The sequence below is a fragment of the Apus apus genome, chromosome 5, assembly GCF_020740795.1.
Source record: "Apus apus isolate bApuApu2 chromosome 5, bApuApu2.pri.cur, whole genome shotgun sequence".
Lineage (NCBI taxonomy): Eukaryota > Metazoa > Chordata > Aves > Apodiformes > Apodidae > Apus > Apus apus.
The window spans coordinates 60,328,404-60,472,582 of NC_067286.1; the positions used below are offsets into that span (position 1 = coordinate 60,328,404).

General features: G+C 42.2%; 3 protein-coding genes across 8 annotated transcripts; 1 reads left to right on the plus strand and 2 right to left on the minus strand.

Moving 5' to 3' along the window:
* Positions 1 to 15,127: 15,127 nt before the first annotated feature.
* On the minus strand, positions 15,128 to 50,193 carry PPM1A (protein phosphatase, Mg2+/Mn2+ dependent 1A). 3 transcript variants are annotated; one of them, XM_051620441.1, is made up of 6 exons: positions 49,730 to 50,191; positions 34,455 to 35,306; positions 32,543 to 32,660; positions 27,515 to 27,623; positions 25,324 to 25,381; positions 15,128 to 22,976 (listed from the first exon to the last, which is right to left on the minus strand). In XM_051620441.1, exons 2-6 carry the CDS (start codon positions 35,286 to 35,288, stop codon positions 22,947 to 22,949), a joined length of 1,149 nt encoding a protein of 382 aa, XP_051476401.1. In that variant the 5' UTR covers positions 35,289 to 35,306; positions 49,730 to 50,191; the 3' UTR covers positions 15,128 to 22,946. The 3 variants fall into 3 exon arrangements, with proteins under 3 accessions (XP_051476401.1, XP_051476403.1, XP_051476404.1); XM_051620443.1 differs by lacking the exon at positions 49,730 to 50,191 and adding an exon at positions 40,700 to 40,718; XM_051620444.1 differs by lacking the exons at positions 15,128 to 22,976; positions 27,515 to 27,623 and having other exon boundaries at positions 49,730 to 50,193.
* Positions 50,194 to 66,781: 16,588 nt separating this feature from the next.
* DHRS7 (dehydrogenase/reductase 7) lies at positions 66,782 to 86,511 on the plus strand. Its single transcript, XM_051620218.1, has 7 exons — positions 66,782 to 66,991; positions 71,763 to 71,915; positions 77,873 to 77,979; positions 78,693 to 78,932; positions 83,785 to 83,907; positions 85,330 to 85,545; positions 86,311 to 86,511. The coding sequence occupies exons 1-7, from the start codon at positions 66,856 to 66,858 to the stop codon at positions 86,344 to 86,346; spliced, it is 1,011 nt and encodes a 336-aa protein (XP_051476178.1). The 5' UTR covers positions 66,782 to 66,855; the 3' UTR covers positions 86,347 to 86,511.
* Positions 86,512 to 88,919: 2,408 nt separating this feature from the next.
* Positions 88,920 to 105,536, minus strand: PCNX4 (pecanex 4). 4 transcript variants are annotated; one of them, XM_051620215.1, is made up of 12 exons: positions 105,466 to 105,536; positions 102,272 to 102,327; positions 100,842 to 101,568; positions 99,042 to 99,221; positions 98,436 to 98,950; positions 97,502 to 97,602; positions 97,239 to 97,361; positions 96,625 to 96,988; positions 93,724 to 93,827; positions 92,054 to 93,090; positions 91,307 to 91,493; positions 88,920 to 90,951 (listed from the first exon to the last, which is right to left on the minus strand). In XM_051620215.1, the coding sequence occupies exons 3-12, from the start codon at positions 101,528 to 101,530 to the stop codon at positions 90,700 to 90,702; spliced, it is 3,552 nt and encodes a 1,183-aa protein (XP_051476175.1). In that variant the 5' UTR covers positions 101,531 to 101,568; positions 102,272 to 102,327; positions 105,466 to 105,536; the 3' UTR covers positions 88,920 to 90,699. The 4 variants fall into 4 exon arrangements, with proteins under 4 accessions (XP_051476175.1, XP_051476174.1, XP_051476176.1 ...); XM_051620214.1 differs by lacking the exon at positions 105,466 to 105,536 and adding an exon at positions 104,984 to 105,169; XM_051620216.1 differs by lacking the exon at positions 105,466 to 105,536 and adding an exon at positions 104,706 to 104,950.
* Positions 105,537 to 144,179: the final 38,643 nt, after the last annotated feature.

The following is a 144,179-nucleotide window of genomic DNA, read 5'->3' on the forward strand; positions in this document are numbered from 1 at the left end:
GGAAATCCATTTAAGCCTCAAATCCAGGGGGGTACAGAGATCTCTGAGCCAGTATCTTGCCAAAAGCTCCTCATCCTGCAATACTGCCTCACTCTCTGCAAAAACACTGATGCCATAACATCCGTTCCTTCAACAGACAGTCCTCAGTACCCAGTATCTTGCATATATGTCAAGAGATGGGGAAGTAGGAGGGAATTCCCTACTCAGAAGAACTCTGCTGAAGCGTGGCCTTGCTCCTTGTACAACAGGGAAGATCCTCTGCCAAAGATCCTCCCACTCAAGCATGAATCAAATAGCTGCAGTCCCAGATCTCTGCGAGAAAATGTAGGAAATCAGTAATTTCTAGGAAAAAAAGTGGTTAAAGCTGCCTTTTTATACAGTTAAACTTTCACACTCCAAGGGAGTCCCATGCTCAGTCATCTCCCATCTGATACCAGCTTTGATGGAGGCCTCAGGGATGTCAGAAGGAGAGGAACTCTTTGGACCAAGCTGCCTTGTTCTGTGTGCAGAAGACATCATGCAGCTAGAGATACTCCCCATAAGTCTGCCCTGCCCACCTGAGATGATGAAAAGAACTTCTGTCACTTTCTTAAGGAGTTCTGCCAGTGCTTCTGAAGCCCTAACACTACTCATCTTTAAAGGAAGTGAAAAGTATTACATGTTACCTCCTTAGGAAACTTCTTATAGATGAACCACTGGAAGGAGCCACCTGAATCCCTTGTCCAGTCACTAGTGATGTGCAACCCATCACTGCTGCTGCTGAGGATGAGACCTTAAGAGAGCAGTCAAGGCAAGTGGGGTGCACTGCTGTTGAGGCAGACACCAGACCCCAGAAACAGGTGGGATTCTGCTTGCAGGCTACAGGGTGGCAGCCCTGAGCACACTGTGTAAAACCAGCTTTTTAAGTGAATGTGCAAAGGACCTTTAGATTCTCTTCTCTCCAGATTTCTGGAGGTGTATATATGCTGCACTGAAATCAGTGTAACGTAGAGAAAGGGAGCAGGGCTTGCTGCATATGCCATGTTCCAGATCAAGTCAAGTGAAAAAGCCTGTGTTGGTGGCACATGAAAAATCAGCTCCCTGAAGCAAAGCAGGAAAGGACTTACTTATGCTGGCTGGAAGAGTTGCTCACCAGCTCTTCTCCTACCTACAGCTCTTCCCAGGCAGGGCTGACTAGCCTGCTGATTTTGTATATCACATTGTTTTGTTTGACACAATAATGTCTGTAGATGTTGGCTAATGTAACGTGTGAGTGAGAGCCCTTGGCAGTGAATCATGGGTCATGACATGTAACTCCATCCTCAGTTATGGGGCTTTGAGCAACCTGGTCTAGTGGGAGGTGTCCCTGCCCATGCAGGGGGGTTGGAACTAGAGGATCTTTAAGGTCCCTCCCAACTCAAGCCATTCTATGAATCTATAAATTGTGCTCATTCTGATAAAGGGAGGAAAAGCAGTGAAGAAATATTTGTGTACCTAAAGAAAGGTCATAGGTCGTGTTCTCAGCCATATTTAGCAGTATGACATTGCAAAATGGCCCAATGAACTCTGCTTACATTCATCAGAAGACTGCAGAAAAGTGTTGTCCCTGATGTCCAACTTCAGGGACCTGAGAGAGGTTGTACAAAAGGTCAAGAACTGAATTCTTGTGTCTGTACCAATACCAGGAGGTGGCACAGCAGTCAGCTGAGACTGAGATGAAAACAACTAAACTGCTTTCAGTGTGCACAGGGAGTCTGGTAGGATGCCTGACACTGCCTCTGCTTGGCCTGCTCCATGGCTGAAGACTTTGTCCAACATGCAGGCAAGTTGTGTGTGACCCCACGGAACCACTGTGAGCAAAGATCCCACTGGAGACCTAGGGGCAGGGTCTCCAGAGGCAGAGGCAGGAGCTGCCCTTGCTGTGGAGACCAACTGGTTGGTGAGAAGCTACAGAACAGGGTATCAGGAGTGGGAGGGAAGGGTGAGTGCAGTTGGGTGTGTGATCCCTGCACCCCAGGAAGGGAAAGCTAGCTGAATATTCCAAATAATCACAGCTGTAGAAATGAATTTAAAACATCTTTACATGAAATCACCAACTCAGTGCACTGTTTGCCTTATCAGCTGGAACATCTTGCTACCAACCAAATTATTTCTTGAGCTATTTTCTTGCTAATGTATAATTATTCCCAGTTCAGATAAGCCCAAAGGTAACAACAAAATCACATCACTTCCACCGTGTTTTTATTTTGATTCTCCAAAGATGAGGTCTTTTAAAGGTCATATCTTGACAGGATTCCTTTTTTACACCCCCCCCCCCTCACCCCCCCGTTGTGCTAAAATAGATCAGTATTATTGACCTTGACAACAATGCCTCAAAGGTTCAGTGACAATCTATTCTGTATCAATGAGCACACAAAACTGCTGCTGGGGCTGGGGTGCTCCCCGTGCACTTGAGAACAGGCAGATTTCTTGACAAGGCATCGAGTTAAGAAGAGTTAATGTCTCCATCCCAATGTGAATTGGATGGTACCCTCGTGCCATGAGATCCCCAGCCCCAAGGGGGGCCGTGCTCAGAGCTGTGGTGCTGCATTAGTCTCTCCTAGTGGCTACCCAAAGAAACAGAGCATGACAAGGGCTAAATAACAGCGTGAGTTTGGAAACGTCCAGGTTTCACCAGCCTCTCTGCTTTCCCAGGCTTTTTAAACATGGAAGGGGATTGGTTTTCTTCCGAAGCCACTCTTTTTTGAAGGATGCTTTGTAAAGGGAGATGTTGGGTGGTGAATAAAGCAACCACGGGTTCTGCTAAGCATCAGACAAGAACTCTAGGTTGGCTCTCTCCAGTGGCTCCATATTTGGGATGGTATAGCAACTACTCATCTAACATTTAACTGCTCTCTTGTTGCTGACTCTGGTTTCCAAGGGCCCTGTCCTCAGTCTGGCTGTGCTCTTACACCTGCCCTGGGGCAAGAGGGTCATAGAATCATAGAACAGTTTGGGTTGGAAGGGACCTTCAAGATCATCCAGTTCCAACCCCCCTGCATGGGCAGGGACACCTCCCACCAGACCAGGCTGCTCCAAGCCCCATCCAACCTGCCCTTCAACACCTCCAGGGATGGGGCAGCCACAGCTTCCCTGGGCAACCTGTTTCAGTGTCTCACCACCTTCATACTGAAGCATTTCTTCCTAATGTCCAACCTAATCTCCCCTCTGCCAGCTTAAACCCACTACCCCTCATCCTATCACTACATGTCCTATCACTACAACAGGTCCCTTTTAATTCAAGTTTTTTTTTTCCCTCTAAATTCTGTTACTTCGCTGATGCCCACTCCAAAATAATCAGCAAAAATAGTTTAAACTCTGTATTCGGTGAAACTCTGGCCCAAATGGAGGCAATGAAAATGTGCCAGTGGTGTCAGTGGGGGCAGGATTTCACATGTTCAGTTAGAAACAGGTTTTGCCAGAATCCTGACTCTTTCCCCTTGAGTGAAGGTGATTACTGGGGGAGAGGGGAAGGGAGGAGGGAGAGGGAAGCACTATAACAGATAAACAGATGAATAAAAATACCACACACTGCAAAAATGTACAATGACTATTGTTCTTCTGGTGTCTTATATTAAAATTTGAAAAGCAAGACACATGCAAAATAGGAGACAAGATGGAAATGAAGAGCTTTGCTTCAGAATTTACATTTGTCTGGTCTAAGGGGCTATAAATAATCCCTGCTAATGGGCTGAGTTGCCTCTCATCATTACTCTTATCTCCACAATGCCTGTTCTATCATGTTGCTAATTTCAGGGTCAAAAAATCCATCTGGAAAAGCAGCAACACCTAGCAGATCTCCCTGAACCCAAGCAGGGAGACTTGTTAACCAGTCCTTTCACTATTCCACCACTGGGAAGTCAACCAAAGCCTCATGTGTCTGGCCCCAGGGTGCTCTCCCCTGCATTGCCATGTCTAGAAGTGGCATTGGAGCATCAGGGCAGCTCTTTGTGACCTCTTCTGGAAATGCAGGATTGCAAGGCAGGCTGGAGTTGTCCATGGACCAACAGCTTCTGTATCAGTCCAGAGGCAACAGGTATAATAGAAAGCAACACCTGGAGAGCAGAGGTGTAGCTCACTGCAGCACAATCCCCAGGATTGGAGAAACACCAAAAATCCCATTCTCCTTTCCTTCTCCAATGGAAGAGCACAGGGAGCATTGCTCTCCCAAGAAAGGGTGTTTCTGTATTTCATATTTCACCCCTATGAGCTTGTTGTGATTCCTGCAGTAGCAGGAGGCAGAGGGAATTGCCAAAAACAAGCTGTGATCACAGTGAGCTCAGCTGCAGGACACATGTCTGTGCATGGCAAGGACCAACACCATCAGGTACAACCTCAGCACAGTTACTGCAGGACAATGAAGTCCAGCTCAGAGGGCTGGTAAAGCAGAGTCACTCAGTTCAGATTCCTGCTTCAGTCATTTAAAGGGTGGTTTGCAGATCAAAGGGGTCTTGTGAAAAATCAAGACCCAGGTTATTTGAAATACAACCTTAGTTGGAACAAGCCACCATGGTGTTCCTTTCCTAAGGCAGCCCCTACTTCCAGGTGTTGCTCTGGGAATGAGAACAAAAAGGGGAGGCAGTGGATGAAGAAAACCTTCCAAAAGTGAAGGAATGAGGAGGAGAAGAGAAAAGATTAATCACTCCATTACCAGCAGACTCCAGAGCAGGGTATTTGTTCTTCCTGCGTGAAAAGTCCTTCCTTTGCCATCCCACACAATCACCTGGCACTGGGGTTGCCTTTAGCCCTTCTCCCCCATTTCAAGCATGTAATTATTTGCACCAGGTGCTTTGCTTCAACCCACCTCTTAGGACGTCCCCACTTACAAGCACAGGGCTGCAATTTGCCTGCACTGAAGTTTCTTTGTCAGGGTCTCCTAGCCCGGGTGTAACGTTTCACTGACAAGCAGCCCGGCACAATGGGAAGGGAAATGGAATTCACCCAGGGAATTAGTGCTCCCAGCCTGCAGCCCCGGGTGACTGTCCAGAGCTGGCTGTGGGGTCTCTGGTGACAGGGGGCCTGGGGTGACATCAAAGCCCTGAGCGTGGCAGCAGTGCTGGCAGCTGCCTACACCTGCCCCAGCAGCCTGCACGCACTGCTTGCTGCAGTTCCTTGGGCAAAACGTGGCCCGTGCTCTTGAAAGCTTAAATTAAGGACAGGTTTTAGCTGGCAGGGTCCTGAGTGCTGATGGAGGGTCCCAGCAGGGTTCCCCCCCTCCCCTCCCAGCTGATTGCCCCGTGGCTGCAGGTTCAGGCTGCAGGGTCTGGCCTTTTGTGCAGGGAGGTGCCCTCAGCTTTGCTTTGGGATCAGGTGGGGTAATAGAAATGCTGTGAAAACTCAGGTCTCGTGGTCCCCCCGCCCCGGTGACACTGTCCCTTTGTTTCTCTGAAGCTCCTGGAATTTGCCTGTTGCACCCACGAGGGGCAGGACCCGTGGCTTTGTGTGTGGCCAGGAACTCTCCCCAGCCAGGCCTGATCCAAGGCAGATGCCCCTGGGCAGAGCTGTAAAGCAAATAAACAGGGACAAGAGTGATGAGGGGAAAGTGAGGGCTGGGGCTGAGACCACTTTGCTGCTCCTGGCCTTGGGTTTGGGTGGATGTAGCAAGTCCAGGCAGGGATGAGGGGGCTGACAGGAGTCTGAGTGCTCCTCACCCAGCCCTGGCTGTGCAGGACACACCTGCTGCATGCAAGGCTGCTTGCAAGCACAGCCCCTTTTCACCTGTCTGAATCACAGGGGTCTCCTGTCTTTCCCTTAAAAAAAAATCCCAGGGTCACAGGCCAAACAGGGATGCAAATCACAGACTGGTTTGGGTTGGAAGGGACATTAAAGACCATCTAGTTCCAACCCCCCTGCACGGGCAGGGACACCTCCCACCAGACCAGGTTGCTCCAAGCCCCATCCAACCTGCCCTTCAACACTTCCAGGGATGGGGTAACCACAACTTCTCTGTGAAACCTGGGCCAGGGTCTCACCACCCTCACAGTGAAGAATTTCCTCCTAATGTCTAATATAAATCTCCCTTCTTAGAGTTTTAATCCATTACCCCTTGCCCTCTCGCACAAGCCCTTGTAAAAAGTCCCTCCCCAGCTTTCCTGTAGCACCTTCAGATAGTGGAAGGTGCTCTAAGATCTCCTAAGAGCCTCCTCCTGCCAGAGGACACAGGCAGTGCTGTAGGAGAGATCCCCAGCAGGGAAAGGAAAGGTTAGGTGTGCTCCTCCACATATATAAATATTCATTTTTTATAATTTTTCCATTTCTTTTGCTTTCTCATCCATTGACAAATACACAAAAAAAAAAATTCAGGGGATGATGATAGTTTAGAAGTTGCTTCCTCTGAACATCCCTAAAGCAGCAGATTACAACAAACTTGGAGAACTGACCAGCCAGCAGCTTTGCTGAACTCAGCATAACCTTCTTGTGCCCTCACACCAAGAGGGCCAATGCCATCCTGGGACGCATAAAGAAGAGTGTGGCCAACAGGCCAAGGAAAATTATCCTGCCCCTCTACTCTGCCCTGGTGAGGCCTCAGCTGGAGCACTGTGTGCAGTTCTGGGCTTCCCAGTTCAAGAAGGACAAGGAACTACTGGAGAGAGTCCAGCACAGGGACACTGAGATGTTGAAGGGACTGGAGTATCTCCCCGTGAGGAAAGGCTGAGAGAGCTGGGGCTGCTCAGCTGAGAGAAAAGGAGGCTGAGGGGGGAGCTCATCAATGCTCATAAATACCTACAGGGGTGTCAGGAGGATGGGGCCAGACTCTTCTCAGTGGTGTCCAGTGACAGGAAAAGGGGCAATGGTCACAAACTGGTACACAGGAGGTTTAAACTAAATATACAAAAATGCTTCTTTACTCTGAGGGTAACAGAGCCCTGGGACAGGCTGCCCTGGGAGGCTGTGGAGTCTCCATCCCTGGAGACGTTCCAAACCCACCTGGATGCGTTTGTGTGCGATCTGCTCTAGCAGGGGGGTTGGACCAGGTCATCTCCAGAGGTCCCTTCCAACCCCGACTGTTCTGTGATTCTGTGATTCTACTGCAGGCCCTTCAGCTGCAGCCTGAGCTGCCCCTGCCCCTGCTCTGCTCCTCCCTTGCCTGCTGCAAAATACACTACTGAGGCACCTTTCTGCTCTTCCTGCAGATGCTTCTGACTCATGCTGATCTACCAAAGATTAGGGAATCCAGCTTTTGAAGTGCTCTGAAACATGTGCTTTAAAAGAAAATAAATTAATTGAAGCAACATTGGTCCGAGCCCTATCAAGGCAGAAATCAGAGAGAGGCAGCAGGAATGTCCTGGAGCCTTTTTTTTTTTTTTCATGGTTTCCTCTGACCTGCAGGCTGGAGGAAGAAGTGGGCAGATGTTTCAAATGGAGACATTACATCACTGGGGTTTTTATATCTTCCATCTGTATGAGCTGTAAGACACAAGTGGGGCCAAGCATAATTATTGCTAAAGAAATGGAGCTATGAGCAAGGCACGTGCACAGCCCCAAGGTGTAGCCTGCAACGTGGAAGAAGTTTGGCTTCCCTCTGGGGCAAATGAAGATTTGTCCCTCCTTCCTACCACCTCCACCTTCTCTCTATAAACCTGCACTTGCCTGTAGAGCTCCCAGGACACCTGGCTGTGTCCAGGACCATCAGTGCCCTCACTGAGACTGATGTTAGTGAGTCAAAACCAAGAGCACTGGAAAATAACCTTCAGGGACACTTCTCTCCTAGGGCTTTAGAAACAACAGTCTCAGCCCTGCTGTGTGATACATTAGGTATTTCTTCCAAGGACAAGGTATTTTAAATTGTAAAGGAATAGCATAAAAAAAAGTAATAAAACCTGTCTATAACCAAATGGACTTAACCCAAGCACTATATGCAATGGGCCCAGCAGTGGGATGAGGATCCTGTTCAATGTACAAGCCCTCACCAGGATTTTCTTGCCTCTTTCTCCCTGGTTTCCCCAGCTCACCCCACAACTACCCTTAGAGGGTAGTTGCACCCTCAGCTGCTGAAAAGGAGCACAGAAATGGTGAGGAGGCTGCACTGCAGCCTTCTCACAGTTTTCAGGTTCACTTGGGTCCCAGACATGAGCACAGCATGTCTGTTTGTCCCACCCCACTACCTCTCCCTGCCTGGCTCTGCCCAAAGCAGCAGCACTGCTCTACAGCCAAAGAATTAGGGACATCCTCCCTAATTCAATTCCCAAGGCTTTGCCATCCCTAGGTGAGGCTGTTGCTCAGTAAGAAGCACTGCAGACCTCAGGTGTGGGTTGTTGCAACATCCTGACTTTTGCTGCACACTGTAAATGCCAGTTTTTTATGAGACCTCAGCCTGTAGATAAATAGGAGAGCACCAGCTTTTGATTTCCTGTTAACTTCTGATTAATTGTATTGGATTTCTCTATTAACTTTCTAATAATTTTTCTGCTTTGGTTTTCTATTCCTTTTCCTCTGGAAAATCATCCCACACTATAATCAGTGGAGATGAATGGACAGTTCTGGCCTCTTCCCATTCGTTACATGGGATCCTTTTGTTTTTCATTAACTTGTTCCTCTCTCTGCTGTTTTTTGTTCTGGAAAGCCCAGCCTGCCTGCAAAAAAACAAAGAAAGAGAAGGCAAGAGCAGCATTTTGACCCTCCAGTTTTGGTCCAGATTTCTACTGCTGACACCTCTGGACCTTGTCTTTACCCCAACCACATTTTCTGCTGCTCAGTTCTGCAGCAACCAGGCTTAGTGGCAACAGTCCACCTCCAGCAATCACCACTGCCCAGGAGAAAGAGGCCATCCTGTTCTAGGATGTCTCCCTGAGAACAGGCAGACAATTATCTGCAGCACAGGAGGAAAGAGGGTGAGAAAACTTCAGCAGTGACAGCCTGTTTCCCAAGCATTTGCAAGTCTCATTTATAAAGAGGAGCTCACTGCAGGGAAATTCAGGGCTTACAGCTGGAAAAATCCCACAAATACAGCTTCCTTTGACCCTCCCTCCTGCAACAGTTGGGACTCGGTCTGAAATTCAAATTAACTTTCATATCCAGCCTACAATTCCATTTTGTGCCCCAAAGCAAAATTTCCTGCATAATTGTGTGTATTTAGGTCAGTTCTCCATTGTTCCCTTCTGCAGAGAAAATCGCCGATTTGCCAGTGGAGAAAATTCCTAATACAGTTTTTCAAAAGCCCTTTTGCAATTAAGAGATTGTGCTCCTAAATGACACTGGGACACAGGCAGGCATTTGCTTGGGCAATGTCTTGAGACTTTTTGTGTCTGTTTTGGGCAGCAGGCTGGCTCCATCTAAACACAGCCCATATTTTGACACGTATACAGGAATAAGCTGGTTTACAAAGCAGTTATCCTGTTTTCTTGCTACTATCAGATATTAACCCTAATATACAACATGTGCACGTATGAATCTAGCTAATTCACATTTAATCTAGAGAAATCACAGCTGTAATCTTTTCCTGTTCTAAGGTTCTTCTCACTATACGTTTTCCCTACACTTAATTTGTGCAAATTTTGCTTTGTTTTTCATTTTGTTTTGCTGTGAGGGGCACTCTGTTAGCACCATCTGTTTATGTTTGGCTGTAAAGCACCAGCCACATGCACAGACAGATCTGTATAAGCATTTTAACTCAGGCAGATACCAAAATAAAAACAACTGAGTTGAGTCTAACAACTAGGAGAGCTCTCTTGAACGCTCAACCTACAGGTTTACACCAGGGATCCACACAAATCGATGCCCTTCTCTCTGGATCTTGCAAAGAAGCACGACTTGAAATGTGTATTTTCTCTACACCTTAGAGACCTGCCCTCGTGGCTTCCTAAATATATTTGTGAATGTGCTGCCAGAACAGATCCAAACAGTTTGAACACACCGTGCCAAGGCCCCATCAGGGCTGTAATTCAGGGCAAGGACACCAAACGCTGGGTGGTGAAAAGCCACAAGCTGCTGATACATGTAGATTTCTAAGCATTAATTAAAAAATCAAATCCAATCTCTACAACCCCCCCACCCCCCCAGACGCTTGCGATGGGCAACAAAGTGTGGCAGATCTACCTCAGGATGCTGGGAGAGAGGCGGGGGGGGGGAAAGAATCAGGTCAAAGCACACAATCTACAAATCCTTGGGATGCCGTAGGGCACAGTAGGCAACGACCTCAGACTGTTTTGAAAATCGATTACAGAAGGGCCTTCAGCTGAATGGAGTCAATGACCCTCTCCATGCACAGCAACAGGAAAACAGCCACATCCTCTCTGAGCTACCAGGCACGAGGCTTCCCTGGCCCACCATCCTCACAGTGGTTACAAAAGGGGACTGATGGAAAAAAACCTCTCCTGGCCGGTCTTCTTCAGATCGGGAGAGGAAAACATTTGACTTTCTTTTCAAGAAGGTTTGATTTCCAGGAGATCAAAACAGATGAACCCCAGTTTTCCTCCTCCTCCTCCCCCTAGAAAAACCATCACCAGCTGTGCTCAGAGTCACGATGTAATAGACAAAGAACATGTGTAATTCAGGAACTACAACTGCCTGATGAAATATATGTCAAAAGAGACAGATGGCCTGGAGGCTTGGGCTGCCCAATGTCTTTGTCTTAAGGTTTTCTCTAGCTGGAAGTGCAGGAGAATGAGGACCAGTGAAATGGGGTGAGTTTTATCTCGTCTGTCCAATTGCCAGTGTCTCCTTTTTTGATCTTAAGCTTGTAGCCTTCAGGATTGGTAACTACTGGCCTGATAAAGCTGTTCTGCTTAGACTGAGTCAGCCATAACCACGGCACGAGCACAAAGGGTGCTCCTGGTGAGCAGAGCATCCAAAACCAGGAGAGACCCATGGAGTGTCATTTGGGTAGAAAAGAAGGGGCAACATGAAGACTCATGATACTCCAGCAGGCATAGAAAAAAGGAGTCTCACTCCATTGCTACCTGGGAGAGACTCTGCCTCCAATAGCTGTTTCCATCATTCTCACTATAGGGTGATGGCTTCCATCACCCTCATTAGAGCAGAAGAACTAATACAGTTCTTGGTTCAGTGACATGCACGGAGGCTCCTCTCTCTCCATCAGTGCTTAAAGCACAAAAGGTATTTAGGCTAACCATATAAAAACATTTTTAAACTGTTAAAGGTGGAGGAATTGGGAATAAGGTTGGAGACCACCGCTTCTAAAACACTTGTAAATTGGAACACAGGGATTATATCCCTGAGAAGCATCACTCCTCCAACATGGAGAACATGATACACCAGGACTAGGTAAATAGACTAAGCACATTTTCCAGGCAACTGTGCAAAATCCTTTTGAAGCCAAGCAATACCGAAGTAAAAAAAATATTAAAAAAGGTCAAAATCTCCATTCATTTTCTTTGCCTTAGCTAATGCGGGCTGTACAGTTGTGTCTTCCTTTGTTTCTCTTTCATCTCTCAGAAAAACCCATAGCAGCAGTAGAGGAAATGAACTGTGGGTTCAGTGCCACAAAAGCATATGAGGGGGTTTACGCGTAAGCACGCGAGAAGCTCAGAGGCTTCAGCTGGGACCAAACGTTCAGCACATGCTGCAGGGCTCTGCCAAGATGGGACCTACCAAGCGGACGTGTCTGTCAGAGAAGCTGAGACAAGGTATTCTCATCACAGCACGGATCAGCTGCCTGGAGAGATGGCAGAAAAGGTTCAGCCCGTTAGCAGTGCACTTAAGTGGCACTTAAGAGCCACAACTCCTGTTGGACCAGGTGTTGAAAGCAACCACTGCTGTTGGCACCAGAAAATCACAGAATCATGAAATGGTTTGGGTTGGAAGGGACCATAAAGACCATCCAGTACCACCCCCCTGCATGGGCAGGGACACCTCCCACCAGCCCAGGTTGTTCCAAGCCCCATCCAACCTGCCCTTCAACACTGCCAGGGATGGGGCAGCCACAGCTTCCCTGGGCAACCTGGGCCAGTGTGTCAAAAAGCACAGAGAATGCACAGAGGGTGCACGAGGGAATGTAACACCCAGAGGATTTGTTGAGTTTTACAGAGTACTCAGGCAGCTTGAGGCCAAGAAGAGATGGTAAGGGAGGAAAAATCAAAGGGATGGGGTGTTTGCAGGAGGTGGCTGCAGGAATGTGCTTCACTGCAGGCAAAGCACGAGCCGACCACAGAACAAGACCCAACCGATGTTGTGCACGTAGGGAACACAAAAATCAGGCTAAAGGTTACAGTCTACCTAGAAACAAGGTGATAAGGTGAGCACAGCCCCTTATCAAATTTTAATATGAAAGCTCTGTATTAGCCATTAGCTAATACAAGCTGGGCTGTGGCCTGCAGCAGCTTTCTCCCTCTGAACTCGTGCCCACACCGCGGTTTGCAAATGAAGGTAAATTGAGACCCTCACCCTCAGCTTGACACCTGAAACTGGGGCAAGTTTCAGCCCTGCTAGGCTGGCCACCTATTAGTGTTTCCTACCAGAAAAATACAGTTTTACTAGTGAAAGACCTATAAGTTTTAAGAGTGCAAAAGCATTAAGCTAATATACTTCTGTAATTGAATATTTACATTATTTTAATTAATTATGCCCATTGAATTGCTATTATTTTCAGCAAAAGTCTTTTGAAATCAGCCTTCTGTTGTTTTTGTTTCTTTCCCTGAAACTGATTCCTGATATCCAGTTCATGACTGGGAGTCAACAATGACTGACTGGAGGGAGATCTGGCTTATTTTCCTATTCCAATTGCTTATAGTCATTGAAGATGGCTGACAAGGGACATTAAAATCCCCCAAAATAACAAAATATTGCAACAACAGAAGAAAAAGTAATTCTGAAGAGCATACTTAAGGATACTTGTAATATGCAGTAAAACATTAGGATTAAGGTATATTTAAGTTGTTTGAGTTATCTCATATTCTTTAGGTAACAGACTCCCAATACAACCACAATGGGAGAGCACAACAACACCAATAAATTACTCTTCCAAAGGAATACTCCTGGAAAAAGTAACTTGGAGAAGCAGGAAATGCAGGAAAGAAAAAAACCAACCAAAAGCACTGCTATAGAAGGCCTGCAGTCCAGCCATGTCCAAATACCCTACTCCTGATGTCAAGATCTCAGCCCAGCAACATCACAGATTATTTTCCACACAGAACAAAACATGTTTTGTTGCATTAGATGCCTTTTTTTTGGTTTTGCATGCTTGAAACACCTTGAATGGTTTTGTTGAAGTCAATTATACATAGCTGGTTTATCCTGTACCTCTTCGCAGTTCATGGGACAGGATTCAAGTTTTAGAGGAAGGTGACTGTTCTTACCAAGTAATCCTTGGTATTAATCATCTACCAGCAAACCCTGCTGTAATTTTTCAGTGTAAAGGGGAAGAGCCACAACGCAGCTTAGGCAAGATGATGTTTCCTAAAGAGAACCAGCAGGACACTGGACAGTGTCACAGACACTTCTACTACTAAGGAGCAGAGGTAAATAAAAGATCTACGGCTAATTGTATTTTCTTCCTATCTGCCCTGCTGTACAAATAAACACACTGGTTTAAATGCCTATTCAGCAAACTTTTAATCCAAGACTAGTCCAAGTGGTGGGTCACAGAAAGTTTTCAGTCTTGTTTAATAGGATTAAAAACCTGGCTAGCCAATGTTTTCTTAATTTAAAGGATGAACACCAGAAAACGTTGCTAATTGGGTAAAGAAAATCTTTCCCACAGCTGTGGCTCATAAGGAGGATTTTTGAAAGGTTGCAGAGGATTTTAAGCTTTCCTATTGCCAGTAAAAACATTGTAAAGTTTGCGCTAAAATTGGTAAGTAGAAATTAACCTCATCAATCTATGAATTCTCATTACATTGATGAACTTCCAGTCCTGTGAGCTCACAAATGAGAGCCATACATCAAGTTCACTCAGGTCCCTGAGCCTCTACCGTGGATTTGCAGGGATAATTGTATTAGTTATTTCTATCAGTAACTGCAAACAGTTCTTCTTGCTGCTTTTTGCCAAATTCACCTTCATTGACTCAGAAAATCACACTAGAATGAGCTCTTATATTCTTAAAAATTGCCAAAATCTAAATTTTAAATCAGTTAAATGATTTAACTGGGCCTCAGCATTCTCTCTCTCTTAAATTATCCAATGTAAATGTTCTCTGATTAAATTCAGCCACAATGAACTTAAGTTAGCTTAACATTTCTATCTTAACAGCTCCAATGACATTCAAATTTATTATTACAGCTCAAAATTAAAAAAAACAACACCACCACCATTTAAACTAACCAACAATGCTCTTCAGAGGTATATTATTCTTTGGCTTTGAGAAAAAACACAACAAAATGTAGATTTCCAATTAGATGGGATAAAATATTATTTTTATAAACTTTGAGCTAGAAAACAAAGGGATATATAGATATATAGTCTCTCTGTTAATGTGAACCAAGGCTAAGAGTTCATCATATTGTAGCAATTCCAGTTTTTTAATGGACAGAAAATATTCCCTCATTGTACCAGACAACTCCATTGTTCCAGTTTTTAATCATCAAGGGGATGGGGCTGAACCTTCAGAACAGACAGGTCTGCTCCAGGTTGCAGGTGAACACCACCCCCCCTCCCCTGGTTTGATTTCTTGAGTCCACATCAGAATCCTCCCAGCCCCCTGTCTATAAAGAATTCCAGGGAAGATATATGTGAAATTATAATATTTAGGCTCATTTTCCCTCCAAATCATACAGGCCAAAACCAGTGTAAAGATTTATTTTAGCCTTTAGCATCCTTAAGATCTTCAAAAGTGCTCAAGTCTTTCCTTTGTTTTACAGCACTGAATCAGGGCAGGAGAGACAAGTGTATTTTGCTCCTGTGTGACTTGGTTTCTCCAAATGTTGGGCATCCTAATCCATCTCTGGCTCTCCTGAAAACCCCAAACCAGGTGGCCTCTGGGAAGCACCATGGCTGGAGCCAAGTGCATGCTGCTTTCTCCTGGAATGTAAGAAGACCAGTGAAAAGGGGGACTTTCATTAGTGCAAACTAAAAATGATCAAAATTAGCACTCAACATTCCCTTCTACCAGAATCAGCTCCCATCAGAAAACAGGAGGCCTGACAAGTTTGTAGATTAGTGACAATAAAACAGAGGTGAAAAGGGTTTACAGCAGAGCATTCAAATACACACAGATGATGTCATTGCCTGTTTTATTTAGTGGAATCACTTTTGTAGCTTAGAAATATTTCCAATTCCAGTTCCAACTCCAACACAAGCCTCCACCATTGACAGGCATAATGCAGTTTGTTCAACTGATTTCAAACAAAAAAAAAAACAACAACCCAAAAAAAAACCAAAAAAAGGCAAAAAAAAAAAAAAAAAGAAGTACAATCTCAAACGTTAAGTTAGAAACTAAGTTCACACATTTTTCTTTGGGACCAGGAATCTGTACATAGTACAAAATATACATTTATTGAACTTTCTGTAAACACACAGTTTGAATTGTGTAAAACTGTAAATAGTGGGTGAACTACGTGGAGAATAATTTATTATATATTGTCATACATTCTACTTAAGGAAAATAGTTATGCTCTTGTATATTACTCTGTTAAATTTATAAATTCCATCATGAAGCTGTGTAATCTGCAAACATGCTTTTCAAGCTTAAATCTCTCCATTCGTAACACACATTTATACAGGTCATCAATGAGAAAAAGTTACACTTTCCACAAAATAGATAAAAAGAGGTCATGAATTTTCTAAAAAGACAGGCACAGCATGTCACTACAAACGAGACTCTTTCCATGAGACGACGTGGAGTCAATTCTGTGAGAAGACAGGTGAAAACTCTCTAATTCAGCATGTTTGGATATGGTCTTAGTAACAAGACAGATGCTAGAACCCAAAATCTCTGCTTTGAAGGATTTATAAAGCAGCCAGTTTTGGAAATCAAACCTCACACTTTTCCAACATTCAACATTCCCTGGCTAGAAGAATCGAGGCTTTGGTCTCACATTAACCCTTCATCCCGAGTAGCCTTCCCAGTACTGAGCCAAGAAGATTTGCATAATTCAGCACTTACTCCAAAAACTAGATTCCTGGCACCAAAGAGTTAGATTTGGTTAATAAATACAACTTAACTCTTGGTACTCAAGGTCACTGCGAACCACACCACGGGCAAATAAAAGGTATGTGAGGAAATCCCAACTTCCAGCATCAAACAGCTGCATTAAACCACAGAACACGTGGCAACAGGTCCTGCAGCACCTCATGCACTGGGTGCTGTGGTGTAAAATGCCCAGTTTCCAGTTTCAGAGCCTGGAAACTTCAAACTGCAGCAAATTGTTAGTCTAGCATCAAACACTCAGCAAGAATAAAAAGTTCCCCTAAAAACACCAATGCAGATCCTCTCATTAGGTCCATCACAGGACATGGAAACGATGGTATGTAAACCCAGCACATTCAATCCTAGATTTCTAGGGTTTCATTGTTTTTCCATCCTGAGTAACTCATTATGGATTTCACTCTTTTTACTCTTTACAGCTAAAATACCAAATTAACTGAACCTCTCAAACTGTGCCCTTCTGATGTTTTACAAGGAAAAATGCTGACTTACATGTTTAAAGGACTATGAAATTGTTATCTCCAATTAATCTAACATTTTGCTTTTGTGCTACCACCTTCTTCCCTTTGGCTCAGAAAACCTATTTTTCAAAACCAACACTGAATAAAGATTACATTTCTTTTTCAGTCCAAGAAAAGGCTCCAACAATACACGTGCAAACTGTATATATTTTAAGTGAAGCTCCATCAGTTGCAGCAGGACGTACAGTACAGTTCCAAGACTATCTTAATTTAATTTTCCCCTTTATTTTGAACAAAATAAACCTGTACTTCAGCCTGAAATCCCAACAGTGACAGGGAAATTGGCCACTCAGTACTTCTGTTGCTCACACTGGGTTGAATTCAGTAACACAAGTGAAACTCAACTCTGAAGTCCTTAGTCTATAGACATTGAGAGAAGTAAAAGTACATTATGTTTTATGACCCGCCAGTTTTCTCATTTCTCTTCTCAAAGATATTTCTGAAAAGAAACAACAATGGCACCTCCTTCAACTCTGGAGGCTTTCTCACAATACGTGTTGAGAGCCCTGTCTTCTTTAGCTGTAAAAAATTCCCACCAGCTCTTCAGAGCCAAACAGTTAATGGAAGCAAAGAATTATTTCAGTTTTGGCTCAATGTTACTGAGCGAGCTGAGAAGGGCAGACGTGGTGCTCTGAAAGGAAAATGTTACTGTCTGACACAACACTCACCCTTGGAAAGAAATGGCTGGTTACACAGTAGTAAGGTCCATTAGCTTTATTTTCCTTTTTCTTTTTTTGGGAAAAAAAAGAAAGTAGCTGTCCAGTGACATTTTACAGAGCATTTGGGCAGGAATCAGTACAAGCTGAGCGTAAAAATCTGGCTAGGCATAAAACAACATATACTCTAGAAATCTGACCTGTCATCCCACCTCCCCTTCAGAATAGAATTATTTCATTAATTCTGAAAAGGCATTTTAAAGTTAAGCCTGCTTTCCCAAATCGTGTGGTCAGAGGGGTTTTGTTGTTACATCTGATGCAAACCTTCCCCAAGCCCCTAAGACACAATTGTCATCCCTGTTCTAGCTGAGAAGCCAAAAGCTTAGAAGGGCTTTTACACAGGGGGGGAGGAAGAAAAGATCTGGTTTACTGGTAACAGAACATCAAATAAATACAGATAAAGCAAGGAATACACAGCTCTGACACAATCAGGAAATTAAAACTCCAGACATTTTTCTTTTCCACATATTAAGTAAAGAGAAGAAATACTTGTAGATTTTTCTAGAAAGGAGTTTGCAGCAGGAGAGAATGTAAACTCAGTTTTTAGCACACATTTTTTTTTTGTTTGTTTACTTGAAAGGATTTAGTGGTCCATGAAAAAAAAGAAATGCTTTAAATTTCCCTACAGCTTCTTGAACTTCTGTGAACGGCCCAGGTGACTGCTACCTCATTGCAGCACGAGGTCATCAAATCACAAAGGGCCATGAAAAGGTTCAGAAGCTGCAGGTGGGGTCAGCAGAGACCTGCAGGCCACGCGAGCACTCCAGAGACAGCTCAGAAAGAGCTCACCAACAGATCAGATTCTCTGATCAATATTTCACCAACAGGTCAGTCAAACATACTTAGCCTCAGGTTGCTGCTTTTCAATGTTGCTCCATTTTTACAGTTTACAGCAGGAATTACGTTCATTTGATGCACTACAGCATCCTAGAAAATAAAGTGTGGAGCCTCCTTTTACCACTTAAAGAGTTGGAAAAAAATCTACCCAGCCAAGTAGAGACTTTACAGCCTGTATTGGTGTAAAAAGGCTCAGGTTATCATCATCTCAAACACATTTAGCTGTAGGAACAAGGAGCTATAAGAGTTATTTAGGAGACATTATTTTCACAGCTCATGAACCTTAGCCCAGTAACATGTCCATTTTCTAAAAAAAAAAAAAGGTCAGGTACAGCTCTACACAGTTTTGCTGTGTCTGAACCTCTGCAAGGTACATCAGGTTTGTATTAAAATACTGTATTTGTCAAATGATGAGGAAAAGGGTAACATTTAACAATAGGTTAGCCCATTACAGACACAGCCAAGTTTCAGTATCAAGAAATTTAAATAGACAGGGTCATTTGAGCATAAAAGCAATTCAAGAAGGTGCAGGTAGAGATGGATGTGAACATCTCAGCATGATGAGATCCTGATGTACACTGGAAAAGGTAAACTGTAACAGCTGTATCATTAACCTAATTGTGGCAGCCATGCTGCCTATCCCACAGCACAGAGCTACAGACATCTGGAGTGAACAGTCTGTCAGCATGGAACTCATACACAAGAAGACAATACACGCAAAGTCTCACAATTCCAGTTTCAGGAAAAAAGAACATTTACCAAAGCAAAATGTTTAAGTACAGAGTGGAGAAAGATCTGCCAAGGCTTCGATCTCCCCTACACAGGTCAATCTGCATTTAGGGTATGGTTTCCCGAACTGTGGCAGAAGGGGTGGTGCAACTGTTGCTTTGCTCTCAGTCCTGTCTTCCCACTCTTGTGTCTTGCCTTCAATCCAGCTAGGGGATGCTGGCACATCAACTAACCCAGCTGAAGAGGCCAGATCTAGTTTTCTTCCTCCCTAACTGCACTGCCACACAAGCATGAGTGCTGGCACTAACAGGGCAGTAGGGGCAAACTTACAGCAACAGCTTAGGCTTGATATAAGCTGACCATGAAACCACATCCGTGTCTCATAAATTACTAAGAAGTGAAATGCAATAGAAGTCTACCCTATCCCAGTGTAACAAATTAAGATGGGATTCTTATCAGGGAATCAATTGCAGTGAAGACTGTTCCCTTTTTTTTTTTTTTAAAATCACCTTTTAAAATGTCCAATTCTTGCAATAAGCAAAATGGCTCAGGTTTTAACCTATACAGGTGAGACAGGACCAGCTTTGCAATAAACAATGTGATGGATGCTTAAAGTCAGTTTATCATAAGTACATCTTGGAATGACTACTTCTGGCACCTGCATGAACGATCAAGTTAAGTGCTACCATTACTCATCTGCTGCTTAATATTCATCAGGCACCTTGCTGGCACGACACAAGCTAGGGCTGCTGCAGTTCAGAGTGATTAAAGGGCAGGAAAAGCAATTTCTCTCTCCGATTCCAAGTTCTGCTGGAGGATTATCAGGAATGATGGCCACGCATCCAGGTCTCTGTGGTGCTGCTAGGTAAGGACAAGCCCCCAAAAGGCTTCACAGCTTCCATGGGACCTGCAGGTTTCTGCCCCACCACGTGTGCTGGGGACTCAACTGATACAACAGGTTTACAAAGCCTTGGAAATCTTAGGACCTTACTTGGTGCAACTGCATTTAGCTCATCCAACATGGGTTTTTAAAACGCGTTTTAGAAGCCTCTGTCTTGAACATATTTCAATGCTGAATTAGTGAGAATTATCTGCAACAGTGGTCTACAAAGCAGTACAGGTATTCTCCCAGAATGATCAGTGAAACATTTAATCTGACTGTAACAAAACTCACAGAAACTGAAGCCAGTGAAGCTGTCAAATGTAGAAAGAAAACAAAGTTGCATGGCATACGAAGCAAAGTAGCTTTACAAACATCATTTCCTTTTAAAAATAAGCAAACTGGGACCCCTCCTATTTGAACATGTATTTAAAAATACATCTTTTAACATCACACAATTTTCATTTTTTTGTCACACAGGAATCTTTTTTTCCAAGAGGGAAATAAATAGCACACAATACTTAAAGAAAAAAATGAAAATAAAAATTGCTGCCTTGCCCCTGAGGTGCTAATGTTTTTAGCATTTCAACAAAAAAAAAGTTTCTGGTGCAAGAAGGAGATGCACAAAGGTGCAAAAAGTGCCTTTTTTCTTTTCAGAGCAGTGAAAAGTTACAGCTTGCCTCTTCTCTAGGATGCTTTATATACTTAATTTATGTTGTAATCAAAATCTGTATCTAAAATGGCAGTGTTTATGCATACATCATAATTCAGTGCCCTGACCTCATCACAATGCTGAATGCAGGCAGGGGAGAGAAAGGCCTGAAACGGGCTTTCTGCCACCACCCTCAAACTAGTTACATTGCCTGTAGCAACAGCAGAATTACCTTCTCTCTAACCTTCAGGAGACCTCCTAAGAAGAGGCTGCAAATACACCATTTGTCACTGAGACAGTTTAAGTGATTATGGTTTGAAGTATGGCTTTTCACACCACAGTTTTACTTCTGATTTTTAAAGTTGCAAACTCAAAGGTTCCACAGTCCAGTTTAAGGTTTTGCAGTTTCCAAAACTAAACTTTAGTCTCTCCGAAAAAGGACAGAACTTCATCTGCCTCATTCCTACCTTAAGTTTAGCTTTTTTTGCACTAATACACCATGTATTATTAAATATGCTTGTTAACTAGGTGCCTGTGAAGCTATAACTTAACATTATTATAGTTTTGCACTCTACAACAAAATTAGACATTTTAAGCATTTATTCATATGTAGGTAAGGAACTGGTTCTTTACGCAAAAATTGCTATAAATTTATAAATACAAATAGTGCTTATGTTCTCTTCATTCATGCTTGAACAGATTACAAACTGAATACAATGAAGTTACGTTTAAGCACCCCACATAGACAAGAGGGATAAAAGAAAAGTCTGCTGGTATATACTATACTTAGTTCCAAGACACTATAAGTTACTTTTTCACTGTTCAGTGTTCCCTAACTCTGCTTTAGTTTTAAGGCTATATATACAAATATGTATATTTCAAAGTTAGGGAAAGACAAATATAGCAAAATGCATTGTACTACATTTTCCTATCCAAAAAAGTAATTATACACCAAGTTTTGATTCTGTTTAACTGCAGTAAATGTTACAATCTACTTGTTTTACTGATTTTCCTTTTGGGGAATCTGCCTACTAAATGAGTAAACTACATATTAAATACAATATTCTCAACCAAAAAGACAATACAAGGTGCACAAAACAGCAGTTTTGCAAACACGACTGACTCGAAAACTGAATTTCTGTATGCTCAATGGGAGAAAGCTAAGCTTAAATCAAATTAGTTTATTATCTTATAAAATTTTAAATTAGAATTTTAAACAACGAACAGTTAAATATTGTCAACATGCTATATCTCAAATCACAAATACTGTTTAACCACTAGTCTCTCGTTCTAAGTAAGTGGGTCAATTAAAAACACACACCATAAAACGTTAAAGATTGTCAGGCTTTGACAAATGTATTTTTATCAAACAGTAGGCAAATTCAAACCAATGCACATCTTCAGTGGGGAGAAAAAAAAAACCCAACAGAACACAAAAAGCCTGAAAAAACCCACACTTGTAAAAAACAGGGTAACAGATTAATCCCACATCATCCTCTAGCATATGGCTATGTCTTGGGCAATAATCAAAATCCTTCCCATTTGAAAAATGGGCTACCAATTAATAAAAATATTCTTCCACAAGTAAAATATCATTTACAATGGCACTGACATTTTTAAAAAGGCAGGAAAAAAGGAATTACACATTTATGGATAAATTTCTTGTTTGTTAAATCAAGCTTTATTGATAAAATGGAATTCGAAGTATTTTACTTGGAACAGCAGCAGACCCAGCCAATCAGGATTGTAAAAATGCTGCAGACTCCTACTGGATGTAGAAAGCTGCTTGTTCATGCTCAGTGATTAGTAGTTTCAGGTAAGGGTTAATGCAAAAAGAGGTGCAAAGAATCAAGGCATTCTAATCCCAAGGTTTGTACACGTACGGACATGATATTATTAACAGGGCATGATTTAACTCCCACTGAAGTCAGAACCAGAACTCCCTTTAATTCAATGCGAGAGCCAGAGCGTGTCCAAGGTTCGCTGAGAAATGTGCACCACTCTTCGTTATTTTTCCATTGCCAAGCAAATTCACACACTAATTTCTGGTAAGTTGCCCACAAGTTCAGCTTTCATATATAACAAGGAGTTATCTTTACAGTTTTGTGCACCTCTTGAGCACCTAGCTGGCTAGGCTGCTGCTCCTTGCAATCCAAAACCACAACATGAATTTAAAGGGATATATATTGTTGCATCACACAAGCCAAACATTTCTTCTAACCTTTATAGTGATTTAAAGCAGTTCATAATTAAATATGAGCATTTTGTACAAAGACAATTGCACTTTACAAAAACAAAATCATACAACATAAATTGCTGGAGTCTTGATTTACAATATGAATTATGGTTTGAAATCACGTTTACAGAAGTCTGTTTTACAAAAGAAGATCAGTTCCTGGGCTAGATGTCGTACTGCTGTAGTCGCTCTCACCAACACATCATACTCCCTTCTTTTTTTTAAGGTTGAGGATGGATATTAAGAAGGGTCACTGAGGTTGGGCTGCACTTTCATGTGAAGGATGAAACGTGAACTCCACAGCTAGGTGAGCAGTTTTACCACATATCATCAGTTGAGGCAGAATCCTTAAAGAAAAAAGAAGGAACCCTTTAAAGTCTGGAGTGCCCGTAGTTACAGGAGTTTCTGGATAATCCAGACTGAAAAGGGTGAAGACTTCAATCATTTTAGGAGTCTGTTTTCTCTCCCCTTTCAGAAACAGCATTTAAGAAGTAACTGAAACACACACAAGCTTACTTAATAAAACATTAGTACCAAGACACACTGAAAACTCACCAGGTGATAATAGCTTTATCAATAGGTAACAGCTTTATCAACCCTCAAAATAATATCCCACAAACACTATTCAAAAGCATTCCTAGAGTAGTTAGAAGCAATACAAAATGGATACACAAACTAAAAAGATGTGTTAAAAGAGCAGGATGTGCCTCCTGGCATTTGTGATCATGACCATCTTTTGTGTTCTCAGCCCTTCCTCCCTGCATGGGAAGATAAACCCATCGACTGACACCTGGTTATAATTCAGATACATTTTAACACTTATAATTTAAGGCTGGAGAAGTGTCCTTTGGGCAACTGCAGGGTGCCCTAATTTTGGATGGTAATAAAACTGCAAGGAGAAAAAATATGTAAGATAAAATGAGATGTAGAGACATGCCATGGTCTAAGTCATAACTGCACAGCCACAGCATATGGCATTATGACCACACATCCAATACCCAAGTGTCCCTAAAATCTGGTCTACTTAGGCCTGCAGGCAAAAGTGGATTTTGTGTAAGTACCACACCCCTGAAAAACATTTAACTGATCCTGCTGTCAGTAAAACAACAATATTAATACAAATCAAATATTTGACTCAAATATGAGTTTTTAATCCATCTGCCTTTGTGTCATGTCTGTTTCCTTTTCCCTTCTTTAGACTGTTCTATATTCAGCTTTCTCTAACTGCCCCATCAGTTGGGCATGTAGATAAACACTGTGCCTAAGAGGAGGGACCACAGCTCAGTAGCTGAAGCAGCAACTAAGTCAGTAGCACAGGCATCAGGGCAAACTGCTTCTGTACAGCAATCTTTGGTTGTTTCAGCATTACCCTTCAGTAATTAAGGGTCACAAGGGGCTTTAACAACAGTGTGTGCTGTGCTTCCACAGCTGCACTTCCCTATCGTTACTAAGACTGCAGGGGGTAGGAATATTATTCCTCATTAGAAGCATGGCCCTACTGATTCCTTCAAGAAAAAAGAGGCTAATTAAGTCTCTAGCAATGCCACACAATTTCTTAACACTGAAGTTCTGCAGCCTTCATTCAAACTTGCACACAGAATTCACTACAAGCCATAAAAAAGAACAGTTGGCACGGAGGTGTAGTGAAAAAAACAAAGATCACTAAAATTACCCTTTGCAAAAGCACCGCCTCCAGTTTTTTTCTTAAAGACCAGAAGTAGCAAAAGAAAGTAATTTTATGAAAGACCAAAATGGTTGTGTTTGTTTCAAGTGCAAGGAGGAAGAATAAAAGCAGTAGTGAGTAGAAACACAGGAGATCCTTGCCAGCTATTCAGTATGCCAGTTTCTGTATCCAAGTTGCCAACTTCATCACAAAAAGAAGTTTGTGTGCTGTGCATTTGTGGAACAGGAACGTACTACTGAATGTATTCTGAAGGTAAAGCATCCTCTTCCAGCCACTCTTTAAGAATTTTTATGCTAAAGATATAATGAGAACTGCCAAATAAACTAGTACCCACTTGTAAAGCCAATGCACAATTCTTTATGACTGGATTAATTTCACTTACGACACATCTAAGCAAGCAAATAATTTTTGCTGATAGGTAAAGGATCAATTTAACTCTTTTAACTACAGCATTTCTGGTGACAGATTGTTATTCGCAGTGATCTATCTGCAACTGGGATCACTGTTCATATTTTAGACTTTTGGATTTTTTTCCCCACTGATAGTGGGCTCATGTCACTCTGATCACTGAGATAAGAATCTAAACTGTATGTTTGCTGTAAGGTGCTCTATGTTTAGCCATAAAAGTGCTTACACAGCCAATTTGGAAAATTAATGTATCCTTAAGCTGATTGTTTCAAATCTGTTTAACCTGCAAGTATAGACTTTCACTTCTTGGTATTTGGAGAAAAACGTCTCCCATAAGAGGGGAAAAAAAATATACATGACTCTTTGCATCATTTGGCATGAAAGCATTTAGAAAACCAGGCAGGATTGAAGTAAAGAAACTCCAGACAGCAAACAAATCAAACATACCAGGAGTTTTGAGACTATGATCAATAAAAGGCAGCAGAAAATGATTACAAAACATAGTCCCAAGAGCACAACATTGCTATTGCTTCTTTAGGGGAAGGGATCTTTTAATAATTGGGGTTGGGGAAAAAAGATAATATAAGAGAAAGGATACTTACAGTATCATCATTCCTGTAGGGGTTCAGTCTGTTATAAACGGCTTCAATCACACTCCGTCTAGAGCAAAAAAAACCCACAAGATTTTCAGGTTATGTCTTTTTCCTTCTTAAAGTCAAATTCACTAAGTACAATTTTAATTTAAAATGCAATCTGTAAAAGATTTTTCAATTCCCAGAACCATGTTCACTGCAAGTTAGCACTAAGTGTAATTAATCATTGAATACAGCTCCCATATCCCCTCTTAAGAGCTTCAGAAACCTTCAGGTTCAAGAAAAACAAGGCTGAACACCAGAAGTAGAGCAGAAAGAGAGCACAACCTGCCATGTGGTTTGGTGATGTCTCTTTAATCTGAAAAAGGCCATCAGAAAACTTCATGGATGTTGGAATGCCCTGTTCATCTCCGTGTCTGATGAACACTGCACTAGTACTTCATGTATGGGTGTGGGGTTTTTTGGGGTTTTGTTTGTTTTTATACAGGGTGAAAAGGTTTCTTGAAAACTGATACTCAAAAAAAGTGAGGCTGAAGAGGCAGCCTTCACCTTACCTAGCATATAAGGAAACAACTTTGGAGGGGGAGCAGGAAAGAGGGGAGTAAAAGACAGGAATTACAGACTAGACTTTAAAAGTAACTTTCTTCCAGATCCTTCTGCAGAACCAAGTATGATGAGGTAGCAGACTACAACTGGATACAAACAGACTTCAAAGAGCAACCTTTTAACTGCACATGAATGCATGCAGAGCAATCACAAAGGAGTGAACCAGAAGAAAAAAGGAGATGATAGGCTTTACAATCACCCCACAACACTGAAAAGTCACAGCAGTACAAACATCACAGTGAATCAAGTGCATGCTCACAGGGCGTGGAAGAAGAGGCTGAATTTAAAGCAATAAAACCAAGCAATTGCACGCAAAGTACACTGCATGTATGGACTAGAAAGTTTCCCTTATCTTTCAAGAAGTAGGTATCTTTGATTCTACATAAAGGCAGGTTTCTTGAAAAGCATTATATTCCTTCCAAATTGGCAGCAGTGCTTTGAAATACATTAACATGCAATTAAATCCATTACTTCCACCAATCCCTACTGAAACCAGCATCACTAAGACAAAAAATCCCATGGAGTTGGTCTCTTCAGACTCCCTCATAACCATGATGTTACTGCTAGCCAAAGGAAATTGAGAAAAATCAATTTGTACGTCGTATTTCATGAGTAACTGACTTCACCAAGAATTCAAGGACTACAACAACGCATCCTAAATAGATGCTGCCATTATATATAGAATTGCTATCTTCTCTCTTCCTAGTGAAAACAGCTCATAGGAGAATAATTTTGCTTTGTAGACGTCTACTTTACAGCTCAGTTACCATTTATGCAGTTACATTCCTAGAGTTTCCATGTTTTGGTGTAACAATAGGAAAACCATATTCTGAAGGGCTAAACCAAAACTCTGAAGGGCTAAAAATATAGCCTGTATGTATGTGCCCAGACCACTTTAGCACAGCACAGGTTCAAGAACAATCTTCTGAATCAAAAAGCACTCGGTCTGGTGTGCAAACGAGCAAAGCACATCGCAACCTTGAAGACTGAACATGGATTTGAGAAGCCAACAGAGCATCAACACTAACTGTTCAGGGACAAAGCCAGCCTACATAAAGTTGTAAATTTAACTTCCTGCTTTTCTTTTTTGATAAGACTTGAATCTCTTTTTCAGGTTTGTCACAAGCAGAGAGATACAAAAGCAAACTTTTAAGCAATTACAACATGGCTTTAGCTTCAGACAGGGCAAGAATGCCGCCAAGCAAAACATTATATGCACATCAATTCTGATCACTGTGGAACTACATACCCAGGTTACTACTAAAGTCAGTGCACTGGTTTTGCATCTTCACATGTAACCTCCCACCCAGAACACCCAGTTAATGACAACAGACAGACACACTCAGGCCACCCTTAAAAAACCCTCAATCCTTCCCAAAACTACAGTTTGATAGTTAATTTTAGTAGTGATTAATAGTTAATTCTGTTCTTATGCTTGTCCTTTTCATTTAGAACAACTGAGTAATAAGAATTGGAGAACAGATCATCACCTTTTGTCTGCTATCCTTCTTCCCTCCCCTCACTTTTAAGAGTGGCCTTAGAATTAAGTTTTGATTTAAATGAAAAAAACACATTTACACTGATGTGAACTCACTTGCTTGCCAATTCACCCCCCGGCGGGAGGTTTGGGATGCTCTCAGTTGCTAACGTACGCATCACGTGGACTAAGTCTGGGACTCCTTCACCCTGCTTCTTTATGATCTCTGGGAATCAGAAGTACTTTTTTTGTAAGTGCAGTCCAAATTTAACTTAAAAAGATTGAAACACTCAGTTTTATAAAAAGGCAGCTTAACTTCTGTTAATATATATATATAAACTTAAAAAAAAAATAATAAAATGACAGACCATATTCAACATGGTAATTGTTAACTTTGGTTCCGTAAGAAGATGAACATGTAACAGATTTGACAAAGATACACTGCTAACTGTAAACATGCACACTGGTTTCAGAAATACACAGCTACCTAATAAAAGTGGGGAAAAAATTTTAGTGGCCTTCCTGCTATACATTAGATATCACAGAAAATGTAGCATCTTCCCAACAAAATACCCTGGGTATGAGGCAGATATTAACACCAGCTTTATCACTGCAACAGAAGATTAAATATTATCACCACCACAAAAAGTATAGTATGTTCAAGAAACAAAAGGTTAGACAGATTAAAAATAACTCCCATAGCTGTATGTGCATTAGCCAATACTTGTACCTCACTCCATTACAGCAAAATGCAAACTTTAGGAACTATTACATATGAACTAAAAGCCAGAGACATCACATCTAAGCGACCATTCCATCCTCAACTCACTTGGGGGATATGTGAATATTGGGCAGTTATTTAAAACTGATGCATGCCAACTTCTAGGTGAAGATATTCTGTACTGTACCCATAATTAATTTCTTAGCAAACATGACTCTTTAATATTATGCTTAGGCTGTGTTTTGTTTTGATTTTTCAAGTCATCAGCACACAATTTTATTTGAACTCAAGAGGTTTTAGATCATATCACCCCTGAAGAGTCACTCTTTGAATAGGGATGAAATTTAAAGAACAAGCACGTTTTTTAAAAACGCATCTCAGCAGTTTCTCTGTAAACATGAGCTCTTAGAAATTATAAGAGATATTAATAATTAAGAGTTGTCACTCTTGATCTTCAAGTGAAAACTTGCATACACATACAATCCTGTGTACATACCTGCATATACATATATATGTATATACATGCACATTATTCTTCTTCGTATAAAAAGCATTTACACAACTTGGAAGAGTAGCTGGAATTCATCAGTACCACTTTTGAAAAATACTCTAGCACACAGGTTTTGGCCCAAATTGTAATTCCAGAAGAGCATACCAAGGTTCCATTATGTAGTTTAATTAGTGACATAAGGCACACTAGAAGCTTTTAAAACCAACACGTACCCAGTCCTTTTTAATTAAAAAACCCTCAAAAAGACAACAATCATAAATTACTTCTGATGCATGTAAACAGTTTTTCAGGACTGTGTGCGTTTACAAAAAGCACCAGCTCTATTTTGCAGTCAGGCTGTGTAAATTATTTGCAAGGCACAGTGGAAACACTGTCTAGCCCTCACCCAGTATCAAACTCTGCAAGACAAACCTTTTAAGCTGTTTACTTCAAAACCTATGTTTTAAATACATGACACCACACACCATAGGCACCTCAAAAACTTGCCATTTCCTCAAAATCTATAGCCAAAATTCATTTTTACCATCTGGTATTTAGTTAAAAAAGAATCTAGCACTCTTAAATCTGAATAAGAAGCAAAGATCTCAGATTTGGTTTGCCAAGTTCTTTTATTATGCAATTTTGAACAACTAGTATATTCTACATTGTGCTAGTGCTAAAGTTCTGCTGTACAAAAATAAGGAATTTATAGTTTACCTATACTACACAGTTTCACAACCTGCAACTGCAATACATTTAACATACAGTCTCCACTAAATGAATACATTTATATTTTGATAGAACTAGAGATACAGACTGAAGGAACACTGAAGACACAACAAATGGAGTCGGTCTGCTAGCTGTGTTTAATTTATTGTAATTATCTTCTTTCAATACATCTTAAAACCCTCCCCTCCCCTTTCATTTACTTTTATACCTTCTACACATTTTCACGGCATCAAGAACTGGAAAAATGCACTTACAACCCTCAAATAAAGGATGTAAAACACATCTGCTTTTTCATATTCTGAATGGGAATTCCACACAAAGTTTAAGAAAAAGCCAGAGCTTTGATTTTGTGAAAATACGGGCAGGAACATAAAGCAGCTAACTTAAAATTTTTCTCTCTATAAAGTTAAAATATTGCTAATATTATCTATTATGGAATGATTTTATGTAGAAAAAAAACAGAAAAAAAGATTAGACAAGCTTACTTTTTAAAGTCAAGACACTCATAACACATATTAGTGCAAATAACAGCAAGGCATTTTGGAATTATTATTATTTATTGTAACTATGAATCTAGACCACAAACACATAAAAAATAATAAAAGGAGTGTCCTAGGTGGTATGGTAAGTAGAAATTTTTCTACTTTTTAAAAAATCTGAATCACCTCTCCTTATTCAGGATGACCATCAGTACTATGCCTTACTAAGTCTTAAAATTTGCACTACTTCTTAGTACTATAATGCTATACTCTGGGCTGAGTGAACAAAAGTACAACCAGAAAAAATGCACATTAGTGATTATCAAATTTCATTACTGCTGGACTACTCTGAGTACTGATGTGCATAAAAAAAGTAATATGCAATTTCACCACGTTTCCATTTTAGTGAATTTTAACTTTAAATTGATACTACAGATTAGTAAAATAATTCTTTAAGTACACTTTGCATTTTCTAGCTCCTTCAGGTGAAGGCTTTTGAAGTTAAGCACTGCCATTCAAGTATCATAGGATAACAGCGAGATTATCCACTGTAGTGTTGAAGGTTTCAGGTGCTGTAGCAGTGCTACCTTACTAGCCAATACAGCACTATCCATTTACACCAGGCAACAAGTTAAGGGCACAAGTAGTAACTTAAATGTAACAAAGTTAACCAACTCCTGTTCTTTAAGGTCCACTTTAGTTCAGCCTCTCAACTTCCCTCATTGAGTAAGATCTAAGAGGCCAAATTCTGCACACAGCTGATACAAACCACTGCTGGGCTGAATAGTGTTTACTACATATTCATTAATTTAAATAATATCTTTGTGCAACAATAGACAACAGATTAAGAGCAACTCTAAAAAAGACAACAAGGCCCTTGAGGGGAAGTACAACATATTTGTTCAGACATCACCCCATTAAATTAGTATTAAAGTGCTTTATAACTACATACAGAACCCTCCTGCCTCTATGCAAGTATCATACTTTGCTCACTCCTGAAATCTTGTATTTGTATAAATGCGAAGTACCAACAGCCAAATTCACTGTATGTACCACAATCACATGCAGCTCCAGTGCTCAGGCCCTTCATTTACAAAATGAAGTGCCTGTACAAAAATGTCAGCTTTCCTCATTAAAATATTCCTGGGATACAATGAGGCCAGCTGAAGATGCAGCCTTAACTTGAACGTATTTTCAAGTTCTAGATCATGAGTTTGAACTCAAGAAAAAAAATTCCTAAGATATGGAGGTAATACTTGCCCAAATGAGGAGAGTTAGCATGCTGTAAATAACGTGTGAATTTACAACATACTTTCTTCACCAATTCTGTGAGTGGGCATACATAGTGAGCTCTTCACATGCCTAGTGCAAAACTGCTCACTGCTTTGAAATGGAGAAAGCTATCTGACACTTAACTCCTGCAGTGTCACCATGCACTTGGATATTCCTGCTAAGCTGTCAAAAAGATTCACACTCTTGCTTTCTGTACACCAACTTCTGTTAGGCAAATGTTAGATTAAAACACAGAAATGTCTGTCTGGACACTCATTCAGGGGCAGAATAGTTGTAGTTTGCCAAGACCACAGGAACGAGGCCTTTGAAAAAGCTGACAGTTTCTGAAGGAGCACCTACACAGGTAGTAAGTGCTTTAAAATTGCACTTTGATTAGCCTGAACCCAGATTTTCCATTCAGGCAGATCCTCTGTGAAACTTCTGACACTGCATTGTGTTATCTTCACGTAAGTTAAGGAGAAAAAAAGTGCACAATATATGCCTCTAACTTACTAACATTGATACCATAGCTGTGAAGAACTCTGTGCATTGTGCTCTTTATGCTATTAAGGATTCTTGGAGTATATACACACAACTAGACTTGTAACATATAGGTCTAGAGAAGTCCACGTCAAAAATAGACCTAACATATGCAAATAATGCACACAGCTTGTCTTATGTTTCAGAAACAAACTCCAAGCTGAGTTCCTTTTTTAATACTGAAAGGCACTATAAATGCAGTTTTAATGAGAAATCTTTTTATCCAAATTGATTTCACTTGGCAAACACCAATTATCATTTTAGTTAGGTGACCTAAAACACCTAAGAGTTGCATCTTCAGGTTAAAGTTTAACAACTCACGAAATTTTGAAGTTATTATCACAGTAAGATGAGGTCCCAGCTTTTGTTCATCATGAATGCTTAAAGACTGGCTTTGACAAACTTCTTACATACCTTCAAATAAGTAAATATGTTAGCAAGTGCCTTAAAAATGACAGTAATCAAGCTGCAACCCTACCTTAACTGGATAACAAAATATTATGGCTAACTAATGTGTATATAACTATATGGAAAAATGACACTCAAATTACCATCTTCACACCTGGCAAATTATTCTGATTATTTTATTTAACTCCATATAACAGGAAGCAGGATTTACTGTTCAGAAGTTAGTGATGTCAATGGACTCATGAAGAACACTGAGCACAAATTAACTCTTTCTCTGCCATCCTGAATAGTTTGCAGGGCTACAGGCACTTTCATATCAGAATTTTTTCAGGACATAGCGTGGAACTATATGAGTGTCTTTTTTAGAGGTGTACACTAGATGGCCAATGGCCCTTGAAGGTATATTAAAAAAACCCTGTAGGTGTTAAGAGTTTAGTTGTTGGAGGGGAAGGGGACCAGGGGTCTGTTTAGAAACAAAGTTACTTATTTTTTTTTAAATGATCCACCTTCTACTCTGCTTTCCAGGTACTTGTCCAACTCTGCCTCTCTTTTCACCGCCTCTGGCGATACCTTTGGTGCATTCGGAAAACAGATCAATATCACACTCATGTTGTCTCGACTTCCCTGGTGGAAAAGAAAACATTATTTGAGAATGTATAGACACCAGGCTAAATAGACATCAAAGCATTATACACACAAAAATCCGTAAATCACATGGTATCAGAATACAACTTTTACTGATATGGATTTATATTATCATTAGCCTTAATTTCCCCTTACCCCCTTATACAATTCTGCCCGTTCATTCAGTACAACTTTCAAGTCACTTTGGTCCTTCCTCTTTAATGGTCTGAAAACTACATGAAGCCAATTACAGGCAGCCCATTGTCTCTTAAAAACTGACACTGCTAATGAGTGATGTGTAATCACAAAGTTGTGAACTATCTACCTTTAAGTACTACCCAATTATTTTAGGAAAACAGCTGAATATTGTAAGTAAACAAAATCACTACTTATTAAAAGCACTAAGGAGTGAGGTGTTGAATTCAGACAGTGCCTCCACCTAAAATCACAGCTATTAGGGTTTGTTTCCCCCTCTTCTATTTTAAAACAATAGAAGTTACAAGTGAGAGAATCTGTTAAAAGACAGGCTGGAAGGGACCCAGGCCTTTACAAAAGCATTCTTTGAAATGGAAACATTTAAAACTCCAACTAAACAGAACCCTAATACTTGAACACATTAAAGTACAAACACATTCTGCTTAAGAAAAGTAACTGTTTTGTTTACTGTCAATACCTCTGTGCTGTGGTCTACAAACACGCATCCATATGCTTAAATTTAACACCAATTAAATCCACAGAAGTCAGCAAGATCAAGAACAAGCTGGTGTTTAAACAAGAGTAGATGGGCCCATGGGGAGGTGCTGGCAGTTGGCTAATGCAAAGCTAACAGCATCCACAAGCCACTCTTCCTTCCCTGGTATTTGTTTTTGAGATTACCAGGCAAATATCATGAATAAAAATATATGCATTATCAATCTGCCAAAGCGTTGGAAAGCAATTACATTTCCCAAAAGGGAAACAGTGTCCTTGTTAGCCATGCAGCAAGAGCAGAGATGCTCTCTTGCCTCTTTTGTCTAAAAAAGTCAGCTTTTTTACATTATGACTTCAGAGTTTGCCTTCGGAAAACTAAACCTAAAGATATAAAACTTAATACTTCAAATCTCTTCTGTAACTGCACCGTCCTGCAACTTACTAATACAAAGTAAAAGTTTTTGCAGACAAAGTCACACAGATCTGTTAAACAAAACAGTCCTGGTCTTCTTCTACTTGAGCTAGTTTCAGAACTATATTATGCAACACTGAATATGACAAAGTAATCAAACCCAAACAAAAACTAACTTAGAAATTAGAACTTCATATAATCAAGAAGAAACTTTAAAGTACAAAATATGAAGTCAAGGGTCATTCATACTGATTTTATCTTCGTGCAATTATGACAGTAATGTTACTACTGTATGCCCAAGAAAGGAGGGTAAGATTAGGAAGGGAAAGAACATTCTCTAGCCTGATTAGGTCTTAGGAGTTAAGGTTTTGTAAAGTATGTTGCGTAACAGAATAGAGCAGTGTTACTGTCTTCAGCTTGCTCATTAACTCCTAACAGGTCCTAGTTTCCCAGTGAACACAACATATCTGTACACATTTTTAAACTTTCCATTACCAAAAAGCACCCAGAAAGCCATAATGCTTCTGTTGTGTGTTCATTTCCCCTCTATCACCATTTTCGTGGGAATTACTGTTAAAGTCATGTTAACACAAACCATTGGATGCTTATGGACTGGAATCAAAACTTATTCTTAACTTGTTCATAAACTAATAGCGAAAACACAATAAACTTCTCCTCTCAAGTCTGGCTACCTTGTACAAGCAGGTGTCAACTATCTCATTGCAAACTTTCTCAAGGTCATCAGTGACTTCAAGTCTGGATCTTACAAAGTCACACAGCTCTTCATTTCCCATAACATCCCAGATACCATCGCAAGCCAGTATGATGAACTGATCCTCTTCTTCTGATCTCTCAATTTCATAAACTTCAGGTTCAGGTGAGACTAGCTGTTCTGTAGGACCTTTCCCATGGACACATTTGTAATCAAAGTCCCCAAGTGCCCTTGAAACAGCAAGAGAGCCATTCACACGCTGAATCATTACAGAGCCACCTGCATTCTGTATACGCTCTTTCTCCAGTGGATTACTTGGTTTGTGATCCTGTGTGAAGAAGTGAACCTTCCTGTTTCTACAAAGTAAACCTCTCGAGTCTCCACAGTTGATGAAGTATGTATGTTGGGGAGAAATCATGACACCCACAGCTGTTGACCCACTTCTGTCTGCGCCATGTTTCTTCTCAGAGATGACTCTCATGTGTTCATCGATTTGCAGGAAACCTGTTCTGATGCCGCTCTTTACACTTTCCACAGATGGTGGCCCATCTGGCCCTTTAAAATCCTGGTTGCTTGTGATGTGATCTAACAAATGCTCACAGCAGTACTTGGCAACCTGTGATCCAGCATGCCCATCATATACAGCAAAAAATGACCATCCATCAAGTCCGTTTGGCAAACCAATCACAGCCGTATGTGCATCCTCCATTTCAACTCGCCAGCCTTGCATACTACTCAGACCATAACGAAGCCCATTCCCTTGCCCCTGGGCATTATGCTTCTCCATCTTTGGCTTGTCTAAAAACGCTCCCATGATGCCTTTCCTTCAGTTCTAAAAAGAAAAAGAGGATTATTCAGATCAGTCGTCAACATCCTATTGGAAACCATTAAATAAAAGCTCAAATGATGTTAAGATGACAAAAATACACATATATAACACGGGCTTTTCTGTCTCGAGTCAAATTTGCATTGCTTTCATCAAATTTAAACAAGGACACTGCTACTAGCTGAGCTGCACTTGTCATATCTTTGTTAAGTATTTTCAGCTGTTTTACTTGAATAACTTATATTCTATTATTCATGGCTCTGGCAAAAGCCTCTACTGTAAGTATGTATGCAATTAATTTGAAAGAGGACTTGTTAACTGACACACATCTGAATAGCTACATTGCCTGCAATTACTGAGCCAATGAAAGAGTTCAATGTTTCCAGGACAGGGGCATTCCCGAGATCCCTACCTGCTGGCAACAAAGTCCTACTCTCTGCTTTTCTGACGGTGACAGGGAAACAGAAGCAAACTGATTAGCTCATCTTTTGAGGGAGGAGGCTCAGGGGTTTTAGTTTGTTGGGTTTTTTTTGTTCTGTTTTAAACAGATAAAAGTGATCTGAATTATCAAGACAATGCCAGAGGCTGCATAAAGAAAGAAGCAACACTCCATAACTAGGAGCAGGACTCAGAAGGAAGGCAGCAAAAAGCCATTAGCTTGGCTCAGCCATCTTGTGAAAGCTCACCCTAAGATTTTCAGTTAAATTACACAGCAAACTTCTTGGATGTCTGTGCTGCAGTTACTTAAAATCTTAATGTATTCATGCTTCACTGAAAGACAATTGCCCCTGACAAGTCTAAGGAAATCTGTTTGGAAATAAAACCCTAAGCATTGTAAATTCGTGCTTCCTTATTCAAGTCAGACCAATACACTGCACACCCTGCTCTCCTCCACCTCCCATCATTGGGATGTGATGCAGCAAATATTCATGCTTAAGAGAATAAGAATTATATTTGCAGGCAGTGTAAACTAACTGGTTTATCTTCATGGCTTTCACACCCTAACCATTCAACCCACCCTTCTAATACACATCAGTTTATCTGTGCATTCCTTATTAAAAAAAAATAATTTAAAAAAATCATACAAATTAGGTCACACATTTTACATACTTGCAAATTCTGCCCTGGGAAGCATCAAAGAGTGTGCAAATCACTGTTCTACAATATGAGGTAACAGAAAAAGACTATGATCTTTTTTATTTGAAGACAGTGGACAAAAACTGTGAGAAGAGTCTGAAACATTTTTCCTGAGGCCCCAACCAAACAGCTGCACTAGCAGAAAAGTTAGTACACTCGGGGTTTCAGAAGTTTTCAACTTGTATGTGAAATATATTTTATTAGCTTTCTAAGTGATAATGTCACCTTTTGGTAACAGGTTTTTATTGCAATATAGCTCCAGCTGTAAGTGACACTACATATCTAACAAAGCTTTTCACATTGTCTCTTCCAGCCACTATCAACCTTTCCAAAACATCTGTATGTGCTAGAATAAACAGTCGAGTCATGTTTATATTTTATCTCACCACAACAGGGATTCAAATGAGAAGCTCGGGGCCTGGATATACACTCTTTGGCTCATGTGCTTTGTTAACAAAAACAAAAGCCACACATACATCAGCTGTATGGAGAGCCATGTTAGCAGCAGCACACCTCTGCTTCCTCTCACTTCAACCCCTGTTCTTGGGTTCTGTCTCTTCTCAAGTGAACACAAAATATTGATGCCCACGCAAACTGTAACTAGCCAACAGAATCCAGTGTGTGCTGGTCTTGTATCCTAAGCACATGCATGAGGTTCACATTACTGCAGTTGCTAGGAAAAAAATATGACTTAGACTTTTTTATCTTCACATGCAACTCCAGTGAAGTCAGTGATCAAAATAATTACAGAATGCTGCTGTAAATCAAATGGAGAATTATTTTACAGAATAATAGACTTCTTATTCACTCCATGACAGCAGCAGAATTTAAACTAGTACCTAACACTATTGTTGAAGAGATCATAAAATATAACGCAGTTACTCAATTATTTCACCTTAACTTAGAGCTCAAAAAGTAGAAACTGCCCTGGCAAATACAAAATTCTTGTCAAGTATTTTACATTATTATTGTGCTTAAAAACAAACAGAAAAGCCTTAAGAACAGGATACAGTTAAACTGACCACAAGCACTGTCAAATTTGGACTAAGGACAGTTTTTTCCTTTTAATCTCTCACTTTACTATGTACACAATATTTGGCGTTGTGCTATGTAAGCTGCTCTTCCCTGTCAGTAGTTTGTCATGTAAACCATGATTAAAAATACATACACACATACATACAGACAGAGAGGTCACATGCAGTGAACTGCCAACACACTTCAAAAATTAACAAATGCACTCTCCATTTAAAATCAAGTTGCTTTATCCCTCCCCAGAAGGTAAACTGAAAGCTATTGCTATTTGAAATTAAGCCTTGTAGGTGAGATGTTGACACAATTTGTCAGGGATTCAAGCTACCCACCTTGGATGTGAATACAACAGGAGGATAACCACAATGTGGTCACAACTCCTCCTTAGGAAATTATTCACAGCCCATAGCATCAAGCAGCCAGCTTCTGTAAACTGCAGTTGCCTTCCTTACAACACTCAGGCTAATCATAGTTACACCAGAATGCCTGGCTAAACCTGAAGGAGAGCAGGCCAGGTGTTAAAAATCTTCACTTTATCTGAAGAGAATGCATAGTTTACTTGTGGATAAAATGAATATGCCAAGCCTTTTAGTTTTTCCAGGATTTCAATTCTTATTCAGAAAAAAAAAAAAAAAAGAAAAAAGAAAACAAAAAAAAAAGAAGAAAAAAAGTTTAATATAACCAATCTGTAAATGCTTATGATCAGGAGGCTACCTGCTACTTCTACCCCACATCCTTCTGTGTGACTAAAACCTGAAATATTAAGAGTTTTATTTATTAAAAAATAATAAATCTTAGTTTTAAAAGAAAGGAGGGGAGAAGACACACACAGAAAGGCTGACATAAGCAAGCCATGCCTCCTTCCTCCTAAAAACATCCTTTAGCCTTGTTTTTGACTCCGTATCTACAGTCCGTATCTTTCACACAGTGTCTACCTAAATCACTAGTACCTTTCTCATTCTTTCATGTTTGTGCACTATGCTGATGAAGTTGGAACGACACCTTTAGTTAAGCATAACTCTCTATGCAAATCAGATTAACCTATAGCAGTGCAAGAGCCCAAGTTGCAGCATGACTTCATTATGTAATAACAGTCAAGAGAGAAGTCAGACCCAGAACAGTCTGCATGCATGATGTGCAATAAAGCAAGACTCTGAACACAGTTTAACTCGGCCCTCTCATCTTTCTCTAGTCATCTTTCTAAGCAGGAGTCCTCATCTTTCTACCCTTATTCTCCAATTATTTGACTACCCTTCTCCTCCTTAGCTCAGCCACACATTTCTGCAATTGTGTTAGAAAACTGCAGTCTCACGGCAGGAGACAGAACCAGCCCTCTACTCTGGAAGCCTCAACTCACAGGGTGCTTGAACGATGCTTGTAATGTACTACAGATGTTAATAATTGAGTAGCAAATGTACCACCCACTGTTTTTTTTTCTTACAGAAGGACAATTCTGAGAAGTACAATAGCAGCAGTGCCCTGTAAAAAGATCAGAGGTGCCACACGTTCTCCTGAAATGGTAACTCTAAAGCATCATCTGGCACTGCAACTACCACAGTTAGTCCAGCAAACTTCAGTTTAACCTAAGGTGATTCTTGGTTCTGTCTCCCTATCCATGTTGTCCATTAGTTTCTTCTACAAGAGAAGAGCTTTCTGGGTTTGGCTCTGGATATTAGAGGCTTCTCTACAAAACTAAAAGTGAAAATGGACCCCCATGCCTAAAAACTACTTGGGACAATTTATCCAGCTACAAGTGCATCTAAACCATGACTTCTGAAATGTCAGTTGCGTGGAGGTCAAACTGAAGGACAGCCTTTACAGCAAGTGCATGAAAAACTCAAGTTGCAGTTTGCAGACAGAAAAGCAAGAATAAATACTGTACACAGCCTAGAAAAAACGATGCTAGGAGCAGATCTTGGATAAAAGACAAGACTGCCAAAATTCAAAGGTCTGTAGCAATAGAAACTAAACTGAAATAATGAATGGAGCATGCCAAGGAGTCAGTAGCTGAAGTCCTTGAAAATAGACAACTGGAGAACAGAGTGGCAAAGAAAAGGAGGGTAATTAGTATACCGGACCACGGACAACCACGGACAACCACAGATACCTCACTGGAATGCATGAAATCTCTTTGACCCTTCATTTGTCCCTTCAATTGTGAAATCCAGACAGCACAACTATATCGCCTTCTGATGCTCACAAAAGTAAATTTTACTGCTTTGCTTTTTGTTTATTCATTTGCTTGAAGGTTCAAATGAAGGTAAGTTTTAAATTGTTCACAAAGGACAGTTAAGGTAACTACATGTACCCCTGTAAAAAGGCATTTTTTTTTTCTCAAGGAATTCAGACAAGGATTTTATAATCTTGTCCAAGAAAACCAACCACCCCCATCTGCAACTTGTACTTCAACAATATGCAATTTAATAATCCTTTTTAAACAATGTCTGAGTTGTATTCCTTCCACTAGGATAAGCTGCTTATATGACCCAGACTGAAATCACAGGCACTTGTTCAAACTAAGCTGAAAAATGTCCCCATACTCCAATTTCCTGGAACAATTCTCCAAGTGACATTACGCCCTATGTTTTGTAATGAGCACTATAAAGAAAGATTACAACCTTTACTTGAACAGCAGGACACAGAGCAAGTCAACAAATTATACAGACTTCTACTGAATAGAAAAAGGGCATTTGATCACTTTAACTCCCATCTGATCTGTGGTATGTGCCCCCCCCCTCTGCCTTACACAGGCTGGATACAGCAACCAGCCAGCATGTAACTGTGCAGATGTCAAAACGTTTTCAGAAGTCAGTGCCTGTTGAATGAAAAACTGACAGTACATACTGGATGCCCCAAATCAATGAAATGTTAACAAACAACATGTCAGAGAACATCCCAGGGATCGGAAGAATGACTAAAATAAAACAGAACACGCAGATGAGGAGACATAATTACACCACAGTCATGGGCTGAATGAAGTAATGAAAAAGCTTCTTGCCAATGAAACTATTTAAAAACTATTGGAGGCTGTATGATTGAGTTCTGGCACTCACAGTTCAACAACATCAATAAAGTACTGAAAATTACAGTTGATGTTTCTGAAAATGTGTACTTTCAAACACAGGAATATATGGCCAACCAGGAGATGTGAACTGTCTAGGAAAAAGTAAAAGAAATAAAATACATTAATGAGGCTATGGTAATAAACAAGGACTAACACACAATTTCCTTACCAGAATACCTGCTTCTTGGAGATGCAAGTGTAGTCTGCCTCTATTTCAGTACAATTGCAAATAGAAGAACATGACAAAGAAACTAGTCATAGGGTAAGAAAGTTTGTAATAACATGAAGAATTTTTTTCTAGGACAGATGTAGGAGCTATGGTGTTTGGCAGACCAAGGGAACAGGAAAAGGTAGACAGCTGGAAGTGCTAATTTAAAGAAAGTAAAGAGAAGTATCAAAGCTTTTGGAAACAGGCCTTCAGACATATAACAACATCTACACGTGGATGCAAGCGAGAGGGCAAAAAATCCCCAAAGGTAAGCAAGGTAATGACTGTCTGTGAACAAGAGAAAGTATGGATTGTTTCAACTCTTCCCCACTTATCCTCCCTCCCTCCCTGTAATTAATACGCAACAATGACTACAACTCCATACCACAGCAGAAAACACTAAATCACTGAACCTCTGATAGAGACACCTATGAGCTTGATGCTTTGATAGCTGGTCCACAAGTTCTGCCATTTCACTGAGCTAGGTTGCTTGGGGGGGGGAGGGGGGAGGGGTGTGTGTGTGTGTTATTTTTTAACCATAACTTTTCTTCAGTTTAAAATGCTTTCTCCTTTCTAGGAGATGACAGCCTGACTGCCTCCCCATACCAAGCAGCAAAAAAATTTATCCCACTTGTTCTCCTATGTCAATTTATTTTTTGTGTGTGCACAGCCGAGTAGGCAAGATTTAGAAGAGGACTGCTAAAGGCTGCAAAAGTCTTCTGGAACACAGAAGGTAACCACTTCTAAGTTGACACCCTCCCTCCAAAAACATGTTTCAGCTTTTGCTTAAAACAACTTTTTCTGCTCCTACCTACCTTTTCTGCAGACAACTAAACCTGTTCCAGGGTTAAACTAGGAGCTGCTATTCTTGATACAGAAGTATACTGACTGAGGTTCCAACACCCTCCAAAAGAGATGTATGTAATCTGATTTTTTAAAAAGCAAGCCCTGGACACTGAAAAAGATAATTAATCTCTCTAATAAATTGTACCTGCAGAAATCTGAAAAGCAGTGATATAGTTTCAAGATTTCTTTATGGAGTTGTTTTCCTTTTGTTCTGGGGTCAGTTACTGAACAAAATAACTTCTTCCCAGAATCACCAGATCACTATTGGGAATAGAAAAGTCACTACATTGATTTTGAGAGGACATCCACATTCAATCAGTCACTTATCAGGATCCTAACCTGCCTGTAACCCTCAGAACACGATTAAGGTTATATTTCTTGGTCCAGAAAGAACCCTCACTTCTATCATATTTGTGCTATAAATTAGAGGTGGGAAAATAATAAAAAAATATTTAAAAAGCACTAGGCAGCAGCATCAAAGAGCAGCCCAATCACTACAAAAAACTGTGTAGACAACCAAAATGGCATTAACAAGTACTATGAAAATCAATGAGGTACCTCTGCATAAATTCATATGCTACTCTCTGAACAGTATGAGAATGAAAAAGCCACGGTCCTTGCTTGAAAGAATTAATAAGCAAAAAACATGTCCATGCTGGTGTTTAGTTCAGCACCTTTCTGGTTATACTTCATTTTCCAAAGATTTCTTACTTAAAAGCACTGCAAGACAAACAAAAGACATCCATTTTAGACAGAGATGAGACAAGCACTCTGTTAATAGTGCACCAAGTCCTGCAAACTCCAGCCAAAATTCAAAGCCCGATTGAAGCAAACACAGTAAAAAGGAACTGGAAGATTCAAGGAAGCCTCAGTTTATGTAGACAGAAGTCAGGAGAAAGAAAGATCTTACTTAATTTTATGTATCAGTGAGATTCAGCGAGATTCAAATTTTTTGAAAGACTAAGGCAAACAAGTGAAAGTAAGAATTCCAACCAAACTGCTCATGCCAGAAAAAGAAAGTATCAAGTGCTGGGGAGCTATTCCAACAGAACTAGGCACAGCAATGGAGTTCCATCAGAAAGAAAACATGGGCAAAAAGGAAACAGAAAAAGACAATACAGAAGAATGGAATTACAGAAAGTCATGGAAGCTGAACTACTGTTGTTTTTCCAGTACTTATAATACCAAGAGTGCTGTCACTGTCATCTACAGTCATAAGACAGTATTACCCCCTCCTAAACACTGTGGGCCTACTCATGGGTACAAGCCACTGAAAATCCCTGAACAGATCTGAACACACCAAATCCTTCAAGTAATGGCTAAAAACTCCATCCTTTAAACTTCATTTTTTGATCTCTCATTTACAGCTTGAAGCCTCAGCATCTTCATTCACTGCTACTATTATCAACCAAACAATATCTGCAATTAAAACAAAACAAGCAGATTCATAGAGGAATGTTTTCTTTGGAGGAAGAAGCATGCTATTCCAGTGCTATTTCTGTGTCAGAAAGAAAAAAAAAACAAATAAACAAAAAGCATTTGTTTTTTTTACCAAGTTCAGCTAAACCTATTTAGAAAAATCAGAATTGGAGTGGTTGCCCATCCTGCCATTACTCAAAAGGCAAAAGAAGTCCTTGTGTAAAAAGTGACTAGACCAGAGAATGACTTACTAGAATGACTAGGGCTGTTCAGATTGTTCAAAAGCCACCAGAGTGAAGTCAACCACTGTCAATTTGTCTTTGACAGTGATTTAGCTGAAGTGTTAAAATAAACTAAGAATAAGATGCCACTTGAAAAAAGGTCCCTATGGGATTATTCCCCAAGACTCTAAAAACAGAGGCTAAAGGACACCAAATGCATTAATGGAACCATTCCTGAAATGCAGCAAAAAAATCACACAAACACTCTCTCTTGGTGGTGGTGATGAAGTTCAGGAAACTGTCCCTTTTTTACAGTTAACATAATCTGTAATGTTGCCTCTGGTAACGTGCAAATTCTTATAAAATCCTATCATCCTTCTGTTACACTGTTGAACTGATGTCCTCACCACAAACGTTTTAAAATCTAAGTTAATACAGTCTTATGTACAATAAAGAAAACTGTACACATGGAATCATCACACTATCTCCCCTGATTTTTAGCCTTTGAGTCTCCAGTTCCTCACCAAGGTCACTGCTCTTTTTTGAAAATAAGTACTTCAAGCTTTCAAACTGCTGATCTTCTCAATTTCAATAGCAGCAGCCACCTATTTCTGTTTTTTCTTATAACCAATTTATTTAGCAACACAGAAGAACAAAACCTAGCTGAAAATAGTTTATATAAATAGTGCTTTGGAGTAAAAGGCAAACTATTTAGAGAAAATGCAACCAGTATGCATGTGCCCAATGATTAGAAGACAATGTTTACATGAAGGTTCCAAAATTTCCTGTTTAGCAAATATAGTACTTAATATTATGAAATAATTCTAAGTAAGACACACAAGCAATTTTCCAGACCCTTCCTTTTACATGAAAATATTTGTGGAGTTCTAACCTCAGCAACATTACCACTAATCTGGTGAGGACATAGGAAAAGTGGCATATAGGAGACTTTAAACCTGGTGACTACACATGGGAATAAAATGGGAATAAAGTAGGAAACATTCTTAAGTGTACAGCTGTAACCTGGCTTTGCTTGCAAGGAAATTACATCAAAACTATGCCAGAAACACATTGAGACCTGGAAGACAAATCCTCAAAGCTTAGGAAAAGCTGGAGTTTGTTCATGTACACACACAGAGCTTTTATGTACCATGTTATCCTGCCCTCACATCCCCAGCATTCCTATCTCATTAAAAGAATAAGGATAGAGGATGGCTGCTGGAATAAATCAGATTTCTCTCCCAAGACTACATAAATGTAGAAAAAAGAAACAATGGGAAAGCCTCTATTGTTTTAGTTTTTATGCAGCCACTAGCTTTCAGACAGAAGGCTTTCCCCTGATTACCATGTTCACTTCTATCTCTATCAGCTTAGAGCTGATAGATTTGCCTATGATGAGCAAGGCAGGAAGGTGCTCTCCTGAGTCCAAATTTGAGTTCACTGCAGCTCTAAACATTCTGATCACAGAATGAAGACATTGTCAAATTCACCTGTTCTTCAAAATACACGCAGTGCTAGCATCAGCATTTTTTGAGCTTACAGGGCCTCACTCTGCAGCTTCAGATTGTTCTTTACAGAGAGTAGTACTAGATTTTTAAGAAGGGTCTGTTCAAATGCTACTATAGTTGATGTCTGAGGTGCCAGAAAATTATTTACTGATAGAAACAGATTCTTTCTGAAATGTTCCTACAATTTAATACTAACCACTTACTTGTCCACATTTTTCTGCATTCTGCAGAAAAGACCCAAAGACTGGGTTGTACTTAACACAGAGAGAATTCCTTAAGCTCATCTCCAAACACAAAGAGCTTAGGCACAGTTTACACAGTTCTCATGGCCATGGCATTTAAGCTTAATTCTTAAGTAAAAAAATACAATAGAATTTTATGCACAAATAGCTATGATATATGGTCAAGAAGAATAGAGACTACCATTCAAATTGCAGAGCAAAAGCACAGTTGGCAGTTAAAATGAATTGTATGCAGAGATACAGAAAAACCTTCAAGTTACAGCTGAGACCCAAACATAAAAGCACACTTCATCCTCTAGGTCACAATCCAGCAAGGCATTTAAGCATGAGAGCAGCATCATTCATCTGAGTAGTCCCACATAATTCAGTTGCACGTGGCGTACCAATGTAAGCACACTTAAGTGCTCTGCTTTATTTAAACTGCAGCTATCAGACTACAAGTCATGTTACACTTGGGTTTGTAAGCTATTATCTTAAGAGTTCAGAGACCTTTTTATCTATTAAAATATTCTTACCCGCACTAAATGTTAGCAATAGAGGCTAATGTACTTTCTCCTCTGTCTGTAAACTGCTAGCATTTCTCCACATTCCAATGCTGAAACCTGATTAGCCAGTTTTGTTTCTTCCTTTGTATCACTCTTGGATGCTCTTTTGCTAGTATATTGCTATAAAGTTTACACTCTAAACAGTAGAAATGTACTTCATTGGAACTATGGCTATATAAAAGTTTTTATTCTGTTGTTTCAGTCACATATGAACACCTTTTTAGAGGAGCTGTCTGAGCATAGAAACACACTTTTGCAGATTTCAGCAGCAAGCTGAAACATCTATTAGTTAACTTTACAGGTACATGAAAATAAAATAATAGTAAAAAAAACAACAAACAAACCAAAATGAACACCCAGTAAAGCACAGGTAAGTTCAGTTTAAATACCAACAGAAATTACAAAAAAAATACAGACTTGACAGACATCTCTAACTTAGTATGTGGTTTAAAGGAGAGTTTAGCAGATAGAGATACAGGAAACCAGACCTCACAGTGCTGGTTTAACACCAGTAACAGCCAGATACTACCTCTTCTCCAGGAACAAAAATCAGCCTACTCACTCCCATGGTATCACATTTGCTTTCTTCTCCTGTCCTGATCACAATTTCCTTGATACAAACATTATTCCTGGTCTTAAGATTTAAATTATTTACTCTAGCAATATTAAATCTTAATAAATCCTGAACTGTTCCTTCACAGGCAGAAAGCAACAGGAACAACATGAGGAAGCTACAAGGAGATGATGCTATCTCCACTGTGATCCACACCACATCATGACTCAAAACATGAATCCTTCTTAAACAGTATTTTTATGCACCATCTAATGGAATGCATATAAAATGCCATAAAAATGACATTTTATGTACACTCCATGGATCTTCTAAATATCTTAAGAACACTGGCATTTTTTCAGGGATTATGTATTGTTTACATGGACTTTATACTTTCCAATTTGCCATGCTTTCAATTAAGAGCCTTGTAGTGGAGCACGTTTAAAATTTACAAAAGATTAATTCTTATCCTAGTATTTTTAATTGAAATTTGGATTACCTGACTAAAGCTACAGCAATCAGCAAGAATTCAGCAACAAAGCTGAAGTCAAAAATAGCTTAATTTTCAAAAGAACAAATGAGGCTACAGGTTGCATCAGTTAAAAACAGCTACAGATGACACATCAACGTTTAAAAAAAAGTGTAAGTGATGTACCATTTATGTGAAAAGAGTAGCAAAAAGAACAAAGAGACACAAGCAATGTTAAGAATAAATGTTGCTTGGCTCAGGTGAAGCTGTGCTAAGCCACTATTGTCCTGACTTCAAACAATGTTACTATTAAAAGTCTTTAAAATGAGTTGCAAGTCTGCAGAGACAAAATGAATACAATTATTTACAGTACTTTCCATTCCAAAACTTGCTTATTCTGCATTATTCAATCACTTAATTCCAATGCAGTTCTGCTTAGCCAATTACAAGTATTTTTACATCAGTACAGACTTGAACATGAAAAAACCAAGTCAACAGTAACTTCAATATTGTTTAGTAAGAAATACATTCTTGTTAAAAGGCTTATATTTAGGTCATCTTGAGGAAGCAGCTGCTTTATATTCCCTAGTTCCACTAAAAGGAAAAGAGCAGTAAGATCTCTTATTGACAGCTGCATTCAAAAACATACCAGTTACATAAGTTTGCAAATTATACTGTGCCAGAGTTAAATATCTAAGCATTTTAACAACAGTTCTTAAAATGCTATCTCAGCAAGAATGACTCAACTTCACTGCATAAGCTGCACTCCAGATAAGAAGCAACTTGCTTGATTTTATAAAAAAAACAACTAAAACTTTTTTGTATTCTGCTTTAATTTAAATTGCACTGAGTTAGTTCTGCTTGTTTAGACCTGCAAGCTTCACCAGTCATTTGGCATTTCCATCCCTCCTCCTTGGTTTCAACAAAAGCATCTTATGCTTACCTATAGACAGTTAAGGAAATACTTGGAAAACAGGTATAGTTTTCTACCGTACCTCAAGGGAAGGGATTTACCAGACAACCACCAAACAAAGGACTAAACCTTTAAACCAGAGCTAGGCCTTGTCCAGATACAAGAAAAACATGGCTATGCCAGAGGAGGCTTACAGTAGAGACCTGCTCTCTCCAGGACAAGCTACATTTATCAGAGGATTTTATCGGGTAACTATGTCTGTGAGAAAAACATTAATAACTGGCACGATGCATCAGCAAGTCTTTTATTCTTAGCTCAGTTTCATATACAAAAGGTAGACCCAGAAAGGCCTGGAAGAGAAAACTTTAGAAGCAGCTGTCCCTAGTCCAGGGAAAATCTGAATAGCACATCTATCCAAACTGTGTTCCTTCAACACTTTTCCTTTGGTTGCTGCTTGGATTAGATAGGTAAAATGTGAAACTTCCCTGACCCATGTGTTTTTCCTCCCCATCCCCTGTCTTTGATGTTATTCATAGAAAAACTATGAATAGTAACAGAAGGGAAGCTATCAGAGAAGAAATGTGGGTGGAACTTTCACAATTCTTGGTCATTTGGGAATTCACACAGGGTCCTGAATAACAGCAGAAGTCTTGCTTTGACTTCACTAGTGCTTCACAAATCCTGCTTCAGCCATCTAAGCGCTGCAACAGGACATGTACAGGCTCAGCAAAGTGCTACACGAGCCCGTATTTGGAAAGTCTTTTCCTAGAATCACAAGAGTTGGAAGTTTTACTTCATAATCTACTGACTCTGATGCTAAACATCACAACCTAAGGAAAACGTATCACCTATCTTCAAACTTACTGCTCTCAGGATCTAAATAAAACTGCCTTCTGCTTTAAAAAAATACTCAAAATTCCTATTACATACAGAACCTTAAAGGTTACCACCCCACAGGACATCTGAATGACCAGCACTTTCTCATCTGCCAAGCGCTACAACGAAAACTGAAAAATGCTTCTTACAAGTAATACTGCAGACTTAAATGTTCCTTTTGCAGCAACAAAATTTTGCCACACGCACGGTACCACTGAAATATTTTAACCCTACTAAACACAAACGAATACATGTCAAACAGATGTCCACAAAATTAATACCCCTGAAACCATCAACCTGCAGCCAGTCTTAAAGCTGTATCGTATCTACTATATAACACAAGGTAATACAGGGAAGTGAACCTCAGGCTTTTAACATACAAGCCAAACTATCCAGTACATCACTGGACAAACTTTAAGGACCACGTTTTCTTCTATCTAACAGGCGCGCTATGGCAGATCATCAGCACAACCTTCGCTCACGATATTGTTTCCCAAGGCAGCCAAATCTCTCTCAAAACTTTAAAAGGCCTGAAAGGCGCTGGCGAGGGAAACCCGCCTCGCTGCTGTTATAATGTCACTGCTTGGGGAGTGCTTGATGCTCCGACCCCCGCCAGGGTGGGGTGCTTTATAAATAGATGCGCTTCTTTTTTTTTTTAATTTATTTCCCCCCCCCCCCTCAGTGCTGTGCCCCAAGCGCTTGGGTGGCGATGGGACGGGAGGCTGTTTATAGCCATTATTAAATGAATTCCGAATCGGCCAAGAAAAGGAGGGAGGGAGAGAAGGCTTGGGGGGGGAGGGGGGGGTGGGCAGAAAAGCAACGCTGCTGCTGCTACCTGAGCCAGGCCCCAGCACCCTCCGGCTCACCCTCCTCCTCCTCCCTTTCTTCCCCCATGCCCAGCCCCAAGGGGCTGCCGTGCCACCCCCCAACCACCCCCACCCCCCGCCTGTCGCCAAGCCGCCTGCAATGCGGGGGCTGGCGCGGCCAAGCCCCGCGCCCAGGCCGCCCTCAGGGGGCTCGGGGAGGCTCTCCCGGCAGCAGCATCCCCAGCTCGCCCGCCCCCTTTTCCCACCTCCCTCCCTCTCGCCGCCCCGACCCGGTACCAGCTGCTGCCGCCGGGGATGGCGCCTCTCTCCTCACCCGGGCCACGGCAGGGACGACCCCCTTCCCCTTCCTTCCCCACACACACACCCACCCACCCACCCCGGCGGCCCTCCCCTTCCCCTTCCCCGCGCAGGCGGGAGGGAGCGCGGCCCCCGCGCAGGGCCGCCCCCGCTTGTTTACAGGCCCAGGGGCCCGGGCGGCCGCGGCCCTCCGGCCTCAGGCCGGCCCCGCCGCCGCCACCCCCGCACCCCGCCTCAGCCCTGCCCGAGGCCCCGCGCTGCGCAGCTCCGCTTACCCCCCGGTCCGCGGCGGACGGCGCCGGCTGCGGCGGGCAGGGCCGCGCTGCCCGAGGCGGTGCGTGAGGAAGGAGGCCCGGGGGCAGGCCGGGACGTCCGCGGTGGGGCCGGCAGCGGGCGGGCGGGCCGGCCAGGGGAGAAGGGGAAGGAGGGGGGAAGAGAAGAAGGAGGAGGAGGAGGAGGAGGAGGAGGAGGGGGGGGTGGGGGGCAGCCGGCTGGCGGCCTCGCCTCAGCTCATTCACAGGCGGCGGCTGCGGAGGGCGGCTCTCTGCCCGCAGCGCTCATCTCGCCTCCTCGTCGCCGCCGCCGCCCGGACCACCCCCCCCCCCCCACCTCTCTCTCCTTCCCGCCCGAGCTCCGCGCCCACTCGCGCAGCGCCGCGGAGCGCCGGCCGCTCCCCACCCCCCTCCCCGCCCCGCAGGCGGGCACACGCACCCGCACCCACACACACACACACGCACTGCGCTGCCGCCGCCTCCTCCTCCTCCTCCTCCTCCCCTCTGCGCAGCCGCCGCCGCTCCCCTCCCCCCCCCCCCCCCCCCCCGCGCAGCACCCTCTGCGCCCGCCCCTTCCCCCCCCCCCCACAGCCCGAGCTCAACGCAAAATGTGACAAAACGCCGCTTTTTCTGGGCAAAAAAAAAAACACCCACACGCCACAGAAACAACAAAAAAAAAACACCCCAGCCGAGCCGGCTCTGGCGTGACGGGCGGGAGACCCGGATGTGTGCGGGGGAAGGGAGCGGGGCCGTCACGGTTATTACATCACCCCCCGCCCCAGGGCCGCACTGGGCTTGCGCGGGGGGGAGAGGGACGAGCCCGGGGGTCGGGAAGGGGCGAAGACGTCAGCGGTGCCGCCCCCTGCGCGGGGGGTGGGAGGGGGAAAGCGGGAGGAAAACCGGGAGGAAAACGGGGAGGAGCGCGGGCGGCTTCTCAGGCGGCTCTCGGTCCTTGCTTCCCCAGGCTCAGCCTCAGTTTCCCTGTCTCAGTTTCCCTGTCTCAGTTTCCCTGTCTCAGTTTCCCTGCCTCAGTTTCCCTGCCTCAGTTTCCCTGCCTCACAGTTTCCCTGCCTCAGTTTCCCTCAGCAGCCTGACCGGCTTTCGGGAGCTGCGGCCGCCGCTCCCGGGCGGGCAGGAGAGGGGGGGGTGGGCTGAGGAAACCCCCCCTGCTCCCCGTCCCCTTCCCCAGAGCCGCGGGGCTGGGATCCCCCCCCCCCAGCCTGCAGGCTTCCCCCGCTGCAAGCACAACCCGCCGGCAGAACCAGCGGCGGATTAACCAGCAAGCGAACGGGTAATGGGTTTAATAACCCCCTGATTTTCTGCTGCCTGTCGACAAAAAACAAGGATGGGGAACGACTCGCCCCCCACCACACCACCCCCCCCCCGCCAGTCGGCAGGGAACAAATTCAGGGGACAAGGTGTCGGACAAACCTTGCTGTTGTGTGTGACAGGAGGAGGTGGATGTGGCCTGGCCCGGGATGGGGCTGGGTGCAGCAAGCCGGGGTTCAGCCATCGGGATGCGGGTTCCGGGAGGTGGGGGTGCAGCCGGGGGTTAGGGGTGCATCGCCCCCGTGAAGCTGTAAAGGAGGAATCCGACTGCAGAGGGATGCGGAGGAGGGAAGGGTGAAGTGGGGGGGCTTGGCGAAAGAACCGGGAAGGTTGTCTCCTGAGATCGTCCCCACCTTGCGCAGCCATCCGAGCACGCAGCCGCGGGTGAGGGTTTCCTTGACGCGTGAATGTTTGGAAAGCCCTCCAGCTGCTGGTTACGTTCCTCCAGCCGCTGTAGATAACCCACCGGTGCAGCTTCCACCCCGGCGTGCCAGCCGCTGAGGCCTTTTGCCCAGGTAAGACCTACCAGAGGCCTACCCAGAGACAGCTAAAAAAAAGCGGTGACACATACAACAAATCCTCCTCGTTGCCGGGCTTTTCCTGTCACAGATCATAAAACTGGCAGTTCCTGGGTGATCGCAACGTCTCCGGCTGCCATCGCCGCGCGTTCACCCTCATCGCCTTGGTTGGCGGGACACGGAGCAGCGCTCCGGGGCGCTCGGTGCTGCGGGAGCTACTTCAGGCCTTGGAATTCGCCGTTAGATGCAGCAAAATGTGTCGGTGGAAGCAAACCTTCAGGGGAATGTAAATGCAGAGGATCCTGAAAGCGTGTTGTGGGGGAGCAGAACACACAAACGGCGCACTTCACAGTTAAAGGGAGATGTTGGGAAGGGCAGGGAGTAATGCCCATAATCTTCATCAGTGCAGTTCTGGATTTCCTCTGGGTATCCATAAATGATGACTTAAAATTTTATGCAGCTCACGTTTTTTTAAACTACTTTTTTTCCCAAAAAAACCCACTTTTACTATGTACAGACAAGGCAGAGATGGTGCAGAATTGCTCCTGACATGTTTTTACCCCTGCACTAAAACACACATCTAATTTTTCACCCTCCTTTTCCACTTCAATATACCTCTCCTAACATTTTGAATTAGATGCAGTTGTGGACTTCATTTAGGTTCTATTTACTGTTACTTACAGCTTGGGTTTCCGTGTGTGCTTTGTTTGTTGCTTGTTTTGGTTTGTGTGGGGGTTTTTTTAAATTAAAATGAATGAAAACATGGCCCAGGTTTTTTTCTGAATGTAACGACAGCAGAGAGTTTGCTGTTGTCATTTTCTATTTATATGTTTTTCTTGAGAAACAGAATGGAGTCAAATTACTACAGTATTTTTTTTTTTAAGTGTAACTTTTATATAGTTTGCTAGTATTGCCTGGCCAGTTGTACTGATAATAGCAATAAATATTCACAAGAAATTCAAACATCACGTTTAATTAGGTTGAAACAGACGTGTGTAACTCTTGCCTTGATGATGCATCTTTGTTGCTAATAAGACTACATCTCCCAGCATACAACTCTTTACTTTCCCTTTAGCTGTAGCAGAAGATGGGGCAGAGCTGCTTGGGACCTGTAGTCACTAGAGTCATTAGCACCCTAGTCACGGAGGCACTAACAAGAAACTCTTTCAATGCTGCATCACGAACCACAACTGAATGATGGAGAAGAACCTTATTTCACTGTTTGGAACAATGCACATCTATTAGCATAATCAAGCCTATTTAAAATGACATGCTGTTCCACAGGATATTTTTAGAGAATATTAATTTTTAGAGGATTTTTTTCTGCTTCCTGTTACAGCTTTTAGAAACTCTTTGAATGGGTGGTATTTCCTAAGAGTGTTTTTTTAAAGAATGTGTATGTCTAAATAAATAGGTATTTCCCAGCTGAGCTGGTTATTGCAGGCAGGAGGATGATTCTGTCCAGTGTATTCATCGAAACTGTCAATTTAGAAAATTCCACACTTTGCCTGATGAAGCTGTTCCCAATGACATCATTTCCCATAAAAAGAGAACACGGGTCTGCAGTTGCTGCTGGGATCACATGGCAATTTAACTGCGTTTTGGAATCGGTTTCCACCGTGATGACCATATTCTGTAGGAGCCTGTTGTAATCCCTCCGTCTTGGTATTGCCCAAAGCTCCTTTTAACTCCTTCAGTTTTGATACCAGTTGGTGAAACTTCTTCTCTTATAAGGTATATAATGAAGTATTGGAATTTCTTGTCTGTATATTCTTTAAAGCAGGGACAAACATTAACTGTTGTGTTGCATTACTTTGATTTCTTGATCCCGCAGTAAAATGGCTGTCATTCTTCCAGGGTCTCACATGTAGTTTATGAAAAGGTCAGGAAAAGCAGAGCCTTTTGGTTTCAGCTTCCCTTACTTATCATCCCTGTTTCTCTTATTGTCTACCTGACTGTTTGACGTAGTTGGGAAACAGTGTATTTGAAGTCACTCTGCAGCCTAAAAAGCTGCTAGACTGTGAAGTTTGGTTTTGTTTTGAATCAGATTTGTGTAACCTAACAACACTCATCTGAATATTAGATGTATAATCAAGCTGTTGTCCAGGCTGTCCTGGTTCAGTGGTGAGAGACAAGCACCTTCAGATGATCATCACTCCCCTGCTTTCATTGGTGTCTGGGCAGCCTGGGTGAGGTGCCAGCTGAAGGTGACTTTTTCTCTCCTGTAGTTTCTGTGACTACAGAAGAAGCTGATATGACCACCTAGAATAGACTCTTAGTTTTTAGATCATAAAATCATAGAATGGTTTGAGTTGGAAGGGACATTAAAGATCACCTAGTTCCAACCCCCTGCATGGGCAGGGACACCTCCCACCAGCCCAGGTTGCTCCAAGCCTCATCCAACCTGCCCTTCAACACTTCCAGGGATGGGGCAGCCACAGCTTTCCTGGGCAACCTGGGCCAGTGTCTCACCACCCTCACAACAAAGAATTTCTTCTAACATAAATCTCCCCTCTTCCATTTTTAATCCATTACCCCTTGTCCTCTCAGTACAAGCCCTAGATGGCTAAAATTAATTGATTACCTGTGGTGCTTAGTGTTTATTTAATAGAAATCTTCACATTACTGATATGTGTGGCCTGTAATAGTCTGATCATGAACTTGCCAGAACTTTTTGCTTGGTTTGTGAAGTACTGATGCCCTGCCCCATTCTCCTCCAGTGGACTGCACCTATTTTTGGAATCTAAAAGCCAGCTGGATGACTGTGCTGCAGGCTTTACGTCTTCTTAGTACTATTCCTGCAACACCCTGCTGTGATGACATCTGTAGGTATCTGCTCAGCCAGCTGTGCCATTGGGAACTCCAGAAAACTCCAGTACTGGAGCTCTGATTAATAATCACATGATGTTTAAATCACCGAAAGTGCACAGCTAGGGTGTATCCTGTACCCAGACTGAACTGATGTCACAAAGAGTTTGGACTTTTGAAGAACACGGTGTGCCAACCTCCTACGTGCTTGAGATGCAGCAGTTCTGGTAATATTAGTTTTCTGCTGGAGTCTTCTCCCTGAACTGCCACACTTTGGGCCCTCTGGGATGAGATACCCTCCTGATCTATTTTTAAAACAACATAAAAAGTTTGGACATTTGTTAAAAACCAAATAACAGTGATTTTCAATGTACAAAATGAGGTACAAAATCATTAGGGCATCACAATGTAGCTTTTTCATTCAAGCTGTAAAAGGCAGAAAGCAATGCTCAGTCATGAGTTTTATTTTTCCAGTGAGAATTTGCTGATGGAAGTAACCAGCAATTCAGGAAAATCAGCAAAAGCAAAGTACAGGAAAGACCTAAATATCAACAAAGGGAAAATCTCTTTATGCTGAGAATTAATAGAAAGCTTTATTTTAGAAGATTATTATTTCTGTCCCTCCATTTTTCTCCTACTGTTTTTGTATGTGCAATATGAGAAAAGCATGGCACCTCCCAGTTTCTTTGGAAGTCTAAAATAAGATGACAAAAATTCAGGCAGCTCAGGAAGATAAAATCAGTTTGTCAAAGTTCTCAGAGATCATCTGCAACTCCCTGCATTTCAGATGGTTCCTTCCATCTGTAGCAAGACCTCACTAAAGACCTGGTAGCCAGGAAAATTTGCTTTTCATGTGCAATGAGGAAACGAAACAAAGAATGTCAATATAGTCTATAAGCATTTTAAAGAAAATGAAAACTGAGGGGGAAAAGGAACCATTTAACTATTCTTATTTTTTTCTCCCTTTAGACTCTCAGCTGCCTCAGTGGTTGAAACAGAGAAGTGTCACTAGGAAGCCTGTGTGTCCTGAACCTGTTACATAAAAAGGGACAAAACAGATGTCTGAAGAAGAGCTTTGTGGCATGCCAGGGTATGCCAATTAATTTTGTCCCCTCTGCTATCGACCAGATTCATGATGGTACAATGTAAATGGTCTCATTGGGACCATCTACATTACTCTTCAGCACAGAAACCATGAGTCAGCTTAAAGCTACACCAGCAGAAGACATAAGTTGAAGTATTCCAAAGGCTGGGTGACATTCACACATGGTGGAACACCAGCACAAACACCTTTCTATGGTTCTTTCCAACCTGAGGGAGACACACTTTAATGAATCTTCATCTGTCAGTTGTGAACACTTAGAACATCTGTGTTCAATTGCTGAAAGTTTCATTGTCTTGACAAGACCTTCGTTTGCTACAAGCCAAGCTGTGAAGTAGAGAACAACCAGAATATTTTATCAGCGAGGCTTCAGCCTATTCCATTCCTTAGATGGTTCTGCTGTTTTAAAAATGTGAAGGTATATGTAAGTTGCTGTTTTAATTTGCTCTTAGCAGTCTGTGCATGAAGGCCTGTATCCTCACTGCAGTCAGTGACAAAGCCTCCCTTGACCTCAGTGCTACAGGATCAAACCCTTAGTCATTAGCATGTTGTATAAGGGGCTGTTAGCCCAGCCAATAATGAGCCTGCCTACAGTTGTCAGTTGTTTAACCTAAAAATTAGCTTAGCAATCACAGCTAAAATTACATGTCAGACTGTTGATGCATGAGAATACTTCATACTGAGTCATCAGGAGTCTTATGATGCTCTTAGAGTTTTATAATTATTAGCAGTCAAATTCAATGAAGACTGGTATTTCCAGGTGTGAAGGAGATTTGTTCTGATGAGAGGATAAGACTTGTATTCTGTAACCACTCTTTGTTGTGTTACTAGTCCTTTTCTTCTTGAAACAGCCAGATCCCGTTGCCTTCTTTGTACAACCAAACACGACTTACTTTTTGCTACATTAATTCATGTAAATCTGTTCAATCAGTTGCCTCTTTTCACAAGCCTGTTAGCTGGGACACAGCTGAGGAGATAATTTTTTCGTGTGTCACTTAAATAGTTACATTAAACCAAAAGCAACATATCAGAATCCAATGGCCAAGGTGTGGAGATATTTGAAATCTGAATATTGCTTAGTAGTTTGCAAAGCAGGTTTTACACAGTACCAAGAACTCTGGAGAGTCTAGGATTTAAAGGATAATTCTGTTCTGGAGCCGGAGTTTGCCACTTATGCTTTTTTTTAGTTGACAACAGAACTGAAGTTTATATTTAGTTTCATGACATAGGTGCTGTGACTGGAAGAAGTCATTGTTTCATGTTTGCTGGCATAAGGGACACGATAAAAATGGATATGAGATCACAAGCTGTGTGTGAGTGTTTTCTTAGGAAAGTAAAACAAGTAGCAATTTTGATTTTTAGCATTTTTATGACAACCTTTGCCCCCTCCTCCCCAAAGGTGGAGATGGTGCAGAACAAAATATTAGCAAAGCAATAAGGGCCATTAGGAAAACAACCCTGCTTGTTGTGCAGTTCAAGCTCAGAGTTTCAGGAGGAGGAACCTATCAGGAAAGGAAATCTCATACAGCAGAAGATCTTTTGTAGAATGTTTAAGTGCAAGTAATGTGGTGCAGCTTAATACCTATTACTCAAAACATGAATGCTACTTGGAGACAGTCCCAGTCTCCACCCTAAACAGAAACGTATCCTTCCATCTCAGGAAGGAAATTTCAGTTAATCCTATGGATTAGGAGTCCAACTACATCTTGAGAGGTTTGGGAATGTGATTTAAAGATTTGAAATATGTTTGTTTTCTTGCTTGTTTTAATTCATTGTAGTATATAACTCATGTATTTATTAGGATAAATCTGTTTACATTATATTTGTGTGTGTAAAGAAATACTTTATGTTTTTAAAAACACACTTCTTTTTTTTTTTTTTTACATTTTTAACCTTTATAGGAAAAATCAAAATAATTGGCTAGTACTTGACATTTATTGTGTCAGATTCTAATTACTTGCTTGTGATGCCTTACTCTGTTTTATGTTAAAAATAAATGATACAATTGCTTGTGAAAGACAAGATGAGGAAGAGGTAAAAAGCTTGTTTTACAATGATGAGAAAAATGAGGAGGTGAAAAAGGGAGAGCAGTGTTGGTGTTAACTCACAGCAGGCTGCTGAAAATGGGCTTGGAGTCATTAGCTCACTCTACAGAGGTCACAAGATTGCCATTCTATGACATAAATTTCAATTAATATAGACAGTGTCTCACCATGAAAGTAGCAGTTGACCCGAGCTGAACCCAAGTGAGATGAGAGGCTCATTACCAATAACAGTTTGCAAATAGGGATTTTCCTGCAAGTGCAAATGGAAAAGCAGGGTTACAAACACTCAGAACACTGAGCAAACACTTCATTCTGCTGCTGACTCTCTAGGTATGATTTATGAATACTTGAGGATAGTGGTTGTGGAATGTTTCGTTCCCATCTTGCTGGGAAAGCAATCTACTGAGAAACCCACAGGAAAAAAAACACCACCACCCTGATGCAATTTCTAGTGCTGTCTGCAAAAATGAAGTTCAGGATCTTTTCTGAACATGCATGCTAAAACCATTGCAGTTGATCCAGTGCCTTTCAAGTTAAACTCCTGGTTCCCAGTGTCTTCAGTGAGTCTGGATTGGGTTTAGATTTCTTATTTGCTCAGGAAGCATTAGTACTGTCAAAAGGACTTTCATCAGTTTAAGCTGGATTAATGATACAGTGATCATTTATCATAAAATCATAAAACAATTTGGGTTTGAAGGGACTTCTGAAGTTCATCCAGTTCAACCTCTGGCTCAAAGCAGATCTAGTGGGTTGGGGTTGTTCAGGTCTTGGTTCAGCTGAGTCTTGGATATCTTTGAGGATGGCAATTCCACCTCTCTGGGCACCTGTTTCCATGTGTTCAATCAGAACTTCCTGTGTTGTAATTTGTGTGTCTTGTTTCTTGTCTTATCACTATGGATCTCTGAAAAGAGTCTGCAGTTGAAGAGAGCAATAAAGTCTCCCCTTAACCTTCTCCCAGCTGAGCAAAAACAGTTCTCCAAGTCCGTCTTCATCTTGGTGGCCCTCCACTGCACTTTCTCCACTACACTGAGGAATTTACTTACACCAGAAAGGTAGCAAGAGGCTGCTTTCACACCTTGGATTTACATACTTGTGGCTAGTATCTTGCCTGTTGCTGTGGCATATAAAATACTTCCTAACATCATTAAAAAACTCAGCTCTGCAAAACAAAGCTTTACTATCTTTTGTGACTTTCCTGAACCTCTCTGGATCAACACTCGTGCCAACATACACAGGGAGCTGATGCCTCCTCAACAGAGGACCCAGCTGCTTGCACTGAGGCTTCATGTCAAGTAGAAGTTGACTTCAGAGAGTGGAACAGGTGAAATGCTCATCAGATCACGTACACACCTTGGATTTGTGTTCCTGTAGATTTTAAACATAACTTCTTGCAGCATACCATCCTGGGCGCTTTGGGAGCAGAACAGGGGCACCTTCCTGACAGACCCACATTTATCTGATCATCAGCAGTGCAGGAAACTTTAGATGTTGGTAGTAGTTAGAGCAGCCCTAGACCAACTTTTTCTTGGTGTTGGTTACCAGGAAGGAACTGTCAGAGTACCTGGTGCACCAAACTTACCCTCTCCTAACACCAGCCTGGCCTCTCCTTCGGCTGATTAAAAATGCACTGTGCTCTAATTTACTTCTCTGACATCCAGGGATTTTCCCAGATTAATAATTAGATCAGCTCTCTGTTTATTGTGCTGCTGGAATGGAAACTAATCTTTAGCCACTGTATCTCTTTACCTCTTTACCTCCTTAAAATCTGTACTGTCTCTGCAGGGCTGCTGCCTATGACTTTTGTTAACCAAGATACACAGAAAAACAAGTCCCCAGCAGTATATTCTTACATAATATCTTAATTAAAACGCCAATCACAGGGTTCTGCTAAGAGCCAGGTCAGGCTGTGATCAGGTTTTTAGGCCACGTTCACTTTTGGACTTTTTGCCTGAGAAATTCCACAGGTTCACATGCTTGATTATGCAATTATTTTGTTGAATTCATTAAAAAAACTCCCTTCATGCTCAGCTTGCAGCCCCAGAGCTGATCTTCCTCATGATTTATACTCTGATAGCAAAAGGTTTAGAAACAGAAATCTGGATTTTTCTCTTAAAAATGATGATTATTAACGAAAAATCTCTGATATTCTGTGTTTTGCTTTGGGGAGACCAGCAGAGGGGGCTTGAGAGAGAGAGACAGAGAGACACAGGGCAAACCCCATCCCAGGTTTGATGCAATTGTTAAAAATGAGTGTAAAAAAAAAAAAAAAAGGAATAAACTTTAATTTAGTGCTGTATTAAAAGCAAAGAGGCATACATTCATGAAAATGGAGGGAAAATGTTTAGGAAAGCTACACTATAAAGAGTCTATCAAAAAAGTAGTACTAATAATTAAGGAGGAAAATTTATTCAGGAATTAGGGATTTTAGTTATCTGATATTGTCATTTACTAACAGCTACTAAAGGATTGGTTCCCTGAAATACCTTTTCATGGGTTTTGGGAAATATTCCCTCCATCAGCTACCTCTGTGTGAGAAAACAGAGGAAAGAGAAAATATTTCAGTGCAGGATTCAGAGCAGGTTCCTAATTTATGCTCCCTGGCCACCCCCATGATGGAGTTTTTTTCTGCTCACTATAGTGAGTGCTCAGGGAGATGACTCTTTGCAGAACCAGCCCTTGGACAACATCTTATTTTCCTCCTCTTGTCCCTCACTGAATGTCAAGTGATGAAGGAGAGAAAGTTTTCACTAGTTCCCTGCATGTCTTTCCAGCACTAGTGCAATAAGAGAGCACACACAGAAAGAAACCTCCTTTTCAGATGCCTCAAAACAGATTGAAATGGAACAAATATTGTTTTCTTTATCTTGGAAAATTATAAATGTGGAAAAGGGGGCACAAATTTTTCTCTTGACTTCGGTGACTTTGTCACCCAGCCTGGGATGATAGAGATACAACAGGGATCTAATCAGAATGTAAGTATCAGTGATAATGTCTGCCTCTTCTTCACCATCAGAAGAGGTTTGTTCCACATTAAGAAAGCCAGAAAGCCTTTTTAAAAGAAAAATATTAAATTCTTGTTTTAAATTCTTATCTAGATATGTTATATTATTCCAACGTGATATGTTCAGATATGTTCCAGCCTTTACCTATAGGTATTCCTCCAGGAAAAGTCCTTCATATATTTGTATCTTGACTTCTTCTAATATTTAATGTAAATAATTATGAAGACTTGCATACAACTAATGTCACACAAATGAAATAGCATTATCTTCAAATGGAGTTACTTTCAAATTCACCCGAACATGTTCTGTCTTTCTGTTATTTATATAAACTCAGGTGATTTAGACATAACCCTTAACGTAAACTAAACAACACATGTTATGAAAAGGAAATGGAGAAGCCCTCTGGGTTCCACCACTGTCCCATCATACTAAGCAAATCTTATCTTCACCTCTTGCAGAAAAGGTTGGAGATTTTCTGGATTTTCTTTTTCTATATTTCTGAGTAAAAGTGCTTTTAATGTCAATAAACAGGAAGAGAAGTCAAAGCAGTGTGGTCTAGAGGAAGGAGCAGAGCTCAGGCAGGCAGTCTTGAGTAAAGCTCACCCTTATGTGAAGGGCACATCTGGAACACTTTAAAGTCCTATTCAAATGCAGTTCAGTCAGCAAGGGACACTTGATGTGCAGGAGCTCTTTGTCTGGAGGCAAACATTGTCCTTTAAAACATGCCCCTTTTAAACAGATACAGTTGATGCAGGTGCCAGTATAAGCACACCAAGCACTTCGCAATCAAGAAGTGAAGCCAAACAGTTGATAATCTAAAAGGCATGGATGTGAAATTTGGAAGAAGGGCAGGGCCCAGTGAAGCTGCAGGTGGCTGGGATCACTGTGGAGTTTTCCAGCTTCAAACACAAGTGTCACACTAGACAGAAGGTAGAAAATGGCTCTTGCTTATTGCATTGAGGAAGCCCTTCCAGGGGATGCCACAAAAAGTCACTGACCAGCAACCATGAGTCATCTGCCTCTGATCTGAAGATGCTTCCTATGTTTGAATAAGAATTGCCACCATGTTTTTTTTTATATTACTATTTTGTACTTTTCTGTGATGCTTTGTTGGTATCAGCTGGTTTTATCTACATTTTTTTTCTGAGGGAGGAAACAGCAAGGCATGAGGAGGGGAGAGGAGAAAAGAATTATTTACTCCCAGTTACACCACTTTAACTTAAGAGTTTGCTTAACGAAGCAGTTGCAAAGACCTGTGTAACTATCTTCGCTATGTCTTTGCTAGTAATAAATACAAACTGTGGACCTTTAGTCCTGAGACCAACTGGCCTGACCTGGTTTGTGTCTGTAGCTGATGCCCCTCAGACTTACCCCACATTCCCTGGGAGGGTGTGTGTTCAAAGGCAAACCATGAACCACGGTAGCAATTTAAAACTATGGATGATCATGTACCAGTGTGTGACTCCGTGCCTGTTTGACTGACTGGTATAGATGTAGCTCACTCTGGCAAAAAAAAGTGATTTCTCTGGCTTACCTTCTATTGCTTGGGGACAGGTTGTACTAAACTGTAATGGCCAGGAAGGCAGTTCCAATAGTTTTATTTACTGCTTTAAAAATGGATAGAAAACACAGTAGTCCAGTTTGCCCTAATTAGAACTAGACTCCCAAAGTTTTAAACTGATGTGAGCTTATACACAAAACCTTAACTAAACACACTGAAATGAAATGGATGCAAGGAGTAAGTAAAATTAAAGGGAGATTTGAAGGAAGAAAAGGTGGAAGTTACTTCCTTCAAGTCTGTCTTTAAATGGCCTGAGTAAGAAGGCAGGAAGAAGGGATTATGGGTGAAAAAACCATGAAGATTGAACAACATGCTAAATGGAAAAATAAGAGGAGATTAGGGTAGTTAGGAATACAGGGGTTTAAGTGCACAAAAGCTCAGAGACTTGAGCTCAGGAAGGTAACTGTGATGCAGAAAGCAGAAAGGTTGTGCTCTTTGTAAGCAATGGGGAAAAATACAACATTGACATAGCAACAGCAGAATTATACCTCAAATGATTCCCTCATTTTAAAGTCTTGAATGGATGTCCCTTATCTAGGATAAATTTTCAAGTTTTCAGGAAATTTTATTACAAAAGAATAACATTTTCTTATATAATAATTTGAAGTTAAAACAGATCTAAAAAAGCCCTCAAGCTATAGAAAGAACATATACATCCACTGTCAGATCAGACAGATTTATGTAAGAAGGATTTTTAACACTGTTACATTTTATGTGGGACTGTCTTTGTCTGGATGTGTGTTTGTCCCCTCTGCTAGCAACACTGAACCCTATGGCACAGGTAACATTCTGAAGCAGATAGATTGGAGTCAAAACGGGCCTTACTTCACCTGCACTCATTGTATGATGGATTCTCCCTAAAATCTTATTTTCTTAAACAAAACAAAAAGCTTTTCTCCTAGAAACTGTTCTGTTTGGCTCACAGTGGAAGAGGAAACACAGGAAAAGGGAATATAGTGCTGCTTTACTCATTGTTATTAATGTTATGGTACCTGCATAAATAACTGAGTGAAGTAAGAGCATTTTTCAAATCTATGTTTTACACAGAAATTGAAATAATCTCGGATAATTGCACTGGAGCTTTATTTACTCCAACATGGATCAAAGAAAGTGCATCACAGCACTGTGGAAAATATTCACACTCATGCTCTCACAGTATTATTACCAGGGCAGCCATCAAGTCATCTGAGGCCCCTTCTGAACACTCAGAGAGGAAACACTTCACCCATAAGTCTGTGAAAATTTACTCATTTTATAGAATCACAGAACAGTCTGGGTTGGAAGGGGCTGTTGGAACCATAGTTCCAACCCCCTGCATAGGCAGGAACATCTCTCACTGGACTGTGTTGCTCCAAGTCCCAACCAACCTGGCCTTGAACACTTCCAGGGATAGGGCATCTGCGACTTCTCAGGCAACCTGTTCCAGTGTCTCACCATCCTCATAATACAAAATTTCTTCCTTATATCCAAACTAAGTCTACCCTCTTCCAGTTTAAAACCACTGCCCCTTGTCCTGTCACTACAGGCCCTGGTAAAAAGTCTGTCTCTGCGTTTCTTATAAGCCCTCTTTATATACTAAGAGGCCACAGTAAGCTCTCCCCAACACCTTCTCCAGGCTGAACAACCCTGACTCTACCAGCCTTTCTACATGGGAGAGGTGCTCCAACCCTCTGCCCATTTTCATGGCCCTCCTCTGAACCAGCTCCAACAGCTCCACGTCTGTTGTGTGCTGGGGCTGCAGTACTTGAGGTGAGGTCTCACATGAGCAGAAGAGGGGCAGAACGTGGGCTGCAAGTTCACTTTGCCTGTGAATGTCCCATTTTCCACCCGCCAGTATCCCCAAGTCTTTCTCCATGGGGCAGCTCAATCCATTCATCCCCCAGTTCCATTGTGCCATTGCTCTTCTGCACAAGTTCTTCTCAATACGGCACAGCTGGAGAAAAAGAGAAGGAAATATAAAGAAACAGCAATCTAATCAAACATTCATTTCTGCCTTACTGCTTCGGAGACAGAAGGCAGCTTATCTTGCCTTTATTTGCATTAAGTGTGCCAATATAATTTGTGTAACTCTTAAGAATAAGGCAGGTGATTATCATTTATGTGTTGTGTTTAATTGATCTGTTATCTGCTGCCACTGAGTCAACGTGGGAAACCTCAGCAAGGTTCACAGCAGGGCGTGGAGCAAGATTGTGACCTCCCTCTTTGGTAACTATTTCTCAGGTTGTTTTCAGAGCCTTGTACTTCAGCTTTACATTGGCTCTTGCACTTCACAGCTAAGAACTTTCGTAGAGATATCAGAATATGTTTTCTGAACTCTTGAGTCCTCTCTGCATGAATCACAACACCAAGTGCAACAGAACTGTCTTTCCTTCTGTTGATGTTTGGGTTGACTTTGATGGACTTTTAAAACCTGTTAGCAGGAATGGCCTCTTCAGAAAGTGAAAATTAGCTTCTCAGCTGGAAACTAAGTTCAGGCACTAGGAGGAGAAATATTTTTTAGTTTTCCTTGGGAATTTAGATGTTGGTCAAATCCAAGGGCTTGGTAGAATGTGATCCTTTACGAGATGTTTCACTTTGCTTTGGTACTTTGTCAAACAGCTCTTCTCTTAAGTAGTTGCTGGCTCTGAAGCAAGAAAAAGAGTGTATGTTACTGTCAACACTCACAGTTGTACTTCCAGAAGGAAAGTCAGAGTACTACTGGCCATCATGGTGAGACTGGAAGCTGGCAACCCTGAACTCTCATCCATCTTTTGCCAATTTCTTTGGAGCTGGGAAGAAATCTCACAGACTGGCATGATTTGGATGATTTACAGCAGCCAGATGGAAAAGCTGCAGCCTGTGATAGCTTTACTGCTTCTTAGCTGGTAAAGATCTCAGAAGAAATCTTTTTAATAGACACAGTTGTGTGTAATTAAGATAATTTTAAAGTATGTTTATCTATCATAAAGATAATACTAATGAGATATCTGCTCTTTATAACTTGGAAAGCAGCAAGAATGGATATTAACTTGTAACTTTTTCCTGTGCTCTTCTTCCAGGGCTCAGTGTGACACTGGGAGTGCCCTCCTGCACCGAGCAGGCACTTCATGTCCACCTTTGTAACCCAGATATTTTTTTGTACCTTATAAAGAACTGGCAGGGATGGACAGCTGAATTCTGCGAGAGAAAATCTGCTCATCAAGTCCTCACTTTCCTCTGAAGAGTAAGGAAAATATTTTAAATTACTTGCTATTTATTTACATTATTTTTGTCTTGTGTGGCATTAAGGTTCCATCACTCTATGCATTGCACCAACAGAAATAGTCCTCAACTCTCTAAAACAGCAGAAAACAGGGAAATACAAAGTATATCTGTCACCATGAAGGATAAATGTGAACACCCATGGTTCCTATGATAGTCTTCCTTCATAACCTCCAAAGGCCCGTTTCCATTCTGAAACACAACAACCAGTTCATCAACAATTAGTTTAGACAGTTTAGGACTGGTGTCATTTATAGGCACAAAGTACATCGATGGTGTATTTTTATTTTTCTGTCATCTTTCCTGTGTCGTATGGGCGAGGTGCTGAAAAAGTCAGTCAGACCCTAACAGCTTAGAGGTAGGCCATGGCTGCCTTTTGCCTTGGAAAGCTGTAATGCAAATTTTGTGGCAGTTCAGATGCTGATTTCTGAATCCTTTAGTCACCCGTGGAGCTGGGACGGGAGGTAAACGTGGTGGCCATCCCATGCAAAGTCTTCTGATAGATCAGATGCCTCAGCCCACGGAGCTTTGGGGTCTGTGTGCCTCCCTCAACAGCCGTGCTGCCTGTCCTGCTAAGCTCTGCGTGCAATGTCAGGTGTCTGGCAAGGAGGCAAGAACTGCGCGTTTCCCTTTTCTATCTGCATCTCCTGCTGTGCAAGTCTGAAACATCAGCATACCGAGAAGGGTTCTGAGCCTCTGCACGTAAGAACTAGCAAGTCTGTGGCGCAGACCTGTAGGCGATGTCCAGAAGTGCCACACTCCTTGGGTTTTTTATCACTCGTGGGTGCCCAGCACCACCGATTTCAGAGCCCAGGGTTCACACCCAAGGTCTGAAACGCTGAGAACAGGCAAGCACTGGGTTTGCCTTGGCAGGCAGGGCAGCGGGAGCCGTGGCCGGGGGTCGCGCTACCGCAGAACCACGGTGGGGAAGGGGGTCCCCGCTGCCGCACGGCCGGCTGCCCGCGCCGGGGGGACATGCCCTGCGGTCCGTGAGGGCACCGCCGGGGGGGAGGACTCGCCCCCATCTCCCAGGGACAGCCGCGAAGCTCCTCATGAAGACGGGCAGCGGTTTGTTTTTTTTTTTTTTTGAAGTTTTGCCCTCCAAACAACGGAGGCCAAACTGCCCCGGGACCCCTGCCCAGGAGGGGAAAAGGCCGAGCCGCCCTCCTGCTCCCGTCGGGGGCACATCGAGGAGAGAGAACACGAGGAGGTCCCGCTCCCAGGAAGCCACCTGCACCCTTCCCGCGCACGGCCCCTGCCCCGCAACCCCAGCACCGTATGGCGGCCGCCTCAGGGCCGGGCGGGCGGTGCGGGGCGGTGCGGGCAGCGCGGGGCGGTGCGGAACCGAGCGGAGCTGCCCGCCCCTGCCCGGGCGGGGAGGGAGGGAAGGAGGGAAGGAGGGAGGGAGCGAGGCCGTCCCTGCGTTGCCGCGGGGCTGGCGCTGGCTTCGGGCAGCAGGGGCGGCTCCCGCAGCCCTGATAAACCCGGGGGAGGGCGGCGGGCGGTGCGCGTGTGCGGGCGGCCATGGCGTGGGGCTGCGCGCTGTGCCTGGCGCTGGCGGGCGCGGCCCTGCTGGCCCTCCTGGTGCAGCTGTTCCGCTGGCTGCGGGCCGACGGAGACCTGACGCTGCTGTGGGCTGAGTGGCGGGGGAAGAAGCCAGGTAAAGCCGCCCGCCAGCAGCCGCCGAGGGGCGGGAGCCGGGGGGGGTCCCGGGTTGGGCGCGGTGCGGGCGGGAGCGGGTTTGGGGCGCTCCGGGAGGGGGGAAAGGGGCACGGCGGGGAAGGGGCTGGAGTGGCCTCAGCGTGGCGGATCCCGCGCTTGGCAGCCGGCTCGGAGGTTGTGCGTTCCCGGGGAAGTGGTGGATTCCCCAGGGATGGACGCTTCTCAGCGCTCAGCTCGACGGGGCGCTGGGGCATCTCGTCTAAACCGTGATCCCAACGAGAGAAGCTGGACCAGATGGTCCTTGGGGTCTCTTCCAGCTTGGCTTTCTGTGTTTCTGTGATGAAACTAAATAACCCTCAAGGCGTAATTTTCCTGCCTGTAACCAGCAGGGCATTTGCTGCCCCTCTGGTGTCGATGAAGTTAACTGCCTAAAAGCGCCGTCGCGGTGACAGCGAGCTCCAGCAGGTCTGTGGCAAGCGCTGGGTCGCTTGGCCCCAGACTGGTTGTTTCGCGTTGTTTCTGGGCAGCGTCTGGTTCTGGGGTGCGGGATAGCCCAGGCTGCCGGGAGAGCTCCAAGTCCCAGGAGGATTGAGGCAAGGGTCGGGAAGAAGAGGAGATGCTTGGCACGTGTGGCCGCGACGAGTTGCTTTGCAGTCCGTTTTTCCTTCTGTTACAGTTTGTTCTGACATCTTCAGGCAGGTTTCAGCTGTAGTCGTGCTGAAACTGGTAAACAAGAATATTAAATGTTTGGATTAAATGGGTTTCCCCTTCCGAGAGTGGTGCCCGCAGGGCGGTTGCTGCCGGTGGCTTCACACCACTTTATTGAAGTGCTGCCGTTGGCACCTGTGGGTGCAGAGGTCCAAGGGACAAAGGACACTATCAGCTTCTCTCATGTGGAAAATGGAGCTCGACATTGCATGGAGATAGGGCGACAAGACGGCATGAAGATGGATCCCTAATGCGTGCCTGGGAATGGTGGAGCACGGGTTTGGGCTTGAGATGGTGATTTGGTAGGGAACGGTCTCACGGGTGAGGGGTGGCACTAGGGAGGGCTTGGGGGAAGAGTAGGACAAACTTGCTGAGACATCTCAGTTTTCTGCTTTCCGTAGGAGCTTATTGCAAAAATGGTAGTCCATCTAATGGAGAACTGAAGAGCGTGCAGAAGTGATAAAGGTCTAAGAAATAATACATTTAAATCTGTGTCAGCAATCTTCTGTAACTCTAGATATGCAGCCCAGAATTTTATAGTTACTCCATCCCTTACTGTAAGAAAACTACAAAAAAGCTTGATGTGTGGACTGCAGAGATCGTGGAAAGACTCAGGGTAGAGAATTAAGATAGATCTTGACTAATACAAACAGAATTGAAGCTTTGTCCTGAGGGATCTATGTGTGCTGCACATCAAGATGTAGGAGCTCTCAGATAGACATACTTGAATGTTATTTGAATGTAGCCTTTGGCCTTGTTGGAAGCCTGGAAGCCTTTTAACTGGTCTCTTGAAGTTGCCATTGTAGTCATCTTCTGATGTAGTTGCTTCAACATATAATGTAAGAAGAAACAGGCAGAATTTTGTCAACTCAAGTTCCTTTGCCCTGTAAAGAAGTTAGCTGTGTTTTGCCTGCCCACCCCATCTCCCAGCCTTAGTGCTTGTAACTAAGCAAAATAAGTGCCTGAAACTCTTAGCATTTGAGTGGCATTTTGCTGTGGGATGGTGGTGCCACCATGCTCATCCTAACTGTTCAAGTAGGAAAACAGAAGTGCCAAACACTAGGTAAGATGTTTCTTTAAATACAGATTCATAAAATGTATTGGGTTGGAAAGGACCTCTAAAGGTCATCTCGTCCAACCCCCCTACAATAAGCAGGGACATCTCACACTACAACAGATTGCTCAAGCCCCATCAAGCCTGACCTTGAATATCTCCAGGGATGGGCCCCCCGCCACCTCTAGGCAGCCTGTTCCACTGATCCACCACCCTCATATTAAAGAACTTGTTCCTAATGTCCAGCTTAAATCTACCCTTCTCTAGCTTAAAACCATTACCCCTTCTTCTATCGTTACATGCCTCAGTGAGCAGGTCTTCCCCAGCCTTCTTCAGGCTCCTTTCAGGTACTGGAAGGGCACTATAAGGTCCCCATGGAGTCTTCTTTTCTCCAGGCTGAACAACCCCAGCTCCCTCAGCCTGTCTTCCTAAGAGAGGTGCTCCAGCCCTCAGATTTTGTCATTGGCAGGTGCTGGATTGTTTCCCATCTTCTGAATGTTTGTGTGATGGGGAGACAAGGGTCAGTGTGTGCTGGATGAGCTTCCTTGAGCGCTGTGTTTCATTAGCTGAGCAGCAGTCCCTCTGAACACAGTGCTCCTCACAGCCTGCTAGCACCCAGCTAAGGAGGATCCTTTCATGTATGAAAGCTGGGACTAAAGGTGTGATTCTTCAGGGCTGTGGGGAGGATGTTTTGCTTTAAACCTCTCCACCCACGTTTTTATTCCATGAATGAAGTGACACTGCAACCTTGTGCTGTCAAGAGCTATAAAATACTGGAAAAAAACCTAAGTAGCAAAAAACCTACAGAAGCACTCTTTGGATGACTTGCACTGCTACTCTGTTCAACCTCTCATTTGTTGCGCCTTGTAACACAGTAGTTAATGGTTAGTAATTGAATAATCTGCTTTTATTTTTTAATTGTAATTGTTAATTTTTAAACTTATTTCCGGTAACAACAGGATATTTATTCTAGAGCAAGTTGGTGGTTTGATACTTGTTCTACAACAACATTTGAGCGAGGTTTTCCGTTCTGTTAACTCCCAGTAGCTCGAGTGCTTGGTGACTGGCAGCACTGGGGAATCAGCAGAAAACGTTCCTTATCTCAGTTAATCATTCTATCCACAGAACAAGATCCTGAATAACTGCAGTGGAGGTGCCCAAGACAGGTTGGGAACAGGGAAATTGAGTGGTGGGAGAAAACGGATTTGTTTTCAGTAGCAAGAGGAGTGGAGTGTGGTAAGCAGGGTTGGAAGTATGTCCATGTGTGTGTTTGTTCATGCAGTGTTTGTCTACGTGGGTTTTCTGCCAAAAAAAAAAAAGTAATAGGAGAGATGAACCCCCAGGGGTTCAGTTAATGAATTGTAAAAGTATTGGAATAAAACTGCAGGAGAATGTGTGAATAAGCTTTACAGACAGCAGCCATTTGGTATGATTGTTAATACAGTGGTTATCCCTACAACTTCAGCAACATCACTTTCTACCTCCCAAGTTCATAACGTAGAATACATACCTGCTTTGGAAAGTGACTGTCATTGCTGTTGCTGATACTGTTTTTCAAAAGCAAAAGAAAAAAAACCAAACAACACAAAAGCACCAAACTTCAGTCTAGGAGTTTTTTCTTTGACTAAAATATAGTCAGGCTAAAAAATCACTGCCAGTCCCAAGGACTCAAGCTGAGCTCTGATCGTCAGTCGTGAGTGCTCTCTGCTGTTGCCAGAAGGGTGGAAGGTTTTGGTGCTGATCTCATTATGGGGTTGATGTCATTAAGAGCCCGAAAGTTGAAATTGGAAACACAGTATGGTGTAGAGAGAACCAGGAAATGATTGCTGAAGTAAGCAGGAAGCAAAAGCAGTCCCAGCAAGTGGCTGCCGTGGAAAAGAAGCACTTTGCTAAATTAAATGAGTGGTTAAGTTTCAGTGAGTTGAAAAATGCTATTCTGGCTTTTTTTTTTTTTTTTTCCAGGATAGAACTGGCTTTAAGTCTCAGGAATTGCATTTTACTCTGCTATTTAACTTATACTGTGAAATCTTTTTTGGTTGGCGAGAGATTGTTGGAATGCTATTCTGTACAAACTTGAGTAACAGAAGGAGGAGCTCCTGTCAGCAGTGCTCTGAGTCTAGAAATGTTAGGCAATGCTATGTTCTGGAAAGTGCTCTGGTATTAGTGATCATTCACCCATCCATAAATCATGTTCTAGAATTAAATGGGTGATTTTCATCCACCTGTTGTATTTCCTGATTTTGGATATACGTCTGGAGAACTAAGCCTTTTCCCAGTACCCAGGTGTTTCATGGAGAAGGGATGATTGCACACAATGGGAAACAGGCATATAAGCAGAGTAGTAAAAGGAGCAAGATGCCATTCTTTTTACTACAGGTTAAAAAAGCATGTCTGGGCAGGAACTATGAGTACCTGGGAGATTCACACATGAGCTTACACCTTGGGAACTCTGTGTACTGTACTCTGGCCAATGCAGGGATTAACATGCATCAGATAGAAAGCAGAATGGATGAACACCCATTTGATTTGTTATGATTAGCTGTCTTTGTTCCGAGAATTTCCTTCTGTTGACAATTACTTAGAAACATTTTTGAGGTGAAACATTATTAGGAAAGGTTTGCTTAGGCTTTTATATGGATTTGCAACACAATCACTTGTTTCCTGTAATTTCCAAGAATTCTCTTCTCCATTTTCCTCTGAATCTCTTTTTGATGAGGTTAGTGGAAATGCTACGTGTGGATGGCTTGCAGAAATGCAATCACATTTCTTCCATCAGGTAGATAATCAATGTTTATTTAGATTAGCCTTGGAGCAAAGTTCAAGTGGCAGCAGAACAGCTATGAATGATTTCACAACTGCACATGAGTGAAAAATAAAGAAGTCGGGACTTTGCAGTAGTAAAAAAAAAAATATTCTTAAAGCCAGAATCAGATTATACCCCTGCAGTGACTTAAAACTTGTCCTAGCATTGGCAATATGTAAACTGCTGTCTTGATTCTTTTGGTAGAAGATGAACTGCATGGCAAGGTTGTCTGGGTGACAGGAGCTTCAAGTGGAATTGGAGAAGAATTGGCCTACCAGCTGTCAAAGATAGGAGCCTTGCTTGCTATCTCAGCCAGAAGAGAGGATGAGCTGGAAAGAGTGAAAAAGAGATGCCTTGGTAAGTACAACCTGCTGCCTCATGTGAACAGTTCCACTCTTGCTGTGATGGAGTTGCCAGCAAAATACTAACCCACTTATCACAGGAATAAATTTCATGATGAAAGTGAGTTTTATACTTACCTTCACTGTACATTTGAAGCAGATTTGTGAGTGAGAAGCCTTTGTCAGACTTGCATTATGAGTTCCTTCATAAGCCACTGTTACATCGATCTCAAGTGGCCTTGTAAGAAACTACATTAAGAAAAGGAATAAATACTGTGGGAATGGAGGAAACAATCTGAGGGGTATCATCCTACTAAGAACGAAGCCGTGTAGCTGCATGCTACTGAGGAGTCTCCTTCCTTTAGGTTTGTGCATGTTAGGGGCACGCTGACAGTTGACTTTCCCTTTGGAAAAGGGATGAATAGAAATGTTCAGAAAAAGTAGTTCTGACAAGTGTAAGGAAGAGGATCTCCTGTAGTTCAAGAGGAACGAATGTGAAGTGGAATGTTTAGCTATTCCAGTTATCTTTCATATGCCTGATGAGTCAGTAGTCTGGCTTCATTCCCCCTGTTTCTCTTTTTCCCTCCTGTTTTCTGGCTTAACAGCAAGTGAGATAGACAGTTAATTCATCCTGATAAATACAAGTTTTGAACATGATTAACATGATGTCTTTTTCAGACTGTGTCCTGTGTAGCTCAGTATGCAGGTTTTTTTTACTGAGTGTATTATGACACTGACCCTTCATTCCTGATAATGTTGACAGAATATCCACAGTTTACTTGGAATGAGTGCTGGGGAATAATCCAACCTTTGTCTTGAGTTAGCACCTAAACATTTCTAGAAATACTAAAATCTGTTGAGGAGCTTAAAAAATGCACAACTCCTTATTTCTATTTTTTTGCTGTTTCAAAAAAAGCAGTATTTTTTCACTTAAATAGATACCTTTGAAGGGAAGCAAGGGACATCAGATGACAGTGTGGCTAAGTGGCCAGGACAAAATTCCAGTGCTGTATGATGCAATGTTTGGTGGTCAGGAAAAGTGTACAACTACATTTGCGTCTGTGGCCGTTTGTAGTCATTGCAAAACTGATAACAGGCTGGCAGGGACCATGGTCCTGGCTGTCCCATTTCCAGGCAACACTTGTGTGAGAGTGTGATGTGCTAAGGAATATTCAGAAAGACTATTTCAATTCCTGTGAACCAAGAGTGCAGATGCATGTAAGATAATTTCTGCCTCTAACAACTTGAAGTAACCCTGTGAATGTTTTAGCTGTGGTATATACTGGCTTTAAAGTCCTAAGTAGCCACGTGTTTTGGAAATGTACACTGCTGAACTTTAACTATAGTTCAAATTAGTAGGAATGTGGGAACCTCTTTAGGAACATAGTCACACCATATTTTCTAGAACCAGCCTTTAAGTAGTGCAAAAGAGTAACTGAGCCCCCTTCTCCTCTTACCCTCTTTTCTCAAGGCTGTATAAACCCAGCTTTCCACTCTTTCCTTGATTATCATGTGTGCTGGACTCCCTAACCAGCTTACCTCTGGTTTATCTTGAGTATTTGTCTTGAACTGAGGGGATCCAAAATGAGACACCGTACTCCAGATGCAGTTTTTAAGTGCAGGTACTCAGAAGCCACTTCCCTCAGTCTGTTCTTGCTGGTGCAGCCCTCTAGTATTTGTAACTGCCAGAGCTCCTTGCTGGCTTACATTCAACTTGCTGTTGTCCTTCCATCAGGAACCCATGTCTTGGTAGGAGAGTTGGTGCCTCCCCATCTGGACATTGGCTGGCAGTACTGCATGGCATTATTCTGTCCCAGCTGTGAATTTTGCATTTGACTTTGTTAAGCTTTATGAGGTTTGTCAGACCATTGTTACAGCTTGTTAAGATGCCTCTGAATGGCAGATCTTTCCCTCCAGCTGTACCTTTGAACTTGATGTTAACTGAGAATTTGCATAAAGCCTGTGGTTTGTTCCATCATTAATGAAAATATTAAAATATATTGATCATGGAGGGATACCACTTATAACTGGCCACCATTTTAACTTTGAATGGTTGGTTGCTATTTTTTGGGCTCGGTGATCCAGCCTGTTTTTCACTTGCATTGTAAGCTACTCCTCTAGATCCCTTATATTTCCCCAATATAGCTTCAAGGCTGCTTTGGAAGACAACACAGAAAAACAGTCAAGGTAAACAACATCCACTGCTCTCCTCTTGTTTACTGAGCTAGTCATCTCACCACCAAAAGCAATTAAGTTGGTCAGGCAGTATATGCTCATGCTAAATCTATACTGGCTTTTCCTAGGCACCTTCTTGTCCTTCATGTACTTGGAAATTGCTTCCAGGAGGAATTGTTGCATAATTTTCCCAAGGGCTGAGGTTAGGCTGTGTGACATTTGGTTTTCTCCAGTCTTTGGGAAGCTACTCCACTTAGCAAATGCCTTGCAAACATGAGTGGCACTGGTCAGCTCTTCTGAATTTTGGATGTATGTACTGCCCAGCTTATGTGTGCAGTTTGTCCCTAACTCGGTCTTCCTCTGACATGAGGAGTCTTTCTTTCCCTCAGAGTCTAGCCTCAGGAGCGTGGGAGACCTGAGAGGAGATGTTGCCAGTGAAGACTAAGGCAAAGAAGGCAATGAGTACCTTACTTTTTCTGTGCCCTTCATCACATCATCACCATCCCTGTTAAGCTGTGAGCTCACTCTGTCTTTGGTCTTCCTTTTGTTGGTGCTGTTCCCACGAAACCCTTGTTGATTTTCACATTCCTCACCAGTTTCAACTCCATCTGAGTGTTGATCTTCATGATTCCATCCCTGCATGCTTGGGCAGTGGGTCCATGTGCTTCCTGGGCAACTTGTCCCTGCTTCCACCTGCATGTTTTCTTTTTGAAGTTGAGTTCCAGAGTATTCCAAGTGGTTTTGAGTAGCACGGGGTGGATTAAGATGGGGCTTCCACGTGAAACATCAATTTGAATTTGTCTTGAGTTATGTGACATAATAGGAGTTAATATGCTTTAATGTTCCACCCATAGGTGCTATACACAGCAGCAACTTAACTAGATAGTTTTCATACTTGTGTCAGAAGCAAACACATTTAACTTGAACAAAATTCAGACATCACCCTATGAGACCTGTTTGTGCATCCTGCACTGCTTACAAGCTGAAGGAGAGAGGGGAAGTAACCACAAAAGCTCTGGTAATACTTACTGAGTCATGCAGATGCCAACTCAACACTTCTCTGCAGGAGGGAAAGAAAACAACTTGTATAACTTACATGCTTCCTGCAAGTGGCTTCTGTATTTCTTCTCCCAACCACTCTTTGCAACTTAAATTGAATTTCACCAGTAATTTTGGAGGTTGTTTTCTCTCAAAAGCCCTAAAAAGAAAATAAAAATTAGACAGGAGGTGTGGGTTTGGGTTTTTTTTTGGTTTGACAAAGCTCAAGTATGATTTAAATATAGATAGGCCAAATGAATGACAGACAATCAATAAATTACAGAATTATACAGTAATTAAGGTTGGAATAGACCTCAGGAGGTCATGTTGTTCAGCCTCTGCTAGAAGCTCATGTTCTCTTTAAGGGCATTATACAAGATAGAAATAAAGGAATAGGAAGTGCTGAAGGGCTGTGAACTGAAGGGTTTATGCTGAGTGGTAAGTGTTTATTTTGTTATGAGAAACTGCTGTCTTTGATTAACATGAATTGAAAAGAGTTGTTGATCTGAAACCTTTGAGGGGATCCCAGAGGAAGAAAGTGTACACTTGATGTCCTAACAAAATACTAAGTCAGCATTACTTAAGCAGCTGTCTTTCAAAACACCAGTTAGCTTTGGGTGATTGTAGCCATGTTTTAGTTAAAAAGTAGCTAAAACTTAATGACATTAATAGGCAAGAGGCAGGCCATGATTGCTTCATAGGAAAACACCAATCAGAAGATCTTAGCAGTTGGGCAGTCTGAGCCTGCTGAGAAGCTGTGTAGTGTAAAGTTGCTGTCTAAAGAGACTTTAAATGACATTCAAAAAATACAGAGAGCTGTGTGAAAGTGGCCTTTGTTCTGGGTAGATTCAGCTTTGAGCACTTGGTTTCAGAGATGTTGCTGGTGACCACGTGCAAATCACATTGCAGCTAGAGACACTTCTCTAAGGGATGTTAGCTAATGGGTGTTAGCAGCTGTGTCAAACAATGAACTCTTAACTAAGGTCTCCCACTTGGGACTGGGTGTTTTTCTGGATTATCATAATTGTTCTGTTAAAAACATCGGTTTGGTAGCAGGCAAAAAAGGAAGTGAAATATTAGAGGTTATTAGTAAGAGGAATGGAGAACATCATTCCAGCAAGGGATTGGGACATGCCCAGTTCTACTCCTCTGCCAGGAAAACAAGGGGACGAGTGGACGGTAGAAGTTGTTCAGAAAAAGGGTGACAAGAATGTGTGGAGTTTTGTCCAGAGCTGCCTGAGGAGTGACTAGACAAGGATTCCTCACCCAAGAAAAGAAGTAAGGAGGCTGATAGAGATGTATGGTCTGGCGGCTTTGAGGGGTGGGAGTCAGACTGGGCCTCCTGCTTGCACCAAAACAAGGACTAGGCCTCTGGTTTGGTGTTTCCTGAAGTCAGAAGTTTCTGATGTCACACAAAAGACCACTTCCTTCCTCATCAGCAGTCTCTGTCTCTTTCTCTGCTTTTTTCCTTTCCCCCGTGTAGCTTTCTTGGCTGGGTTGACCGTGTGATCTTGTTAATCCCTGGCAGAAACATCACATCCCAGAAGGCTTCAACTGTGCAAATCTGCCTGAGGGAGCATGAGGTGGAGTGTGTTTCTGAAAGGGTAGTTCTGACTTTTTACTGCTGCCTTCCTGGAAGAAATGGAGGGGAAAATGCACATGGAGGGGTTGGAAGGAGCAATACATGGAAATGCTGGTAGCTTTAAACCAGGCAGACGGGTTTATTATAACTAGTAGCCTAAATGCTAGTGAGCTTTAAACAGAGGCAGCTTCTGGATTTAAGTTCCCTTCTTATTTGTACATCACTGGAAATGAAGTTCAGTCTTACCTGTATATATACAAGAAGTAGCAACTAAAAAATCACAGCCTTAGGCCCTCTAAAGAGGGCAGCTGCTTAAAGGGGAGCAGGAACACTTAGTTGTCTTTACAAATCAATTTAGAAACAAAACCAGTGCTATTAAACAAGTATAAACAAGGTTAAAAAAATCATGTTATATGTAGTTAAAAAAACCTGAAGAGATTAACATTGAAGATTTTATTTGTGTGAGTCATCTGCCCCAAAAGCCCAGGGGAGCAACTTACTGCTCAAGAAATATTTTCTATGGAAAAGGTCAGTTGTTCTGAAGAGACAGTGGTAGAAACACTCAACATGAAGGCTTGAACTTGATGACAGCTGACTTTTATTTCAGAAGATGGATATATTAAAAGCTGTCAGTTGAACAAAAACCTTCTCCTTCTACCTCCTCCAACCATCCAGCTTCTCTAGGCTTTGCCTTGTAGCTTCTCCTGTATATATGTTGTATTTTGGGTCTAAATTGTGCTAGTCCTATTGTCAGGAATAACCACGCTTGACCAGTTCACACACAAGCAGAGTGTTCAGACTGCCAATAAGCTGTGCTTCTGAATGGCTCAGGGGAGAATTTGGTATCAAATTATCCTCTTGCATGTTATTGCCCACTATTGCAATTTACTTGAAGAACTAAACTGTCTATATTGTGCTCCACAAGCCTATATAACAAAGTCAAGCTTTTCAAAATCAAAACCATACTGCTGAGAAAAGAAAGACTTGGTAGAAACAGATTAAAAATGGATTCTCTGTGGAGATCAAAGTGAAAACAAAGCAAGCATTTTCTTTCCCACTGAATGCTAGGGTTTCTTGGTGTCTTTTTAGGGAAAATGTGGTGTTTAAAAGCACATTACATTTCCCACAATTATGTCAGCAGTCTTACTGGATCTCATTTGTTTTATGGTTGTTTTTAGAGATGAGCAACTTGAGTGAAAAAGATATCCTTGTTCTGCGTCTTGACTTGACTGACAGAAGCTCCCATCAAGCTGCAACCAACAGTGTTCTTAAGCATTTTGGCAAGGTAAGCTGTGCTGCTGGCTTTAAACTGACTTCTCTGTCTCCTACACCTGCATTTATGTTCATATTTCACTTTTCTTCTATTGTGTGGTAAATGGAACCAGTGCCTACATCTTTCTTAAGTTTCAGTATTAAACCTGCCAAGAAGTACCTGCCTTTTCATCCCTCCTGCTGCTTCTGGGTTTCAGAAGGCTTTGCAGAGGTGCAGCAATGAACAGATAATCACTGGTCATTTCCAAGAAGTCAAAATGAACTTGATTGATGTCACCTTGATATTTTGGTTTCACAGTGAAATTATTGGTACTAGATTTGTTATTTCTGCTCTAGTTGGTTTCTGGTTTTGCATAAAATCTATTCTCAGGGGTCACCTTGTGGGACCTGGGCGTTGATTTGCTACAGAGCAGTAGAGTTAAAAAATGTTGTGTGGAAAACAACTTTTCAGCTGCCAGTGTTCCTGTACTAGGAGTTAACCTTGTTTGGCATCAAACACTGTGGGTTTTTTGTTGACTCAGCTCAGAATTATCCAGCCCTCAGATCAAAGGGGAAGTCTAATGGGGGAGAGGAGCTACTGATGTTTCTTCAGCAGCTGATACATCTTACTTGCATGTGGCAGAGACAGCACTAGAGGGAAAAGAATAATCACTTAATAGTTGCCTGAGGAAGCACAAATATTAGAGGAAATGTGTTGTATTAATATTTCATTGTGTCTTTCCTGAGATTGATGTTTTGGTCAACAATGGTGGACGTTCCCAACGCTCTCTGTTTGTGGATACAAACCTGGATGTCTTCAGTGCCATAATGGAGCTCAACTACCTTGGTACAATCTCTTTAACAAAACATGTCCTAAATCACATGATCCAAAGGAAAAGAGGAAAGATTGTTACTGTGAGCAGTGTGATGGGTATTATGGGAGCTCCTCTTGCCTCTGGGTACTGTGCCAGCAAGCATGCTTTGCAGGTAAGTTCAGTTTCTGAGATGAATTAAGTCTTGTTGTGTAATAGACCAGCATCAGTTAGCTGTGTAGCAGAGGACTTTATTCTGTGCAGAAAACTCGAGTCTCCCCTGAAGTTGCACACAGCATGTGTCACTTGCCCAGGTTTTGAAAATCTTGTAAAATTAATTTGTGCTGAAATGGGACAAGTCTCAGCTCCCAGTGTACATTTATTTTCCTGATTGAAGTTCAGGTGCCATCTTAGTTGGGCCTAACCACTGCGTAGTCACTTTCCAGTGTGAAACACAACACCTTAGCTTCTGGCTTTCAGATGAAGGAATATCTAAATCAGAAGGTCATTCTGTTTCATATAGAAGCCCTGATGTTCTTATCTTAATTCAGTTAGGGAGGACAAGTCACTGGTGAGAGTTTTAAGACTACAGGAAATCTTGAGGACAGTGAGGTGAGAACAGTGAGTGGTAAAGCAGGCTACTTGGAGAAACAAGAGTTCCTGATCTAGCTGGGAACATCTGAACAAATCTTCCCAGCAGTTCTGAGTCTTGCTGTTGTGGAAAGAGCTGTAAGCTCCCAGTGTCTTAGGAAGTCATCTTCTGCAGAACACTTCCCTTTTCGATATTGCTTGGAGACAGTTTTTGAACGTAGTCTCACTTGCATGGCAAAACAGAAAAGAAGAGCTCAGAAAAGTATCTGGGGGAAAGACTGCCTTCATCATTGAGGAATCCTTTGTTTAACTAGTAAATTTGTTTAGACATATTTGTCTTTCACCACTGTTTGATTTCCTGCTAATGTACATTTTGATCTCTAAAATAAACTTCAGCTGTTCTCAGTGATCCTTTTAAACTCTGGCATCATCTTACTCCCTGCTGGGTTTAAGCACATAAACAGATTAAATAACTTTGCTTAAGCTATGTGATCGATACATTTTTGACAGTTTGACTAACAACAATAAAAATGTAACAAGTGGCTGACTCTGCAAAGCCACTAGACACTTCTGAGAATGTAGATGTAGAAGACACTGACAGGTCTCTCTGCTCATAAAAAGTTTGCGGTTCGTGACAGGGAGAGATCTGCTGCTCTTCATTTGAGTGGCAGCAGTGAAATTGTCCATTAGAGGCCAGCCTTTGCTGTCAGCCTCATAGATTTAAGTTAGAAGAATGCAATGAGCAGAAGCATGAATTCCCTTTATGCTCCTTTATTTATTAAGCATTCTTTCAGTTGAATTATCTTTTGGGCGTGGTGCTGTTGGTCTAAGCGTGGCTAATTGGTTGCAGAGCACAAGGAATTCACATGTTGCTTTAAAAAAAAACTCTCAGAACTCTGAATCTCATGATCTTGACCTTAAGATCAAGAACGTGGATGAAGCTTTAAAGAGATAGTTTACTAAAATTTTGGGATTAATTAAAAATAAACTAACCAAACTGCTTGTATCTTTCTGCTTGTTCCCTCAGATAGCTCAGGAGCCCATTTCTGACAATGACCAAGAAGAAACAGCTAGAGAGATGGGGGTCGGGGGGAAAATAAGGTGAAGCATAAAGTGTTGCTTCATGCCAAGCACATGGACTGCACTGAGCAGCAGCCACTAGTCTGTTCACTTGCTGCTTATTAGGGGCATTTCTAAATGTTTCTGTCATAGGAGGAGTCAGTTCAGCCTTGCCTTCTTCTGCATCTTCTAGGGTTTGGTCACTAAGCTGGAAAGGCTTAGAAAAGTTTTTGTTCCACAGACCCTGTGTCTGCAGGTCAGAGCTGGCTTCAGTCTGGGCATGGAGGAAACACTCAGATTCTTCCCCTGGCACTTGAGTTCCTTCACTGCTCCTAAATCTGGTTCTGTCCTGCCTGAATTTAAATAAGAGAGCATTTTATTTTCTTCCTTAGAAGTTTTAAGCTCCTGTTCTGGGAGGAACTGGAGGGATTTCATAGCACCTACCTTTGGATACCAAAGATAAGTGGTGGAGTTAGAGGACCTGTATATTCTGTAAATAAAGCCTCCAGAGGGGCCTGGGGGTATGTGAGATTCTGGTCTTTGAGAGGCTCTTTTCAGCCTGTATCAGCCAGGATTTCAGCTGAGCAAGTGTCCTGGCCACCCTGAGTTCCTGGTGAAAAACTGTGTGCTATGAATAATTAGAACTGCAGCCCAGGGGAAGGCAGGGCCACACAAGCCTCTTGAAGTGGAGGAGGATAGCAGAATGGCCACGGAGCAGAAACATGAACATGCTGTGATCTCTGGCTACGTGGGTTTCAGGTTTACAGGCTCTGCAACCCATGAATGAAACAGCACTGACTTTGCAGAGTGCTCCTCAGACAGCATTCTGAGAAAAGCCTCAGCAGCTCTGTGCCTGGCTGCTGGGTAGACAGGATCTCCAAAGGCAACAGGAGCTCACTGGACCAGTGCTCAGCTTTTGGTATCTTGCAGCTTGCTTAGGTCAGCATGGCTCCCAGTGTAGAGAAGCAGTGGTTTGAGTGCAGTGTGCCAGAGGCAGTGCCCACTTCAGGAAGCTGTCTGAAGTTGCCTACAGAGCAGGCTCTGCTGCGTGTGGCTACTCAGGACTGTGGGCAGGTGCCCATTTTCAGGTAGAACTGAGATTCCAGAAGCCCCCCAGCATCTGGGCAGGTGCAGGTGCTTTGTCAAAAGTGGCCGAGCAACGTTTGTGGTTTCCTTTCTGTCACAGACACACACCCTTCCACCTCCTCGAGCCCTGGAAGTACATCCTGAGTTTGTCTCCTTCAGGCAGGAAGGTTCTGTTCCTCACCACCCCAAACGGACAGGGAGTGGTGAGGGAGCGTGGGCTGGGCGGGCGCTCACCGAGTCCTGCTCCTGCTGTTCGGGGTTGATGGAATAACTGACAGTGCCCCAGAGGAGGGACAGTGGCTGTGGAGGTGGCTCCATAGGCTGTGTTTCTAGGAGCCTGGGCTCCCCCTCCTTGCTGCAGTGAAGAGGATACAAAGCTCTCCTGTACCCAGGGCAGGAGCATGTCTGCCCCTTGCCCAAGGGGTTTGTGGCACGTGCTGGCTCCCTCTCCCATCTTGGGCCTGGTGCTTTTTACTTGGTGCTTTTTTCTTGGTGCTTTTTTTCTTCCACTGAGCTGACAGCACAAATTTTGTGTTAGGACTGCACAGCTTGGGGGTTAAGGGGCTTTTCAGAGATAAGTAGACTCAGGAACTTTTGGGGAAAGGAGGGGATGTGGACAGTGCCAATTGGGGCTGTAGCATTAGCCTGGAGAGGTGGATGAAGCTGGGGAGGGACTGTTCACAAGGGCTTGTAGTGAGGACAAGGGGGAACGGATTAAAACTGGAAGAGGGGAGATTTAGGTTGGAGATTAGGAAATTCTTCACTGTGAGGGTGTTGAGACACTGGAACAGGCTGCCCAGGGAGGTTGTGGAAGCCCCATCCCTGGAAGTGGGCAGGTTGGATTAAGGTTCTGAGCAACCTGGTCTAGCGGGAGGTGTCCCTGCCCATGCAGGGGGTTGATGATCAGAACATCTTGAAGGTCCCTTCCAACCCAAACCATTCTATGATAAAGCACAGCTGTGAGGTGCCCCATCTGAAGGTGTGCACCAGGGGTGGAGAAGGAGGCTTCTTTCAGGGCAGGAGGTAATCTAGGGGAGGGCCCTGGTTTTTAATCCAAAACAACTGGGTGGTTGGCAGATCTGAAATGCTTCCTGGTGTGTCCAGAGCAGACTTCTGGGTGTGTAAGTGCCTTTAATATTAGAGTTTAGACCTCCAGAAGTTGGACATCTCCAGGCATTGATAACATGTTGTTAAGATTTGATGGTGTTTGCAGGGCCTGCAGGTACTTAGAACTTTAAATAAACAACCAGCATTTTTATCTATAATGTGGAATCTATAATCTGGAATTAGTCAAGAGCCATTGGGAAATGAGAGCCCGTGTGTGTGCACTGGTGTGCAACTCACTGCCTGGCTTTAGTGGCTTGCCCCAGTCAACTGTTTCTGTGTCATCACAGGAGCATCTCTGACTGTGTTGCAATTCATTTCAGAGCTGTGGGTCAACCAGCCCTCTTCCTAAGCTGGATGGGTGTACAAGTTATAAAACTTCTCCCACTGCAGTAAAAACTTATCACCCTGTGCTCGCTCTCTGTCTCTGTTGTGACATAGTATTATGTGTTAGAATAAATACAGGGAACTGTTGTTGACCAGGTCAAAGGTAAGACATGATATGGTGTTTGCTAAATCATAGCTCTGCAGTGCTTGACCAGCAACTCTGGTGGGAAGTGTCTTCCCCCATAATAGTTGCTGTCTGAGTGTGAATTGCCACAGAGATTACAAAAGCTTGTGTCCTGGTAGCTTAAAGAAAATAAATACATGTAGCTTTTGTAATTGTAGTTTAACTTAGGAAACACTGGTAGCATGTTCCTGAGTGAAACAAGATTTGTGTCTATGTGGATGTAACTTTCACACTCAGCAGTGGATTCAGTGGTCCAGAATTACCCCCTAAAATATTGGGGGTGCATCTTTGGCTTAATAAGCTGCACAGTTCTGACTCTTGGTGGCACTTTCACTATCCAAACAGTGGGGCTGAGCACTTGTAGCTGTGGGTAACTCCAGTGAGGATTGTCCTCAGTACAGGGACAGCAGAGTCTGGTTGTGGTTGAGACACATTATTGTGTAATCAGTAAGTACAGATTCTTCAGTGATTGATACATCAATGATGCCTGTAATTGCAGATGAAATTTCAAATTAGCCACTTAATACAAAAAGTCAAACAAAGCAGTAGGAGTTGCTTCTGGTGGAATACTGCTATTTTCCTAGCCTAGAATTAGAATGGAAAGATGTAGTCAGTTAAGCCTTGCTACATGTGGAACTATGGCAAAGGAAGAATGCGTGGTTGTCTTTTCTTCTAGGGTTTTTTTAATTCCCTTCGGACTGAGCTGACTGACTACCCTGAGATAAGTATCATCAACATATGCCCAGGACCTGTGCAGTCTAAGATCATACAAAATGTCTTTACAGAGAATCTTGCAAAGGTGAGGACTCAGTTAAGTTGTGATAATTCCAGCTTTTGCTGCAGGCCCAGGGATCCTTTTGTGGTTTTCTTTTTCTCCTCCTAGCAAACACTAACCTCATCTTGTTACTTTGATTAGTGCAGAACCACTTGCAATTTCTGTGTGTTATCAAGTCCATATCAAATGAAAATAAGGTGAGGTTATTGTCATGCCTTCTCTCTTCCAACACATATAGTAACATTCAGTGTTTCAGCCACCCTGCTGCAGTTTTGAGGGAAAGGCCAGGATTTTCTGGACACAATTCTGCATGCAGAATCCTGTCCTTTCTGTACAGGTAGCTCTTTGTTTGCCCTAGTCACGATGTCCCCTGTTCAGTTGACACTGTTGTTGGCAAAGCCACTGGAGTCAGCTGATGCCAGGCATGCATTCTTGTCCTGTTAGTGATTGTTCGAGGAGAAAATAGCAAAACCTTCCAACTGCACAATTGCTTTTAATAAAGGCTGTCTAACAGAGTAGCTGGCAAAAACTGCTGCTATGATCCATCAAAATATGATCTGTCCTAAATTCAGTTGATTTAAAGCTCAGGATAACCTACCAGTGAGGAAATGAGGGCAGAAAAAAAATAATAATCTCCCATTGTTGAATCAAGTTCTGAAAGGATTTTTGGATTGCAGAACTTCATACTTCCATGAAAGGAAAGATGTGCTCTTTGAGCAATCTGGAAAGCTTGCAAAACAAATTCCTCAGATTTCAGCACAGCAAAAGACTGAGGAGGAAGCCTGAATCTAGACCAGAATTGCTTTTGCTCTGGGAAATAGGAGGACAGATTGATAGAGCAGTCTGTTGTTGCTGGAGTGAAATGCATGTAAATTCCCAGGGCTGTGGTTTACGTTCACCAAGTGATACATGTGGACAAGAGTTCAAGGAAGACAACCCTGCCACTTAAGAAACCTGTTGCTTTTCTTGTGTTCGAGGTGGCTGCCCACAAAGCAGGGCTGGCAGGAATATTTTAAGTTCATGGGGAATGTGGCCTCATCTACTAACTTGGTCACTGAGCAACTTGTAGCATATGATTGGGTAGGCAGCTGGGAAGAAGGAAGTTCCCCTTTCTCAGAATGGGTAACCTGTTCCCATAGGTGGATTCCATGATGAACTAGAAGCCAGGACAGTCTGGAGATCCACTTTTTTAACCACTGACCCATCAATCAGGACAGACATTAATTAATAAGGGTGCTTTATTTAAGCATGTGCTGAGGGAAGGTGGTTAGGTGTTCCCACACCAAAGACTGAAGGACCGTGAGGGCTGGGTTGCTGTACTGGCTGGGTTATTCTCTGCTTAGTGGGGGAACTGGGAGGGGTCTGCCTGTTGCACAGAGCCTTGCCTTTTCTCCCCTCCAAACACAAATCCAGCTCTAATCCCTCCTGGCTCTCTCCTCCCTCCAGTCCATAGAGAACAGTGGTGACCAGTCCCACAAGATGCCAACCGACCGCTGCGTCCGGCTCACCCTGGTCAGCGCGGCCAACGACCTGAAGGAGGCCTGGATCAGCGACCACCCCTACCTGGCCGTGTGCTACCTCTGGCAATATGCACCCACCTGGGCCTGGTGGCTGATGAACAGGATGGGCAAGAGGAGGATACAGAACTTCAAGAGTGGAGTGGTAGGTTTATTCCTCTCCCTGCTTGCTTGCTGTTTTCACTCTGCTGACAGACTCTTTAGCCGCGGGAATGTTAGGACTGCGTTTTGGATCCGTTTCTTTTTCCCCTCCTCATTTCCCTGGCAGCTGATGCCAGGCTGGGCTCCAGAGCTCTGTGCCTGGTAGTCTAGAGTTACTGCAGCCTGGCCACAGCACAGTGAAGTCAGCACATCGTCTGGTGCCAAAGGTCCTGCTCTCCTCTTCATCAGCAGGGGCTGCAAGTTCAGATCACAGTTAACGCAGAGCTGAGCTGTAAGACTCTAGCAGCCATTATTTAATGCAGCTGGGAATTAAGACTGTTGAAAAATCTTTCCCTTGGTACTTCTTCCTCCCTTGGCCGTGTCTAGTTTTATATCAGGCCGTAATCTGAGCACCTCCCAGAAGTACCCTGGGCAATATTACTGTCTGTCAGGGCTCATCACTCTCATTTACATCCCTGCAGACAGGTGTGCAGTGCAGTGTGCTGTTCTTGCAGTGCTGCCTGCTGGATGGATTTTGTTCTTACTCTGGTTTTGTTGGACTTGGTACAAAACCCAACAACCACGTCAAAATATTCCAAAAGCAGGAAATGCAAAAATAAGGGTAGCACACGCAACTGAAAGCTTCCTGTTTCCACACTGTACTGTAACTACCCACTGTAACAAGCTGTTTCAAGCAAACTAACACTGTAGGTGAAGGACTTAAATCAGGAATGGTGGAAAATACTGATTTAATGTACTCTCACTCCAGGATGCTGATGCCTCTTACTCCAGAAAGAAGAAGTAAGGACAAACGTGTACAAAATCCTGCTTGTGCTAAGGCTGACAAGTTTTTCATATTGTGTAACTGCAAACAAAAGCTTTTTTTATCTGTTGTATCTTTGTCATCCTCTAACATGACAAATCTATCAAGCTGTATACACATTTGACTAAATAAAAATCTCTAAACATACATGTTCATGTCAAACTCCCACAGACTGAATTTTTAAGCTTACAGGAATTGAGACAGAAGAGGCCAGGCAGTATGATTTTGTTTTTCTGCTGCTGTGACACTGGCAACTACTTGGTGAGCAGGCTAAAAATTATATGCCCACAGGATCCTGTTTCCCTCACTTTCATTCCTAGTGGAGCTTGAGCAAAATAAATCCAGAAGCAGAAGCTTGTGGTTCAAAGGGTAAGGATATATAGTCTGTGTTTGTGAAGTGTTCCTTTGGGAAAAGGAGATTGTATTTCTTCTCTGCCATCAGCCCCAAGGCTGCTGTACAAGTAGCCCAAGAACAAAAATATGTATCATCATCATTGTGGGTATTTAGGGCTAAATCACCGACCTTCTGGCACTGAGAAGTAATTAATCTTTATCTGTGTTAGCACCAGAGTGCAGTCCACAGCCCTCAGTCTTCTGGGTGTTTTGTACAGGCTGAGGGTTGGGCCGTGCATAGTGCCAGTGGGGAAGGAGAGACCCCCCTGCAGCCCCCGCTGGAGGGAGTGCTCAGCCTTGCTCTGCCCCTGCACACGTTCCAGCTATGGAGCAGCTGGGAGAGGGGAGCAGGGGAAGTTCCCGTTCCAGTCTCTGCAGTGCTGGGGTGTGCTGGACAGCAACAGCCACCAGGAACCAAGGACTGCACTTTTGAAAACGTTTACCATCCCCTTGACACACAATTCAACCCTTAGCTTGAAGTACCTCTCTAGCAGTAACTCAATTGTGCTGCCAGGCTTGGTGACCTTGCTGTTGGCAGCATCCTCAGACATGTTTGGATGTACCTCGGGCCACACACTCTCCAGGTGAGAAAAATTCTTAGTTCTGTCACTGAATGGTAATAAAAGAACAACAGCCTGTGTGTAACTTACTGAAACTTCCCAGCTATAGCAAAGAATAAGCCAAGAGTGGCATTTGTAACATGACAGTTAATGAAAATGGAAACCACTGTCTAGGGACAAGAAAGCCTGATCAAATGGCAAGTGTCTCATCTCACACTTTTCTGGAAGAAGGGGAGGTCACTGGCTGACACACCAGCTCCTGTGCTGTGGTTTGTGAATGTGCTGAAGAGGCAGCAATAAGTGTGTGACAAAATGCAGCAGCTCTTCATACACCGCACATGCAGATGATGTTCAGAGGATGCTTTGGCTTCCATCCACACACTTGGCAGCACTGCACACAGCAGGCTTGCTCTCCCACTTACACACCAGCTTCTCTTTCTCTATCAAAACATGTGCATGTTCACTTCTCTTGAGCTAAGGACCATTGCTGCTAGAAGTGTAAACACAGACCTACCTTCATGGAATAAGCTCCTGCCACCACCTGAGGAGAAAGAGCTAGATGGAAGCAGTGACAGTAGAAGTGATAGGGAAGAGGTGGCGAGGAAGGTGTCTCTGAATTTCAGAGGGGAAGCTGATGTTCCAAGTAGACTCTTCCCAAAAAGGACAGAGCATTTGCCATTTGAAAGTTTTGCTTCCCTACACTTTGTTCAATTAAACTGATTCCTGTTGCTTAATGGCATGTGAATGGGATAGACACAGTCTCCAGGACTTAATGTTTTTGGTATAAGGGGGCAAAAATCCTCTAGTAAGGATTTATAACTCTTATTAAATACAGGTTCTCCAAGACCATGGTGAAGGTGTCACACACACTTACCTTTGTGTGATGAACATCACAATCTGTGAAGCATGTAGGTGTTGGTAAGAGTTGCAGTAAAGCTGATGCACATCTGGTTAGAAAGCATGGACCAGTTCCCAGTAGGAAGGTGTTGGGGTGGCCTCCCAATCAGCTCAGTCCTAGATATTTAGTCCAGTACTAGTATTCCACTGGTAATCCCAATACCAGCAGGTATTACACGCTTACAAGAGTTGCAGACAGACCAGGCTTGAAGGTGCTCCAAATTCCTGGTAAATCAAAGAAATACTCTCAAACAAACAGGACACAGTTCACAAGGGCACAAACTAAGCCACACACTTCACAGGGGCACTCAGCTGCACTGAGGTGTGGTACAGAACAAGGGGCTGTAACTTGTGGTCCTGCCAAAACAGGAATCTGAAGAGGGTTACAAAAAATCAGCATGAATTGTGGTCACCCTGTTGCAAAACATACTGGAATGTGTGCAGTGGCTCCATACATTAAAGAATAAGGTGGTGTAGGACATGGTGCCTGTGACAGCAGGGACAGGATGTTACACCACCTCAGAGCCCAGCTCCTCATTCCTGTGCACAAGCAGGAATTCTGCCCATCACTGATTCTGTTCCTTCGTCTGGTACCAATCGGGATCTCGGCTGGAACACCAGGGCCAGTTCCCAACAGCACATTTCAAGGTTGGGTACCAGATGGAGAGAGGCAGAGGAAAGCAAGAGAAAAGGATCACAGCTCTCTTCAGTTTTTTCTCAACTAGTTTATTCAGTTTACAAAGAACGAGGGCAGAAATTAGAGCCATCTTAAAATAAAAACCTGCTGTTGCTGGAAAAAAAAAAAAAGGTAATTCAATTTTCTGTGACCATACAGAAGACAAGTAGTCAGAAGCTTATAAATTCATGGTACTGAAAATTTTAAATCAGATGAAACATTTGCCAGGAGTAATTTCTCTGGAGAAGGAGCTGAAATAGGTGCTCTCTAAACAGTCCTTTCCAGATCAGTTTCCATCACTCTCCACCTCCAGACACAGTTCATGGCCAAGCAAGGGGAGTTCAGCTTATCAGCACTTTGTTACACTCCCACACACCAACCTCCCACCCTCTAAAAGCTGCTTTCATTCATGTTCTGCATTAATTTCATCCTGTGCCTTAGAATAAAGCCACAGAGTTTGACGAGTGTTTCTTTACCACTTCTGAATTCCTCCACAAGGTTTGCGTATTTCTTTAAAATCATACATGGTCACCAATCAAAACAAAGAGCTGATAGCCAAGCACACTGGACACAGTCCTGTGACACATTTTATCTGATACAAACATGTCTTAAAGGTGAGGAGTAAAGTAATAAACATCCTCCAAATGATGCAATGCTGGGTGTTCTAAACCAGTACTATTTCAGTGATAGAGCAGATCTGATTTGAATTGATTCTAGAGGTTAAAGAGAATGACCTACACCCTGCCTGGCACCTGCCCACAGTAAGGACGCCAACTACTGACCTACAGAGAGAGCACATTCATGTGCTAATGATGGGTGGAACAAACAGGATAAACAAGTCACTGGAGAGATTGCCCAGCCCTGTTTTCAAGGAGACCTGTAATACTACAAACCAGTTGCCAAATTATCTTCTAACCTGTGGTAAGGTTAAAAAAATAAATTGCAGCTGGATTTCCACTCACCCCCATCAGCAAGCTCTCACAGTATTTGTGGAAGACTGGTTAGTGGCGTGGATTTAGGTTGCATATAGCAACAGATATATATATATATGTGTGTGTGTAAACATATATGGATTTTGGAAGAAGGGGGTAAAAATAATCCACTTGGACTTAAATTCCTTCTCTAACTACATGTTTACTCCTTTCATTAGTAGGTCACACAGGTTATTAATGTGCCAGAATGCACACTGTTTATATAAATTCTCTTTGCCCCTCAAACCAAGGACTTTGGTAAAAATCTTCCCTTCCAACTTCTTTTGTTAAAGCATAACTGATAACTTAATAAAACTAAGGAAGATCAGTGAAAGTCTCGTATCAAATGCTAGAACTGAACACAGTCCAATACAAAATGGCCAGAATTAAAAAAAAAAAAATCATATAAATAGTCATATGTACACTTTGGGTACCAACTCTGTGGTTGGTGGTACTACATTGAGCTGTGACCTGTCACTGCAAGTCACCTGTCCAAGAAAAAAAATAAAATAGAATACACTAAAAATAATGATCAGAATGATGCTGCTCTTCTCTAAACTGGAGAAGAGAATTTCAGCATCTTCTGGCTCGCCAGCCACACAGGCCGTGGTGTCTCACACGTTCCAGCAGCAAGGAAACAGTTCCAAACTTCCTGCCTGCTGAAGGTTCTGGCTAGCACCACTTCTCTGCAAATCACACAGGCTGGCTTGGCCCTGCCACACCAACACGAGAGCAAAACCTCACCTGCAGCGTATAAACGTAGCACGAGCATTTGGTTCCCAACGTGCAGATGGAAAAGACAACAATTAATAATAAAAAAAATAGTGCTACAGACATTCTAGAACAAAGGCAGATGCAGGAGCTCAGAGGAATACACGGGGTAGCCCAGAGGAGGGTCTGCAGCTTGCACGGCCAGGTTGCGCAGCAGGACGGGGTGGGCCTGGATGCTGTACCGCTCCTCGTCGTCGTTGGTCACGTACAGCAGCTCCCAGGACAGATTTGCCCACTGACCTCGGATAGCTTCATCATTCAGTTTTCCCACTTGTACTAACAATTCCTGAAGAGTGAGGACTCGCCCGGTGTAAATTCCCTTTAAGAACAAACAGACCAAAATGTTCAGTATGTTCGCCAGGCAGTTTGGTTGCAAGGAACTAGGTCAAGCTTTGGGGCTACATACTACAAATAATCATCTCTAAAAATGACAAGAGAGTATAAACCAGTCTCCTCAGTTCAGTTCTTCCACCTGTGAGGACACACGGGACACCCTGCTGCATCTGAAGAACAATGTAATGGGATTTTCAACAACAGTGATGTCAGTCTAATACAAACAAGCTTTGGCTGCCCAGCCTTCATGTTTTGGAACAAGATTAAAATGGGGCTGGGGGGGGGGGGGGAGATAAGAAAATCAAACTTTGACCTTGCTTACTAGTAATTCTTTTTCTTACCATGTTTGGGTCATGGCCCAGTGAGAAAAGGTATGGCTTTTCCTGAAGAACTGCTTGCTGCCACTCAAGATCTGATACCAGTCCAATGTACCAATCATTTTCATACTCTTCCAGATAGTTAACCAGCTCTGTGAAGTTCTCAACTGGACCCAAGCTGGCTTTGTCAACCATCAGTTTAAAAGTGTATCTGAAAGGCACAAAAAGCCACTTGGTAATGTGGTGGCAGGGAAAAGCAGGAAGAAGAAAGGCTAGAAAAGGCAGAAAGGCATCATCAAATGTTACCAAGCACTTGGAACTCTGAAAGTTACTGCTTGTCAGCAGAGTTCCTGCAAGTCAGTATGGGCACGCTTTTAGCTCACCCAGACGTAAAACACATTAGCTTGAACATCCTTCATTCACCTCAAACACTGTTCCTGCTGCCTGGTAATGGAAAGTGCCAACATCTAATCCCATCACAATTCTCTCAGATTATGGGAACGATGAAAATGGGTCTTTTTTTCCCCACTTAGCACAGTGAATTTCCAGTGCTTGGAGGCAGCTGCCGTGGGGAAGGGAAGAAGGAAGGAATCTCTGTCTCACAGTCTTTGCTGCCTGGGGTTACAGGCAGTATTTGTGTAGGAAGGAGCTACAAATAGATTTAAATTACATGTTTTTGACATGAACTACTCCTAGTGAAGTGATACTTACTTTCAAAGCACAGGACTCTTTGTATAATTTTTATGATCTGAGGGAAGATTCTTCCCTTACCTGAATGCTTTCAATGCAAGTTGGAACAGCTCCGGTTTGCCGGTGAGCCAGTCCAAACCAGCAGACCATGGAATGCCACCAGTGTATGCTCTGAACACGTGGCTGGGGGCAGGCACCGTGTTGTCCAGCCCAAACAGGCCAAAACAACAGGACAGCACTCCATGGATGTACAAGTCTTTCAAAGCTTTATCTTTCATAAGGTCTTCAAGTAAATTGGAAGGCTTTTCCTTCAGATGAAAGAAGTCCAGTTGACTCAAAATGAAGTGGTACCATTCTTCTGGAAACCTCTGCCTCATTTCCTTGACTTTGGAAGAAGGCACAGGGGCTGTTCTCCATTCTTCAGGGATGCTCAATAGCTCTGAGTAAGAGCAACTAAATTCAACCTGAGGTGAAACTTCCTGCTGTCTCCCTTTGTCTACAGCAGGAAGTCCAAGGACAACAGTCCTGTATAATTTATCTTCTGGTGACATTTCTTGTGGGACATCTTGGCTTTGTGTTTCTACAGATCCTGGAATAGACAGATGTACTTGTGGTGTAGTTCCCAACTGTCCAGGTTCTCTTCTGTCTTTCATTCTGCTACTGGGTTCAAGATCAAAAATGTCACTGTCATCAGTCCAGTCCTCAATTGTATTAACACTAAAGCTATCTTCTTCCCTCGGAGGCCTGGATCTTTCTGCTGCACCACTATGCTGATTTTCTGGAAATGATCCTTTTTTGTTCTTGTCAGCACTGCCTGGGCTTTCCCATGTTTTTGATTTTTTATAACAATACTGGACTAGCATCCATACAAGCACTTTAATGAAGTCATCTTTCAGATGCTTTAAATTCTCATGAGAGTCAATTATTCCAGATAACACATTTCTGGCATCGGAATAGAGCCGCACAGGTAGAACAGTACAAGGAGTCAAAATGTGTCCAAAATGGTGATTAAGAGAGAGAATCTTTGTGCGCTCCTGGTGCTCAAAAGCCATCTCAAAGATTTCGTCAACTCTGTGAGCTTCAGCAGCATGACAGGATGTTTCCTGCAATTCTAGCCCCTAAAGCATAAGTGAAAACAATCTGGGTTTAGTCTCCACCAGTACATATCCTGAAATGCTAGCAACTTGTTTTCTTGCCACACGCATTTTCTGAACAAAGATACTAAGAAGAGGTCCCTTCCAACCCCTATGATTCTATGGGGCTGAGATAATAAGAAGAGGTACCTTCCAGCCCCTATGATTCTATGGGGCTGTTTAGTCTTGAGAAAAGAAGACTCAGAGAGGACCTTATTAATGTCTATGTTCCATTGTCAAAAAGATAAATATTTATATAAATACTTATATAAATATATTTTAAATATAAATATAACTAGAGATAATACTAATAGTCACTAGAGGCAACAGTAACAGCAAAGCACTCACTACAATCAATATCAGACACAGATCAATGTCAAAAAACCCAATCTTTGCCTCATACAGAGGCCAGCTTGTTAAAGATGTTGTATCACAAGCTAGAGGCTACAAAAATTCACATCTGCTAAGCATGTAAGCGGCAAGACTAGTTAACACATCAATGACATCTTAAAAAATTGACTAACGGCAGGTAAAATAGTTACATTGTTGAAATGTTAAACAGCAGAAGGTCTCTATGGTTTCCAAGCATTCCTAAGTCAGCCCTCAGCATGCAGTTACCTTAATGTTAACACCACAGTAAGTGAAGCCTTTTTCTAGCACTAGTATCCACATCAGTCTATCCTGAAAACGGCACAAGTAATGTGATCCAGGCAGAGAGAGACCTAGAGAAGAAAAGCAAAACTTGTGGTTATGACTGTGGCATTACTGATGAAAACCTTCTCCACTTGACTATCCAACTGCGAACACAAAGTATTTCTGCATCAAGATCAAAATCAGTTAAAACTGGGTAACCAGTACCCTAGAATCTTCAAGGAACTAGCTGCCAAGCTAGATCTTGAAATTGTAATTTGAAAAAGTTATGGAAAACTGGGAAGCCCTCACAGAACTGCAGGACTATAATATTCACACTGGACCAGGGTTAAGCAACCCCACCCTCAATTCCCTTCACAGACCTGACTTTGATGATTGAAGATCATCTTTGGGTGCATTTCCCACTGATGTCACCTGTAGGTCCAAGTTCTTATGACCACTGAATACATTTAAGAATTCTCATCTAGCACATGAGTATCTTCATGGCCCTATTTGCTATAAACTACACTTGTTTTTTTTTTAATGGGCGAAATAAAAATGTAACTCAATAGGATTTATTACCTACACTACCAGCTCCTAAATTGATTTGTCTGTACTTCAGAACAATTAGAAAATGTTCTCTAGGGTGCAAGATTCAGAGTGTAAATTATTCTGATCAAGTGTCAAAAGATGAAATCCATGTTATAGATACACAAATAGAGACAGAGAGATAAGTATCTACATTTTCAAGTGCACCTGCTCATCTTTAAAGATTTGTGAATTAGTATCATAAACACTGAACACTAAGAGCAGATACAGTGGAAATAATCTCTAATCTTTCTGAAGTACCTCTGTGTGTCTGGGGGAATAAATCTGATCCCACTGTCTTAAGTCTGACATCACCAAAATTACAGCAACACAAAACACACTGGACCGTGGAAACCAAGTCCTGAACAACTGCAGATCACACACCAAAGCAATTTGTACCCAAAAATCCCACAATCTGGCTCTCGCTGTAAAAATCAGATGACACTTGTGTCAAAAAACCCCAGTGCTTTTTCTGTCTTCTGTCTAATGCCGTAAGAAGTGCAATGCCCAACTTAGTAGCAAGTGGTGGTTATATTTTATTTCTTTCAAGTTATAGCCTGCTGTCAACTTCTCCACAATGGTGCTGTTCTTATGCACATTTGCTGCTGGTTTACGACCTGCTTCTGCTCTCACTCACATCCAAGTGATCACTCACTTGCACAATTTTAGCTTTAAAACGTTGTAAGATGAAATCAGTGAAACCAACCATTAAGCCGTAGTTAAAATTTAAGTAACCTCTTCTATCCCACTGAGCTAATGAAGTGCATTTTCTTGCTAACACTTTGCAAAGATTTTAATTCTTTTCTTGCTAGCTGTTAAAGCAGCTAAAACTCCTTTACATAGAAAAAAAACCCAACACCCTGGTTTTAAATTAAAATGGAGACACACAAAGTGGTACCTCTTCGTTTTGAGCTCACCTGAGAACACCACATTTTCTTCTTGCTTGAAGACATTATTTCACAGATTTTCCCATTAAAGAGGAGACCTTCCCCCCCCAAGACTAGTGATTTAAATTATTTAATTTGAGGCATACATGCCACCACAGACACGATGGCAATGTGGAGATATATATATTAAATAAAGTATAAACATAAATAATGTATAGCCGAGACAAATATACATAACAGAGATAAATCTATATTATATAGTGTAAATACATATTTATCTGTAAAACATACATAGGCTGATGCAGTAGACAAACTGAAGTGTCTCCCTCCTTTAGAGGAAGAAAGCTTCCTAGTTTTATTTTTTTAATACCTCTCTCTACATCAGTACTAAAACTGCAGCAAATGTTTCCTAGTAAAGCACTTGCGTATAGTCTTCAGAAAAGTGGGATTAAGGTTAACTTCCACTGTCTTTAACATTAGTCCATTTTTTCTAGTCATAAGCCATTTTCTAAGAGGCTTATGTAAATATTTGCCTCTTGTAGAAGGGAAACGATCCTTTGATTATTTAGGTTACACAGAGTGTTTCTCAGGAAAATGAGCTTGCAATTTTAACTATTACTATGTCTCCAGCTGGGAGAAGGACTCAGCATTTCTTCACTTCTGTTTTATCACTCTGTGAAATACCCATCATGATGTTTTGCACAGGCTTTAAGACCTCAAGTCCTGTTACAACCCTACACTAAGTGGCTGCACTAGGTATGACATGAAGTCTTGTTAACTGGTTCTGTTTTCAACACTTAACAGCTCGTTAGGCTGCATCGTGCACTTCACAAATACCCAGTCCACATTCACCATACCTAATTAACATAGCCTAATTAGCAAAGTCACCTGCTGAGTAATGGGACTGCTGCAGAGACACACACACACACACAACCACAAAGAGCAGTCTGACACACCTTCTCTCCACTTCTGTGCAACCTGGTCTAGTGGGAGGTGTCAGGGAGGTTGGGACCTGATGATCTTCAAGGTCCCTTCCAACCTGAGCCATTCTATGATTCCATAATTCACTGACAAGAGAACTCAATTTATTACCTCCATGAGGTGGGATGAATGCATCCTGTCCTCTTTTGTTCAGCAGAAAAAATTAGGATCAATATTGTTTCATCACTATTTAGTTTCTTTGTATTTGAAAGATAAACCAGAACTATTTTCTAGCAACAATTTAAGAAGTAGAGATTTATGAGAATAAAAGGAATCACTTCTTCCTCACGTGAACAATCTCTGAACAGCGGATTTAACCCACGCCATGAAACGTGGCTGAAATCAGATGCCACAATCTCCCTGTTCTCCAGCAAAATCCCGTTTCCTGAAACACTGAGCTCCAGCCCCTCACCGCGTTGCCAGCGGGACCTACCCAGGCTGCCGGCGGCCAGAGCAGACTGCAGAGCACCAGCCAGGCTCGGGACCATCTGCTGGTAGTACACGGTATCGGAGCAGACACACGCAGCAGCACCCACGGGGCCGGGCCAGCTCCGGATGGGCCTGGGGAACCCGATCAGAAACACCGGCAGCGTGAAGAGCGGCAGCAAGGGGGAGGAAAGCAGCGCCGAGACGGCGACGAAGGTCAGCAGGATGGGGAAGAACACCACGTTGAGCGCGATTAAAGTGGCGGTGGATTTTCGCCGTTGTTTTTTCTCCGTCCACGATGTCAGAAGAACAGCGATGGCAAACTGCAGCTTGGAGACAAACTGCAGCAGTCGGTCCCGTAGGATGCCAACCTGCAAGGCAAGGCAAGGTTATTTGCAGCCTGTATATCATACTCAGCACGGAAAAGCTGCTTTATCTACAAAAATGTTAAGAAAATAAAGTGTGATTGTCACCGACTGGTATCAGAGTGTGCACCTTAGAACAGTTTTTTAGCTTCTATTTACCAGGTCCTGGACTCCACAGCTCTCTTGACAGGGGATAGCAAGGAAACAAAGACTTTATGTGACAATTACCTGTATGAATTTACATTATGATAATTACCAGCAAGAGTCTGATTCCTGTATCAAGGCTCCTGTTCCACCAGAGGTCGGGATTAAACACCAGCATTTGTGCTACTGACACAACCACTATATCCAGCAGGGCATTTTCTGTATTCTGCCAGACCTAAAACAGAGATATGTTAGGTATATATTTAAAAAGGTACTTATCTATGTCTCCTTTCATGACCTGGAATATTTCTTCCAAGTCACCTTAATTATGTAGAAGATGATTTCTTAGGCTAACATATTGAAAATTCAAATTACCATCCTAAATATTCTTGTGAATCCAATGCAAACAGACACAGAATGAAGATTTTGTAGCGAACGGTCTAGTGACAGGAACGCTATCATAGCAAACGGAGACACTGTAATTGAAATAAAAGAATCATTGATTTCCTTTCAAAAACATCATTAAAGTCTACAGAGGCAATCAGTCTTACTGCAGAATGGAAATTTTAGCTTAAAAAAAAAAAAAGAACATTTTTCATTATTACAAACTCCTCCTTTTATACACTTCCAGGATATCAAACAGTGTATTTGCACTGATGGCCCAAGATGGCAAATATTTAGATCTTAGTTGTCACTTGTTATTACTTTATTTGTTGTTTGTTTCCCCAAGAGAATGGGAATACTCAAATAAATAAAAATAAACATGGGACTAATGCTCATCAATCCATTTCCCCAAACTGATGCTTATTTATGAAATCAAATAATTGAGATCAAATTTTGGTTCCCCCAAAGCAGATACATTTGTCCCCTAACCTACCAGAATGGAGACTGTTCCCTTTACTACCAAGTTGTAACAACCAGATATTTAGTTAGTTTGAAGACTCTCAACTCACTTTTTTTTTTTTCAAGTACCTTTTAAAAAAAACCTACAAGAGCCACTTTTTAAAAAGTGAGTACTGATTTTAGAACTCAAACCCTTTAAAAGACCTTGCTTTCTAAGATGGACTTTTTAAAAGCTCAGCTTTTTACGTTTACCCCTAAGACCCCAAATAAATAAAATCACTTTCAAATATTCTGAACTAGTAATTTTCACCTCAATGCACAACTTGGCAAAAACATCAACAAATATTCCCAGCTACTTGGTTTTTCTTAGTTCATTCATAGAATCTTGCACACAGAGCAATTCTAGTGTTGTTTCAGCCTTCCTACAAGCATCATCTAACAAACAACAGACAGGGTGTATTCCTACCTAGTGTTAGTAAAATCCTTCTGACAACACCAACTTTCATTAGCCTTCTTTGCTTCTCCATGAACACAGTCACAGTCCTGACATCCTTTGGATAAAAGGGGTTTCGGAAGACTCCAAACAAGTACACTCTCTGAATCTCTCTAAGAATCCACACAATTATAAGTAATAGGATCAGAATGTAACTTGCTATAGCCTGAGGGCTGCCTCTGGAAAATGATGAAAAGCCTGCAAACTGATGCAGCAGGCTAGCTTCTGTGAGAGCAAACGTCAATACAGTCAAATAAAAAATAAATTCCCTCCACCCAAATTGCATCCTAAGGCCACTGTGCATAGTTTTAGGTTTGCTGGAGGCTAAATGGCTGATCATGGTGTGTTTGAAGGCAAAACCGATCTCGCTTAGGTTAAGACTCAGTATGAACCCAAATCCAGTCATGAAGAGGATCACACCGAGAGTGCTGCGAATGAAATACGACGCTATTGCTGTTCCAGCAGAAATGAGAAACATTACTAACAACCTGTGAAGGAGAAAATAAACAAGATTTGCTTGAAAAGAAAAAGGTTATCATCGATACTGATACATTTTACAATGATATAAACAGCATTTACTTTGTGTTACTTGACATGGGTGAACCTCCTAGTCCAAACTCCAACAGTTGTTCCATTCCCCACAGAAAAAGGGCGTCAAGCGGGGGCAGAATTCCCAGTGCCCACAAGAATGGCAGAAAAAGAAATATGATGTGCAAAATCTGGTTTGTCTGCTCTAGAATGGGTGTGTTGACAGCAAACCTGGATAAAAGAAGAGAAGTATTTGACTTCTGTGAAGTAAAAGACAACTGACGCGTGGGAAGACTTTTTGTTTAACTACTACAGCAAATCCAGAAGTATAAACATTACATATTCCATCTACAAAACCTCAACTAGCGTGTTTTAAAAGGAAAAATAAGAACATGCATTTATGCTCAGGGGAGTGATACACTAATTAGAACATCAGAACACAAGCTAATTTTGCATTGAAAAGATCTGAAGCCTTCAGATTACACAGATGAGTCAAGCAGTCTAAGTATCCTAATTGTTTTGATACTGTTGTGATAATATGCTCAAAAAATACTCCTGCAAAAAAAAAAAAGGTCCACAAGCTTCGAGACCTCAACAGTTTAACAAACAAATGCTAAGTATTCTTTTTCAGGATTAGAACAGCATAACTTTATGCAAATCCAAGACACGAGACGTGTTAACACCGAAAAAACTGGAATGTTGTCTGTACACCAAGAGATAAACTTTCTTTATGAATAAAAAATGTTATTTTCTACATAAAAGTATTAAAATCTTCCTGTAAAAATGCAAAAATCAGTATTAGAAATCTACATAAATTCTATGCCATACTTAATGCACCACTTAGCTAATTAACTTAAAGGTATTAGGTTTCCCTCACTTCTTACTAAATAAGTAAGTAAGCTTAAAGGGAATTTAGTCCGGAATTTAAAGCACGCCTGAATTTTCTCCTCTGGAAATGAGAAGAATTTGGGATACAAGACCATGTGCATAATTCACATCACTGAAGAGGTAACAAGGATAAAATATTTTTAACAATAAAACTTAATTATTATCACCTGAATATCTCCAAGTGCAAAACTAGTAAAACCAAACATGCTTTTTTAAAACGCATTTGAAGTTCCTCAACCATAAAATATGTACAAGTGACAACGTGACATAAACATCACCCGAGAGGGAGAAAGAATGCATAAAACAAACCTAGAAGTATCTTGCTTTAAGAGATTCTACAAATACTTTAGCTAAGACACCAAGTCCAAATACAAAAGTCTCCTATTTGTAGACTGCCATTGTTCTTTTGTATTATAAAAGCATTTTAAAATCCAAGTTCAAAATCCATATAACAAAGATGTAGCTACGTTCACATTTGCTTACCCATTCATTAAAACCAAATTCATGGTCTCTTTTGCCTGTAATTTAAAACCCTCTAGAATCAGTCTTTCCAACAATTCAGTTAGAAAATATTTCAGGATTAAATCTGGATATAGATCCTGAAGTTTGTGGTGTTTAGATCTATGATTCCAAGTCAGGAATACGTTTTTTGAAAACACATCCTTTAAAAATTGTTCTACTCTTGTACAGCAACACTGAAATTGGTAGAAGATCATTTTAGCTGTCCTTTACTTAGAAACTGCTCTGATTGCTCTAATTTCTGTGGAATGCTATAAAAATTGAAGAAGAACCTTTTAATTGCAGCACAGAGCCTCAACTTTCACCATGGACTCTTCTAGCTTCTTTATTTGGAGTTCCTACAGATTGAAATCTCGATACAAGTCTTCCTCAGAAGAATAATTTAATGCTTCTCACTAGAGAATAACCAGCACTTTAACTAGCTAAAAGCTGTATCATGTTTACCTGTGTGCAAGATCCACTGCAATAAAGATAAAAATGTAGAAAGGTCTCATCAGAGCAGTGATTTCATAAGTATCCAGTGCTTGGAAAGTAGCTGTTTCGGTAGCTGTATTTATGATTAACGAATATTCTCCTATACATACAGTCACCCATCCAAACACAAAGATCATAACAGTCCCTCCAATGTTGCTATACAGCAAGGTTATTCTGTTTGGCAGCAAATACCAAGTTCCCAGCCCACACAATGCCCCTGCCAGAAGGGAATGAAATACAGCGTTGATTATATACTTCTTGCCAGGAATAATAAATTTTACTGTCTCTGAACCTACGCAGCTGGAAAATTCAAACTCATCTTCATCTGTTAGGGTGTTCTGAATTTGCATTCTTTCTACTGTCACTGTTTTCTGTTTTGCATATATATTTGTCATCTGAAGAATAAGTGCAGTAACAAACATCAGTCCTCCCGAGAGTGCTGCGGTGTAGTAGTCTTTCATAACTCCTAACTGGTACAAAAGTGTTCCTACTCCTCCCAAAACCCATGGCGTCAGGAAAAGAATAATCTGATTCACATATATGTAAGGAGGGGCACAATAGCCTAATTTAAACCGGGGACCTCCCAGCACAGTCTGTGGAAAGCGCTTCAAGAAGAACTCCTGTTTGTAATCATTCAGCAGAGGTACATCTGGACCCATTCTTAATACTCAGGAATGCTGGACTAATATCATTTTTCCTGTGAGAGAACAAAGAAAAAGACAAACATTACTGAATCTGGAACTCAGGACTTCACCCGGGAATTCGTCTTATTTTCTTTTACCAAGTTATGGGGGAATTCTGACATGTTTGTGTTAGTAGACATCATGCTAAAGCACCCACAGAACCTGACAGAATACAACTGCTAAGCAAAAACCTAAAATAGAAGACTATCTATTCTAAAATAAAGAATTTGTTCATAACCTGAAGCTTTAGGCAACAAATAAAACATATGGCAGGTTTTTGGGAGATTATGATAATCTGGTTTTGGGAGATTATTAACACCAACTCAGCTCCACACCAGAACACCTTCCTAAAATGGATTTTTTTTTCCCTATTCTGATTCCAATCACATCTTTCCACAGACCCCTAATTCCAATTAATGCTGTCAAGGATCTCCACGTACAAACAGAAGCGTCAGTGATTTCAGGGAATAGCCACATAAATGCAAGAATGCAGTCACACCTTTAAAAATGAAAGCCTTATGAAATAAACTAACTGTAGAAAAAAAAAAAAATACTAGTAGGAGCATTAAAGCTGTTTTCCACATCAGCATTTTTACTATCCTCCCTACATAGTCCAGTTGCAGAACAGGATCTCACTGCACTTAGCACTACACAAGACATAAAATGAACAGTTCACTTTCTGCTTCCTAAAACACTTAAAATAAAAGGAAAACCTACTATTTGAAAGTTGCAGCAGAATCTGCATATATTCTTCTGTATGTCAATGAAGAAGGCTGAAAAAAGAAAAAAAACCCTGTAAATATTTACAATGAATCATCAACTAGAAATGGGATACAAATACTCATTTAGAGAGGACCAGGCAATGTAGAAATAATGAATGTAAGAGAGTAACTAGGATCTTCAAATGTAATTTTATGCTACTAGTCACGAAAGGAATAATCCAGGAATGACAGGTAGAAATACTCAAGCTAAGAAACAGGGTGGAAAACCAGCACAAAAATGACAGTGTGAAAGCACTTAATTAATAATAATGCTAAAAGAGGTGTTGGTATGCATTAGGAAATGTGCCAGTACTGCAATCTGGGCTTTCTTCTATTCGACCTGTACACTCTGCAAAAGACCTTTTAGCCATCACTGCTGATAAACTAAAGACCAGGCACTTGGCTGGTCTTTCCCAACTACCCATGATCCCTTCTTTATATAATAACAAATGTTTTTAGGCACTTCTGAGAACAATTTACTCCTTACATTTAAAGATATCAATCACCTGAATGGAGGCAGAGAGTGCTCATCACAGGACTGAGCTAAAAACAGTGCAAATGAGAGAGACTAAAGGCTGTGCTGGAAATTTGTGTTCAGGGTCCACAAAGACAAAACGTTGTACAAAGAAAAGCAAGACCCCACAGGCTCAGCAACTACTTTCTGTGTAGGCTGTGGAAGTGATTTTTAAGCAAAATTTGCAATTTGGAATTTTGACACCTAGAATACTGAAGATGGAACATTGAAAACACAGAAGTTTCTTGGTCATGCTATTTCAAACCATTTAATGTTTCTTAAGCAAAGGAGAAGGCAGCAGTCAGTCTTAATGGAAAAGACACATGTTGACAATGGAGAGGGGAATTCATTGCAGTCAGCTCAGGAATTTGAAAATGTAACAGAGACACACCCAGCAAAAAAACAAATTTCAAATGTAATTACAAAAAAATAAAACCCAAACCACAATTCAGTCAATACTGTTTAGAAGACACACTGCTTAGAGGGCTACACTGGCATGAGACTAAGTTGCTGCGAAAGTTATAAGCAGTAGACTCATATGCACAAAAAGGATACAAGTTGAGTTTTAGAAGAAACGTAGAATCAAAAGGTGCATCATTTTCTTTGAAAAACATTTTCTGGCAGCTGTGTCTCTCTGTTCTAAGAAGGGCTATTTTTGTTTCAAGTTCTAGTCTGCATTTGTGTTTGTCAGTTTATATTGCCAACAAAATGTTAACAAAACATTCCTGTTACAGTTTCTGTGTAAACAATAGACATCTTTGTGTGAGACATAAAAATCTACGCATATAAACAATACAGTTCTACTTGGCTGTGCCCCAAAACGAGCCACAAAAAGATGTGGATTTATTTATAAATTAAAACCCCACGACCGAACCTCACAGACCGAGGTGCTTCAACCCTCCTCCTGGCTTCCAAACAGTCAGGTAGCACATCAGGCCTTCAAAGAGGCGCTCACGAACGTCTCTTATTTCTGCACAAAGCCCTAGCAACAAGACTCCACACATCAGTGTCTGTTTACAGGACCTGGCTTCAACATACATTCCTAACCTACAGGCCTGGCCTGACTTCAGCAGCTTGCCTGGTTACCCAGACAATCCCCACCACAACAGCTGGTCATCAGCAGCAAGGATCCACTTAGGTAACTTAGTAAGTTACCTTAGTAAGTTAGTTAAGTAAGGTAACTTAGTAGTAGATCCACTTAGGTAACTTAGGCGACTTAGGTAAGGAGGAGGGTACAAGGTCGTTAACACGATAAGGCCGTTTAACAAGCTGCCCCCCTGCAATATCCCTTCCATGTCCTTAGTGCGCAGGGAAGTCTCGTTCAAATTCAGGCAGGAATTCACAGGAGGGCCACGAGCTTTCACCGAAACCAACATCACCCTCCACACCCACCGCCGGCGGGGCAGCTCTGCGCGGTCCTGCTTTTATTTCAAGCAGATGACCAGGGAACGGGCGCGCAGCTCTCGGCCACCGGAGCCGCTGCAGCACGTCAGGCTTAAAAAAAAGACTTACCTCCGGGGTCTCGGAGGTCTTTTCCCGTGAGACTAAGCGAGGGTTAAAACCCCAGCTGCCGGCACCAGGAGGGAGAAAGGCGGACAGGAATTCCACGGGCAGCCTGAGCCCCTCCGGTGCGCCCAGACACCTGCAGCTCTGCCGGCGGCAGGGCGAGAGGCCGGGGGCCATCCCCCGGTGGGACGGGGGACCAAGCCCTTCAGGCCGAGGCACTCGTGTGGGGAAGGGGCTCCCGGCACCGCTTCGGGAAGCGCTGCAGGCCGCCTTTCCCTCCCCCCAACCCCGAGACATCACCTCCGCACCCGACCCGACGGCCTCCCACCAGCGCTACGCTTCCCACCCAGCTACCTCTCTCCCCCCTGACCTTCTACGGGGACAGAAATAACCGACCGAGCGACCAAAACCGAAGCCTCTCCCGGTTTTAACTCCAGGCAGGCACCGGGCCCGCCGAGCGAGGCAGGGAGGGCAGGGCAAGGCCAGGCAGGACCAGAAGGGACATGCTGCCTTCCCCGGCCGGCCCCCCCATCGCCATCCCTCCGCTTCGGGGAGGCCCCGGCGCTTCAGCCGTGCCCCAGGAGGGGCCCCGCGGCGAGAGGCAGCCGCGGTGAATAAAACAATAACCTCAGCGAGGCGGGCACCTACCTCTGGCCCGGGCTCGGAGCAGGTCAGGGGGCTTGGCGGGGCGGGAGAAAGGGGCACGGGGGCTGAGCCTGAGGAAGGAGGATGGCGAAGCGCCCGCCCTGACAGGCTGCGGCTGGGCGCTCCTCCCCGCCGGCGGGGCCCCTCCGCCCGGCAGTGCCGCTGCTGCTGCTGCTGGGGACGGCGGGGAGGCGGCGGCTGACGGGGGACAGGCCCAGCCTGGCCGCGGCGGCCCCTTCCCTTCCCTCCCTTCCCCGCCTCCCCTGCCCCGCGCTCGGCGGCGCCGCCATTTTGCCCGCCCGAGGCGGCCGGGGCGGCTGCTCCGCCGGCGGGAAATGGCCTCGGCCCCGGGGCGGCTCGGCGGGGCGGGCGAGGCGAGGGGCTGATCGCCCCTGCCCTCAGGGCAGCCGGGTGGCCCGAGTCCCGCCGCCCCTCCTGCCCGCCCGGCCCTTTCCCTGCTCTGCTTCCCCCACGGAACCACCCACCTCGCCTTGTCAGACCAGGCGTGGGGCAGCTCTCTGCCCGCCGGCAGCTTCCCCAGGCGAAGAAGAAAAAGAGAAGGGTGAGGAAAACCCGCGGCCGCCGTCGCCAGCCCCGAGCCGGGAGACTGGGGCCTCTTCGGGCTGCTCTGCCCTCGCCGGGCACCGTGTCCCTCCCTCCCTCCAGCAGTGCAGCTTCTCCCAGGCTGGTCCCGCTTCAGGGGGGGAATTTGTCACCCGGGAGGGCTTTGGTTTCCTCAGGTCTTTTCCGCCCCTCTGAGAGCTGGCGTGGAAATGCCAGGGGCTGGTTTTTCATCCCTTCAGCCGTGGACATCATCTTCCCACATCCACAAAAGAGCAAAACCAGCCAGATGAGTCCTTTAATTATTACATCAACGTTCTGCGATTCAAGACGCAATATTCTGGTATGATACTAAAGCATTTAGCACAAAAAACCACATTTCGACATGATAGTAGAACACTAAAATTTAATGTTGAACGTTCACGGTCCTTATGTGTATGTAATTCAAGATGGGAACACTAGATCCAGCCTCAGGTAGAGGAAAAATGCAGTCTCAGTTTTCTTTGAGGTTAAATAAATGGGGGCATTCACTGGCAAAAAGAAATGTAAATCCAAATTCTGCAGTGTTACCTACCAGTTCAAATTATACCCATTAAGCATTGAGAATATTTCATAGAGTGAGCATGCTTAATATAATTTATATTTAATAATCACAGAACCATTCAGGTTGGAAAGCCCCTTGGGATCACCGAGTCCAACCATCATCCCTACTCTACAAAGTTCTCCCCTAAACCATATCCACCAACACCACATCCAAACCACCCTTAAGCACATCCAGGGATGGTGACTCAACCACCTCCCTGGGCAGCCTATTCCAGTGTCCAACCACTCTTTCTGTGAGCATTTTTTTCCTAATGTCCAGTCTAAACCTGCCCTGATGCAGCTGAAAGCCATTCCCTCTTGTTCTGTTGCTAATGACCTGTGAGAAGAGACCAGCACCAACCTCTCTACAATGACCTTTCAGGCAGCTGTAGAGACTGATGAGGTCTCCCCTCAGCCTCCTCTTTCTCAAACTAAACATTCCCAGCTCCTTCAAGTGTTCTTCATAAGACTGATTCTCTAGGCCCTTCACCAGCTTTGTTGCCCTCCTCTGTCCTCGCTCCAGCACCTCGAGATCTCTCTTGAATTGAGGTGCCAAAAACTGGACACAACACTCCAGGTGTCATCTCACCAGTGCTGAGTACAGCGGGACAATCACCTCGCTCCTTTTGCTGGTCACACTATTTCTAGTACAAGCCAGGATACTAAAACGTATAACTCACTGAATTCATTAGAACACCAGGGCTTGCATGTCTACCTTAATATCTATGTTATAACAATCACTGTTTGAATTCTTACAGTTATATCCATTTTAACTTTCATTCCTAATTTATCACACAGACATATGCTTAGAATTTTAGATAGACCTAAGGATTCAATGCAATTAATTCTTATCAAAAGCACCACAACCTCTTTATAAGTCCGTTAATCTTTATTCTTCCAAGATAATAAAAAGACAGATCCAGTGTAAAACCTTGGAAACACTACCAAAGAAAAATGGTGATTTAAGTTTACTGGATTTCTTTTAAATTAAGTTCAATGGTACAAATGATTAACTGGAGTCCAGCCTCCTGGAAGACAAATACAAATATCTAAAGAAAAAAAACACAACTATTTTTTCTCTGTGAGCTCTGCTACTTGTGTTTCAGAACTCAGAAAAGGCTTCTTTCCTGTCCTCATTTCCTGTGATTTCCCTCTTGCTCGAAAGGGTAGATCAGAATTTCAGTCAGTGCAAACTCCAGGCTATTTACTGGAGAAGGGAGCATACTCATTTATTTCTCTGAAGAGTTCTAAGAATTTTTGTGGCCATATAAAATAAGGTAAAACCTCCTAACAGAGTAAACTGTTCGAGGTACATTCTGCCAACGTGCTTTTGCAGATTATCACACCATCTGTAGCTGCCAACATGTGAAATATCCCACTGAAATTAATAGCACCCTGCATCTGCCCAAAATTGTGATACACAAACTATCTGCAGAATGGAGACCTGGGTTTTGGCTTGTTTCTGTTTACTTTGTGAGAGGGCTATTAGTCCTGACTCCCCAGATAATGATTTTGCACATTTCCATATTTTTAATCCTCACTTTGCTTAGAGTGATGCATGCAGGAGCACATATTTTTCTTATTGACCTTTCTCCTCTTTAAAGAGAAACTGAAAAAGTGATTTCTGTTTTGGAATGCATCTTCGTGTACAGCTGTGAGGGCAGGAGAAACAGATGCTTTCTTGCATTTACTGATTATTAAGGAAAACAGAGCTTGTAGGAAATGATTCTTTTAGAATTATTCTTTTAGAGAGAATTACTGCTAGGTAAATAAATAAATAAATATGGTTACTTTCAAGTCAGATAATGGAAGGACTACTTTTCTATGGCTCCCTTGGATGTAATGCTTTGTGACAATATGGCCTTAGGCTGGCAGAAAAACAAGACATCCTAGGGAGCTTGCTTCTTTCTGGGTGACTTTATCCCTTTAAAGTAAACTACAAAAAAAACCCAATTCCTGTGAAAGATACCTGTGCTTTCCTGAAAGCAAAAGCTCATTATGACATTTCTGAGCTACCATTGGGTGTTCAAGGGTGACAATCATCCATGTCAGGAGTTTTCTCAGCTGAAGTATCAACTCCCATTCAGCCACCCTTCCTGTATGGCAGCTAAGCATTGGCTTCAGGTCACTTCAGAATGAACATTTCTAGCTATTTCTTATGTCATTACAGCAACTTAAGAGTATTTCTTACTCATTTGGTTTTGTGTATAATGTAGGTTGGATTTTATGAGAACTGTATATTCTTCCAGTATTGCTGCCAGTGAAGGACGAAACCAGCTGTGAGTTTGCAGGTGCTCTTACCTTTCAGTTGTGTGGGATATTCTTAAAATCAAGAGCTGTGCACTGAATTCTTTTTGTTGTTTAGCAAACTGAGGTTTTCCCTTTTTTTTTTTTGCTTCTTGCATTTAATGCTGAAAACATCTTGATTATGGACCCAATCTAGTTAAATATTTTATTGGGAATGACCCACTTGCCTTGGAAGTCTCTTCCAGTTGCTGTGTTTTGAGGATCTATCACTGATCTGAGGAGAATGGGACAGTGAGAGAACGACAAATGACTATGGGAGATGCTGCATCTGCAGGTTGACAGGGTGCAGCAGTCCTCTGGCCATGCAGACTGTGTCACTTAGACCCCACTCTGTGGCCACATGGCTCTTGTGGTTATAAATGGAGACAGATGATGTGCAAGAAGCTGTACTCCAGCAACACTCAACCTTTCACTGCTAGAGCTTAAGGACAATTTGTAGCTGCCACAGCAGTATTGTTGTTTGTATCACCTACATGCAGGGCAGTGTATCCTATGTCCTTGAGAACTTCACCCCATTAAGAATGATCATATTAACAGGCACCAGTCATTGAAGATGAGGTTCAGATCACTGCCATCCAGTATTCAGCTTGCCACAACTTAAAAAAAAATATTCTTGACCCAAAAAAATAATTCAGAGGTCTAAGTGAGACATTTGGGCTTTGTGAAAGAATTGGAACAGAGCAAAGTAGGTGTCTTTGGAGAATAGTTTGGTGCTCAGTAAGTGGAGAGCTGCCAAGGTTAGCCATGGAGAGGCATCAGTCCAGGAGCAGGTCTGAGCTGCTGTCTTAGTGCATCTGATCTGTGGTTGTGCATAAAATGCCTGAATCCTCCCAGAGCAGTGATGCCCTTGGCAGGGCTGGTACCTGCTGAGGAGGAACTGAAAGGCAGTGGTGTGGTGCCAGGAACTGCCTGTGGTGAAGCAGGCTAGTGGCTGCCTGTCCCAAGAGGCCAAGGACCTTTTTAGCCTGGATGGGTCCAACTCACTGTGCCACTCCATAAAAGATGTCCTAACCATGAGGCTAGACTATGGAAGAGCCATTATCAGCTATTCTGGTAAAATCAGTCTAGAGAGGGAGCCTGATCACCCAAGGATGAGCATTTCCCTCGTGTGCCTGACAAAGTATTAATTAGTCCTTACCTGTTGCTTCTAATTATCTCTTCAGAAAAGCAAACCAGAGAGGGAAGATCTGTCTGAAGATTCTCACATCAAATTCCCACAATATTGAGGAGCTCTGCTATAGTGTCTTGGCATAAACCAGACTCATCACTAGCTCCTACAGCACTAGAGGCCATTAGGTCTGCTGCTGAATCTCCCACATGGAGAAGAGATTCTCTGCCAGCCATCAAAATGCACCCCAGGAGCAGAGCTGGCCCTTTAGAGCTCTTTTGGGTGGCAGCATTGAACAGTGTGCTTAGACAGTAGAGGAACATTGTGGTGAACTGGTTGGTCTTGAGAAGAGCTTGTTAGTTTAAGCCTGCCCGAGTCTGTCCTAAGTAGTAAAACTATATATATCTATAGACAGAAATGATAAGGTCTAGTTCCGTGCTGGTGCTCAGCACACTGCAATACTGTTAATTCAGCTTTCTTAGTTGACATCCAGTTTTTCTGACCAGGATTTTCATCTAATCTTGAAGAATTCTAAAACTCTGCCTTCTTTTTACTTTGTATGTGCAAGGACATTTAGAAAAGATTTTCATAATTTCTTTGTGTCCAGCTTCTCTAATAAGGTTGGACAGATTCTCACAGTTTCTGTTGCTAATATCATTCCTGGCAAATAGAGCAGAAGGTTCCAGAGAACAAAAGAAATTATCTAATTTTAGTAAATGGTGCAGACCGAGTCTGTCATTTTTCTCTCTCTTTTATCCTCCTACCCTTTCTGAATGTCAGAACCTCTCCCAGCTCTGCCTCTTTTCAGTTTGAATTGAACTCTTGTTCTTCGTCAAGGTGAGTTTTTAGATACTCCTCTGAACAGGAGCTGGAGTATTTGAGAGGCTTATCAGTGAATTTCTGACTTGTCACAGATAATTTGCTAAGAATGAACCACTTCCAGTGAAGCTGTTTTTGCAGATTAGAAAACCTTGTATCTGAAATTTCACTTAGTATGTATGTCATATTTCTGTTATCCATTTTACATCTTAAATTGAAGTTTGAGTCTGTTACAGTGTAAAGGCAATAGAAGAATTTAGTTTCTGAAAGACAAAGAGGGCTGCATTTAGTGATGAAGGTCTGCTCAGCTTGCAAGGTGCTCAGACCTCTCTATCCAGTGAAGTTCTTTGGCCTCTGCATAATTCAAGTATGAGGATTTCTACAAAAGCTTTAACATAAAACACATTCTTTCAAAGGCAGTGGAAATACCAACTTGTTTTAAATTAAATATATACTTACACATAGTTTCTAGGTTGGGATCTCAGGGCATTGTTCTAGTGAACAATTACTCTTGTCTTAGCTGACCTTTATTCTTGTGCTGTTGTCTTGGATGTGAGAAATAAACAGGCTGTATTTGCAATTTGGAGGATGGCAATTACAGACACCTGATGTGCAGAACTGGACAAGAAAGCAAAGAGTAAAGAATAACAGGGTTTGAAGTGAAAATGGCTTGAGCAGTAACAAAATGCATCCTTTCTTGGATGTTAATTTATTAAGTGCACAACAAAACCACTGGAATGGTTAGAAATAAATGACAGTTCAACATTTAGAGACATAATGTATTACAAAATGAAAAATAAAGCCAGCCCAAAGATTAATTTTGTTTCTGAAACAGGTCTACTTAAATAAACATGTAAAACTTGATTAAAAATGGGCAATTATTTCTCAAAATAAATAATTCCCAAGAATCCAGCTCCAGTTTATTTTGTTTCATGTCAGTTACATAGAAGGGGGCAGAGAAGCACTGCAATTAAATCTATAAAACCTACAAACATATTCATGTTAAAATAACTTCCTCTGGTTGATGTGACAGAGAGCACTAGGAGGCCTAAAACTGGGCTTTGGAATACGCTTAATGTACCTTGGAATAGTATTTCCATCTGCAAATGCTCAGTAAATAATCAGGCAAACTACATCTCCTAACTCGTGTGACAGACTTAAAAACTAGGCTGAATGATTTTGATGAGTATTGCTTCTTAGCTTTGGGTCTTTAGGAATTATACTTGCATTGCTTTTTCTGGAATCAATAGGCCTGGAAAAAAATGAAAGCTTAAATGTATTCCAGGAACTGGAGCTTAAAAAAGGCCTCAGCCAAACAGGGAAGGTTTGCAATTTAATCTCCCTTATCTCCAGGAAGGAACATGTTTTCCATGCAGGCTCGGATAGTTTCACTTTGATGCTCAGCTGAGCAGCCTTCAGGCTGGGACAGTGTCCCATCCCAACCCATGGGGCTGGACGTGGTGGGTCTTATCTCCACATGCTCATGTGGCTGCCAGCCCACCCCTTCCCAGCAGTGTTCAGTGCTTATCCCTCACATCTTTCTGCCCTGCTGCTTGGCCATCACTCCCATTCCACCTGCAGTCATGGAGCAGCAAGGTATTTCTGTTTAAATGAATGTCCATAAAATGCTGCTTGTCCAGGGTCTGAGTGGAATACTAGGAATGTACAGGAGGATCTGGGGCTTGCTGACAGTTTTCCCCAGAGTACAAGGAGGTCAACTCTCCCAGGCTTCTCTGTTGGGTGCTCTGTAACCACCTTCATAGCTCTTTCCTCTAGCTGATCTGTAAGGTCCACACTAGATGATCTTTAAGGTCCCTTCTAACCTAAACCATTCTATGATTCTGTGTTTGTCACAGGTTGTTTCTCTGGCCAGGCTGAGGTGTCTGTTCCCCCTTTGGTGCAGCAGAGCCTGGGGCTCAGGCTCAGTCACTGTCACACCAGCCCCTTCCATTGCTGTCACACGCAGCCCGTATCATGGTGCTGACCCTGTGGCTAATGATGTCTGTGTTCTTGAGGCACAGGAAGGAACCTGGCAAGTAGCCCACAGCTAGAGCTCAGGTTCTGCAACAATAATGTTTACCTTGGCAGCCTTTCCAACAGAAACTCATGTTCACTCCAGCTGGCTGGTGTGATTCCAGTAATTAATTCAGCTTTTCCAGTGGCAAGAGTCTGTTGATACAGCTTGTTGCTCTTCCTGTTGAAAACACATCAGTAACTTGGAAAAAAACCTGGCTAGACAGCCACAGAATCACACAAGATTGGAGGTTGGAAGGAATCCTCTGCTCCACGCTGGTGACACCTCACCTGGAGTACTGTGTCCAGCTCTGGAACCCTCAGTGCAGGAAAGACACAGACTTGCTGGAGTGGATCCAGTGGAGGTCTTTAAAGGTCCCTTCCAACCCAAACCATTCTATGATTTTATAATTCTATGGTTCTAGGACCTTTGAAGGTTGTCTAGTCCAAGCCTTGCTCAAAGTGGGGTCAGCAGGTTGCTCAGAGCTGTGTCTAGTTGGGTTTTGAATATCTCCAAGAAAATAGATTCCACAGCCTCTCTGGGCAACCTGTTCCAGTGTTTCACTTTCCTCTCAGTAAAAACTATTGAAGTTTAACTGCAGTTTCATGTATGTCAGTGCATTTCTACAGACTCTTGCCCTCTCACTGGGCACTGCTGAGAGGAGTCTGGCTTCATCTCCATACTCCTTCACATCAGATGTTTACACACATGGATAAAGTTCTCCTGAGTTTCTTAGGGCTAAAGAGCCCTGGCTCCTTCAATCCCTCTTCATATAGCAGTCTCCAGAGTCTTAACCATCATTGTGGCCCTTTGCTGGACTCATTCCAGTGTGTTCATGTCTCTTTTGTACTGGAGAGTCCAGAACTGGATGCAGCACTGCAGATGTGACCTCACCAGTGCTGAAGGGAAAGATCACCTCCCTTGATGGGCTGGAGATGCTCTTCCTAATGCAGCTTGGAGGCTCTTGGCCTTATTTGCTGAAAGGTCACCTGGCTCACGCTCAGCCTGTTGTCCACCAGGATCCCCAGGGCCTTTCCTGCAAAGCTGCTTTCCAACCAGTTGGTCTCCACGCGTGCTGGTGCTTGGAGCTTGTTCATCTCTGGGTGCAAGACTTTGCAAAACTCTTTGTTGAACTTCATGAGACTCCTGTTTGCCTAACTCTTTATAAATAATCATTTGTAGAAGAGCTGGATGCATGGAGATTAAGTATCCCAGGTTCCCACAAAATCCACACATGATTAGTTATCTTATTTTTATCTGCTTCCCCATCCCTGGAAGTATTCAAGGGCAGGTTGGATGGGGCTTGGAGCAACCTGGTCTAATGGGAGGTGTCCCTGCCCATGCATGGGATCTTTAAGGACCCTTCCAACCCAAACCATTCCATGGTTCTAGGATTCTAGGATTGTGAAGTGGAAGTAGCAAAGAGAGGAAGCAGAAATGTAGCTAAAACTCATTTAGGATATTTACAGTTAACCTGCTCACTCCTTACTTCCCTGTTCAAGCAGGTCAGGATGCAGGGTCCTCACAGCATGATAGTGTGAATCCCTGTGGGTTCATGGAGATCTGGGCTGCACACATGAACTTCTCAGCTCACCTCCCAGCCTGGCAGGATGTAGCCCAGTGCCTTGCTGTCCTCACACCCTGCAAGTGCAGAGCCCCACATCTCCCCACTGGGAAGCTTCAATTCCAAGGGTGGAAGAGTGGGCTTGTGTTTACTGGATTGAGATACTTCCAGGCTAAAACAGTGAAAAACTGTTTTCTTTAAACAAACATGGCTTCACCTGACCTTCAGTAAATGTGCCAGCTTCAGCTTTCCCCCTGCAAATGAGGTGCTGTCAGGCTAAGATGGCTGGATATCTGGTGGCAGGAAGGAAAACAGTATTTAAAAAAAACACACCAAATCATGCTTCATAGACAGATCTCATCTCTTTTAAGTAGAACAGAGTTGTTGGGGAAAACAGTGGTCACCACACTAGGGACTGGCTCTGGTTTTTTTCATAGGTCCTGTTAACATTTTTAAGTCTTCTTTCCCCTTTTAAAATCTCCATTTGGAAGTCAGATGATTCAGGATAATACTTGTTCTCCTTTTGCTGTTCATGTGCTGAGCCAGCATCTCGGCAGCAGCTCTGGGCAGCTGTGGCAGTGAATCCAGGTCCTCAGGTCTCTGAAGGAAGCACCCACGGATGATGGGTCGCTGGGATTAAGGAGGAAGCGGAGGTCTTAATGAAGCAGGCTCCATTCTTCGGAGGGGTGAAGGGAGGCAAGGGAAGCTCCTCTTGCTGATGCGATTATTGCTAATTACTGTAATTGAACATCCTCATGACAGGAATATTTGGGGCCTGAGGTAAAGCTTGTTTGCTTCCATTTTTATTTTCGACTGTCTCGTGGTGCCCTCTCGAGGTAGGAGAGCAGCCCGTTGGAGTCACTGTTTTACCTCAGCTGGAACACAAATTGGAAGCACAGACCTCGGGGAAGAGGCTGAGATGCTGCTGTTTGCTTTGAAAAACAAGTTGAATTTGCTGCGGGCTCCATGCAAAGTCAGTGTTGTTTTTTTTCAGATTCCCGTTTAAAAAAGCTCGCCGATCCCACTGCCTCCCAGGTTTTCCACTAGAAGGGACACAGAAAGCATGGGGGATGCTTCTTCACAGTGCCCTGAGAGGCCCCAAAGGTGCAATTCCCGGGAGTGTCAGACAGTGGCTCCTCGCAAGGTTAATGGCTGCTTCCACACGGGAAGGGAACGTGTTTCCCACAACATCCTCTTTGTGCCCTTGAAGCCGAGCACAAAACGCCTCAGGAAATGCTGATGTGTTTGGATACTGAAGTGGACTGGGAAACCTTGATGTGTTAGGAAGGTCAGCCTGTGGGCTCGAGTCAAATAGAGGGTGTTGTGCTTGTAGGGAAGGTCTGAGAGTGACGTGCCAGTCCCTCCTGGTGGGAGGAAGCCAAATGCCTTGGCTGTGATCACCCACTTACTGTGAAGGACTGCAAGGTGCAGGTTTCTCTTTAAAAACGACTGTTAGATGCTTGGTCTTGAAATATCTCTTGCCAGGTGACAGCAGATTGTCCTTCCAAAAGTGCCTCATCTTGCATCCAACAAGGAGCAAGGATTGGCAATATGGTGGGTCCTCATGTGTCAGTGAATGAATCACTTTTGGTTTGGACTGGGATAGGGTTGATGCTGAGTGTTCAGGGCAAGGATAGCCTGTTGGAGAGATGAGCACACTGATTTGTTGCTGGTTTCCCTCACTGCCAAGCAGGATACATTTAACCTGACTGTGCAGCCTCTGCAGTCACCTTTTCACAGGATCCCACTGAGTCACTCCAGGCTGTTTCCATCTGATCTCATTCGATGAGGGTTTCAGGTGAATAGACACAGGAGGCAATTGTTGGCTGTATTTTATTACCTGCCCCTTCCACGTATCATCAAATCACAGACTGGTTTGGGTTGAAAGAGACCTTATAGATCATCTAGTCCCAACCCCCTGCATGGGCAGGGACACCTCCCACCAGCCCAGGTTGCTCCAAGCCCCATCCAACCTGCCCTTCAACACTGCCAGGGATGGGGCAGCCACAGCTTCCCTGGGCAACCTGGGCCAGTTCCACCCTCACATTTCTTCCCAATGTCTAACCCAAATGTACCCTCCTCCAGTTTAAAACCACCCAGGTAACCCAACAGCAACAGTCACTGTGAGGTCTGCTATGTCCATTTGACCAGAAACTCTGTTTCTGTGGTTACAATATACCCTGCAGAGTAGGTGAGCACGGAGTGCTTGATCTGGACTTAGTCTGAGAGCAAGTGGAGGCTGTGGCACCCTCAGAGGTGTTGTACCCTGAGCCTGGGCACCCGTGAGGCCCACCAAGGTGTTGGGGTGATCAACGTGACTCTCCCTGGTTGTCTCAGCAAGCAATGTGACCCCTTTTCTCCTCCTGACAGCATTGCAGCTGTAGTTTTCTGAGGCACCTGAGCCTGCAGGCACCTGGGGAGCAAGATTTTCTTGAGGAGGGGATTTTTGCTGTGATTTTCCTCTGCTGTTAATACAGACCATGGACTTCATGGACTGCAGGGTTTCCTCCTCCCTGTCTTTTATGTGCAGCTCAGGTTTGGAGTTTGGAAGGCTTTTCATCTGCTGATTTTTTGCCCATATTGGATACTTTTTAAACATACTTAAAAAAAATAAATTAAAAAAAAAATTCTGCTTCTTGTAGGTAACTTTTGATGGGGACAGTTGGAAATAAATGTAAACAAATGCTGAGCAACATGCTGAATCTGAGGCATAAATCCCCTCCACAGAGCTGCAAATTGAAGACTCCAAGCCCCTGTTGTGTTGAAAAGAGGGACTCTCGGGCCCAACAAAGGGTAAGATGTTAATACAACCATTGTTCACTGCTACAATAGGGAACAGCTAAGTGTGCTTTGGGGTTTCTGCCAAGTTAACCCTGGCTTATTCCCACTGTCACAAGTACTGCTAAGACACCCCTGAACATGTTATTAAGGAATGAAAAACAGTTAATACTTTTCATTTTCAATGCTGTACTTAGAGCAAAAGCTTTCATTTTAAAAACATCCTTTATTCCCTTTGCCCTGTTGCTAGACTAGGGGGGTTAAAGAAAATACACATACGTGGCATTAACTTTCTTTTTGTGGGGAAAAAACCAAAGTTAGTTTAAATGGTCTGAAACTGGTTCTGCATTTAATATTACTGGGGTCTTATTTTCTTCAAGATGAAAGTGCAGGTGTTCTGAGTCCCCCTGAACACTCATGTAGGGAAAGGTGGCATCTTTCTTATGGTAGAATTAAGTAATCAAAATATGCTGTTAGTGATTTCAATTATAAATGTTTCCTCCCATTCTTAAATATTTCCACTTGTTTTCTTGGCAGGATCCTGAGGATCTCTCCTGAGAGTTCCTTTCACATAGATATGCACAGAATGAATAGTTTATCTCCAGCTTCTGCTGACTTTCATGAATAATTTGATGTAAAAAGCTAAGCTGACTTCTGCTGTCTTGGATAACTTGGGAATACCAGCTTTTAATATTCCAGCCACAGACCAACACAGGATTTCTTGTTTTAGAGGCCAAAATGTCCTCACTGGCAGCCTTTCCTGGATATATCCACTATCTTACCTTTTCTTCCTTTAACTACCTGGCTGCTTCAGGCTCTCCAAAAAGACCTGAGTCTCTGGGGCTTCCAGCTGGCAGAACATCTCTCCTGAAGAAGAATTTAGTTAAACAAAGACAGTCTGACGGGACACACGACTGTGGTTTTTCCTGTTTCCTCTTCCCCTCCCCAGGTCTACACCAGAAAATCCTGTGGTCCTAAAGATGAGCAGCTTGTTTCACAGGGGGGTATTCATCTTGCCTCATTGAAGGCAAGCAGAATTGCTTAGCTGAGTAATGTCAGATGTGTGTCCAAATGATGGCAAGAGGCTGAAAGGAGTCGGGAGTAGAAATAATAGCGCCGCTTCATCTCTCGCCGAGCAGCGCCAGCGAAAGAATGAAGCCGTGTGAATAAAGAAGCAACATCATTATCAAGCTCTAGCCAGTTTTGGAAAATTAGCACTTCTTCCATAGGAGAAACAGCTGCTGGGAAAATGGCACCGAATATTAACTGTCAAGTTGAGCACACCTTCATCAACATGTGCCGAGTCCCACTGATGTGTCCTCAAACCTGTTACTGAAGTACTTGTTAAGGCCAATTAAATAAACAAAATTTTAAAGCCTGACAGCATAAACCACATAAATAACATAAAAGAGCCATAATGGTTGAGCGGGTGGGTGTTTAGCCCTTCTTGATTTAAAACACCAAAGTGAAAAATGTTGGAGCCCTTGAAGGTGATTTCGAAGACGAGGAAGTGACTGTGCTACACAAACAGCAATCAGAGACAATTAAGAGAACTGGGACAAGTGCCTCATTCTCTCCTCAAACCACACGGGAAATTGCACTTTACATTTCAGTCTCGTTGCATTTCAAATAAGGCACCCAGCTATGTCATTTTTCAAGTCCAACTCAAATCAAAAAGATATTGCTTAAAATCTTCCTATTACTGCAGAAGTGAAAGGAATGATTGTCTATGCTGATGAGCCTGGAAGATTGTCTTGGAAAGAATTTGACTGTTGTGTCTCTCGGTCCCATTATAATGTTATTACTGCCCCTGAAGAAGACTGACAGAGCCTGAATGCCAGTGTAAGTACAGGGGTAGTTTAGGATGGTTCTCTGCTGCTGCAGGTCTCATGTTGTTTCCCTGCACAGCAGAGAAACTGTGCACCATGATGTGTGTGTGTTTTGTTTTAAAGCTTAATCCTAGTGAGACCTTATAGTAACAAAAGAGCAGAAAATACAAGCAAGCTGAAAAAACCCAAACATAAAACTGGAAAGAATGAAAATAGGGAAATTTGGAACTCATGATCTGTGTTTGATTATAACCATGTCCTTATGCAGAATGCACAGCTCATGAATGAGAACTTTCTGGTAAGCATGGAAAGGTTTTGGTACCTAATTCAGAAATTTCCTGACTAAGTGGCCTCACTTTGGTAGCCTTCTTTGCAAAGGCAGGAGTGCAGTGAGCTTTCAGAGCTCTCAGAGCACTTTTGGTTTATCATAATATGCTCTGGTGCCTAGAAATGAGCACCTTAATTTTTAGATGCACTTAAATCCTGATGTAAGTGACTTAAGATTGCCCTGCTGCACATCACAGAGTCACAGACTGGTTTGGGTTGGAAGGGACCTTCAAGATCATCTAGATCCAACCCCCTGCATGGGCAGGGACACCTCCCACCAGACCAGGTTGCTCAGAGCCCCATCCAGCCTGGCCTTCAACACTTCCAGGTAGCTTAATAATACTCATCTGCATGTCATTTGTGTAATACAACAACAACTTCTGCTGGCGTTCATAGTTGTGAAGAAGAAGCAATTGGGAAGTAAAATGAATATCCTGTTTAAGGTAATTACTAGAGCATCAGTGCCTTTCTACGTGATGCAGATGCAAGACAGATTGTTTACTTAAAACCAACAACCCAAAATCAAAAGACAGGGCCTGGAGGAGGGGTTGAGGGCTGGCACATGTGCCAGAGACAGGGCTTGGCCACCGCAGGGGCAGCACTCAGATGTGTGCCTGTGTCTGGGTGTCCACCTTGCTGCAGCCTGGGAGAGCCTTGGGATGCCACTGGCACCAGACAACTGTGAGCTGGAGGGGCTGTGCTGCACACATGAAAGTGATGTGTACTTTCTTTTACAGCAGTTTTCCCAAGGAAATATCCATGTCAATCTCATTGGACCATTTTGTTTGCATAACGCGCTGTTTCTTTTAAATCTAAATGTAAATGTAAATGTTCAATTATCATGCTGACTAATAGAGAGTTAGTCTAAGATCTTTCTACTCAGATACAATCAACTCCGCATAAACCAGGTCATCTTTGAAAAGAAGAAGCTAAAACAATTGTTTCCAGATTAAAGATTTAAACTTTTACTTTTCACTATCTAACAATTGAGAGGTAAATTATGGTTTCAATGATAACCTGGTACTTGCTGTCAATCCAGCACAAGAAGCTACCCAGATCTCTGAAAAAAAACCCCAATATCTTTTTAAGTGGTGAGGGCTGCAGAACAAATATGCCCCCTGAAATGAGAGGAATTTGTAAAGGAAACAGCTGCTTTTGAGCCAGGGATCATAGAGGTTTTTTACAAATTTTGATGACCCCAACAAGAAGCCTTTCTCAGTCTGGTGGCAGAAAGCAAGTCCAGCTTGATCATTCGCAGATGGAAGGACACAAAAGAAAGAAAAGTACTGAAAAAACACATTAACTGTTCTCAGAACCTTATCCTGGTACCCAGCATCATGATGGATAATGTCTCCAGCAGAAATCTCACTCATTTCAGTGGGGCAGCCTGGAGTGGGGTACTACCGGTAATGATAGCAAGGTTGGGTCCTAACCTGCTTGTTTTCAAACAGCTTTAGCAAAAATATGTTTTGGGGCAAATTCTGGTCACATTAAAATCAGTGGGAGTTGTTTGAGTTAGTTTCTGTAAATCAAAAAATATGAATTTCTCCTACATTTTCATGTATGTAGCTCTGAGCTGGAAGGAGCACATTTATGTACATTGGAATTATGGACATGAAAATGCAGTGTTTACTGTGGTATATTCACTAGTAACTCCATGGCTCTACATTAGTATCTCACTGTCCTTCCCTGAAACAGAGCTTCTGGAAGGCCAGTGGGAGCAACATGCCAACTGAAGGCAGCAGTCCAGCAAGGGAAGCAATGCTGTCACTGTAGAGGGGCTTGGAGCAGAGGAAGTGACACTGTCAGTCCAAATCCATATTGCTTTGGTACCCCAGATGAAGATCAGGTCGACTTCAGAGCTGGTGACATGCTGCACAGACAGAGTAACAGATTGGTGAGGGACACAAAGGCCACGCAGGAGCATCCAGTGTGGATTCTGGAGGCACCTTTCCCAGCTGGGAGACTGCAAACAGCTGGGCAGCCTCAATTTTTAAGGAATAATTTCTGTATTAGGAAAGGCTGCAGCATGTTTGGTACTAGGTGGTGGAGCATGCCACCAAACAAACCACAGTTAGGAAGGGGTATTGCAATGGAAGGTGTGTAAAGTTGGCTTGAGCTGCACAAAAAGTGAAGAAGGGACATTCCTTCCAAGCCCTGGAGAGAGCAAGGGTGAGGAATGGTACAGCAGAACAGATCCCACACACTGCTGAGCAGAGCAGCAGAGGGAGTGCCAAAGCTGCTTGTTAGAGATGGGGATGAGAAATATCATCTTGGATTTAGAGGCTGGAATTAATTACAAACTCACACTTCAGCCTTCTTCACCAAAGAGGATCAGTGTCAGGGTAGGGGCATGATGGGACAACTCCTTTCCTGGGACAAGAGTAGCATGTACTACACAGAATAAACCTCAACTCTTATTACAAGCTGGAAAACTGAAACCCAAAGGTGAAAATCTGATGTCAGTGCATTTTGTTTTTGCATAAAAGAGTTTTAAAGAGTTGATCTGAATTTAAATATGTAGCTTGAAGTGGTTTATTTCCTGGCACACCAAACTTAAATGGTTAAATTAAACAATTCAACTTAAGTAAAAATGGGGTCATATAGGAATTTGAATAATTGGTCCTGACATGCATCAGCATCCCTTTGACTTACAATATTTCATCCCTTCTGTTTGTAACATGGGTAGGGTTTCCCAGGCAGATACTCTCTCTGGGCTGTACTATATTCTGTCTTCTAATAATCAGCCCAAGCTGCATTTCAAGCATCCCTTCTATTCAATTTTCTGTAATTCATTCACTATTTCTGTCAAAGACATGGGTTGCCCCATGTACTGGGGTGCAGTGTTGATTGAACAGTCATGTCTGTAGTCATCCCAGGTTACTCTTATGTTACTCTTGCTGTGAACCAGCTCATCTTTAACCCCAAACTAACAGTCATAAAAGACCAACACAAAAAAAAAAAGAGAATGCATCCAGTGCACTCAGTACTGTGTCCAGTCACAAACTGGGTTAGAAAGGGACAGGATGAGTGAAGGGCACAACCATCTCATTTTTGGAAGTGGTTTAGATTTGCTAAGTCAGAAAACTGTTACCAACTCAGAGCACTGATTCATTCCTGGGTTCATCTCTCCCAGTGCAGCAAAGAGGTAACAGAAGAAATGACACCAGCAGACACCCCTGTTGCTGGTTTTTGCAGAAGAAAGGAGTGTGTTTACTTATCTGAAACTTTTATCCTCACACATGCATCTGATCAGATTAAAGCTGTGGGATCTGGTGGGGCTGTGCACGTGGCAATTACCAAATGACACCAGGAGTGTACTTTGATGGAGAGGAAAAAAATTAAAGCAGCATCTTTAATGGACACTAGCATATCACACAATTTTTCAAAGTTAATGGAAGGAGAATACCTTTCCATTAATGCACTTGTCTAAGACCTTTGTTCATCTGTCAGAGACAACCAGTTCCTGGTAATGTTGCATGGAGATGGGCATGGAGCTGCAATTTTGGGGCTTATGCTCACAAGATGATGCTTACAAGACTAGTAACAATTATGTTCCTGCAGTACATGAAATAAAATAAATACATTGAAGGAACACAAAGGATGTGAGGATGCCAGCGAAACAACTGAGGTGTTGGTATTTTAGAGTGAGATCCCAGTCTGAGGACTTCACCAGTAAACCTAAACCAGATGACCAGTGAGTGCTTCTAGTGCCATCTTAGGGCAGAACTTTGGGACATTCCTCCATCTTCATGGGCTCTGTATTTCCCACAGAAAGGTAACACGCACATGTAGTCAGGAGGGCTTTGATTACATTGAAATTTTGCACCAGATGATCCCTGAGGTCCCTTCCAGCCTGGTATTCTATGATTTGGATCATCAGAGACCCCAGACCACAGCAATCAGTGTAGACATTATCCAACTGTTGGCCCTATTTTGGCTTGCAAAGATCAAGAGCAGAACATTGTGCACCACCAGCAGAGATAAAAAAAACCCCAACACATTATGACCACCCCAGCTCCAAGTCACTGATGTTACCAAGGGGGAAATCTGGATTGAAGTCTGTCTTGGCTTTTTTAAGGTCACTGATTCTCTCTAAAGAAACAAAACAACACACAGACTTGTGTGCACAGAAACACACACACGTACAATAATTAAAAGAATTAACAGGGGACTTAGTTTGTCTTGCAAGATTCTTGTTAAGTGGAAATTTGCCATATGCTCTCCAACACTAGACACAAAGAGGAGCCTTTTTCCTAACAAACCTCAGTCTTTCTGTGGGACTGGAATGCCCATTGCTCTCAAGTTGGCTTCTTCAGCTGAGAGTGTGCATGTTCATGGTTGGCACTGTACACCAAGCTCACTGGCAAGAAGTTTCTGGAAGCTCTTTTTCTCTCAGGCTGCTGAGCTTTTCATTTTGAGGTGAAAGTAACACAAATAATAAAATGTGGAGGTGCCAGGAGGCTTAGTAGAAAGAAGACGTGGGGGTTTATATGTCTTCCTCCCCCCCCCCCTTTTTTTTTTTAAACAGTCCAATTAAGTACCAGAGAGCAGCAACTGGGCTAACAACAGCCATATGATGGAACAGCTCCTAATCCGGTTGTGGGTCTAGCTCCATGAGACAGACTCCAAGTAGATGAGTTTTAAATCTCCTTAGAATTAAGAAGGGTTTGGGAGCCAAATTAATTGTTTTGGAAAAATCCTGCTTTATGGATCATGAAGGGGATAAAAAGGAAAGAAACCAACACAACAAACCAACAAACCCAAACCCATGTCATCTGTAGTGGTTAGTCAGATGTTCTTTTGGAGTTACAACAATTTCCTCTCTAATTCCTCTTCTTGTTGACATTGCCCTTGAAAGAATAATGAGGACTGTGCTCGTAGCCTTAGTGCTGCTCAGCCCTGTGTGCATCACAAAACCTTTGCATTAAGCTGCCCAAATGGATGGAATCATAGAGTGAGGAAGACATTAAAGACAGTTGCATTCAACTGCAGGCATGCATAAAAGCAAAGTATAAATGGATATGCTAAAATACAAGGGGTAATCCTTGCTGCTACCCTGGTCCAGTAGGTTGTTTCCAAGAGGTGGTGGGGCCCAGAGAGCATGCAAGGGCTGAATTATTTCAGTCTTTGGATTTTTAATATTTATGTAGTTACCCTTTTACCAGGGAGGTTGTGATGCTTTGGAAAAAGATGTTATATGTATTATTAATGCCATGTTTAAATGATAGGAGACAATTAAACAATCACTGGGTAACAGTTTCCCAAGTTATTTCTATTTCATATATTTTGTAGATAGATAATGTCTTCTCACAGAGGCGATGTTAGTTAATTACCCAAGGCTTTTAAAGTATTTTGGTAAAAATACGTGTGCAAAAAAAAAAAAAAGGTACTATTATGTCACAGGTGGCATAAAAGCAGCTTCATTAGGAGGCTGGTACTAATAGTCCTTTAATGCAGAAAGCCAGGAGATGGTTCCTCACGTGGCACGTTAAGCAGTGAAACATGCCAATTTTGACTTGATTTCTATGCTGCTAAACTACCCCACATTCATTTGCTTCAGCTTTAAGCCCTTCCATTCTAGTGTTCTCTAGCCCCAGTTACAGAATTGCAGCCTGCTTTTCACCTATCTTCTAACAGTTTAACATAGATGTCTGGGTCCAGGCCATTGTTCCAATTGTATATAGTTTAAAAAGCTCTGCAGTATTTTACTCTTTCCATTATATCTTGGCTTCCCTGAGCGCTCTGCTCGCTGCATTTTGCTTGTACTGGCTCTGTTTTCTAAACCCATTTATGGCTTTTTTTTTTTTTTTCCTTCTGTACACACTTGTTCATTGGGGAGCTTAAATTGACTTCTCTCCATTCTGTATCCTTAACTAAAAACACACCATTAAGGTTGATTGAAGTCTTTTGAAAACACTTCATAAAAAATGAAAGGCCATAAGAAATTAGGCTACCAGTGTTTGCAAATACCTGTTTTCAGCCAAATTGATGGGATGGAGTAAGAACTGAAATTTTAAAATGCTACTGATATAGATTTGTTTGCTGCTTATTTTTATGAGAGTAGAAAAAGCTTGTGTAAAACATTTTGAAGAATAATATATGGAGACATTAACAAAATCTGCCATTTTGTTGCAGAAAGCCTTTCTTCCCCCAAAAAAACCCACCCCATCAGGCACAGTTCTGAAGAGAGAAAATGGCAGAATGAAGAGAAGCATCTGGATCAGTTATTTTCATTATTTTCTTTTTTTAAAAATATTTTTTTAATTCTCAGATATTTATCCTCAGAGAATACTGAAAACTACTTCCAAGAGTAACATTTGAGCCACAGAGTAACATATTTATCAGGAATAGGAGGAGTTCTTAAGAAATTGATTTTTAAATGGGATAAAAAGAAAGGTTAATTAAATCAGCAAAACTTGGAGTCTCCTTTCAACATGAAAAACATCTGTGAAGTGGTTGGGGATATTGAGTATGTTTTACATTATGTACATGTACACTTAATAAACAAAGCAGCCTCATCTCACAGATCACCCTGCAGAAATAAGGAAAGTCACTCTGAACAGCACGAGGGATCATCAGGGAAACTTTTATGGACATATGGAAATACATCCACTTTGAAAAGGGAAATCTCAAGAGGGATTTGCACAAAGTTAAAAAGCACAGCAAGTGCTTTAGAGTCAACAGTGACCACACTGAAAATGGCAGCTTGCTTGTCAGAGGAGCTGGGACACCAAACAAAATATGGATGGTTCCAGCTGTTTCCAGGCTCTCCTGATCCTGCTGCTCATCAGTAAGAAATAATAAACACTTCAGAAGTGTGGAGGGCTCTACAAGAAAAATGGTTTGATCTTTGTTTTTGATATTTTTTCAGACAACTGCCAAACACTTATTTATTTATTCTATGGCTCTTTCTTTTAGAAATATATTCATTTTGACACTCATCTCACGAAGCAGAGACACCTGAAGTGCAGAAAACTTTCAGTATAAATCTTCTGTCACAGAACAGTAGCAAACAAGATCTGCACAGTGTGAGTTTTACAGTTTTAATAGACTTAAAAAAAAAATAAAATAAAAATGAGGAAAAAGCCCCAAAACACCTAGGCCAAAGATCAAACTCAGGTTTGAATTCAAGATCAAACAAACTTGTAAATGAAAGCTGTTCCCAGACCTTCTCTGTATTACGATGATCCCTTTAAGTGTTTTGTTTCTTTTTATTTTATAAAAGCAACAGAATAAGTCTGCCAGACCTCAAGAGGGGTAGAATTTGATGGTGTAGGTGAACACAGACTGGAGCATACTGTATCACTTCCTTTAAGAATTCTCCCGTTAATGGAGGAAAAGAGCAGGGAGATCAACAAGAAAAGCAGCTAAGAACAAGGAGGTCATGCAGCAGCCATGAGTTCTGTAGCACAGATACAAGGAAACCCTGTCAGCTTCCATCCCATTAAACAAGCTATGAGCTATGTGTCGGACTCACTGGGATTACCAGCAGATCCCTACCAAGCAGTGTGCTAGCTCTTCCTCACATCCTCCATCAATTATTCAGTTCCTTTTATGCAAATAATGTTTCATAGAAGCAATGGAGATCCATAATGGGCAGAAGAGTAACATCCATTTAGAGGAATTAAATGGTAGATGAAAAGTGAGACACTTTGCAGGCCAAAGCTATTGAGATGGTGCAGAGCCAGTGCCTTTGAAGTGTCTCTGTGCATGCATAGATGGGGAGATTTATAGTTTTTGTTTGCCTTTTTTTGACAATCAACTTTATACAAAATTAAAGAAGAAGGCAATAGACAAAGACTCCTGCATTCACAGTTCTGAAGTCGCTGAAGCGGCAGATCTGCCTGTGCTCCTCAGGCTCCAAGCTCTCATTTTGTGCTTTACAGGGAAGGTATGCAACAAGCCTGGGTGCAAATGGTGTTTGTATACTAAAGAGAGGCTACCTCAGGTTGGGAGCCCCCAACATAAGAAGGACATGGAGATCCTGGAGAAAGTCCAGCGGAGGGTCACGAAGATGAAGACAGGCTGAGAGAGTTGAGGTGTTCAGCCTGGAGAAGAGAAGGCTCCAGGGAGACCTTAGAGCACCTTCCAGTGCCTGAAGGGGCTCCAGGAAAGCTGGGGAGGGGCTTTTTACAAGGGGATGGAGTGATAGGACAAGGGATAATGGTTTTAAACTGGGAGAGGGGAGATTTAGGTTAGACATTAGGAAGAAATTCTATAGTGTGAGGGTGGTGAGACCCTGGCCCAGGTTGCCCAGAGAAGCTGTGGCTGCCCCATCCCTGGAAGTGTTCAAGGGACAGGTTGGATGGGGCTTGGAGCAACCTGGTCTAGTGGGAGCTGTCCCTGCCCATGCAGGGGGGTTGGAACTAGGTGATCTTTAAGGTCTCTTCCACCTCAAACCATTCTATGATTCTATGATTCACTGATCTTTATAGTGTCAGGGGTCAGAAAAAACCCAAGGGCCATCCTGCATCCTTTTATCAGGCAAAACATCCCAACGATTTCAGGGCATATAAGGGATCAAAAATTCCTGCTGTAGCACTACTGCAGTTCACTAGGCCAAATTCACCAGAGGTGCGTGCAGAGGCAATTCCATGCCCACCAGTGGCAGCCTGCTGAGTAAGACTCAACAAAGATGCTGTAAGAAGACTGGCTTTCTTCTGAGATTCTTCCCACAGAGGAGATTGGTAAGTAAATGCAGACAATCCCGGGCACATCCAGCCAAAGAACTGATCATGTCTCTCCTGCAAGCCTTTAAATCCTTGTCTGGGATTTTACTTGGAGGTTTATCCCTTTTTTTGTCAGTAAACTAATTATAGTCTTCCTGCTGAACTGTCTGTGGTTTGACCACTTCTGTCTGGGGCTGCACCAGGAAGTTTGGGAGTGGTGATACCCCTCCAATGCCTCTGCACTGCAAGGGTGGAGATGGAGCTGCTTGTCATGAACATAAACAAGTTAGCAAGGGTGAGAAGATTCCATCAGCCTGTGCACTCCAACATCAATTAGAGAATCTAAACTATACTATTTAAGAACTTTGCTTTTCTTGTGGGTTGCTTCTCCTCCTGATCATAACAAAGGAAAAACAGATGAGCTTTAAACCTTCAAGGGAAATCTGTATGTTTATACATAGGGTGCATTTGAATAAATTAGTTGGCAGTAAATTGAAGTTACTGGTAAAAATCATACACAAGTGCTATGATCCACTAGGTCACACACAAACCTAGGACAAAAATTCTGTTAACTCCAAAAGGTGACTTGTCTCGGTACGTGCCCACCAACCACTCACCCTGTGGCCTCCACGTTCAGCAGTTCCACTCCTAGTGGCTCACTAGCCTGAAACTGTTCACTGAATGTTAGCTGTGCCAAGAAATGTCCTGGCTGCTTGGCACCTTGGATCTCAGTGGAGCAAAGGACAGTGCCCTGAATTTTATACCAGAAAAAGAAATGTCTACCAAGAAAGAAGCAGAGAAATAGGACTGAGTGCAACCTAGAGGCTTCTGTCTCTGTCCTGCTGTAGCCCCCTTGCCACTTGGCTAGTTCTACTCTTTATGTTCAAGGAGTGTGAATCAAATGCAAAAAAAAATTAATAGTAATGTTGCTGAATCTTTCAGCTTAATTTTGGCAGACAACCCTAAGTGCTGAGAAACTTCTTACTGCTTGACTCTATATTTCCTGGAACTCACATACATGCCCCAGTGTTGTAACTATGTGTTCTAGACACGAAGACATCTCTCCTAACAGCTTTGTAATGTGACTGCCCTGTATATTGAGGGTGCTTCTGCATTTAACTATCTTTAATTATACTGTTATTCACAAGGGAATTTTTTTCACTAAACCAGGAGAGACTGAAAGTGTATTTAAATGGAGTGCAATAAGCCCTCCTGAACAGAATTATGGTTCCATTATAGAATTCTACTCCTAAAAAAGCACAGGCCATAGGCAAAGGTGGAATTAAAATCCCTGAAAATGGTGGAAATTTGAAAGAGTATTGCACACAATCACATAAGTTCAGAGAATTAAAAAGAAGCAAAGCTATAAGGGACACACAAGTATTTCTCATTTCATGTCCACCACACTGCTTACAGCCTACAGAAATGAGAGCTGTTCACCTGTAGCAGGATGGCAGAGCAATGCTCTCCACCTGAGATAGAGGTAGCAGACCACAGAAGCTCCAAGACCCTTAGGAAACTTTGGCTGCTTTAAGGTGCAGGGTATTTCTACTCAGGATTGCACAAGGGGCTTTCTGCAGGTTTCAAAATTACACGGAGAGCACAGCAGCAAAACCTGCACTGAACAGTCTCTCCACAGAACTTTCTGAGCTCACTCTAGCCTTCCCTTCTTCCTTTATTCCTAGGTAAGGCCTTAAAATTCCATTGTTTCCTGTGGGAGGTGGGACTGACCTTGTAGAGGGATCAGAAGCACCAGGTCATGAGTACCACCACATGCTGTGGGAGCAGTCTTGCTCTTTCGTCCACGCAATACTTTTACAACCAGTTCACTTGTAAGAGGATTTCTCCTGTTTTGTGTTGTTTCTCTGCTTGCTTCAGCTGCCAATGTAGCTTCTACCTCCTTCCTGCCCACCTTAGAGATACAAACTGTTTTCCCTGACACCTCTGTGTCCTTGTTCAGGTCCCTCTAGCTCTCCAGCAAGGAACAAACCTGACTGGTAACAGGTGACCGTGACCTTTAGATGCAAAGTGATCCAAGTTGTCTGTACAAACACCAAACCAGTTGCACTCAGTCCCATTTCCCAAGAAATCAGGGCTCCAAATTAATCAGACAGCAAAAAGAATCGGACCCACTGCCTGTGCTGCTCTCACAGACGTGCTGAGCTCTGCAGCCCTGCAAGTGGTCTTTCCTTGGAATTTTAATAATGGGATTTAAGTCTTTGCTTTATTCTGGTGCAAATCTGCCAGCAACCCGGCTGAAGCGAGGGGAAGGGTCTCTTGTTACCCTGTGTACTCAAAGCATGTCTTAGCAGCCCTGGTGTAGAAAATCAGCAGTACAACAAAGACACCTCGTGGCTGTCCTGCAAACCGCACCCGGGACCAGGACCTACCAGCCAGAAAGGGGATCTGACCTCAACCCGAGTGTCCCTGGTCTGGGAACAACCTTCACACTTCCTGCCCACCACCTACTTGCAACTATAATTCATACCAACCCCTCTTTCGAATCACCTAGGAACAACAACAACAAACAAAATTATAAAGTGAGTCTAAGAACGGCTTAATTGTAAAGATTCAAACATGTCAGTCGTGGAAATTTGGTGATGGCTTCCAAATTAAGCATAGAAACTCAAACAAGCAGAGGCACCCTAGTAACAATTTAATTTGACCTGATAAATAAAGTGAATGCTATGAAAAAAATATCAAGTCTGAAAGTAAGCTCTGATATTGGTAAGCTCTAAAGTCATTTGAGAAATTTGATGTCAGAGTAACATGGTCAATTAACAACATCTACTTTTAAAATGTTTATATTTTTATCAGAAATCAGCAGATCTATAGCCTGATTACAGTTTTACTAGTATATCTAAAAAATCCCATCTAATTCTATACAGTATACATCAAACCCAGTATTTTTAAAAATATAAGAAAAATGAAATGTATTTTATTTTAAATAGATGGAATAATGAAGTCCATAATTAATTTCAGATATAGTTTCATTGCTATTTCTTGCATCAGTTTGCACACATACAGAGGAGAACAGCTCTATAGATACAGTAAGCACATCTCTTATAACAAAGTGATAATTTTGGTGATTATCTAAAACTATAAATATATTAAAAATGATATATCTAAAACTATAAAACTGCTATGAAGACAGGCTGAAGGAGATGGAACTGTTCAGCCTGGAGAAGAGAAGGCTCCAGGGAGACCTTAGAGCACCTTCCAGTGCCTGAAGGGGCTCCAGGAAAGCTGGGGAGGGGCTTTTCACCAGAGAGGGCATTGATAGGATAAGGGGTGATGGTTTTAAACTGAAAGAGGAGAGATTTAGGTTAGACATCGGGAAGAAATTCTTCAGCATGAGGGCAGGAAGGCACTGGAATGAGTTGCCCAGGGAGGTTGTGGCTGCCCCCTCCCTGGAGGTGTTGAAGGGCAGGTTGGATGAGGCTTGTGCAGCCTGGTCTGGTGGGATGTGTCCCTGCTCATAGCAGGGGGGTTGGAACTAGATGGTCTTTAAGGTCCCTTCCAACCTTAACCATTCTGTGATTCTATTCTCTTTGTTTACACAGAAGATGGAATACTGAATTCCCTTAAAATCAGATTTGTTAACATATCTAGGTATTGCTCTGCTAGCCCTGCAAGGCCTAAATATCTTAGCTTTAGTCCCACTGGAAATCAATTATCACGTTCCCAATAGGAACAGGGGATTCACACAGGACAAGGAGAGAAAAAAACCATGAGCAGTTCACAAACATCCTGTTGCATCTGTTAATTCAAATCTAATTTGTTGATTTCCCTGGATAAGGAGAGTTGTGGTAACATGAAAACAGGCCTGACCTCATACTAAGGAGCTTGTGTCCCAGAATGTGACCTGAAAGAACCCGTAAGATATTAACATATTATCTTCTTACCACTCTCATCTACAAGCAGCTGATGGGTGGAGAGACCACCTACTGCTTTGTGCCATCTGAGGATAAAAAGTGAACACTCTTAAAACACAGGTGTTCCCATTCCAGTCCAAATGATCTTTTTTGCATCATTTCTTTTGGGGAGAATGTGATAATTTATAACGTTAAACACTGAACAAAAGGAAGCCTGGAAGATATTAATGTTCAGAAATGCCACACAATGTGATGTTCTTTTTGAAGCAGGGGATTGTAGCAGAGACTGCAGTGGTAAAGCAAAGTTGTTTTGCACATTAAGCAGGGATTCAGACTCCTTTTCTGCATTGAACAGCACATTGCCAGCTCTCTGATAGATTGGGAAAATTTAAGCAAATCCATTTGTTACTTTTTGAAACAAAAAGAGGTGAAACTGGACTATTTAAGAACTTTGCTTTTCTTGTGGGTTGCTTCTCCTCCTGATCATAACAAAGGAAAAACAGACGAGCTTTAAACCTTCAAGGGAAATCTGTATGTTTATACATAGGGTGCATTTGAATGAAGTAGTTGGCAGTTCTGTATGAATCAGCCACGCTGAGTAATGTCCCTTCCTCCCACCACTGCTTTATCACCTGCAACACCTGAGTCAGACATGGTTTAAATTAGGTTTATTTAAAGTGGTTCCCCTCCAGAGGTTTGATGATATCAGTCCCCAAAATATATGTTCCTTTGGAAACTACTCCTATCACCTCCGTGCGTTAGTAACCAGTTGAAGATGGTTGTGGAGAAGCATCTTTGGGAACAAGCCCTTGATTAGTTCTCTCTTTTTCCTTGGCAAATGTGGCCTGGCCTACAGCTTTTAAATACATTTTTCTAGCAAGGAAGAACCATAGCTTGTACCATGGTGGCAAGGTATAAGAATATATTAACTATGCCTAAGAAAAATGCTTGTTTGGGACTAATCTTATACAAAAAGCAACTATACCTACTGATCCCACAAAGAATCACCTAACTGGCTTACACAGCTGATTTGGAGGGAATCTCTTCAGGCAGTAAACATTAGTCATCAAGATGGAAATGTAAAAGGTTTCCAAGTGCCAGACTTTTTTCACTGTTGTAGAGAAACATTTGCTACAATAAGACATGGTGTAACAATCACACACTGGCTGCTTCCAGCTGTTGGCAGTCAGTTTCAGTGAGATCCTGCTGCTTGTATCACAACCATTACTTACTATTAATAATTTATTATTTATTATCATTAATATGTAGCCAGAGCAACAAATTGACCCTTGCATTTCTGCTTCCATACTTAACATTTTTAATTATGAAAGAAAACTAGACTTCATGCAACAGAAAACAGACAAATAAACAAAAAAAAACAAACCAGGAAGTCTTGAATTAGTGATAAAATAGGATTAAGCATGGATTTGGGAGATACCAGTTTATCTGTGTTAAACAGCTGGCTTCATTTTATAGTGCAGTCATTGTTCTAACTGCAACATTTAAAACTGCTGTCTAGATGTTTTCTTAGATGCATTGCAAGTTGTAACAGAAGAGAGAGAAGAAACACGGTTTTGGTGGATCTGGAAACTGAGGTAAAGAAAATACAAGAAAGAAAATGATGTTTGAGGAGAAGTGCTTTGGCTGCAACCCCATTCCTAGCAAAGGAAAGCAGCAGCAGAGCAGTGTTTAGGGCTGGTAAGAGCCCCTCCTGCCTGCATTTTCTGTGTTGACCTGATGGTTTAGAAGGTTAGTTGCTGCTCCTTGGGCTTGCCTAAGAGCTCCTTCTGCATAGGTGCTTCAAAGATTAGGTTGTACTTCTAGGTTCTCAGACATACCTGTAACACAAATGGATGTGGATATTCTCCCTGCACAGCCTCATCCCACCTGCCAAGCATTAAGTGCTGCACTTATTCTTCTTTTCTTCTTAATTTTCCTCACCAGAATGATGTTACATCATTTCCTTCCAATTTCTAGCACAATTAAAACTTCAATTTACAGACTGAAAATGGTTAAGTAATTTAAAAACAACCAACCAGCCAAACCTAAAGATTTTAAAAGCACTGAAAGGCTAATTTATGTCTCAGTGATTCAGGCTGAATCAGGTCCATCCTAGGCTGAAGAACTGACTGGTATGTTTTCCTCCAGAAACACATTTCCCATCTCTAGGAGGGTTGGGAGAAAATTACAGACTTGTAAGATACTTGGGTAAGAATGTCCTTGTTAAAAAAGCTCTATGTGGCCATATAATGTGTAGCATGAAGGAGCCTAACTATGTTAAGAATTCAGGAATACATAATCCTGTTTGTTTATGCTTACTTTCATTTGATTTATTCATAGAGGCTCTTAAAGTTCAAGACCAAATGTAAGATCAGAGCCAAATAAATGGCTAATGTTTTTATTCAGATTCCCACTTGTTATTCTGAGAGGATTATGTCATGTAAAGTTTGCTGACAGTGCAGAAAATCCAGAGTCCCCTGGAGAGTCTGCAACTAGAACACACTTCGTAAGAAAAGGAGAAACAAACAAACAAAAAAACTACACATCTTGCTCTTTATGATAAAAATGCCTTTTTTGTTTTGCTGGAATATAAACAGTAATGATCAGCTTTTTGGGAATAAAGAACTGTTCTCCAAAAAGACCTGTTCTTCAAATTACTGTTGTGAGCTTAAGATCTGTCTATGGTGCTTTCTAGAGAATTTGCTCAACACAGGAGCTCTGCAAGCAGGAGCTCTGCAAGTTGTGTGCATTAAAAAGCACCAGGAGCCACAAAACTCAAATTGTAACCACTTCAAGAATAAAGTTAGTGTTGAGGCAGTTTTTACTGGGAAAGATGGAAGATAAGACATTTTCAAAAGTAAATCTATTGCAGGGGATGGCTGACAGTGGGGCTGATAAAAATTCAGCTTTGGAAGGATCTTTGTAACATTTTAAAATACTTATTGGTTCATAAGCCTCACTTTGGGACCACCACTTCTTGTAGTAACTGATTCCAGGCCAGTCTGTGCCCATTTGCTAATTTTGTGAAAGCTGGGTACAGTATAGTGACAACAGTGATTGGTCACCTCCTGCAAATCATCTCTAATTCAGCAGTGATATTGTTAAAAGAAATTTAATCAACAGCATGAAAAAAAAAGAAGAAAATATTATTATGTGCAGAGTGTTCTGGTGTCTAGCTAAACCAGTACTAAAGTGCTAGCCTACTTTCTGCTGGGAAAATCTCTTTTGAAGCTTAAGATCAAAAGCACTTTTTGGGCTTAAACTCCACCATACGGTTTTAATTCTTGCTTTCTAACAAGCACTTAAAAAAAAAAAAGCACAACTAAAATGCAACTGACAAACTTGAAAAATCTTTTGTGTTGTTCCACTTGAATGATCTAATGAGAAAATGGCTCAGTTCTGTCGCAGTTAATGAGATAGAACATCTTCACTGAACCTGAATGTGAAAGAGAGATTCCTCTAAAGATCTAGTCTTAACATGCTTCTATTGCTTTTCTCATTCTGCCATGTTTTTACTTAAGTGATGTCCAATGAAGTACAGCATGGGTCAGTTTTGAAATAAAACATTTACACATGAAATTACTCAGGCCAAAATTGCTTTGAACTCTGTATACAAACACTGTGGCTTCTAGTGGGAAAATGTCTTTCACCAACTTACTATGGTCCTGAGTCTGCAGACAGAGAGATGAACGTAGCCAGACAGAAATCTGTGATAGCACATTTTTTGGCAGATGAAGTTCTGAGACAGAATCCAAGTGTACATGCATTTTAACCTGTCTGGTTTTGGCAGTGACCTTCTATCAATGTTCAGACTGACATTTGGCAAAACAGTGAAGATCCAACTAACACCAGTATCAAATAATAGCATTTATTCTGGTACTACCTAAAAGCTAATATCCTGCTAAAGGGCTTTATTTAAACAATCAAATATTTATGCTAAGAAATTGATACAAGGATTCAATACAGATGTAACCCATAGGTGTGGGAATGATAAGATAACAGCAAAAGGGTTAAGATTCAATGCAACAAGCAGATTTGCAGCTCGGCAACAGTTTAGATGTGGCTGGGCATGGTGACAGCATCATGGCAGTACAAAATGAAAGGAGACAATTGGAGTAGACTGACCTTGTGGTGTAGGTGTCTACTGGTAGTGCTTCTTATCTATACAGCAGGGAGGTTTGAGGAAAAGCTGGACAGGTTGATGAGGATGGGAGAATAAAACCAATTGTACTGATGCTTCTCATCATCCCTCGTACTTATGTTTCAGATGTGTCAAAGAACTGTTTCTAGGCTTCATAAATATGAATCAGAGACATGAAGAGAGAGCTGGCTTGTGCAGCAGAGTAGGAACAGGCTCTAGATCTCATTACTCCATTGATCCTTCTGGGGAAAGGGATGGTTAAAACACATAGTGCAGTCTTTTGAGCTGGAAGGAAATAATTCTGTTCATCAACCAAATCTCCAGAGAAGTTTCATGCTGTGATACAGAAAACACAGGTCTGGTGTGGGACAACAAACTCTTTCAGTGAGTGGGGTCTTAGTGATCAACTGAACCACAGAGACAATGAACCTTCTGTTCACAGGAGACACGTGCTGGGCCAGCCTCCCCTCTGACTCCTTGCTGCTGTTATTGTTATTCTTGTATATAGGAAACCTAATAGTGGGTCCTACTAAGAAGTTCTGCTGCAGTGAATTTATACTGTAAAATGAGATGAGGCACACCCAATGAATGCAGACAGACTGACAGATGGGTGAGCACGTGAAAAGAATGAGCAATAAAACTGGACATTGTGACAGACAATGGTCACAGCAGATGCCCAACTGTTGGCAATCTTTTGGTTTCATGGCCAATGAGAATTTCAGGGCAAAGTCTGTGGGAAAACAGCAAGATAGCTTGTTCAGAGAGCCCCTCCTCAACAGAAGGAGTAGCAAAGGTAGAAATATGGCTGTGAAAAAGGGGTGTTGATGATCAGTAACAGTGGACAGCTCCTGGTATGCAATTGCACCTCAAGACATTAGGAGATGATCTCACTCTCAATAAGAAGCAAGGGGACAGATAAGACTGAACCACAGTGATGGAGGAAAGTACCTTGATGAGGAGGGACAGTGAGAGCTAGCAAAAAGCAACAGGTTTATGGGCAAGGCAATAAATTAAGAATAGTATGTGTGTTGAAGTATTTCCAAGGGATATAGATGGGACAAGATTGTATATGTCAAGACAAGATAGTATGATATTGCTTTATCAAATTACAGTAAAAAATAATTCTGAAGGTATGAAGGTGACTATGAGCAAGATGAGGAACTGTAGTCAGATGTGTCAGGAATCCCATTTACCAAGAAAAGATGGACAGAGACATTATAACAGGAAATACTGCACTTTGAAATTACAGTTTAAAGCATTCATGCAGCATTGCTGTGGTACTGCTTTATGCAGTAACATCTTGAGGTAAGAGAATTAGGTTCCTCTGAAACTTTTATAAAAAATTATGAAACACATCAGCATGGACACAGAATCATAGAATCACAGAATGCCAGGTTGGAAGGGACCTCAAGGATCATCTGGTCCAACCTTTCTAGGTAATACTATAGTTTATATGAGGTGGCTCAGCACCCTGTCAAGCTGAGACTTCAAACTGTCCAATGTGGGGGAATCCACCACTTCCCTTGGGAGACTATTCCAATGTTGGACTGTCCTCATGCTGAAAAATTTACTTTGTGTCCAATCAGAATGTCCCCAGGAGCAACTTGTGCCCATTGCCCCTTGTGTTTTCCCTGTGATTCCGACATAACAGACTTGGATGAGACTGGTAGTGCATCTGCTTTACCTAGCCCTGAGGATTTTTGTGCATCAAATGCACACCTGCTAATGTAATTTCTCCCCCTGACCTCATTCTACCTGTGGTCTACAGTAGCTGTAAAACTGCACAGGAGTATGAACTGAGGCTGAACCCTGCCAGAAAACCAGTGGATTTGCAGACATGTGGAATCTCAGGGTAAGCATAAGTTAAATGTACCTGTAGATGAATGAATCTGAGATTCTAATGGGTCTTTTGTATTTTTAAATGTTTTGCTTGTATTGTGGCTTTTTTCCTTGTGAAGAGCATGACTGTTCTTGCCATTACTGGGTAACATTCAGTTTGCTTGACATTCTCCTGCCATCTCGTCATCCATTTTCAGAAGCCAGTTCATTTCCTGTTCTGTATAAACCTTTGAAAGTTGGTTTAAAAAATGTCCTAAGTGCAAAAATATTCTTTTGAGTCAGCCACTGAAAAAAGAGTGCATAACTGCACCATATGTGTTACTGCTCCAACATGCCCCTTCTCTCTTCCCTGTGTTCCTAGCTGTTGCTTGAGACCAGAAATGGCAGGTTTATGGTAAAAAGAATTGAAAGGCTTCAGAACTTGGGCTTTCCACCTCATCTTCAAGGGTCTTTGTATGAAAACATGCTGTATGGACTATACTTTCAACAAAAAATTAGAAAGCCACATTCTTTCTCAAACTAAGGATGAAAAATATATCTTTTGTTTTCATTTGTGTTGGATGCTACTTTAAAGCTCAGCAGTGCTAAGATATTTAAATCCATGAAGCTGAGCTCCTACAAACTTTATCCAAACACTTGGCCCCATTGAATTCCTTTCATGGTTACCAGGAAAGTCTTCTCTGCTGTGTGAAACTGTGAAGTGTCTTCTGTCCCGTAGCAGTCATAAAATCAGAAAGGCTAGAGACTTCTTTACTGTGTTCTTACAGTTTGTTCCCAGGGATAAAAAAGGCAAACCAATAGTACTACTCTGAAAAACAGAAGTATGGAGAAGAAGAAACTTGAAATTTCCCTTCAGGACTTTTTCAAGGAGAGATGAGCAAGAGAACAAACCAGATTACTACCGACCTGTTTTAAAAATAATAGCAAGTATTTCAGAAATATTTTAACATTCTTCGACCTTTCTTCACAGCTCTTGACTGGCTGTGGAATATTGAAAGGACAGCCCATCACTGCAACATACTCATGCAAACACACACATTTTTAAATGTGTCTTGCAGCTCTAGGAAGAACAGTGTGCTGAAGAATGAGTGTCTTCTGAGTGCAGTGTGGTACAGAGACAGGCACAGTGGGGCAACGTGACCAGCACACCCACCATACTGGGAAGCTTTCAACCTTAAAATAATAATAGCAGATGCTTAGGAATGACCTAGTTATGGAGACATTCTCAATAGTTCTAATCAGATCACATCACAGAATCATGACAGGATTGTAAGGAGTAAAAATCCAAAGGATAAAGTGAAATACTCCTCTAGTTTATGTAACAATGCTAACAAATCTACTCACTGGATTCCCATACTTTGAGAGTACCTTAGGACTGTGAATAATTTGAAATGTTTCTAGTTCTGATGATTCCTCTCCAAAAGTTAAAAAATAAACCATATGTCAGGAGATCTCAGAAATTTTGCAACTGGTATATATATATATTGAGGAAAATACTGGTAATTTTAGTCAGGCAAATCCGTAGAAGAAAAGGGGAATTCTGTTTGGAAACAGTCCACCACATTAGCACACTGAATCTACAGCATTAACAAAAATAAACTGAACTTGAATTCTGAGCCTAAAAAATTCCAGAAGAGCTTTTCTTAGTTTTACTCAAGGTTGTAACCTGTTCAGTCTTATTTGGTTTTGCTCCAGATGAAGAATCAGAAGACCATTCTGTCTAGCAAGGAAACCTTGTGAAATCCTCAATTTGGCTGAGGCAGACTCATAACAGAGCAAGAGTAAATGCATGGGATAATCATTAATGGATTTGGATTCCTTTCCAGAAAAAAAAAAAAAAATCTTAAGCAAAAGCAGCTAATGAACTTTCTGAATTGCTTGTATGTTGTTTCAGACTCCTTCGGTGACACAAGACAACAGTGTGTTTGATTTCATCCATCCATCCATCCATCTGCCATCTGCATTTCAAGTAAAATATCTTTGTAAATAAAATCTGGGCATCTTGAGGAGCAAGATTAAGGTCAGTCATTATCACTGGTATTGCTTATAGTGGAGAACATTTCCTCAGCATGGAGGTTGCTGCTGGCCATGAGCTGACAAATAAATCTTCCCCATGCTGGTTACCCTGCTCTGCCCTTGTAAAAGACAAGTGAGGCCCAGTGAAAAGAACTTCACCATTTCCCACTCAAAAACCCCCTGCACTGTTCTACTAATTTATTGTAAAATCTTAATTTCTGTTATGTCTGACCTGTAATTAGGTAGCATGAGCTAATAAATTAAGAAAGAGAAGGGGAAAAGGGTTCTAATTTTAGCTTTGCTTCTTCCTCATGACCCAGCTAATATCCTTAGAAACCTCAATTTCCATTAAAAACACTACATATTGGTGATTGCTGTAACTTGATTACACTCACACATCACAACCAAACCAATATCCAAAACAGTATGTTAATATATAATAAGAATTTGTGTTAAGATATGTAAATATGTACTATGCATATTTTATGTTTTACACAGGCTAATCAGAAGGCTACAAAAATTAAGAGCTAATTCAGCTTCCAAAGAGAATGTCAAGAGGATCTGGGGAAGGTTTGAGAACATTATTATTCCTCAAATATCACAACTGAGGAGGAATGCAACAGTCCTTAAAACCACAGTATCCAGTTAGTGGGAAATTAAAAGCAGCTATAATAATGGAGAAATAAACAAACCAAGAGCAACAAGTAAAAACCTGTAAAGATTGATGAAAAGAGCAAATGCCCTTAAAGGGACATCAGTGGCTTGTAGCATTTAGAACAGTAAGAAAAAGTTTGAAAACAGATCAATAACAAAAGCAATCCTGACAATGATACTGGATCATTACTAGCTGAAGATGGTAGAAGTATCAATAATCCTGAAGTGTATTTTTCACTAAATACTTTTCCACTGCATTTGGAAGGAAAAAAAAGGCAATGTTATTCATATCATGCAGTAATGATGAAATAATTTCCATTCCAGTATTGACTTTAAGGGGTGTTAAGTAGCAGCTAGTGATCTAGAATCTGGTAAGTTTAAATCAGTGACTCTGGGTAAGTCACCTTTGAAAAAGCTGGCTCAGAAACATCATGGACTGACTGGCACAAAGTTTAGGAACACCAGTCAAGTTTCAGTAGCCTGCAAGAAAGCTAAAATTGTCAATATTTAGAAAGGGAAAGGGGAGCAAACTAGAAGGCATTAGTGTAAAAATATTCCCCCCATTAACAAGAGAGGGATTCCTACAGCTCCCAAACAATGATTTCAAGTCCTTTTTGAGCTCCCAGACTGTAGAGAGAATGTTCATCTCTCATGAGGAAGTAGATAACAACATTTTCTAAGGAAAAGTGATATTGATAGAAGCACACACAAGTATGGGTTTTTTGGACCTTCATCATAGTGTGACAAAATTCTGTGCTCCTTTTTTTTATTTGCTTCCAACTATGGATGTTGCCTTATCTATGCAGAAATAGGTAAATGAATCCTGACAGGTCTTGGAAATTACAGTCCTGAAAGACTGCACAGATGAGAAATGCAAAGTGAAAGATAATTTGAAAATGCTCTTTTGGACACAGGTTGATCGAACGTTGATGGCAAAAGGAAGGAGAAAGAAGTATCATAGAACCAGAGAAACACAGGGTTAGAAGGGACCTCAAAGATCATCTAGGTCCAACCTCCCTGCATGGACAGGGACACTTCCCACTCAGAGGATGAAGAAAAGAGTATCACTTATGAAGTAAGCAAAGGCAAGAAGTTTTAATAACAGGATAAATGACTTCTTAGACTAGACACATCTTAGGATGAATATAAAAAAGCCTTCTTTATGCTCATAAATGGTATTGTAGTCTGACCTGGCTGACCTAATTGATTCTGATAAGGGGTTTTGTCTGCCATCAGAACATTAGACAGTGTTAGGCAGCTGAATTCTCACAGGTCAGGCTTGAGGGACTGAGATATTACCTCAATCTATTTCTTACTATCTGTATATATTCCCAAAATTGTATAGTGCAGTGTTGTACAAATTTAATTAAAGAATGAAAAGAGAATATCAATAATCGATCTGATCAGAGATACATGATACAATCTGATACATGTCCACATTCTCCCAGATCAAACCAGCAGCCAGAGGGAGGTGGTTCCCACACTCAAAAAGAGATCCTTTATAGGAAGGTGAAAAAAACCTCAATGTATTCCTAACCATTTATGCAATAGTATCCAAAGAACAGATGACAGCAGCCTGGTATTGTTAGTCTGATGCAGAAGTGGCCTAAACAATTGTTCACAAAGAACTGAGAAAAGAAAAGCCAACTATATGGTGCCAAACATACCATGTGTGTGCAAACCAACAAACAAAAACATACTGGGAGGGGGCATTCAAGCTAGGAGGGGGGAGAAATTGAGATCCAAAGCTACTGGCACTGAAGACACCTCCTTCTCCTTTGATGGAGTAAAGGAGAGACGTAAGTATGTTTTAAAAGCTTTTGGTACTTGCTTCCTCTGGCAAATCCTTGCTATCCACAGCCATGAGAGGCCACATTTCAGTACAGCTGCTGCCTACATGTTCCCTGATTTGGGAACTTTTGCCCAGGCAGCGTTGATTCAATGTGATTGTAGTTCAGACTCAATTCCTGTGAAAAGGAAACATATTCAATCAAACAGAACGTTCCTCTGCTAACACATTAGCAAAACTGCCAATTACACGTTTCTGATTGAGAAACCTGATCTTTAGAGAGATGATTCATCAGTTTAAAGTGTTTAAAAAAGTTTGCTGCAATTCACTGATTTTGGATCAGATTACTCCAACAATACTGTAACATTGGAACAGTGGTTGCAATCATCTTTGAGCTGACTGATTGCTGTTGTTACAGAAAACCACTAACAACAGGGTACTAAAGGAGGCTAAAGACTATTTTTAATCATAGGAAATAAGTTTATCATTATTAAAAAAAAAAAAAAAAAAAAAAAAAAAAAAAAAAAAAAAAGGAGAGAAAGCTGTGTCATGAATCCACCTGGGCACTAGGAAGATGAAACCACTGAAAAACAGGAGATTGTTCTGTTCTGTAAATTCATGCTGCAGACATTTCTAAACTGGTCTGCTAGCACCAGTTCTACAGCTCTGAGTTAAGCAAAGAAAAGACAAATAAGGATTGAGAATACAAGTGACATGGAAAAAAAGATAGCAGTTAGGTATTTAGCAGCAGCAGATCTATAAAATGCTGGCTTTGGGGCAGGAAATGCAACATGCTCCTATGAAAGAAGCACCCTAATGAAAAACCTCACAACAAATCCCCAGCTCTTTTTTCAGTAGTAAATTGATTTGATTCTGACAACAAAGGGAAGGGCTTTCCATAGTGTGCCCTGTTTGCTTCTGCATGACACTACTGAAACTCCAGTTCTGGACCTGTTAGCCTGTTTTCATTGCTTTCCAGCATCACTGGAGCTGCAATTGCTCAGCTGGAGTATTCCATTCTCCACTTAGCCTGAGGCCTGCCACAGCACCACACAGACTGTTATTGTGAACCTCAGCTGTGTCAAAGCCTTCTTGAATGGCAGAGGAAGGATGCTCTGGTGGTCAGAGAGACATTCCTCAAGTTGTTTTAGGACTTCATGACTGTGCTGTTGATAGACTCTTTAAGAAATTCAGGTCTTGCAATTGTAATACCTTAAAAGGCACACAGTCAGTGTTAGAGTCTTGTTCTACAACCCTTTACAACAAAGCCCCTGAGGAGCTAATGTCCTTGCAGAAAACTATAATTACAAGAATGTTTAAATACTTGGATCTGTTTTCACATCTTAAAACAGTGTCTCAAAACCAAGAGTCAAACTAGAAGGAGTTACAATTTCTTTCTAAACAAGACCTCCTCAGTTCCACCAGGGTATTGGCACTGATATCCCTGGCATGGTGATATTATTTACTGAAGGCCTTCCAGGCTATTTAAGATGAAAAGATGAAGATCATGGACTGTACCATGAAAATTTTCTTCACATGTTACATCAGGTAGGGACTTTCACTGACAGATGCAGGATACTGGGAAAGAATAAAATACAAATACGTCTCTAAGAAGATAAGCACATGCATACAGCCTATAGAAATACTTTCCTAAAGATGAATATCAGGGATTATGTGTGCAAATAAGTGTAACTAGTGCTGTGAAAATATTTTTGTTGTGGAGGAGTGACTGTCCCACTGGCTGTTTGTATGACTTTCTGATCATGCTCCACTCTGTTAGCCAATTACTGCACAAAGGAGAAAATAAAAGATTCCTAGTCAAAACATTCAAATTGTACTGTAGGGGCCCAAAATATCCAGTATTGTAGCTAGGTTGTATGTAAGACAAATAATCACTTAAATATTCAGTAACATTAGATTGGCTTTGATGACGACGGAAGAACATTTCGAGGCTGTATGATTTCCTTTTGCACAGTATGTATCATACCATTTCTGATTCCCTTCTCTCTGATGTCACAAAGCATATATGACATATGCTAAAGCATTTCTTTTCCTGGCAGTTTTTCTAACCATGAGTTCCCTAATGCCCACGGAATGAAATGCTACGCTGATCAGCAGAAATGTGTTTTCCTCCAGCTATTCTATTTACTAATAACAAATTGAACTGACAGAGGAGCTTTTAACCTTTCATATTGGGTAGATGAACATTATTTCAGCTGATGGATCAGAGCAGGTTAGGTTGACCTTGGATCTTCCTCCACTGACTCTTGTGGCTTTCTGTTAGCTCAGTTTCCTGAGGAAACAAGGCTAATGTGCTTGTGCTC

What these genes read in the sequence shown, in the direction of transcription:
- PPM1A (XM_051620441.1), bottom strand. Translation starts at nt 35,288, where the DNA reads ATGGGAGCGTTTTTAGACAAGCCAAAGATGGAGAAGCATAATGCCCAG. An exon ending in TTGACACCTGCTTGTACAAG is followed by an intron (nt 32,661 to 34,454) that starts GTAGCCAGACTT and finishes CTTTTCCACCAG; the next exon opens with GGAAGTCGAGACAACATGAG. An exon ending in CCTGGAAAGCAGAGTAGAAG is followed by an intron (nt 27,624 to 32,542) that starts GTGGATCATTTA and finishes TCTGATTCCCAG; the next exon opens with AGATCATAAAGAAGCAGGGT.
- DHRS7 (XM_051620218.1), top strand. Translation starts at nt 66,856, where the DNA reads ATGGCGTGGGGCTGCGCGCTGTGCCTGGCGCTGGCGGGCGCGGCCCTG. An exon ending in GTGGCGGGGGAAGAAGCCAG is followed by an intron (nt 66,992 to 71,762) that starts GTAAAGCCGCCC and finishes TTCTTTTGGTAG; the next exon opens with AAGATGAACTGCATGGCAAG. An exon ending in AGTGAAAAAGAGATGCCTTG is followed by an intron (nt 71,916 to 77,872) that starts GTAAGTACAACC and finishes GGTTGTTTTTAG; the next exon opens with AGATGAGCAACTTGAGTGAA.
- PCNX4 (XM_051620215.1), bottom strand. Translation starts at nt 101,530, where the DNA reads ATGGGTCCAGATGTACCTCTGCTGAATGATTACAAACAGGAGTTCTTC. An exon ending in GCAGTGGATCTTGCACACAG is followed by an intron (nt 99,222 to 100,841) that starts GTAAACATGATA and finishes TCTTTTATCCAG; the next exon opens with GTTTGCTGTCAACACACCCA. An exon ending in TGGGCCATGACCCAAACATG is followed by an intron (nt 90,952 to 91,306) that starts GTAAGAAAAAGA and finishes TTGTTCTTAAAG; the next exon opens with GGAATTTACACCGGGCGAGT.